This window comes from Oncorhynchus clarkii, chromosome 13, assembly GCF_045791955.1.
Source record: "Oncorhynchus clarkii lewisi isolate Uvic-CL-2024 chromosome 13, UVic_Ocla_1.0, whole genome shotgun sequence".
NCBI lineage: Eukaryota > Metazoa > Chordata > Actinopteri > Salmoniformes > Salmonidae > Oncorhynchus > Oncorhynchus clarkii.
The window spans coordinates 65,358,069-65,463,068 of NC_092159.1; the positions used below are offsets into that span (position 1 = coordinate 65,358,069).

At 49.6% G+C, this 105,000-nt stretch overlaps 2 protein-coding genes across 2 annotated transcripts in view; one reads left to right on the plus strand and one right to left on the minus strand.

Annotated features, from left to right (window-relative positions):
* LOC139424112 (caskin-1-like) overlaps window positions 1-29,024 on the plus strand; it is a 120,634-nt gene extending 91,610 nt beyond the window's left edge. The window contains exons 16-25 of the mRNA XM_071175809.1: window positions 3,536-3,646; window positions 8,260-8,361; window positions 8,891-9,029; window positions 14,935-15,081; window positions 17,171-17,742; window positions 17,833-18,462; window positions 20,741-21,070; window positions 21,223-21,817; window positions 22,146-22,545; window positions 28,928-29,024. Coding sequence (XP_071031910.1) covers window positions 3,536-3,646; window positions 8,260-8,361; window positions 8,891-9,029; window positions 14,935-15,081; window positions 17,171-17,742; window positions 17,833-18,462; window positions 20,741-21,070; window positions 21,223-21,817; window positions 22,146-22,545; window positions 28,928-29,024 — 3,123 coding nt within the window. The remainder of the gene's footprint in view (window positions 1-3,535; window positions 3,647-8,259; window positions 8,362-8,890; window positions 9,030-14,934; window positions 15,082-17,170; window positions 17,743-17,832; window positions 18,463-20,740; window positions 21,071-21,222; window positions 21,818-22,145; window positions 22,546-28,927) is intronic.
* An 11,201-nt stretch (window positions 29,025-40,225) lies between these two features.
* On the minus strand, window positions 40,226-100,944 carry LOC139365265 (E3 ubiquitin-protein ligase TRAF7). The gene is made up of 21 exons (XM_071102774.1): window positions 100,872-100,944; window positions 88,843-89,034; window positions 88,062-88,153; window positions 80,574-80,690; window positions 78,855-78,947; window positions 78,558-78,591; window positions 76,988-77,267; window positions 72,428-72,562; window positions 69,271-69,366; window positions 68,894-69,015; window positions 68,284-68,357; window positions 68,078-68,126; window positions 66,948-67,075; window positions 64,174-64,256; window positions 63,520-63,559; window positions 61,821-61,937; window positions 56,626-56,748; window positions 54,124-54,243; window positions 51,323-51,454; window positions 44,025-44,144; window positions 40,226-40,840 (listed from the first exon to the last, which is right to left on the minus strand). The coding sequence occupies exons 2-21, from the start codon at window positions 88,892-88,894 to the stop codon at window positions 40,826-40,828; spliced, it is 2,022 nt and encodes a 673-aa protein (XP_070958875.1). The 5' UTR covers window positions 88,895-89,034; window positions 100,872-100,944; the 3' UTR covers window positions 40,226-40,825.
* Between the last annotated feature and the right edge of the window lie 4,056 nt (window positions 100,945-105,000).

The following is a 105,000-nucleotide window of genomic DNA, read 5'->3' on the forward strand; positions in this document are numbered from 1 at the left end:
ATCTATTTGTTCCTCCTCCATCTCTGTGTTCCTCCTCCATCTCTGTGTTCCTCCTCCATCTCTGTGGTCCTCCTCCATCTCTGTGTTCCTCCTCCATCCCTATGTTCCTCCTCCTCCATCCCTGTGTTCCTCCTCCTCCATCTCTGTGGTCCTCCTCCATCTCTGTGTTCCTCCTCCTCCATCTCTGTGTTCCTCCTCCTCCATCTCTGTGTTCCTCCTCCTCCATCTCTGTGTTCCTCCTCCTCCATCTCTGTGTTCCTCCTCCAACCCAGTTTTCCTTGTTTGCTGCCCAGGGACGTTGTTTTGTGTTCTCTAAACCTCTCTGATATGAGCCTATACTATATATTTATATATATATACTATACCATACTGGAGATATACTATACTATATATATATACAGTGCCTTGCGAAAGTATTCGGCCCCCTTGAACTTTGCAACCTTTTGCCACATTTCAGGCTTCAAACATAAAGATATAAAACTGTATTTTTTTGTGAAGAATCAACAAGTGGGACACAATCATGAAGTGGAACGACATTTATTGGATATTTCAAACTTTTTTAACAAATCAAAAACTGAAAAATTGGGCGTGCAAAATACAGTTTTATATCTTTATGTTTCAAGCCTGAAATGTGGCAAAAGGTCGCAAAGTTCAAGGGGGCCGAATACTTTTGCAAGGCACTGTATATACACACAATACCATATTGGATATATACTATACTATATATACATTTACTATATTGTATATACACTATAATATACTGGATATATACTATACTGGAGATATACTATACAATATATACACTATAGTATATTGGATATATACTATACTCTATATACATTTACAATACTGGATATATACTATACTATACTGTATATACATTTACTATACTGTATATACACTATATTATACTGTATATATACTATACTGGAGATAAACTATACTATATTGGATATATACTATACTCTATATACATTTACTATACTGGATATATTCAGTATAATATACTGGATATATACTATACTGGATATATACTATACTGGAGATATAATATACTATATATATACACACTATACTATATTGGATATATAGTATACTCTATATACATTTACTATACTGGATATATACTATACTGGATATGTACTATACTATACTGTATATATACACTATACTGTATATACACTATAATATACTGTATATATGCTATACTATACTGTATATACACTGTACTATATATATATACGGTACTATTCTGGATATATATTATACTATACTGTATATATACTGTACTGTATATATACTGTACTGGATATATACTATACTGGATATACACTATGCTATACTGTATATACACAATACTATACTGTATATATACTATACTAAAAATACGGTACTATACTGTGTATATATATTATACTACACTGTATATATACTATACTGGATATATACTGTAATATACGGTATATACACTATACTATACTGTATATATACTATACTGATATATATATATATTATACTTTACTGTATATATGCTAAACTGTATATATACTACACTATACTGTATATATACTACACTATACTGTATGTATAATATACTGATCTATATATATTATACTATACCGTATATATACAATACTGATATATATATATATTATACACTGTATATATACTACACTATACTGTAGCCTGAGCCATCTTGATCTTCGTTACCCTAGCTTAGCACCGTGTGTGTGTGTGTGTGTGTGTGTGTGTGTGTGTGTGTGTGTGTGTGTGTGTGTGTGTGTGTGTGTGTGTGTGTGTTGGCAGGACTCTACCAGTAAGATGGAAGTGTGTGTATGAGATAGCTTGATCAGATCACAGCCATCTGATGGACATGTTTTTCCCCAGCAGGGTGTGTAGGTTCACATGGCTATCTGTTAGTTCCAGATCCTCCCTCCTCCTCCCCTCCTCCTCCTCTCCCCCTCCGTGTGACCCGTGGTCCAATCCTGAGCAGAGTGGGTGGGAAGAAAGGGGGGATAAGGGAGAAAGAGGTGCTGGTGGACTGGGCATGGCTGAGTTCTCCTGGCCTCTCTGCTGCCCCTCAGTGGACAGAGCATGATACTGCAGTTGCTTGTGATAGAGGAAGTCTCTGGAGCAGACTTCACCACATCAGAATCCTCAGAGTGGGTTGTCTACAATCTCTGGATGTGATTGGCCAGGTCCACCCTTCCATCCGTCTTCTCCCTCCCTCATCTTATCCAATAGCTCAACCAGACAGAGCCTGTCTTCTCCCTCCTCCATCTTCTCCAATAGCTCACCCAGACAGAGCCTGTCTTCTCCCTCCTCCATCTTCTCCAATAGCTCACCCAGACAGAGCCTGTCTTCTCCCTCCCTCTATCTTCTCCAATAGCTCACCCAGACAGAGCCAGTCTTCTCCCTCCTCCATCTTCTCCAATAGCTCACACAGACAGAACCTGTCTTCTCTGTCCCTCATCTTCTCCAATAGCTCACCCAGACAGAGCCAGTCTTCTCCCTCCTCCATCTTCTCCAATAGCTCACCCAGACAGAGCCTGTCTTCTCCCTCCCTCTATCTTCTCCAATAGCTCACCCAGACAGAGCCAGTCTTCTCCCTCCTCCATCTTCTCCAATAGCTCACACAGACAGAACCTGTCTTCTCTGTCCCTCATCTTCTCCAATAGCTCACCCAGACAGAGCCAGTCTTCTCCCTCCCTCATCTTCTCCAATAGCTCACCCAGACAGAGCCTGTCTTCTCCCTCCTCCATCTTCTCCAATAGCTCACCCAGACAGAGCCAGTCTTCTCCCTCCTCCATCTTCTCCAATAGCTCACCCAGACAGAGCCTGTCTTCTCCCTCCCTCCATCTTCTCCAATAGCTCACCCAGACAGAGCCAGTCTTCTCCCTCCTCCATCTTCTCCAATAGCTCACACAGACAGAACCTGTCTTCTCTGTCCCTCATCTTCTCCAATAGCTCACCCAGACAGAGCCAGTCTTCTCCCTCCCTCATCTTCTCAAATAGCTCACCCAGACAGAGCCTGTCTTCTCCCTCCTCCATCTTCTCCAATAGCCCCCCCAGACAGAGCCTGTCTTCTCCGTCTCTCCCTCCTCTAGTAGCTCCTAGCCGTTAGCCTTTAGCCACCTACCTAGTCCTCCTCTCCTCTCTTGTTATTCTTAGCTAGTCTTTAGCCTTCAGCTGTTAGAGGTGTTTAGCCCAGAGCCCATAGCTTTTAGCCACCTGTCTTCTCCTCTTCTGTCTCCTCTACTAGTGATTAGCCTTTAGCCATTAGCGGTTAGCCTTTAGCAATTAGTGGTTAGCTATTATCAGTTAGCCTTAAGCCATTAGCGGTTAGCCATTAGCCGTTAGCGGTTAGCTATTATCAGTTAGCCTTAAGCCATTAGCGGTTAGCCATTAGCCGTTAGCGGTTAGCTATTAGCGGTTAGCCTTTAGCCGTTAGCGATTAGCCGTTAGCGGTTAGCCATTAGCCGTTAGCCCAGGGCCAGCCGTAGTGACAGAACTCCACCTGTCTTCTCTCTCCTAGAGCTCTGAGGCTGTTATCCAATGGCTGAGTGACTTTCAGCTGCAGGTCTACGCTCCAAACTTCATCAGCGCCGGGTATGACATAGCCACCATTAGCAGAATGACCCCAGAGGTAAGGAACCCCTGACCTCTGACCCCCTATCCTTTAACCTGAAAGTTAAAGTCACGCTCTACACCCCGTCACCTCACTGCTCACTCACTGATCATAAAGCAGTTGCCTTAGCAACCCCCCCCCCCCACCCTCCTACCAGTAATACTGAAGACAGTTCAGATGCATACACCCCCCCCCCCCCCCCCCCCCCCCCCCAGTCACTGAGCATGCCCAGGACCTCGTCTTTGATTGGCCAGGACAGGGCTGCCTGCAGATGGACACAAAGCTCCTCCTATGACAAAGTCCTGTGTGTTCTGTGTGTGTGTGTGTGTGTGTGTGTGTGTGTGTTCTGTGTGTGTGTGTGTGTGTCTCCCGCTGTGTGTGTACCTCAGACTAGTGATTCATTACACCCCTAGATGAGAACAAATCAATCAATATAGAATATTAGTAGATAATGAGGTCTCTAACTGCCAACTATCTGGCCATTAGCTAAGTAGAAAAATAAATCATAGAGTCTATCTACACACTGACTGGACTCTACCCGCACACTGACTGGACTCTAAGCACACTCTGACTGGACTCTACCCACAAACTGACTGGACTCTACCCGCACACTGACTGGACTCTAAGCACACTCTGACTGGACTCTACCCACAAACTGACTGGACTCTACCTGCACACTGACTCTACCCACACACTGACTGGACTCTACCCACACACTGACTGGACTCTACCCACACACTGACTGGACTCTACCCGCACACTGACTCTACCCGCACACTGACTCTACCCGCACACTGATTCTACCCACACACTGACTGGACTCTACCCGCACACTGACTGGACTCTACCCGCACACTGACTGGACTCTACCCACACAATGACTGGACTCTACCCGCACACTGACTCTACCCGCTCACTGACTCTACCCGCACACTGAATGGACTCTACCCGCACACTGACTGGACTCTGCCCGCACACTGACTGGACTCTACCCGCACACTGACTGGACTCTACCCGCTCACTGACTCTACCCACACACTGACTGGACTCTACCCGCACACTGACTCTACCCACACACTGACTGGACTCTACCCGCACACTGACTCTACCCACACACTGACTGGACTCTACCCGCACACTGACTCTACCCACACACTGACTGGACTCTACCCACACACTGACTGGACTCTACCCACACACTGACTGGACTCTACCCACACACTGACTGGACTACCCACACACTGACTCTACCCACACATTGACTGGACTACCCGCACACTGATTCTAACCACACACTGACTGGACTCTACCCGCACACTGACTCTACCCACACACTGACTGGACTCTACCCGCACACTGACTCTACCCGCACACTGACTCTGCCCGCACACTGACTCTACCCGCACACTGACTGGACTCTACCCGCACACTGACTCTACCCGCACACTGACTGGACTCTACCCGCACACTGACTGGACTCTACCCGCACACTGACTGGACTCTACCCGCTCACTGACTCTACCCACACACTGACTGGACTCTACCCGCACACTGACTCTACCCACACACTGACTGGACTCTACCCGCACACTGACTCTACCCACACACTGACTGGACTCTACCCGCACACTGACTCTACCCACACACTGACTGGACTCTACCCACACACTGACTGGACTCTACCCACACACTGACTGGACTCTACCCACACACTGACTGGACTACCCACACACTGACTCTACCCACACATTGACTGGACTACCCGCACACTGACTCTAACCACACACTGACTGGACTCTACCCGCACACTGACTCTACCCACACACTGACTGGACTCTACCCGCACACTGACTCTACCCGCACACTGACTCTGCCCGCACACTGACTCTACCCGCACACTGACTGGACTCTACCCGCACACTGACTCTACCCACACACTGACTGGACTCTACCCACACACTGACTGGACTCTACCCACACACTGACTGGACTCTACCCACACACTGACTGGACTACCCACACACTGACTCTACCCACACATTGACTGGACTACCCGCACACTGACTCTAACCACACACTGACTGGACTCTACCCGCACACTGACTCTACCCACACACTGACTGGACTCTACCCGCACACTGACTCTACCCGCACACTGACTCTGCCCGCACACTGACTGGACTCTACCCGCACACTGACTCTACCCACACACTGACTGGACTCTACCCACACACTGACTGGACTCTACCCACACACTGACTGGACTCTACCCACACACTGACTGGACTCTACCCACACACTGACTGGACTACCCACACACTGACTCTACCCACACATTGACTGGACTACCCGCACACTGACTCTAACCACACACTGACTGGACTCTACCCGCACACTGACTCTACCCACACACTGACTGGACTCTACCCGCACACTGACTCTACCCGCACACTGACTCTGCCCGCACACTGACTCTACCCGCACACTGACTGGACTCTACCCGCACACTGACTCTACCCGCACACTGACTGGACTCTGCCCGCACACTGACTGGACTCTACCCGCACACTGACTGGACTCTACCCGCTCACTGACTCTACCCACACACTGACTGGACTCTACCCGCACACTGACTCTACCCACACACTGACTGGACTCTACCCGCACACTGACTCTACCCACACACTGACTGGACTCTACCCGCACACTGACTCTACCCACACACTGACTGGACTCTACCCACACACTGACTGGACTCTACCCACACACTGACTGGACTCTACCCACACACTGACTGGACTACCCACACACTGACTCTACCCACACATTGACTGGACTACCCGCACACTGACTCTAACCACACACTGACTGGACTCTACCCGCACACTGACTCTACCCGCACACTGACTCTGCCCGCACACTGACTCTACCCGCACACTGACTGGACTCTACCCGCACACTGACTCTACCCGCACACTGACTGGACTCTACCCGCACACTGACTGGACTCTACCCGCACACTGACTGGACTCTACCCGCACACTGACTGGACTCTACCCACACACTGACTGGACTCTACCCGCACACTGACTCTACCCGCTCACTGACTCTAACCGCACACTGACTCTACCCGCACACTGACTGGACTCTACCCGCACACTGACTGGACTCTACCCACACGGACTGGACTCTACCCGCACACTGACTGGACTTTACCCACACACTGACTGGACTCTACCCGCACACTGACTCTACCCACACACTGACTCTACCCACACACTGACTCTACCCACACACTGACTGGACTCTACCCACACACTGACTGGACTCTACCCGCACACTGACTCTACCCACACACTGACTGGACTCTACCCACACACTGACTCTACCCACACACTGACTGGACTCTACCCACACACTGACTCTACCCACACACTGACTCTACCCACACACTGACTCTACCCACACACACTGACTGGTCTCTACCCACACACGGACTCTACCCACACACTGACTGGGGTCTACCCGTACACTGACTGGACTCTACCCGCACACTGACTGGGGTCTACCCACACTCTGACTGGACTCTACCCACACACTGACTGGGGTCTACCCACACTCTGACTGGACTCTACCCACACACTGACTGGACTCTACCCACACACTGACTGGACTCTACCCACACACTCACTGGCAACAATAGAGTTATCAAATTAAGATCCTACATCTGTATATTGGGATAATTAGAGTATAGTGGAGTGGAGTTGGGAGGAGCCAGGTTTTGGGTGGGGACAGACAGTGGGTGGGCGGAGCCAGACAGTTGATGGGTGGAGCCAGATTGTTGAGACATACACTGGGTGGGTGGAGTCAGACTGTGGATAGTTGGGGCTAGGTGATAGGTGGGTGGAGCCAGACTGTGGGTGTGGCCAGACAGTGTGGTGGGTGTGGCCAGACTGTAGATAGGTGGGAGCCATGCTGTGGGTGTGGCCAGACTGTAGATAGGTGGAGCCATGCTGTGGGTGGAGCCATGCTGTGGGTGGAGCTGGGGTCTAGTGATACAACGCTTCTTTCTCACTGCCAACATCATCTCTCTCCTCTTCACCTTCATTTCCCTTTGGGGACATTTACCTTCCTGTCCTGTGGTACAGCTTGTCACCTGGACACTGTGTGTGTCTGTCGTGTGTGTGTGGTGTCTGTGGTGCCGGTGGTGTCTGTGTTTTCTGAGGTGTCTGGTGACTGTGGTGTCTGGTGCCTGTGGTGTCTGGTGTCTGTGGTGTCTGTGGTGTCAGGTGTCTGTGGTGTCTAGTGTCTGTGGTGTCTGTGGTGTCTGGTGTCTGTGGTGTCTCTGTGGTGTCTGTGGTGTCAGGTGTCTGTGGTGTCTAGTGTATGTGGTGTCTGTGGTGTCTGGTGTCTGAGGTGTCTGGTGTCTGTGGTGTCAGGTGTCTGTGGTGTCTGGTGTCTGTGGTGTCTAGTGTCTGTGGTGTCTGTGGTGTCTGGTGTCTGTGGTGTCTCTGTGGTAATGAAGTGTGTGTATCTGTGGAGAGTTTGAAAGCGTCTCACCTATTTTTCCTTGGTGTTGTGTGTGTGTGTGGTACGTGTGTGTGTGTGTGTCTGTGTGTGTGTCTGTGTAGGATCTCACGGCCATCGGAGTGACCAAACCAGGCCACAGAAAGAAGATGACATCAGAGATCAACAAACTCAGCATCACTGAGTGGCTCCCTGACCAGAAACCTGTTAGTAACTGACCTGAGACCTGCTAGTAACTGACCTGAAACCTGTTAGTAACTGACCTGAGACCTGTTAGTAACTGACCTGAGACCTGTTAGTTACTGACCTGAGACCTGTTAGTAACTGACCTGAGACCTGTTAGTAACTGACCTGAGACCTGTTAGTAACTGACCTGAGACCTGTTAGTAACTGACCTGAGACCTGTTAGTAACTGACCTGAGACCTGTTAGTAACTGACCTGAAACCTGTTAGTAGACTTGAGACCTGTTAGTAACTGACCTGAGACCTGTTAGTAACTGACCTGAGACCTGTTAGTAACTGACCTGAGACCTGTTAGTAACTGACCTGAGACCTGTTAGTAACTGACCAGAGACCTGTTAATAACTGACCTGAGACCTGTTAGTAACTGACCTGAGACCTGTTAGTTACTGACCTGAGACCTTGTTGTTGTTGTTGTTGTAGTAACTAGGTGGTAGAGTGGTAGTCGGTGATATGGCTGAGCCTGTACTAACTATTGTGTGTGTGTGTGTTTAGGCCAGCCTGGCAGAGTGGTTGTCAGCGATAGGGCTGAGTCAGTACCAGCAGGTTCTGGTGCAGAACGGATACGAAAACATCGACTTCATCACAGACATCACCTGGGAGGACCTGCAGGAGATAGGCATCATGAAGCTGGGTAGGACGTACACACACACACACACACACACACACACACACACACACACACACACACACACGCACACAGTTTAAAGACAGAAGCAAGGCAACTGAATGTATCCTTCCGTCTCATCTTTGAACGTCGATGTTAAAATGACCACCTGTCGTCTGAACTCCCAGTTCACTTGAAAACAGAATTGATTAAATATCAAAAGGAGAATGCATGTAGCCACACACTGACTGGACTCTACCTACACTGACTGGACTCTACCCACACACTGACTGGACTCTACCCACACACTGACTGGACTCTACCTACACTGACTGGACTCTACCCACACTGACTGGACTCTACCCGCACACTGACTCTACCCACACACTGACTGGACTCTACCCACACTGACTGGACTCTACCCACACTGACTGGACTCTACCTACACTGACTGGACTCTACCCACACTGACTGGACTCTACCTACACTGACTGGACTCTACCTACACTGACTGGACTCTACCTACACTGACTGGACTCTACCCACACTGACTGGACTCTACCCACACTGACTGGACTCTACCCACACTGACTGGACTCTACCCACACTGACTGGACTCTACCTACACTGACTGGACTCTACCTACACTGACTGGACTCTACCTACACTGACTGGACTCTACCTACACTGACTGGACTCTACCTACACTGACTGGACTCTACCCACACGCTGACTAGACTCTACCTACACTGACTGGACTCTACCCACACTGACTGGACTCTACCCACACTGACTGGACTCTACCCACACACTGACTGGACTCTACCCACACTGACTGGACTCTACCCACACTGACTGGACTCTACCTACACTGACTGGACTCTACCTACACTGACTGGACTCTACCTACACTGACTGGACTCTACCTACACTGACTGGACTCTACCTACACTGACTGGACTCGACCTACACTGACTGGACTCTACCCACACTGACTGGACTCTACCCACACTGACTGGACTCTAACTACACTGACTGGACTCTACCCACACTGACTGGACTCTACCTACACTGACTGGAATCTACCTACACTGACTGGACTCTACCTACACTGACTGGACTCTACCTACACTGACTGGACTCTACCTACACTGACTGGACTCTACCTACACTGACTGGACTCTACCTACACTGACTGGACTCTACCTACACTGACTGGACTCGACCTACACTGACTGGACTCTACCCACACTGACTGGACTCTACCCACACTGACTGGACTCTAACTACACTGACTGGACTCTACCCACACTGACTGGACTCTACCTACACTGACTGGAATCTACCTACACTGACTGGACTCTACCTACACTGACTGGACTCTACCCACACTGACTGGACTCTACCCACACTGACTGGACTCTACCTACACTGACTGGACTCTACCCACACTGACTGGACTCTACCCACACACTGACTGGACTCTACCCACACTGACTGGACTCTACCCACACTGACTGGACTCTACCCACACTGACTGGACTCTACCTACACTGACTGGACTCTACCTACACTGACTGGACTCTACCTACACTGACTGGACTCTACCTACACTGACTGGACTCTACCTACACTGACTGGACTCTACCTACACTGACTGGACTCTACCCACACTGACTGGACTCTACCCACACTGACTGGACTCTACCCACACTGACTGGACTCTACCCACACTGACTGGACTCTACCCACACTGACTGGACTCTACCCACACTGACTGGACTCTACCTACACTGCCTGGACTCTACCTACACTGACTGGACTCTACCTACACTGACTGGACTCTACCTACACTGACTGGACTCTACCCACACTGACTGGACTCTACCCACACTGACTGGACTCTACCTACACTGACTGGACTCTACCCACACACTGGACTCTACCTACACTGACTGGACTCTACCCGCACACTGACTGGACTCTACCTACACTGACTGGACTCTACCCACACACTGACTGGACTCTACCTACACTGACTGGACTCTACCTACACTGACTGGACTCTACCTACACTGACTGGACTCTACCTACACTGACTGGACTCTACCTACACTGACTGGACTCTACCCACACTGACTGGACTCTACCCACACTGACTGGACTCTACCTACACTGACTGGACTCTACCTACACTGACTGGACTCTACCTACACTGACTGGACTCTACCTACACTGACTGGACTCTACCTACACTGACTGGACTCTACCTACACTGACTGGACTCTACCTACACTGACTGGACTCTACCCACACTGACTGGACTCTACCCACACTGACTGGACTCTACCTACACTGACTGGACTCTACCTACACTGACTGGACTCTACCCACACTGACTGGACTCTACCTACACTGACTGGACTCTACCCACACATTGACTGGACTCTACCCACACTGACTGGACTCTACCTACACTGACTGGACTCTACCCACACTGACTGGACTCTACCTACACTGACTGGACTCTACCTACACTGACTGGACTCTACCTACACTGACTGGACTCTACCTACACTGACTGGACTCTACCTACACTGACTGGACTCTACCTACACTGACTGGACTCTACCTACACTGACTGGACTCTACCTACACTGACTGGACTCTACCTACACTGACTGGACTCTACCCACACTGACTGGACTCTACCCACACTGACTGGACTCTACCCACACTGACTGGACTCTACCCACACTGACTGGACTCTACCCACACTGACTGGACTCTACCCACACTGACTGGACTCTACCTACACTGCCTGGACTCTACCTACACTGACTGGACTCTACCTACACTGACTGGACTCTACCTACACTGACTGGACTCTACCCACACTGACTGGACTCTACCCACACTGACTGGACTCTACCTACACTGACTGGACTCTACCCACACACTGGACTCTACCTACACTGACTGGACTCTACCCGCACACTGACTGGACTCTACCTACACTGACTGGACTCTACCCACACACTGACTGGACTCTACCTACACTGACTGGACTCTACCTACACTGACTGGACTCTACCTACACTGACTGGACTCTACCTACACTGACTGGACTCTACCTACACTGACTGGACTCTACCCACACTGACTGGACTCTACCCACACTGACTGGACTCTACCTACACTGACTGGACTCTACCTACACTGACTGGACTCTACCTACACTGACTGGACTCTACCTACACTGACTGGACTCTACCTACACTGACTGGACTCTACCTACACTGACTGGACTCTACCTACACTGACTGGACTCTACCCACACTGACTGGACTCTACCCACACTGACTGGACTCTACCTACACTGACTGGACTCTACCTACACTGACTGGACTCTACCCACACTGACTGGACTCTACCTACACTGACTGGACTCTACCCACACATTGACTGGACTCTACCCACACTGACTGGACTCTACCTACACTGACTGGACTCTACCCACACTGACTGGACTCTACCTACACTGACTGGACTCTACCTACACTGACTGGACTCTACCTACACTGACTGGACTCTACCTACACTGACTGGACTCTACCTACACTGACTGGACTCTACCTACACTGACTGGACTCTACCCACACTGACTGGACTCTACCCACAATCCCAGACTGACCCTTTAATATGAGACGGCTTATAACGTTATCGATTTAAAGATCGAAAAATGGATCTCCTTCCATCCAATCTCAGCCCTGATCGATATTAAAACTCTGTTACTAACTTCCCCTGATCAAACCAACCTGACCCCTGAACTCTGTTACTACCAACCTGACCCCTGAACTCTGTTACTACCAACCTGACCCCTGAACTCTGTTACTAACCTCCCCTGATCAAACCAACCTAACCCCTGAACTCTGTTACTACCAACCTGACCCCTGAACTCTGTTACTACCAACCTGACCCCTGAACTCTGTTACTACCAACCTGACCCCTGAACTCTGTTACTACCAACCTGACCCCTGAACTCTGTTACTACCAACCTGACCCCTGAACTCTGTTACTACCAACCTGACCCCTGAACTCTGTTACTACCAACCTGACCCCTGAACTCTGTTACTACCAACCTGACCCCTGAACTCTGTTACTACCAACCTGACCCCTGAACTCTGTTACTACCAACCTGACCCCTGAACTCTGTTACAAACCTCCAAAAGTAAAAAAAAAATAAATAAATAAAAAAAACACAAAAGTAAAGACTCAGTGCTACAACATGGTATTTCAGACACTACAGTTGAGGAACAATGGGAAAGTAATTCTGCTTTGAAAGTTTGGAAACCCCACTTTGGGAACCCCACTTTGGAAACCCCACTTTGGGAACCCCACTTTGGAAACCCCACTTTGGGAACCCCACTTTGGGAACCCCACTTTGGAAACCCCACTTTGGAAACCCCACTTTGGGAACCCCACTTTGGGAACCCCACTTTGGGAACCCCACTTTGGGAACCCCACTTTGGGAACCCCACTTTTTTTGAGAAAATGACCCTTGAATGTTTTGCTACACCTACTGGAGAGCTTTACTTTGTCTACACCCATTCAGCATCGTTCACACCCTTTTAAGCCTTCAGCCCCACCCTATCTCTTTTTAAGGATTCACATGTGAGGCCATGTGCTAAAAAGAGGGAGTACGGTAGTGTAGTAAACAAATAAAGATTTACAATAGATGGCTGTAATCACCCCTCAGACACATCTAGCTAAGTGGATGGGTCCCTACTGTCTAGACATGTTAATATAATACAATAGATGGCTGTAATCACCCCTCAGACACATCTAGCTAAGTGAATGGGTCCCTATTGTCTAAACATGTTCATATAATACAATAGATGGCTGTATTCACCCCCAGACACATCTAGCTAAGTGGATGGGTCCCTATTGTCTAAACATGTTCATATAATACAATAGATGGCTGTATTCACCCCCAGACACATCTGGCTAATTTGATGGTCCATGTAATCATCTGGCAAAGTGGAGTCTTTTCTTTAAACATGCAGCTAGTTAGCTAGCTAAACAATGAACCATAATCCCAAACCCCATACAGTAAAAACAGATCGTTATAGTTAGCCACCATGCATGAAATGAAGTAGCATGAATCTACAGCTAGCTAAAGCTAACCAACTAGGTTGGGCCATAACTACCAATGACAATTTATTACTGGGATTCTAATAATATTACTACACAGATATGTAATGTTAGCTAGCGAGCCAGAAAGCTACCGTTTCGCTAGCTAACAAGCCAGCAAGCTAACGTCCGCTAGCTAACGAGCCAGCAAGCTAATGTTTCGCTAGCTAGCGAGCCAGCAAGCTACCGTTTCGCTAGCTAGCGAGCCAGCAAGCTAACATTTCGCTAGCTAGCGAGCCAGCAAGCTAACGTTTCGCTAGCTAACGAGCCAGCAAGCTAACGTTTCGCTAGCTAACAAGCCAGCAAGCTAACGGCGTAGCTTTTTCCCCGCTAATATTTGTCGATAGATCACTCTGCTAAATTCAAGGCAGCAATGTTGTCGAGAGCAGTTGCAACACCTTTTTGCAGTTCTCCGTGGCTAACGTTTATATAGCTGCTGTAGCAAGTACACCAACCAGTAATTTGACAATTTTTATTAATATTTACAGATGATAAACAAGTTTGTTATTAAAGACACATGAAAGTTCACATGTCACAGAAGGCATTTATGCCTCCCCAAAAAAACACATTTTGAATGAAAAATACATTTAAAAAAACATTCAAATGCCTCTCCTGTGAAGTAGTGACGTTGCGCTTCCTGAAATGGCTCACTTATATTAAACTGTTCAATACATATTATACATTAGACGCCTTACAATATTATCTCATATCATATCTTGTTTCGTTTTGTCCCCACTAGGTCACCAGAAGAAGCTGATGCTAGCTGTGAAGCGATTGGCTGAGATGCAGCGTGGCTCTGAGGGGCGGAGCTCCCCCAGGAAGAAGCCTCCACCAATCACACAGCAGCAGGAAGTGATGTCCATAGAGAACAGGCCCCCTGACAACGGTGAGGTCACAATAGAATCATTTCACATTACACCCTTAAAAAAAAAAAAAAAAAAAAAAAAATGAGGGAATTAAAAAACAACCCAAATTTGTGTTATTTGGTGACCCAGTGCTGGTTAAGTAGTGGACAGAACGCTGGGGTTATTTTGACCCAGCCGTTTGGGTTGTGTGAATAACCAAACATGGGTTCATTTAACCATCAGTCGGGTTGACCCAGCAGCTGGCTCTTATTTTAATGTAATCCATAGGTTATTTTCAGGAGGTGTGACCTATTATTAAGGGGCGTGGGCTTTGATATAGTTATTTTTGGCTACCCATGAGAGTAAATGTCATTCCTGTTTCATCACGTTAAGTTATCGCACTGCAAATTTCAATTTACCTTGAATATTATGAACATTACATATTCAAATGTAAAATTCAAAACACGGTTATTTGCGTATCTCAACATTGCGTTATGTGATATTTACAGGAAGTCAGGCATTTGTGTAATTATATATCGTTAAATCTACAAAAGTGTCCAACCTTAACATGTGATGACAATACAACAGAACAGATTAACTTGAATGGCATTTACTATCACGAGTGGCCAAAAATAACTATCTGAAAGCCACTGGGTTATATCTCAATAACCCAGCATTAATAACCCAGCATCAATAACACAGTATCAGTAACACAGCATCAATAACACAGCATCAATAACCCAGCATCAATAACACAGCATCAGTAACACAGCATCAATAACCCAGCATTAATAACCCGGCATTAATAACACAGCATTAATAACCCAACATTAATAACCCAGCATCAATAACACAGCATCAATAACCCAGCATCAATAACCCAGCATCAATAACACAGCATCAATAACACAGCATTAGTAACACAGCATCAATAACCCAGCATTAATAACCCGACATTAATAACCCAGCATTAATAACCCAGCATTAATAACCCAGCATCAATAACCCAGCATCAATAACACAGCATTAATAACCCAGCATTAATAACCCAGCATCAATAACCCAGCATCAATAACACATCATTAATAATCCAGCATCAATAACCCAGTGTCAGTAGCACAGCATCAATAACACAGCATCAATAACACAGCATCAATAACCCAGTATCAGTAACACAGCATCAATAACACAGCATCAATAACACAGCATCAATAACCCAGCATCAGTAACACAGCATCAATAACCCAGCATCAATAACCCAGCATCAGTAACACAGCATCAATAACACAGCATCAATAACCCAGCATCAATAACACAGCAGTTTTTATAGAACACATCCCAACTAAGGGACCCAATGCCTGTCAGTAACACAGCCGTTTTTTTTTGTCGTTATGTCAGATATGTCTCTCCATCTCTCTTCATCTCTCTCTCTCTACATGTCTCTCCATCTCTCTCTCTCCATTGCTCTTCATCTCTCTCCATCTCTCTCTCTCTCTCCATTTCTCTTCATCTCTCTCTCTCTCTCCATCTCTCTCTTTCCATCTCTCTCTCTCTCTCTCTCTCTCTCCTTCTCTCTCTCTCTCTCCCCATCTCTCTCTCCATCGCTCTCTCTCCATTGCTCTTCATCTCTCTCCATCTCTCTCTCTCCCTCTATTGCTCTTCATCTCTCTCCATCTCTCTCTCTTCATCTCTCTCCATCTATGTCTCTCTCTCCATGTCTCTCCATCTCTCCATGTCTCTCCATCTCTCTCTCTCCATGTCTCTTCATCTCCCTCTCTCCATCTCTCTCTCTCCATGTCTCTTCATCTCTCTCTCTCCATCTCTCTCTCTCCATTGCTCTTCATCTCTCTCCATGTCTCTCCATCTCCCTCTCTCCATTGCTCTTCATCTCTCTCCATCTCCCTCTCCATCATATGTAATATAGCTCTCCATCTCTCTCTCCATCATATGTAATATATCTCTCCATCATATGTAATATATCTCTCCATCATATGTAATATATCTCTCCATCATATGTAATATATCTCTCCATCATATGTAATATATCTCTCCATCATATGTAATATATCTCTCCATCATATGTAATATATCTCTCCATCATATTTAATATATCTCTCCATCTCTCTCCAGAAATCGTCACTTCTCCCAAGTTGTGCACCTTCCAGGACAGCGAGTTGAGCCCCGAGCTGCAGACAGCGCTGATCCAGCCTAGCCCAGAGGTCAAGGGTCAAAGGACCCGCAGCCTCAGCAAGGACCCCGAGGAGGGAGTAGGGCCAGGGGGTAGAGGAGGAGGAGGAGGAGGAGTGCCCCCTAAGAAGGAGGCTCGGACCATGAGACAGACCAGCCAGGGGAGCCAGAGAGGCAGCGCCTCATCCAAACCTCGCCCACCCTCCCACGCCCACTCAATGCCGGCACCCCCTTACACTCCCCCTCACACCCCCACCAAGAAACCCCTGCACTCCTCCACCTCCGCCCCGGGCCCCTCACCGCAGGCCAAACCCAAATCCTCCCCACAGCTAATACAAGGAGAGAGGCCTGGTTCCCCCCGCTCTCACCCCCTGTCCAACGCACATCGCGGGACTCACAACACCCAGACTCAGCCTGGTCCTCAGCCTGGTCCTCAGCCCCAGCCTAGTCCTCAGCCCCAGCCTGGTCCTCAGCCCCAGCACCAACCCACACCTACTCCCCAATCTCAGCCTACAGCCCAGCCGATTGAGGAAGAGGAGAGGGAGAAGGAGAGGGAGAAAGAGAGGGGGATTGAGAGGGAGAAAGAGAGGGGGATTGAGAAGGAGAGCACCCTCCAGCCGCAGCCCAGCCCCCAGGTGTCTGTTCCCCTCCTGTGCCTGCCTCCGGAGGCTGAGGGGGGAGACGGGGGAGAGATGGGTGAGGCGGGTGAGGCCCTCCTTAAGAAGCGAGCTAACAGTCTGAACCGCTACGCTGGGTCTGACGGGGAGGGGGAGGAGAGGGGGGGTGGAGGTGCAGGGGCGGGGACAGGAGTGGCCCCTCCAGGGAGGCTAGCAGGGGGCGGTACAGGTAAATACGCCACGGTGACTCACCGGGTCAGCCGCAGCCACTCCGTACGCAACCAGGACAAGAACGTCAACCGCAGCCAATCACAGTCCATCGCCCTGCGACCCAAGAAGAAAGGCCCGCCCCCTCCGCCTCCCAAACGCTCCAGCTCAGCTATCTCGAACTCCAACCTCGCCGACACACACACGCCGACACACACACACGCGGCTGACGGGCTGCTGGGCGTGCCCTACAACCCCCAGCGACGGGCCAGCGACCTGGGTGTATCCGTGGAGACGGTCGTCGTGGATACGGGGAGCGCGGGCAGCGTGAGGAGCATAGCGGCCATGTTGGAAATGTCCTCTATTGGGGGCGGGGCCAAGGGCATGGCTATACAGAGAAACTTCCTGCAGGTAGGGGAGGTGTTGTATGTTTCTCTCGTTGTCTGTCACTATCTCTGTCTGTCTCTGTCACTTTACCCTGCCTTTGTGTACAAATCTACCTCAAATACCTTATTATTATCTATCCTGATGCCTAGTCACTTTACCCTGCCTTCATGTACATATCTACCTCAAATACCTTATTATTATCTATCCTGATGTCTAGTCACTTTACCCTGCCTTCATGTACATATCTACCTCTAATACCTTATTATTATCTATCCTGATGTCTAGTCACTTTACCCTGCCTTCATGTACATATCTACCTCAAATACCTTATTATTATCTATCCTGATGTCTAGTCACTTTACCCTGCCTTCATGTACATATCTACCTCAAATACCTTATTATTATCTATCCTGATGTCTAGTCACTTTACCCTGCCTTCATGTACATATCTACCTCAAATACCTTATTATTATCTATCCTGATGTCTAGTCACTTTACCCTGCCTTCATGTACATCTCATACCTCTGCACATTGATCTGGTACTTCCTGTATATAGCTGCATATTGATCTGGTACTTCCTGTATATAGCTCCACATTGATCTGGTACTTCCTGTATATAGCTCCACATTGATCTGGTACTGGTACTCCCTGTATATAGCTCCACATTGATCTGGTACTGGTACTTCCTGTATATAGCTCCACATTGATCTGGTACTGGTACTTCCTGTATATAGCTCCATATTGATCTGGTACTTCCTGTATATAGCTCCACATTGATCTGGTACTGGTACTTCCTGTATATAACTCCACATTGATCTGGTACTTCCTGTATATAGCTCCACATTGATCTGGTACTTCCTGTATATTTCTCCACATGGATCTGGTACTGGTACTTCCTGTATATAGCTCCACATTGATCTGGTACTGGTACTTCCTGTATATAGCTCCACATTGATCTGGTACTTCCTGTATATAGCTCCACATTGATCTGGTACTTCCTGTATATTTCTCCACATTGATCTGGTACTGGTACTTCCTGTATATAGCTCCACATTGATCTGGTACTTCCTATATATAGCTCCACATCGATCTGGTACTTCCTGTATATAGCTCCACATCGATCTGGTACTTCCTGTATATAGCTCTACATTGATCTGGTACTTCCTGTATATAGCTCCACATTGATCTGGTACTTCCTGTATATACGTAGCTCCACATTGATATGGTACTTCCTGTATTTAGCTCCACATTGATCTGGTACTTCCTGTATATAGCTCCACATTGATCTGGTACTTCCTGTATATACGTAGCTCCACATTGATCTGGTACTTCCTGTATATAGCTCCAAATTGATCTGGTACTTCCTGTATATAGCTCCACATTGATCTGGTACTTCCTGTATATAGCTCCACATTGATCTGGTACTTCCTGTATATAGCTCCACATTGATCTGGTACTTCCTGTATATAGCTCCACATTGATCTGGTACTTCCTGTTTATAGCTCCACATTGATCTGGTACTTCCTGTATATAGCTCCACATTGATCTGGTACTTCCTGTATATAGCTCCACATTGATCTGGTACTTCCTGTTTATAGCTCCACATTGATCTGGTACTTCCTGTATATAGCTCCACATTGATCTGGTACTTCCTGTATATAGCTCCACATTGATCTGGTACTTCCTGTATATAGCTCCACATTGATCTGGTACTTCCTATATATAGCTCCACATCGATCTGGTACTTCCTGTATATAGCTCCACATCGATCTGGTACTTCCTGTATATAGCTCTACATTGATCTGGTACTTCCTGTATATAGCTCCACATTGATCTGGTACTTCCTGTATATACGTAGCTCCACATTGATATGGTACTTCCTGTATTTAGCTCCACATTGATCTGGTACTTCCTGTATATAGCTCCACATTGATCTGGTACTTCCTGTATATACGTAGCTCCACATTGATCTGGTACTTCCTGTATATAGCTCCACATTGATCTGGTACTTCCTGTATATAGCTCCACATTGATCTGGTACTTCCTGTATATAGCTCCACATTGATCTGGTACTTCCTGTATATAGCTCCACATTGATCTGGTACTTCCTGTATATAGCTCCACATTGATCTGGTACTTCCTGTATATAGCTCCATTCGTGTGTATTTTATTGACGTTACCATTTTATTTTTGTTCAACTCTGCACCGTCGGGAGAGGCTCGTCAGTCAGCGTTTCACTGTAAAAATCTAATCTAGTTGTATCTATCGCATGTGACAACTACAATGTGATTTGATTTGTCAGCAGCGGGATGCCATTGGTCTGGACGGGGAGGTGGTGAACCGCCGTAGAACCATCAGTGGTCCTGTTACTGAGCTGGTCGCTGCAGCTAGGAGGGACAGACCTACCCCCGTACCACTGTGTACCGCACCCCAACCCTCTCCTCTCCCTTCTACACCCCAGCTGCCTTCCTCCCCTCGCTCCCCCTCCTCCCCTCACCCCTCGTCTCCTCACCCCTCGTCTCCTCACACCCCTTCTTCCGGTAGTTCGGCCGAGAACCTTCCGTTTGCTGCTGAGAGGAAACAGACCGTGAAGAGGCAGAGAGGAGAGGGAGAGGAAGAAGGAGAAACAGAGGTGAGCGTTTACAATTTTATGAATTTGTATGAAAACACTGAGATATGGTGTCTGTATATGAAAAATGATCAATTACATTATTTTTGGGGGGAGGCACGGTCAAAAAATCTTATATTGTTATTTATAAGCTGTGTCGTTATGTTTGTCTCTAGGGTGATGGAGACGGTCTCCATGGAGACGGCGTGTTCTCCCTTCCCCAGGATGAGCTGTTCCGGGTCGACGCCACGGCAACCCTGAAACGGCGTCCCCGCTGCAACAAGCCTCACCCCAACGGGTCCCGTTTCACCCTGACAGAGTCTTCCACCGTCAAGCGCCGTCCCAAGAGCAGAGACAAGGAGCCGGAGGGCTTCTCAGAGAGCGGCATCGCAGACATCACCGGGACCTCCAAGACATGGACCTCTAACACCGGGGCCGTTCACACCGGGGCCGCTAACACCGGGGCCGTTACCGGGCCGGAGCCGGGGCCAGCCGTACCGTACGAGAACGGCACCGCCACCGTTAAACGCCGGCCGGTGTATGAGACGGGAGAAGCGGAGCCTAGTCCGATCCAGGCTACGCCTCCTCTCAGGGACAGCTCAGACCTGGGAGGACCAGGGGTGGTGGCGGGGGGAGAAGGGGGAGGAGCGGTGACCCCTGTGAGGAAACCCAAACCCCCCGTCTCCCCCAAACCTGTCCTGGCTCAGATGAGGAGACACTCCTCCTCTAGAAAAGTCCCCCTGCCTGGACCTGGCACCCCCGGCAGCCCAGGTACTGTCCTGCACTAGCATGTAATTTACTAGCATGTAATACTGATGCCCAGCTCTCAATGTGAATTTCTCACCTATAGGTCTGTCGGCTAATCTCCCTCTCTCGCACCTTCCTCTCTCTCGCTCCTTCCTCTCTCTTCCTCTCTCTCTCTCTCCATCTCTCTCGCTCCTTCCTTCCTCTCTCTCTCACTCCTTCCTCTCTCTCTCTCTTCCACTCTTCCTCTCTCTTGCTCTCTTCCACTCTCTCTCTCTCTTCCTCTCTCTCTCTCTCTTCCTCTCTCTCTACCCCTTTCTCTCGCTCTCTCTCTCTCTCCTTCCTCTCTACCCAGTTGAAGCAAAGAAGATTCCTCCCCCAGTCTCCCCCAAACCGGCTCCTCCCCCCACAGCCCCTAAACCAACCAAACACCTCCACTCTATAACCACACCCACCTCCCCCCCCTACTCCTCCTCCTCCCCCAACCCCAACGCCAAACCCCCCACCCCTCCCGCCCAGAGTCCCCACACCCCACTCACCCCCCAGAGTCCCCACACCCCCCTCACACCCACCCCTCCACCTATCAAACCCCCCCGCTCCTCCATCGGGGGCGTGTCCGTGGACATGGGAACAGTGGCGGCGGTCAGCGTGGTGATGTCAGAGGCGGAGTCTGTGCATCAGAAGCTGGAGGAGACGAGCGCGTCATTGGCTGCTGCCTTAAAGGCTGTAGAGGACAAGATACGAGAGGAACAAGAGTGAGTTACTACACACACACACATCAATATTGGATATACATTATCCCCAATGCTAATCAATATTGGATATACATTATCCCCAATGCTAATCAATATTGGATATACATTATCCCCAATGCTAATCAATATTGGATATACATTATCCCCAATGCTAATCAATATTGGATATACATTATCCCCAATGCTAATCAATATTGGATGTACATTATCCCCAATGCTGATCAATATTGGATATACATTATCCCCAATGCTAATCAATATTGGATGTACATTATCCCCAATGCTGATTAATATTGGAGACACATTATCCAAAATGCTAATCAATATTGGAGACACATTATTCCCAATGCTGATCAATATTGGAGACACATTATTCCCAATGCTGATCAATATTGGAGACACATTATTCCCAATGCTGATCAATATTGGAGACACATTATCCCCAATGCTGATCAATATTGGAGACACATTATCCATAATGCTAATCAATATGGGAGACACATGATCCATAATGCTGATCAATATTGGAGACACATTATCCCCAATGCTAATCAATATTGGAGACACATGATCCATAATGCTGATCAATATTGGAGACACATTATCCATAATGCTAATCAATATTGGAGACACATTATCCATAATGCTAATCAATATTGGAGACAAATTATCCCCAATGCTAATCAATATTGGAGACACATTATCCCCAATGCTAATCAATATTGGAGACACGTTATCCACAATGCTGATGCTAGACCAGTATGCAGGGGGATCTAGTTTCAGACCAGTATGCAGGGGGATCTAGTTTCAGACTACTATGTAGGAGGATCTATTTTCAGACTCTTCGTATTTATCCTCATATGAATAGTCAATTGGTTTCAATTTCTCAAGCCATGCGGTTCTGAATGAGCCAACGTGGAATGGTTTGGTGTTTATGTCTTTATACTCAAAAACGGGAATATTTTCGTAGGGGATCTAGTTTCAGACTAGTATGTAGGGGATCTAGTGTCAGATCAGTATGTAGGGGATCTAGTGTCAGATCAGTATGTAAGGGGATCTAGTTTCAGACCAGTATCTAAGGGATCTAGTTTCAGACCAGTATGTAAGGGGATCTAGTTTCAGACCAGTATCTAGGGGATCTAGTTTCAGACTAGTATGTAGGGGATCTAGTGTCAGATCAGTATGTAAGGGGATCTAGTTTCAGACTAGTATGTAGGGGATCTAGTGTCAGATCAGTATGTAAGGGGATCTAGTTTCAGACCAGTTTGTAAGGGATCTAGTTTCAGACCAGTAAATAGGGTGATCTAGTTTCAGACCAGTATGTAGGGGGGTCTAGTGTCAGACCAGTATGCATGGGATCGAGTTTCAGACCATTATGTAGGGGATATAGTTTCAGACGAGTATGTAGGGGATCTGGTTTCAGACCAGTATGCAAGGGATCTAGTTTTAGACCAGTATGTAGGGGATCTAGTTTTAGACCAGTATGTAGGGGATCTAGTTTTAGACCAGTATATAGGGTATCTAGTTTCAGACTAGTATGCACGGGATATAGTTTCAGACCAGTATGTAGGGGGATCTAGTTTTAGACCAGTATGTAGTGGGATCTAGTTTTAGACCAGTATGTAGGGTATCTAGTTTCAGACTAGTATGTCGGGGGATCTATTTTCAGATCAATATGTAGGTGGATCTAGTTTCAGACCAGTATGTCGGGGGATCTAGTTTCAGACTAGTATGCACGGGATATAGTTTCAGACCAGTATGTAGGGGGATCTAGTTTCAGACCAGTATGTAGTGGGATCTAGTTTCAGACCAGTATGTAGGGGATCTAGTTTCAGACTAGTGTGTAGGGGGATCTAGTTTTAGACCAGTATGTATGGGGATCTAGTTTCAGACCCGTATGTAGGGGATCTAGTAGGGGATCTAGTTTTAGACCAGTTTGTAGGGGATCTAGTTTCAGACCAGTATGTATGGGGATCTAGTTTTAGACCAGTTTGTTGGGGATCTAGTTTCAGACCCGTATGTAGGGGATCTAGTTTCAGACCAGTATATAGCGGATCTAGATTCAGGCCAGTTTGTAGGGGATCTAGTTTCAGACCAGTATGTAGGGGGGTCTAGTGTCAGACCAGTATGCATGGGATCGAGTTTCAGACCAGTATGTAGGGGATATAGTTTCAGACGAGTATGTAGGGGATCTGGTTTCAGACCAGTATGCAAGGGATCTAGTTTTAGACCAGTATGTAGGGGATCTAGTTTTAGACCAGTATGTAGGGGATCTAGTTTTAGACCAGTATATAGGGTATCTAGTTTCAGACTAGTATGCACGGGATATAGTTTCAGACGAGTATGTAGGGGGATCTAGTTTTAGACCAGTATGTAGGGGATCTAGTTTTAGACCAGTATGTAGGGTATCTAGTTTCAGACTAGTATGTCGGGGGATCTATTTTCAGATCAATATGTAGGTGGATCTAGTTTCAGACCAGTATGTCGGGGGATCTAGTTTCAGACCAGTATGTAGGGGGATCTAGTTTCAGACCAGTATGTAGGGGATCTAGTTTCAGACTAGTATGTAGGGGGATCTAGTTTTAGACCAGTATGTATGGGGATCTAGTTTCAGACCCGTATGTAGGGGATCTAGTAGGGGATCTAGTTTTAGACCAGTTTGTAGGGGATCTAGTTTCAGACCAGTATGTATGGGGATCTAGTTTTAGACCAGTTTGTTGGGGATCTAGTTTCAGACCCGTATGTAGGGGATCTAGTTTCAGACCAGTATATAGCGGATCTAGATTCAGGCCAGTTTGTAGGGGATCTAGTTTCAGACCAGTATGTATGGGGATCTAGTTTCAGACCCGTTTGTAGGGGATCTAGTTTCAGACCTGTATGTAGAGGATCTAGTTTCAGGCCAGTGTGTAGGGGATCTAGTTTCACACCAGTGTGTAGGCGATCGAGTTTCAGACCAGTATATAGGGGATCGAGTTTCAGACCAGTATGTATTGGGATCTAGTGTCTGACCAGGTTATAGGGGGATCTAGTTTCAGCCCAGTATGTAGGGGGATCTAGTTTGACACCAGTATGTAGGAGGATCTAGTTTCAGACCAGTATGCATGGGATCTAGTTTCAGACCAGTATGCAAGGGCTCTAGTTTCAGACCAGTTTGTAGGGGATCTAGTTTCAGACCAGTAATTAGGGGGATCTAGTTTCAGACCAGTATGTAGGGGGATCTAGTTTCACACCAGTATGTAGGGGGATCTAGTTTCAGACCAGTATGCAAGGGATCTAGTTTCAGACCAGTATGCAAGGGATCTAGTTTCAGACCAGTATGCAAGGGATCTAGTTTCAGACCAGTATGTAGGGGTTCTAGTTTTAGACCAGTATGTAGGGGATCTAGTTTCAGACTAGTATGTCGGGGGATCTAGTTTCAGACCAGTATGTAGGGAGATCTAGTTTCAGAGCAGTTTGTAGTGGGATCTAGTTTCAGAAAAGTATGCAAGGAATCTAGTTTCAGGCCATTGTGTAGGGGATCTAGTTTCAGACTAGTATTTTGGGGATCTAGTTTCAGACCAGTATGTAGGGGGATCTAGTTTCAGACCAGTATGTAGGGGGATCTAGTTTCAGACCAGTATGTAGGGGTGTCTTCTCAGGCCATTGTGTAGGGGATCTAGTTTCAGACCAGTATGAATGGGGGTCTAGTTTCAGACCAGTTTGTAGGCGATCTAGTTTCAGACCCTTATGTAGCGGGATCTAGTTTCAGACCAGTAAGTAGGGGATCTAGTTTCAGACCAGTATGTAGCAGATCTAGTTTCAGGCCAGTATGTAGGGGGTCCTAGTCTCAGGCCATTGTGTAGGGGATGTAGTTTCAGACTAGTATGTAGGGGATCTAGTTTCAGACCAGTATGTAGGGGGATCTAGTTTCAGACCAGTAGGGGATCTAGTTTCAGACCAGTATGTAGCAGATCTAGTTTCAGACCAGTAGGGGGATCTAGTTTCAGACCAGTAGGGGATCTAGTTTCAGATTAGTATGTCGGGGGATCTAGTTTCAGACCAGTATGTAGGGAGATCTAGTTTCAGAGCAGTTTGTAGTGGGATCTAGTTTCAGAAAAGTATGCAAGGGATCTAGTTTCAGGCCATTGTGTAGGGGATCTAGTTTCGGACTAGTATTTTGGGGATCTAGTTTCAGACCAGTATGTAGGGGATCTAGTTTCAGACCAGTATGTAGGGGGATCTAGTTTCAGACCAGTATGTAGGGGGATCTTGTTTCAGACCAGTATGTCGGGGTGTCTTCTCAGGCCATTGTGTAGGGGATCTAGTTTCAGACCAGTATGTATGGGGATCTAGTTTCAGACCAGTTTGTAGGGGATCTAGTTTCAGACCCGTATGTAGCGGGATCTAGTTTCAGACCAGTAAGTAGGGGATCTAGTTTCAGACCAGTAAGTAGGGGATCTAGTTTCAGACCAGTATGTAGCAGATCTAGTTTCAGGCCAGTATGTAGGGGGTCCTAGTCTCAGGCCATTGTGTAGGGGATCTAGTTTCAGACTAGTATGTAGGGGATCTAGTTTCAGACCAGTATGTAGGGGATCTAGTTTCAGACCAGTATGTAGGGGTGTCTTCTCAGGCCATTGTGTAGGGGATCTAGTTTTAGACCAGTATGTATGGGGATCTTGTTTCAGACCAGTTTGTAGGGGATCTAGTTTCAGACCCGTATGTAGCGGGATCTAGTTTCAGGCCATTGTGTAGGGGATCTAGTTTCAGACTAGTATTTTGGGGATCTAGTTTCAGACCAGTATGTAGGGGGATCTAGTTTCAGACCAGTATGTAGGGGGATCTAGTTTCAGACCAGTATGTAGGGGTGACTTCTCAGGCCATTGTGTAGGGGATCTAGTTTCAGACCAGTATGAATGGGGGTCTAGTTTCAGACCAGTTTGTAGGCGATCTAGTTTCAGACCCTTATGTAGCGGGATCTAGTTTCAGACCAGTAAGTAGGGGATCTAGTTTCAGACCAGTATGTAGCAGATCTAGTTTCAGGCCAGTATGTAGGGGGTCCTAGTATCAGGCCATTGTGTAGGGGATGTAGTTTCAGACTAGTATGTAGGGGATCTAGTTTCAGACCAGTATGTAGGGGGATCTAGTTTCAGACCAGTAGGGGATCTAGTTTCAGACCAGTATGTAGCAGATCTAGTTTCAGACCAGTAGGGGGATCTAGTTTCAGACCAGTAGGGGATCTAGTTTCAGATTAGTATGTCGGGGGATCTAGTTTCAGACCAGTATGTAGGGAGATCTAGTTTCAGAGCAGTTTGTAGTGGGATCTAGTTTCAGAAAAGTATGCAAGGGATCTAGTTTCAGGCCATTGTGTAGGGGATCTAGTTTCGGACTAGTATTTTGGGGATCTAGTTTCAGACCAGTATGTAGGGGATCTAGTTTCAGACCAGTATGTAGGGGGATCTAGTTTCAGACCAGTATGTAGGGGGATCTAGTTTCAGACCAGTATGTCGGGGTGTCTTCTCAGGCCATTGTGTAGGGGATCTAGTTTCAGACCAGTATGTATGGGGATCTAGTTTCAGACCAGTTTGTAGGGGATCTAGTTTCAGACCCGTATGTAGCGGGATCTAGTTTCAGACCAGTAAGTAGGGGATCTAGTTTCAGACCAGTAAGTAGGGGATCTAGTTTCAGACCAGTATGTAGCAGATCTAGTTTCAGGCCAGTATGTAGGGGGTCCTAGTCTCAGGCCATTGTGTAGGGGATCTAGTTTCAGACTAGTATGTAGGGGATCTAGTTTCAGACCAGTATGTAGGGGGATCTAGTTTCAGACCAGTATGTAGGGGTGTCTTCTCAGGCCATTGTGTAGGGGATCTAGTTTTAGACCAGTATGTATGGGGATCTTGTTTCAGACCAGTTTGTAGGGGATCTAGTTTCAGACCCGTATGTAGCGGGATCTAGTTTCAGGCCATTGTGTAGGGGATCTAGTTTCAGACTAGTATGTAGGGGATCTAGTTTCAGACCAGTATGTAGGGGGATCTAGTTTCAGACCAGTATGTAGAGGTGTCTTCTCAGGCCATTGTGTAGGGGATCTAGTTTCAGACCAGTATCTAGGGGATCTAGTTTCAGACCAGTATGTAGGGGATCTAGTTCCACACCAGTAGGGGGATCTAGTTTCAGACCCGTATGTAGGGGATCTAGTTCCACACCAGTAGGGGGATCTAGTTTCAGACCCGTATGTAGCGGGATCTAGTTTCATACCTTTCTTTCACACCTGCTGCGTTTGGTTACTATAGAATATAATAACTTGATTTACTGTACAATTAAAACAGATAAAGACAGTATACCAGACAGACGCATTATCCTCACAATGCTTCGTTTTGTGTCTGTGTGTCCGTCTGTGTGTGTGTAGTTGGGTTGCAGAGGAGAAGACGACGGTCAGTATCCTTGACGACATCGGCAGCATGTTTGACGACCTGGCCGACCAGCTTGACGCCATGTTGGAGTAACAGTGACAACAGCTGGCCGTCCCCGTGACAAAGCAGCCTGCCTCAGGACTTCCTCCTTCCCTCCGCAGGCACAACGTTCCTCTCTCTCTCCATCCTCCTCTGTCCACTAAAGGACAGAGGACCACTCCATTACAGAGGAGAACTCTTGGCCGCTAGGCTGTCCTGTCACAGCTTAACAAGCAGTTACAGCCTCATGTGATGAATTGTAGTTATGGTATGTGACGTGTACATTGTCAGCATGAAGAGCGTTTATATTTACAGAAAACAGGCTCCTCTCTGAGAGAGAGTCATGCATTAGTTCAGTCATATTATAAATATATATATATAAAATATATAGATATACGATTTGGTCTTCTCTGTTGAATGGTTATGCTGTTGTCATGTTTATGAATCGCTGGAATTTTTATGTGACCAAAATGTAACTCTGCTCCTGAAGTGTGTGTTCTGGAATCGTGAGTGTTCTGGAATCGTGAGTGTTCTGGAATCGTGAGTGTTCTGGAATCGTGAGTGTTCTGGAATCGTCACTGTTCTGGACGGAGAGGAGGAGATGACAGCTGGTTGGATGTAAAGGGCTTCGGAATGGCAGAACTTCCTGTACAAGCCCCGCCTCCAGAGGCCAGATTCCGATGTTATTCTCTCCTCCTTCCATAACATACCCCCCCCTCCCTCCCTGTTATTAACAGAGCACAGTGTTGAGTCTGGGGTTAGGGCTCAGGTGGGGGGGGGGTCAAGGGTTCTAGAGGTTCAGTACCATGTTGACCTCTACTGCACAATAGAGAAGGTATAGTTTAAGTTTACTTAGCGTGGTTACGGGCTGATTGAACTGGAACGAAGGGCTCTGTTCAGTCTGGAGAGATGAAGTGGTACAGATGGCAGAATAAGAGATGTCAAAAGGTCATTTCCCCTTTGACACGACATATACAGCGTCTAACGTGAGTCTTTCGCTATCGCGGCAACGTTGCCTTTATATTCCAGTGACATTAAAACGCTGAACTTCCACGATAGGGGATCAGAGGGAGGGGGGGGGGGGGGGGGGGGGGTCTGATGGTGATGGTGGCTCATCTCTAATTCCTCTACTTTACTGCATCTCTCTCCTTCACTGTTCTCTCGCCCTCTTTCTCTCTCACCCTCACTATTTTCTCTCTCCCCTCACTATTCTCTCTCTCCCCTCACTATTCTCTCTCTCTCTCTCCCCTCACTATTATCTCTCTGTCTCTCCCCTCACTATTCTCTCTCTCTCGCCCTCTTTCTCTCTCTCCCCTCACTATTCTCTCTCTCTCCCCTCACTATTCTCTCTCTCTCGCCCTCTTTCTCTCTCCCCCCTCACTATTCTCTCTCTCTCTCCCCCCTCACTATTCTCTCTCTCTCTCCCCCCTCACTATTCTCTCTCTCCCCCCTCACTATTCTCTCTCTCCCCCTCACTATTCTCTCTCTCTCTCCCCCTCGCCCTCTCTCTCACTCCCCCTCACTATTCTCTCTGTCTCTCCCCTCACTATTCTCTCTCTCGCCCTCTCTCACTATTCTCTCTCCCTCACTATTCTCTCTCTCTCTCCCTTTATTTACTGTATCTATTTTCTCCTCTCTCGTTCCCTCCATCCCTCCGCTCCGCCCTCACGTTGCCGTGACGATCTCCAACGTCATCAGGCAAATCACCGCGGTTACAATACAATGCGTTACCATGCCGATAGGTTCCAGATGAGGAGGAGGAAGAAGAAGAAGATCATGACAGGACTGTGGGTGTTTTGAAGTGAACATGGACTTTATTTAAACGGTACAGCAATGTAATGTTAACGTTCTCCCCCCCCCCACCTAAACCTGCTAACGTTACAGTGAGGTCTATCTGAGTCATCCATCCAGACAGAACTCACTACAACCTCTCTTTACGTGCTAAGAGAATAGTTGGAATGTTGACGTAATGAATATATATATATATAGAGTAACATGTGGATAATTTTGCAACAACAAAAATGTTTTTAAATTCTGATTTTATGATGTTTGTTTGTTCTGAAGGCTGTAGGTGTTTAAAGTTGTAAATAATTACATGTTATGTTCTCAATAATCATTTAAAAATGTAAATGATCTTTCTTAGGGTTCTTTTTATTTTGATGAGAGCTTTATCTGGGCCTGTCTCCATGTCCGGGTGATCTGAGCCTGTCTCCATGGCCTGGGTGATCTGGGCCTGTCTTCATGGCCTGGGTGATCTGGGCCTGTCTTCTTGTCCGGGTGATCCGGGCCTGTCTTCATGTCCGGGTGATCCGGGCCTGTCTTTATGTCCGGGTGATCCGGGCCTGTCTCCATGTCCGGGTGATCTGGGCCTGTCTTCATGTCCGGGTGATCCGGGCCTGTCTCCATGTCCGGGTGATCTGGGCCTGTCTCCATGTCCGGGTGATCTGGGCCTGTCTCCATGTCCGGGTGATCTGGGCCTGTCTCCATGTCCGGGTGATCTGGGCCTGTCTTCATGTCCGGGTGATCTGGGCCTGTCTCCATGTCCGGGTGATCTGGGCCTGTCTCCATGTCCGGGTGATCTGGGCCTGTCTCCATGTCCGGGTGATCCGGGCCTGTCTCCATGTCCGGGTGATCCGGGCCTGTCTTCATGTCCGGGTGATCCGGGCCTGTCTTCATGTCCGGGTGATCCGGGCCTGTCTTCATGTCCGGGTGATCCGGGCCTGTCTTCATGTCCGGGTGATCCGGGCCTGTCTTTATGTCCGGGTGATCCGGGCCTGTCTTCATGTCCGGGTGATCCGGGCCTGTCTCCATGTCCGGGTGATCCGGGCCTGTCTCCATGTCCGGGTGATCCGGGCCTGTCTTCATGTCCGGGTGATCCGGGCCTGTCTTCATGTCCGGGTGATCCGGGCCTGTCTCCATGTCCGGGTGATCCGGGCCTGTCTCCATGTCCGGGTGATCCGGGCCTGTCTTCATGTCCGGGTGATCCGGGCCTGTCTCCATGTCCGGGTGATCCGGGCCTGTCTCCATGTCCGGGTGATCCGGGCCTGTCTTCATGTCCGGGTGATCCGGGCCTGTCTCCATGTCCGGGTGATCCGGGCCTGTCTCCATGTCCGGGTGATCCGGGCCTGTCTTCATGTCCGGGTGATCCGGGCCTGTCTTCATGTCCGGGTGATCCGGGCCTGTCTTCATGTCCGGGTGATCCGGGCCTGTCTTCATGTCCGGGTGATCCGGGCCTGTCTTTATGTCCGGGTGATCTGGGCCTGTCTTTTATGTCCGGGCCTGTCTTCTTGTCCGGGTGATCTGGGCCTGTCTTCATGTCCCGGTGATCTGGGCCTGTCTTCATGGCCTGGATGATCCGGGCCTGTCTTCATGTCCGGGTGATCCGGGCCTGTCTCCATGTCCGGGTGATCCGGGCCTGTCTTTATGTCCGGGTGATCCGGGCCTGTCTTTATGTCCGGGTGATCCGGGCCTGTCTTCATGGCCTGGATGATCCGGGCCTGTCTTCATGGCCTGGATGATCCGGGCCTGTCTTCATGGCCTGGTGATCCGGGCCTGTCTTCATGTCCGGGTGATCCGGGCCTGTCTTCATGTCCGGGTGATCCGGGCCTGTCTTCATGTCCGGGTGATCTGGGCCTGTCTTCATGTCCGGGTGATCCGGGCCTGTCTTCATGTCCGGGTGATCTGGGCCTGTCTTTATGTCCGGGTGATCCGGGCCTGTCTTCATGTCCGGGTGATCTGGGTGGGGTCAGTCGGTCATCCAGGTGATCGACTGACCCCAAAGTGCTGCATGTTTAATGACGACAGACACCGGTCTCGATGGCTTGAACCCCGGGTCACAAGACTTGCGTTAGCTTCCTGAGCGAAAGGCTGAGCCTAGGCATTATCTCTAAGAGCTAAACAAGTCTTCATGTTCACAGAAACACCTCCGTTACATAAACCTCCACAACTTCATGTCACATGACTCCAGTCCCATCTCTCCTCTTCCCGACTCTATCCTGACCCAATCTGAGATGGGTTGTACCGCCCTGAGGAGAAGTTGGCCCTAACCACAAATCTAGGATCAGCTTCTTCCCTCTTAACCTTAATGCAGAGGGGAAACACAGAACTGATTCAAGATCAGCGTCTGTCAGCCCAATGTGTGTAAATATAGCTGGATGTTTTTCCAATGCTGCTTCTATCTTCCTGAGTCTCGCTCATTCTCCTCCTTTCTTTGTGTTGGGGGGGGGGGGTGAATATTAAATTAGAACAGCCATGGTCAAGAGGGAGGAACTGAATATTAAATTAGAACAGCCATGGTCAAAACAGAGGGAGGAACTGAATATTAAATTAGAACAGCCATGGTCAAAACAGAGGGGGGAACTGAATATTAAATTAGAACAGCCATGGTCAAAACAGAGGGGGGAACTGAATATTAAATTAGAACAGCCATGGTCAAAACAGAGGGAGGAACTGAATATTAAAACAGAGGGGGAGGGACTGAATATTAAAACAGAGGGGGAGGGACTGAATATTAAAACAGAGAGAGACTGAATATTAAAACAGAGGGGGAGGGACTGAATATTAAAACAGAGGGGGAGGGACTGAATATTAAAACAGAGGGGGAGGGACTGAATATTAAAACAGAGGGGGAGGGACTGAATATTAAAACAGAGGGGGAGAGACTGAATATTAAAACAGAGGGGGAGGGACTGAATATTAAAACAGAGGGGGAGGGACCATAGTACTGTTTTTGTTTGTTTGGTTTTTAAAAAGAAAAAGTTGTTTTTACGTTCGCTTGTGAGCATCGACAGAGACCAGAGTGGTTTCTGGGCCCCGCTGCAAGAGAGAGTGTGTGTGTGTGTGTGTTGTAGCTACTCTGCTGTGTGTTGACAGTATGAAACGTGGGAACGTGGTGTGCTTGCAGTGATGCATCTATGGATTTATTCCTCTCAGAATAAATAAATGTTCTATACAAACTCTGTTCCACTGGACTCTTTTACTACGGTCTGTCTGTCTGTCTGCCTACGTGTGTCTGCCTGCCTGCCTGTCTGTCTGCCTGCCTGCCTGTCTGTCTGTCTGCCTGTGTGTCTGTCTGTCTGTCTACGTGTGTCTGCCTGTGTCTGTCTGTCTGTCTACGTGTGTCTGCCTGCCTGCCTGTCTGTCTGTGTGTGTGTGTGTGTCTGCCTACGTGTGTGTGTCTGTCTGCCTGTCTGTCTGCCTACAGTTGAAGTCAGAAGTTTACATTAAAACTAGTTTACATACACTTAGGTTGGAGTCATTAAAACTTGTTTTTCAACCACTCCACAAATGTCTTGTTAACAAACTATAGTTTTGGCAAGTCAGTTAGGACATCTACTTTGTGCATGACACAAGTCATTTTTCCAACAATTGTTTACAGACAGATTATTTCACTTATAATTCACTGTATCACAAATCCAGTGGGTCAGAAGTTTACCTACACTAAGTTGACTGTGCCTTTAAACAGCTTGGAAAATCCCAGAAAATTATGTCATGGCTTTAGAATCTTCTGATAGGCTAATTGACATAATTTGAGTCAATTGGAGGTGTACCTGTGGATGTATTTCAAGGCCTACCTTCAAACTCAGAGCCTCTTTGCTTGACATCATGGGAAAATCTAAAGAAATCAGCCAAGACCTCAGAAAAAAGAATGAAACCGTGAAGCACGGGGGTGTTTTTCTGCAGGAGGGACTGGCGCACTTCACAAAATAGATGGCATCATGAGGGAGGACAATTATGTGGAGATATTGAAGCAACATCTCAAGACATCAGTCAGGAAGTTAAAGTTTGGTCGCAATTGGGTCTTCCAAATGGACAATGACCCCCAAGCAGACTTCCAAAGTTGTGGCAAAATGCCTTAAGGACAACAAAGTCAAGGTATTGGAATGGCCATCACAAAGCCCTGACCTCAATCCTATAGAAGATTTGTGGGCAGAACTGAAAAAGCGTGTGCGAGCAAGGAGGCCTACAAACCTGACTCAGTTACACCAGCTCTGTCAGGAGGAATGGGTCAAAATTCACCCAATTTATTGTGGGAAGCTTGTGGAAGGCTACCTGAAACGTTTGAACCAAGTTAAACAATTTAAAGGCAATGCTACCAAATACTAATTGAGTGTATGTAAACTTCTGACCCACTGGGAATGTGATGAAAGAAATAAAAGCTGAAATAAATAATTCTCTCTACTATTATTCTGACATTTCACATTCTTAAAATAAAGTGGTGATCCTAACTGACCTGAGACAGGGAATTTATACTAGGATTAAATGTCAGGAATTGTGGAAAAACTGAGTTTAAATGTAAACTTCTGACTTCAACTGTGCGTGCGTCTGTTTGCCTGCCTGTGTCTAACACCAACATTCACCTACGCAACCAGCCTTCAGACCAGAGAACACCACCAGCCTTCAGACCAGAGAACACCACCAGCCTTCAGACCAGAGAACACCACCAGCCTTCAGACAGAGAACACCACCAGCCTTCAGACCAGAGAACACCACCAGCCTTCAGACCAGAGAACACGGCCAGCCTTCAGACCAGAGAACACCACCAGCCTTCAGACCAGAGAACACCACCAGCCTTCAGACCAGAGAACACCACCAGCCTTCAGACCAGAGAACACCACCAGCCTTCAGACCAGAGAACACCACCAGCCTTCAGACCAGAGAACACGGCCAGCCATCAGACCAGCCTTCAGACCAGAGAACACCACCAGCCTTCAGACCAGCCTTCAGACCAGAGAACACCACCAGCCTTCAGACCAGAGAACACCACCAGCCTTCAGACCAGAGAACACCACCAGCCTTCAGACCAGCCTTCAGACCAGAGAACACCACCAGCCTTCAGACCAGAGAACACAACCAGCCTTCAAACCAGAGAACACCACCAGCCTTCAGACCAGAGAACACGGCCAGCCATCAGACCAGAGAACACCACCAGCCTTCAGACCAGAGAACACCACCAGCCTTCAGACCAGCCTTCAGACCAGAGAACACCACCAGCCTTCAGACAAGAGAACACCACCAGCCTTTAGACCAGAGAACACCACCAGCCTTCAGACAAGAGAACACAACCAGCCTTCAGACCAGAGAACACCACCAGCCTTCAGACCAGAGAACACCACCAGCCTTCAGACCAGAGAACACCACCAGCCTTCAGACCAGCCTTCAGACCAGAGAACACCACCAGCCTTCAGACCAGAGAACACCACCAGCCTTCAGACCAGAGAACACAACCAGCCTTCAGACCAGAGAACACAGCCAGCCATCAGCCCAGCCTTCAGACCAGAGAACACCACCAGCCTTCAGACCAGCCTTCAGACCAGAGAACACCACCAGCCTTCAGACCAGAGAACACCACCAGCCTTCAGACCAGAGAACACGACCAGCCTTCAGACCAGAGAACACGGCCAGCCATCAGACCAGAGAACACAACCAGCCTTCAGACCAGAGAACACCACCAGCCTTCAGACCAGAGAACACGGCCAGCCATCAGACCAGAGAACACCACCAGCCTTCAGACCAGAGAACACCACCAGCCTTCAGACCAGCCTTCAGACCAGAGAACACCACCAGCCTTCAGACCAGCCTTCAGACCAGAGAACACCACCAGCCTTCAGACCAGAGAACACCACCAGCCTTCAGACCAGAGAACACCACCAGCCATCAGACCAGCCTTCAGACCAGAGAACACCACCAGCCTTCAGACCAGCCTTCAGACCAGAGAACACAACCAGCCTTCAGACCAGAGAACACCACCAGCCTTCAGACCAGAGAACACAACCAGCCTTCAGACCAGAGAACACCACCAGCCTTCAGACAAGAGAACACCACCAGCCTTCAGACCAGAGAACACGGCCAGCCATCAGACCAGCCTTCAGACCAGAGAACACCACCAGCCTTCAGACCAGAGAACACCACCAGCCTTCAGACCAGAGAACACGACCAGCCTTCAGACCAGAGAACACCACCAGCCTTCAGACCAGAGAACACCACCAGCCTTCAGACCAGAGAACACAACCAGCCTTCAGACCAGAGAACACCACCAGCCATCAGACCAGAGAACACAACTGCCTTCAGCTCTCTGCTATCTCCCAGAATACACCCTGGTCATCACTGTACTGAATGAAGCATCCTGTGGTTTTAGTGTGTGAATTTTTACTGAAAATGTAACCACTATTATCCCCAGCGTCTGTCAGAGACATGTGGCTGTTACCCCCGAGGCCCAGAGGGGGGCAGCAGAGAGCTGTGGAGATATTCACGATGGTCATCTATTACAGCACACAGTGGTTCTTAACCTGGAGTCCTCGAACAACGGGGGAGGCCACCGGCCCGGCCGATCCACGGCGGGGGAGGGACCCACCCGGCCGATCAAGGGGGAGGGACCCACCCGGCCGATCAAGGGGGACCAGTCACAGACTTCAGAGTGTACACTATTTTAACATTAGGGATCAGTCACACACTTCAAAGTGTACAGTATTTTAATGATCAGATAAATCAGGCGTAAATCAAGTATACAACAGAACATCTAGCAGATCTAGGATCAGAGAGAAGACATGATCAGTTTCTACATTACCCCCAGACTGATCACATCAAGTATACAACAGAACATCTAACAGATCTAGGATCAGAGAGAAGACATGATCAGTTTCTACATTACCCCCCCCCATACTGATCACATTGACATGATCAGTTTCTACATTACCCCCAGACTGATCACATATATTACTACATTACCCCCCCCCCCCCCCAGACTGATCACATCAATTAGTAACACATTGACATGATCAGTTTCTACATTACCCCCCCCAGACTGATCACATGATCAGTCCTCTTCATGTTTCACGGTTAGTAAAGAGAGAGAACCAGAGGAGGGAGGAGACAGAGAGAGAACCAGAGGAGGGAGGAGACAGAGAGAGAACCAGAGGAGGGAGGAGACAAAGAGAGAACCAGAGGAGGGAGGAGACAGAGAGAGAACCAGAGGAGGGAGGAGACAGAGAGAGAACCAGAGGAGGGAGGAGACAGAGAGAGAACCAGAGGAGGGAGGAGACAAAGAGAGCGAACCAGAGGAGGGAGGAGACAAAGAGAGAGAACCAGAGGAGGGAGGAGACAAAGAGAGAGAACCAGAGGAGGGAGGAGACAGAACCAGAGGAGGGAGAGAGAGAACCAGAGGAGGGAGGAGACAGAGAGAGAACCAGTGGAGGGAGGAGACAGAGAGAGAACCAGAGGAGGGAGGAGACAGAGAGAGAACCAGAGGAGGGAGGAGACAGAGAGAGAACCAGAGGAGGGAGGAGACAGAGAGAGAACCAGAGGAGGGAGGAGACCGAGAGAAAACCAGAGGAGGGAGGAGACAGAGAGAGAACCAGAGGAGGGAGGAGACAGAGAGAGAACCAGAGGAGGGAGGAGGGAGGAGACAGAGAGAAAACCAGAGGAGGGAGGAGACAGAGAGAGAACCAGAGGAGGGAGGAGACAGAGAGAGAACCAGAGGAGGGAGGAGACAGAGAGAGAACCAGGGGAGGGAGGAGACAGAGAGAGAACCAGGGGAGGGAGGAGACAGAGAGAGAACCAGAGGAGGGAGGAGACAGAGAGAGAACCAGAGGAGGGAGGAGACAGAGAGAGAACCAGAGGAGGGAGGAGACAGAGAGATAACCAGAAGAGGGAGGAGGGAGGAGACAGAGAGAGAACCAGAGGAGGGAGGAGACAGAGAGAGAACCAGAGGAGGGAGGAGACAGAGAGATAACCAGAAGAGGGAGGAGGGAGGAGACAGAGAGAGAACCAGAGGAGGGAGGAGACAGAGAGAGAACCAGAGGAGGGAGGAGACAGAGAGAGAACCAGAGGAGGGAGGAGACCGAGAGAAAACCAGAGGAGGGAGGAGACAGAGAGAGAACCAGAGGAGGGAGGAGACAGAGAGAGAACCAGGGGAGGGAGGAGACAGAGAGAGAACCAGGGGAGGGAGGAGACAGAGAGAGAACCAGAGGAGGGAGGAGACAGAGAGAGAACCAGAGGAGGGAGGAGACAGAGAGAGAACCAGAGGAGGGAGGAGACAGAGAGAGAACCAGAGGAGGGAGGAGACAGAGAGAGAACCAGAGGAGGGAGGAGACAGAGAGAGAACCAGAGGAGGGAGGAGACAGAGAGAGAACCAGGGGAGGGAGGAGACAGAGAGAGAACCAGGGGAGGGAGGAGACAGAGAGAGAACCAGAGGAGGGAGGAGACAGAGAGAGAACCAGAGGAGGGAGGAGACAGAGAGAGAACCAGAGGAGGGAGGAGACAGAGAGAGAACCAGAGGAGGGAGGAGACAGAGAGAGAACCAGAGGAGGGAGGAGACAGAGAGAGAACCAGAGGAGGGAGGAGACAGAGAGAGAACCAGAGGAGAGAGGAGACAAAGAGAAAACAGGGGTAATGGAGGCATCTCTCGCATTCACACAGTCTTCTTAATGACGGACATATTTCAGTATGGTACAGATCATTTCAAACCGTTGACACATTCGCTGGGTAGTGGTCCTGAACACAGCCTACATGGCATCATCATCATCAACACCACCATCATCATCATCCTCATCATCATGGCACTAAACACAGAGCTGCAGAGTAGCGGTGAACACAGCCTAGTTGTTGCTAGCAGAGCCCATCACTGTCCATTCTAAAACACTGACGTAAAACAAGAGTTTCTATTTGACAACTTCAGGCAGGCCCCTCCCCGTTCCATATGCTTCCAGTCCCCCCGGGTCAGTACCGGTCCAGTCCCCCCGGGTCAGTACCGGTCCAGTCCCCCCGGGTCAGTACCGGTCCAGTCCCCCCGGGTCAGTACCGGTCCAGTCCCCCCGGGTCAGTACCGGTCCAGTACCGGTCCAGTCCCCCCGGGTCAGTACCGGTCCAGTCCCCCCGGGTCAGTACCGGTCCAGTCCCCCCGGGTCAGTACGGGTCCAGTCCCCCCGGGTCAGTACGGGTCCAGTCCCCCCGGGTCAGTACGGGTCCAGTCCCCCCGGGTCAGTACCGGTCCAGTCCCCCCGGGTCAGTAACGGTCCAGTCCCCCCGGGTCAGTAACGGTCCAGTCCCCCCGGGTCAGTAACGGTCCAGTCCCCCTGGGTCAGTAACGGTCCAGTCCCCCCGGGTCAGTAACGGTCCAGTCCCCCGGGGTCAGTAACGGTCCAGTCCCCCGGGTCAGTACCGGCCCAGTCCCCCGGGTCAGTACCGGTCCAGTCCCCCCGGGTCAGTACCGGTCCAGTCCCCCGGGTCAGTACCGGTCCAGTCCCCCGGGTCAGTACCGGTCCAGTCCCCCCGGGTCAGTACCAGTCCAGTCCCCCGGGTCAGTACCGGTCCAGTCCCCCAGGTCAGTAACGGTCCAGTCAGTACCGGTCCAGTCCACCGGGTCAGTACCGGTCCAGTCCCCCCGGGTCAGTACCGGTCCAGTCCACCGGGTCAGTACCGGTCCAGTCCACCGGGTCAGTACCGGTCCAGTCCACCGGGTCAGTACCGGTCCAGTCCCCCGGGTCAGACTGAACTGAAGCCAAGGCATTAACTTGGGGAGCTAACAAGTCTTCAGTACACAGTTCTGGCATTGTCCCAATCAGGGGAGGGCTGGTGTCGTCAGTGGGCAGAGCTAAGGTATGGCAGCTCCACCCATAATGCACTGGGCTAAGGACACAAAGGTCGTGATCACTTCAGACCCCGCCCACGGGGTTAAAGTTCATATAGTAGAGATATTAAAAACAGTCATGATCTTGAAGGATGATGAACCAATCAGTGTGTGTGTGTGTGTGTGTGTGTCAGAGTTCATATGGTCCGTTTGACACAGGGTGGTCCACTGAGGTGGGAACATACAGCTGCTCTCCTCGACAGCAACCTCTCAAACCAATCAGCATCCTCTAACATGTCCACACCTAGAGACACAGAAAGACAGAGAGAGAGAGAGAGAGAGAGACAGAGACAGAGAGAGAGACAGAGAGAGAGAGAGACAGAGACAGAGAGACAGAGAGACAGAGACAGAGACAGAGAGACATTGACATTGTTGGCACTTTGTTCATTGTTGTTTAACTAGCTAACGTTAGCTGGCTGGCTCATTAGCAAACGTTAGCTGACGTTTGTGATCTTAAAACACTGTTTACCTAGCTAGCTAGCTAGCATGTCTTAAGCTAAAGTATGGCTGGTGTAAGTAAACGTTGGCCAAAAAGCAAAATGAAATTGTTGTCAGCAGGGCTGGTTTGGCTGTTTTCATGTTATTCCGAGGTAAACAAATCATTGGCCAGAGCGTCAGGTGTGCGCTCCGAGAGAGAAATGAGATGGGCGGGGCTAAAAGCTGAAGAGGGTGTGAACGATGCTGAATGGGAGGGGCTAAAAACTGAAGAGGGTGTGAACGATGCTGAATGGGCGGGGCTAAAGCTAAAGAGGGTGTGAACGATGCTGAATGGGCGTGGCTAAAGGATTAAAGAGGGTGTGAACAATGCTGAATGGGCGTGGCTAAAGGCTTAAAGAGGGTGTGAACGATGCTGAATGGGCGTGGCTAAAAGCTGAAGAGGGTGTGAACGATGCTGAACGGGCGTGGCTAAAAGCTGAAGAGGGTGTGAACGATGCTGAATGGGCGTGGCTAAAAGCTGAAGAGGGTGTGAACGATGCTGAACGGGCGTGGCTAAAAGCTGAAGAGGGTGTGAACGATGCTGAACGGGCGTGGCTAAAAGCTGAAGAGGGTGTGAACGATGCTGAATGGGCGTGGCTAAAGCTGAAGAGGGTGTGAACGATGCTGAATGGGCGTGGCTAAAGCTGAAGAGGGTGTGAACGATGCTGAATGAGCGTGGCTAAAGGCTTAAAGAGGGTGTGAACGATGCCGAATGGGCGTGGCTAAAAGCTGAAGAGGGTGTGAACGATGCTGAACGGGCGTGGCTAAAAGCTGAAGAGGGTGTGAACGATGCTGAATGGGCGTGGCTAAAAGCTGAAGAGGGTGTGAACGATGCTGAACTTCCTTTCCATTTATTTTGGGACCAGCCGTTGTTCCATGTAGTGAAATATTATTTAAAATGCTTTCGTACGGGCTAATAGCAGTAATGCTAAATTCAATGTTTCATCACATAATTTAAAAACTGTTTTTATACCTTAAAAATTCGAAATCAAACAAACCACTGAATGACCTTCTTAAAACACAACAAGTATACCATATGTTATCTTTAGTAGAGGGTTGGTTAACTGATAGACTGTAGAGGGTTAACTGATAGACTGTAGAGGGTTGGTTAACTGATAGACTGTAGAGGGTTATAACTGATAGACTGTAGAGGGTTATAACTGATAGACTGTAGAGGGTTGGTTAACTGATAGACTGTAGAGGGTTATAACTGATAGACTGTAGAGGGTTATAACTGATAGACTGTAGAGGGTTGGTTAACTGATAGACTGTAGAGGGTTATAACTGATAGACTGTAGAGGGTTATAACTGATAGACTGTAGAGGGTTGGTTAACTGATAGACTGTAGAGGGTTGGTTAACTGATAGACTGTAGAGGGTTATAACTGATAGACTGTAGAGGGTTGGTTAACTGATAGACTGTAGAGGGTTGGTTAACTGATAGACTGTAGAGGGTTGGTTAACTGATAGACTGTAGAGGGTTATAACTGATAGACTGTACAGGGTTGGTTAACTGATAGACTGTAGAGGGTTGGTTAACTGATAGACTGTAGAGGGTTGGTTAACTGATAGACTGTAGAGGGTTGGTTAACTGATAGACTGTAGAGGGTTATAACTGATAGACTGTAGAGGGTTATAACTGATAGACTGTAGAGGGTTGGTTAACTGATAGACTGTAGAGGGTTGGTTAACTGATAGACTGTAGAGGGTTGGTTAACTGATAGACTGTAGAGGGTTATAACTGATAGACTGTAGAGGGTTATAACTGATAGACTGTAGAGGGTTGGTTAACTGATAGACTGTAGAGGGTTGGTTAACTGATAGACTGTAGAGGGTTGGTTAACTGATAGACTGTAGAGGGTTGGTTAACTGAGAGACTGTAGAGGGTTGGTTAACTGAGAGACTGTAGAGGGTTGGTTAACTGAGAGACTGTAGAGGGTTATAACTGATAGACTGTAGAGGGTTATAACTGATAGACTGTAGAGGGTTAACTGATAGACTGTAGAGGGTTAACTGATAGACTGTAGAGGGTTATAACTGATAGACTGTACAGGGTTGGTTAACTGATAGACTGTAGAGGGTTGGTTAACTGATAGACTGTAGAGGGTTGGTTAACTGAGAGACTGTAGAGGGTTATAACTGATAGACTGTAGAGGGTTAACTGATAGACTGTAGAGGGTTATAACTGAGAGACTGTAGAGGGTTGGTTAACTGAGAGACTGTAGAGGGTTATAACTGATAGACTGTAGAGGGTTATAACTGATAGACTGTACAGGGTTGGTTAACTGATAGACTGTAGGGGGTTAACTGATAGACTGTAGAGGGTTGGTTAACTGATAGACTGTACAGGGTTGGTTAACTGATAGACTGTAGGGGGTTAACTGATAGACTGTAGAGGGTTGGTTAACTGATAGACTGTACAGGGTTGGTTAACTGATAGACTGTAGAGGGTTGGTTAACTGAGAGACTGTAGAGGGTTGGTTAACTGATAGACTGTAGAGGGTTGGTTAACTGATAGACTGTAGAGGGTTAACTGATAGACTGTAGAGGGTTGGTTAACTGATAGACTGTAGAGGGTTAACTGATAGACTGTAGAGGGTTGGTTAACTGATAGACTGTAGAGGGTTGGTTAACTGATAGACTGTAGAGGGTTGGTTAACTGATAGACTGTAGAGGGTTGGTTAACTGAGAGACTGTAGAGGGTTAACTGATAGACTGTAGAGGGTTGGTTAACTGAGAGACTGTAGAGGGTTAACTGATAGACTGTAGAGGGTTATAACTGATAGACTGTAGAGGGTTAACTGATAGACTGTAGAGGGTTGGTTAACTGAGAGACTGTAGAGGGTTGGTTAACTGATAGACTGTAGAGGGTTGGTTAACTGATAGACTGTAGAGGGTTGGTTAACTGAGAGACTGTAGAGGGTTGGTTAACTGATAGACTGTAGAGGGTACCTTGACGGTGCTGTCCACAGCTCCAGAGAACAGGCGCCCCCTGCTGACGGCCAGGGCGGTTACACTCCCCTGGTGTCTGAGGAGGGTCTGGGTACAGATCATGTTGTCCATGCTCCACACCTGTTGACAAACACAAGCTGGGTTACTTTAAAAAACACACACACAGTTGATTATTACAGGTAACTGCCAGAATAAAGGAAACACCAACATAGTGTCTTAATAAGGGGTTGGGCCACCAGGTAACTGCCAAAATAAAGGAAACACCGACATAGTGTCTTAATAAGGGGTTGGGCCACCAGGTAACTGCCAGAATAAAGGAAACACCAACATAGTGTCTTAATAAGGGGTTGGGCCACCAGGTAACTGCCAAAATAAAGGAAACACCAACATAGTGTCTTAATAAGGGGTTGGGCCACCAGGTAACTGCCAAAATAAAGGAAACACCGACATAGGCCAGATAGATGGTGGACAGACAGGCAGAATAGATGGTGGTCAGACAGACGGTCAGCTAGATGGTCAGATAGATGGTCAGACAGGTCAGATAGATGGTGGACAGACAGGTCAGATAGATGGTGGTCAGATAGATGGTGGTCAGACAGGTCAGATAGATGGTCAGACAGGTCAAATAGATGGTGGACAGACAGGTCAGATAGATGGTGGTCAGACACACGGTCAGCTAGATGGTCAGCTAGATGGTCAGACAGACAGGTCAGATAGATGGTCAGACAGGTCAGATAGGAAGTGGACAGACAGGTGGTCAGCCAGGTCAGATAGATGGTGGTCAGACAGGTCAGATAGATGGTGGTCAGACAGGTTAGATAGATGGTCAGACAGGTCAGACAGGAAGTGGACAGACAGGTCAGATAGATGGTGGTCAGACAGACGGTCAGACAGACGGTCAGCTAGATGGTTAGCTAGATGGTCAGACAGGTCAGATAGATGGTGGTCAGACAGGTCAGACAGGAAGTGGACAGACAGGTCAGATAGATGGTGGACAGACAGGTCAGATAGATGGTGGACAGACAGGTCAGATAGATGGTGGTCAGACAGGAAGTGGACAGACAGGTCAGACAGGAAGTGGACAGACAGGTCAGACAGGAAGTGGACAGACAGGTCAGATAGATGGTGGACAGACAGGTCAGATAGATGGTGGACAGACAGGTCAGATAGATGGTGGTCAGACAGGAAGTGGACAGACAGGTCAGACAGGAAGTGGACAGACAGGTCAGACAGGAAGTGGACAGACAGGTCAGATAGATGGTGGTCAGATAGATGGTGGTCAGACAGGTCAGATAGATGGTCAGACAGGTCAAATAGATGGTGGACAGACAGGTCAGATAGATGGTGGTCAGACACACGGTCAGCTAGATGGTCAGCTAGATGGTCAGACAGACAGGTCAGATAGATGGTCAGACAGGTCAGATAGGAAGTGGACAGACAGGTGGTCAGCCAGGTCAGATAGATGGTGGTCAGACAGGTCAGATAGATGGTCAGACAGGTCAGATAGATGGTCAGACAGGTCAGATAGATGGTGGTCAGACAGGTTAGATAGATGGTCAGACAGGTCAGACAGGAAGTGGACAGACAGGTCAGATAGATGGTGGACAGACAGGTCAGATAGATGGTGGACAGACAGGTCAGATAGATGGTGGACAGACAGGTCAGATAGATGGTGGTCAGACAGGAAGTGGACAGACAGGTCAGACAGGAAGTGGACAGACAGGTCAGACAGGAAGTGGACAGACAGGTCAGATAGATGGTGGACAGACAGGTCAGATAGATGGTGGACAGACAGGTCAGATAGATGGTGGTCAGACAGGTCAGACAGGAAGTGAACAGACAGGTCAGACAGGAAGTGGACAGACAGGTCAGACAGGAAGTGGACAGACAGGTCAGACAGGAAGTGGACAGACAGGTCAGATAGATGGTGGACAGACAGGTCAGATAGATGGTGGACAGACAAGTCAGATAGATGGTGGACAGACAGGTCAGATAGATGGTGGACAGACAGGTCAGATAGATGGTGGACAGACAGGTCAGATAAATGGTGGTCAGACAGGTCAGATAAATGGTGGTCAGACAGGTCAGACAGGAAGTGAACAGACAGGAAGTGGACAGACAGGTCAGACAGGAAGTGGACAGACAGGTCAGATAGATGGTGGACAGACAGGTCAGATAGATGGTGGACAGACAGGTCAGATAGATGGTGGACAGACAGGTCAGATAGATGGTGGACAGGTCAGAGGTGGTCAGACAGGTGGTCAGACAGGTGGTCAGACAGGTCAGACAGGTCAGACAGGAAGTGGACAGACAGGTCAGATAGATGGTCAGACAGACAGGTCAGATAGATGGTCAGACAGACAAGTCAGATAGATGGTGGACAGACAGGTCAGATAGATGGTGGACAGACAGGTCAGATAGATGGTGGACAGACAGGTCAGATAGATGATCAGACAGGTCAGACAGGTGGTCAGACAGGTGGTCAGACAGGTGGTCAGACAGGTGGTCAGACAGGTGGTCAGACAGGAAGTGGACAAACAGGTCAGATAGATGGTGGACAGACAGGTCAGATAGATGGTCAGACAGACAGGTCAGATAGGTCAGAAAGACAGGTCAGATAGATGGTCAGACAGGTCAAATAGATGGTGGACAGACAGGTCAGATAGATGGTGGTCAGACAGACGGTCAGCTAGATGGTCAGCTAGATGGTCAGACAGACAGGTCAGATAGATGGTGAGACAGGTCAGATAGGAAGTGTACAGACAGGTGGTCAGCCAGGTCAGATAGATGGTGGGCAGACAGGTCAGATAGATGGTCAGACAGGTCAGATAGGAAGTGGACAGACAGGTGGACAGACAGGTCAGATAGATGGTGGACAGACAGGTCAGATAGATGGTCAGACAGGTCAGACAGGAAGTGGACAGACAGGTCAGATAGATGTGGACAGACAGGTCAGATAGATGGTGGTCAGACAGGTCAGATAGATGGTGGTCAGACAGGTCAGATAGATGGTCAGGCAGGTCAGACAGGAAGTGGACAGACAGGTCAGATAGATGGTGGTCAGACAGACGGTCAGCTAGATGGTCAGCTAGATGGTCAGACAGGTCAGACAGGAAGTGGACAGACAGGTCAGATAGATGGTGGACAGACAGGTCAGATAGATGGTGGACAGACAGGTCAGATAGATGGTGGTCAGACAGGTCAGATAGATGGTGGTCAGACAGGTCAGATAGATGGTCAGACAGGTCAGACAGGAAGTGGACAGACAGGTCAGATAGATGGTGGTCAGACAGACGGTCAGCTAGATGGTCAGCTAGATGGTCAGACAGGAAGTGGACAGACAGGTCAGATAGATGGTGGACAGACAGGTCAGATAGATGGTGGACAGACAGGTCAGATAGATGGTGGACAGACAGGTCAGATAGATGGTGGACAGACAGGTCAGATAGATGGTGGTCAGACAGGTCAGACAGGAAGTGGACAGACAGGTCAGACAGGAAGTGGACAGACAGGTCAGACAGGAAGTGGACAGACAGGTCAGATAGATGGTGGACAGACAGGTCAGATAGATGGTGGACAGACAGGTCAGATAGATGGTGGACAGGTCAGAGGTGGTCAGACAGGTGGTCAGACAGGTGGTCAGACAGGTGGTCAGACAGGTCAGATAGATGGTCAGACAGGTCAGATAGGAAGTGGACAGACAGGTCAGATAGATGGTCAGACAGACAGGTCAGATAGATGGTCAGACAGACAAGTCAGATAGATGGTGGACAGACAGGTCAGATAGATGGTGGACAGACAGGTCAGATAGATGGTGGACATAGAGGTCAGATAGATGGTGGACAGACAGGTCAGATAGATGGTGGACAGACAGGTCAGATAAATGGTGGTCAGACAGGTCAGACAGGAAGTGGACAGACAGGTCAGACAGGAAGTGGACAGACAGGTCAGACAGGAAGTGGACAGACAGGTCAGATAGATGGTGGACAGACAGGTCAGATAGATGGTGGACAGGTCAGAGGTGGTCAGACAGGTGGTCAGACAGGTGGTCAGACAGGTCAGACAGGTCAGATAGGAAGTGGACAGACAGGTCAGATAGATGGTCAGACAGACAGGTCAGATAGATGGTAAGACAGACAGGTCAGATAGATGGTCAGACAGACAAGTCAGATAGATGGTGGACAGACAGGTCAGATAGATGGTGGACAGACAGGTCAGATAGATGGTGGACAGACAGGTCAGATAGATGATCAGACAGGTCAGACAGGTGGTCAGACAGGTGGTCAGACAGGTGGTCAGACAGGAAGTGGACAAACAGGTCAGATAGATGGTGGACAGACAGGTCAGATAGATGGTCAGACAGACAGGTCAGATAGATGGTCAGACAGACAGGTCAGATAGATGGTCAGACAGGTCAAATAGATGGTGGACAGACAGGTCAGATAGATGGTGGTCAGACAGACGGTCAGCTAGATGGTCAGCTAGATGGTCAGACAGACAGGTCAGATAGATGGTGAGACAGGTGAGATAGGACGTGTACAGACAGGTGGTCAGCCAGGTCAGATAGATGGTGGGCAGACAGGTCAGATAGATGGTCAGACAGGTCAGATAGGAAGTGGACAGACAGGTGGACAGACAGGTCAGATAGATGGTGGACAGACAGGTCAGATAGATGGTCAGACAGGTCAGACAGGAAGTGGACAGACAGGTCAGATAGATGTGGACAGACAGGTCAGATAGATGGTGGTCAGACAGGTCAGATAGATGGTGGTCAGACAGGTCAGATAGATGGTCAGACAGGTCAGACAGGAAGTGGACAGACAGGTCAGATAGATGGTGGTCAGACAGACGGTCAGCTAGATGGTCAGCTAGATGGTCAGACAGGAAGTGGACAGACAGGTCAGATAGATGGTGGACAGACAGGTCAGATAGATGGTGGACAGACAGGTCAGATAGATGGTGGACAGACAGGTCAGATAGATGGTGGACAGACAGGTCAGATAGATGGTGGTCAGACAGGTCAGACAGGAAGTGGACAGACAGGTCAGACAGGAAGTGGACAGACAGGTCAGACAGGAAGTGGACAGACAGTTCAGATAGATGGTGGACAGACAGGTCAGATAGATGGTGGACAGACAGGTCAGATAGATGGTGGACAGGTCAGAGGTGGTCAGACAGGTGGTCAGACAGGTGGTCAGACAGGTGGTCAGACAGGTGGTCAGACAGGTCAGATAGATGGTCAGACAGGTCAGATAGGAAGTGGACAGACAGGTCAGATAGATGGTCAGACAGACAAGTCAGATAGATGGTGGACAGACAGGTCAGATAGATGGTCAGACAGGTCAGATAGGAAGTGGACAGACAGGTGGACAGACAGGTCAGATAGATGGTGGACAGACAGGTCAGATAGATGGTCAGACAGGTCAGACAGGAAGTGGACAGACAGGTCAGATAGATGTGGACAGACAGGTCAGATAGATGGTGGTCAGACAGGTCAGATAGATGGTGGTCAGACAGGTCAGATAGATGGTCAGACAGGTCAGACAGGAAGTGGACAGACAGGTCAGATAGATGGTGGTCAGACAGACGGTCAGCTAGATGGTCAGCTAGATGGTCAGACAGGAAGTGGACAGACAGGTCAGATAGATGGTGGACAGACAGGTCAGATAGATGGTGGACAGACAGGTCAGATAGATGGTGGACAGACAGGTCAGATAGATGGTGGTCAGACAGGTCAGACAGGAAGTGGACAGACAGGTCAGACAGGAAGTGGACAGACAGGTCAGACAGGAAGTGGACAGACAGTTCAGATAGATGGTGGACAGACAGGTCAGATAGATGGTGGACAGACAGGTCAGATAGATGGTGGACAGGTCAGAGGTGGTCAGACAGGTGGTCAGACAGGTGGTCAGACAGGTGGTCAGACAGGTCAGATAGATGGTCAGACAGGTCAGATAGGAAGTGGACAGACAGGTCAGATAGATGGTCAGACAGACAGGTCAGATAGATGGTCAGACAGACAAGTCAGATAGATGGTGGACAGACAGGTCAGATAGATGATCAGACAGGTCAGACAGGTGGTCAGACAGGTGGTCAGACAGGTGGTCAGACAGGTGGTCAGACAGGTGGTCAGACAGGTCAGATAGGAAGTGGACAAACAGGTCAGATAGATGGTGGACAGACAGGTCAGATAGATGGTGGACAGACAGGTCAGATAGATGGTCAGACAGACAGGTCAGATAGATGGTCAGACAGACAGGTCAGATAGATGGTCAGACAGACAGGTCAGATAGATGGCCAGACAGACAGGTCAGATAGATGATCAGACAGGTCAAATAGATGGTGGACAGACAGGTCAGATAGATGGTGGTCAGACAGACGGTCAGCTAGATGGTCAGACAGACAGGTCAGATAGATGGTCAGACAGACAGGTCAGATAGATGGTCAGACAGACAGGTCAGATAGATGGTCAGACAGACAGGTCAGATAGATGGTCAGACAGACAGGTCAGATAGATGGTGGTCAGACAGGTGGTCAGACGATAAGAGAGACAGACGGTCAGAGAGACAGACGCTAAAGAGAGACAGTTGGTCAGAGAGACAGACGGTCAGAGAGACAGGACGCTAAGAGAGACAGGACGCTAAGAGAGACAGACGGTAAAAGAGACAGGACGCTAAGAGAGACAGACGGTAAAAGAGACAGACGGTAAGAGAGACAGACGGTAAGAGAGACAGGACGGTAAGAGAGACAGGACGGTCAGAGAGACAGGGCGGTCAGAGAGACAGGGCGGTCAGAGAGACAGGGCGGTCAGAGAGACAGGCGGTAAGAGAGACAGGCGGTAAGAGAGACAGGCGGTAAGAGAGACAGGCGGTCAGAGAGACAGGCGGTCAGAGAGACAGGCGGTCAGAGAGACAGGACGGTCAGAGAGACCAGGCGGTCAGAGAGACAGGCGGTCAGAGAGACAGGACGGTCAGAGAGACAGGACGGTAAGAGAGACAGGCGGTAAGAGAGACAGGCGGTAAGAGAGACAGGCGGTCAGAGAGACAGGCGGTCAGAGAGACAGGCGGTCAGAGAGACAGGACGGTCAGAGAGACAGGACGGTCAGAGAGACAGGACGGTCAGAGAGACAGGACGGTCAGAGAGACAGGCGGTAAGAGAGACAGACGGTAAAGAGAGACAGACGGTCAGAGAGACAGACGGTCAGAGAGACAGACGGTCAGAGAGACAGACGGTAAGAGAGACAGACGGTAAGAGAGACAGACGGTCAGAGAGACAGACGGTAAGAGAGACAGACTTACCCTGAGTGAGCGGTCATAGGAGGCGCTGAACACCTTGGTCTGGTCTGGTGTAGAGATGACTGCTAGAGCGTACACTGTCCCCACATGACCCGTTAGGGTCCGCACCTGCTCCTTGGACTCTATATCCCAGACCTAGAGAACACATCAGGGATCCACATTAAAAACACTGTCCCCAACATGACCCGTTAGGGTCCAGACCTGAGACTCTATATCCCAGACCTAGAGAACACATCAGGGATCCACATTAAAAACACTGTCCCCCACATGACCCGTTAGGGTACGGACCTGAGACTCTATATCCCAGACCTAGAGAACACATCAGGGATGCACATTAAAAACACTGTCCCCCACATGACCCGTTAGGGTCCGGACCTGAGACTCTATATCCCAGACCTAGAGAACACATCAGGGATCCACATTAAAAACACTGCCCCCTACTGTCCAGGACAGAAAGTTGGCCAAGTACATTATTATTATTTTTTTTAAATCACATAAATATCACAATATCAAAAACAATTACTGCGATCAGAATTGGATCAGAGAGGCCAACAGCCTCATGTCCAACCCGATGCTGATATGGGTATTGGCTACAGCCTCATGTCCAACCCCATGCTGATCTGGGTATTGGCTACAGCCTCATGTCCAACCCGATGCTGATCTGGGTAATGGCTACAGCCTCATGTCCAACCCGATGCTGATCTGGGTATTGGCTACAGCCTCATGTCCAACCCGATGCTGATCTGGGTATTGGCTACAGCCTCATGTCCAACCCGATGCTGATCTGGGTAATGGCTACAGCCTCATGTCCAACCCGATGCTGATCTGGGTAATGGCTACAGCCTCATGTCCAACCCGATGCTGATCTGGGTAATGGCTACAGCCTCATGTCCAACCCGATGCTGATCTGGGTAATGGCTACAGCCTCATGTCCAACCCGATGCTGATCTGGGTAATGGCTACAGCCTCATGTCCAAACCGATGCTGATCTGGGTATTGGCTACAGCCTCATGTCCAACCCGATGCTGATCTGGGTATTGGCTACAGCCTCATGTCCAACCCGATGCTGATCTGGGTATTGGCTACAGCCTCATGTCCAACCCGATGCTGATCTGGGTAATGGCTACAGCCTCATGTCCAACCCGATGCTGATCTGGGTAATGGCTACAGCCTCATGTCCAACCCGATGCTGACAGCCTCATGTCCAACCCGATGCTGACCTGGGATTGGCTACAGCCTCATGTCCAACCCGATGCTGACAGCCTCATGTCCAACCCGATGCTGACAGCCTCATGTCCAACCCAATGCTGATCTGGATAATGGCTACAGCCCCATGTCCAACCCGATGCTGACAGCCCCATGTCCAACCCGATGCTGACAGCCTCATGTCCAACCCGATGCTGACAGCCCCATGTCCAACCAGATGCTGACAGCCCCATGTCCAACCCGATGCTGACAGCCCCATGTCCAACCCGATGCTGACAGCCCCATGTCCAACCCGATGCTGACAGCCCCATGTCCAACCAGATGCTGACAGCCCCATGTCCAACCCGATGCTGACAGCCCCATGTCCAACCCGATGCTGACAGCCCCATGTCCAACCCGATGCTGACAGCCCCATGTCCAACCCGATGCTGACAGCCCCATGTCCAACCAGATGCTGACAGCCCCATGTCCAACCCGATGCTGACAGCCCCATGTCCAACCCGATGCTGACAGCCCCATGTCCAACCCGATGCTGACAGCCTCATGTCCAACCCGATGCTGACAGCCTCATGTCCAACCCGATGCTGACAGCCTCATGTCCAACCCGATGCTGACAGCCTCATGTCCAACCCGATGCTGACAGCCTCATGTCCAACCCGATGCTGACAGCCTCATGTCCAACCCGATGCTGACAGCCTCATGTCCAACCCGATGCTGACAGCCTCATGTCCAACCCGATGCTGACAGCCTCATGTCCAACCCGATGCTGACCTGGGTATTGGCTACAGCCTCATGTCCAACCCGATGCTGACAGCCTCATGTCCAACCCGATGCTGACAGCCTCATGTCCAACCCGATGCTGACCTGGGTATTGGCTACAGCCTCATGTCCAAACCGATGCTAAATCATGTCCCCTTGAGGACGGCCTAAATCATGTCCCCTTGAGGACGGTCTAAATCATGTCCCCTTGAGGACGGTCTAAATCATGTCCCCTTGAGGACGGTCTAAATCATGTCCCCTTGAGGACGTTATAAATCATGTCCCTTTGAGGACGGTCTAAATCATGTCCCCTAGAGGACGGTCTAAATCATGTCCCCTTGAAGACGGTCTAAATCATGTCCCCTTGAAGACGGTATAAATCATGTCCCCATGAAGACGGTATAAATCATGTCCCCATGAAGACGGTATAAATCATGTCCCCATGAAGACGGTATAAATCATGTCCCCATGAAGACGGTATAAATCATGTCCCCATGAAGACGGTATAAATCATGTCCCCATGAAGACGGTATAAATCATGTCCCCATGAAGACGGTATAAATCATGTCCCCATGAAGACGGTATAAATCATGTCCCCATGAAGACGGTATAAATCATGTCCCCATGAAGACGGTATAAACCATGTCCCCATGAAGACGGTATAAACCATGTCCCCTTCAGGACGGCATAAATCATGTCCCCTTGAGGACGGCATAAATCATGTCCCCTTGAGGACGGCATAAATCATGTCCCCTTGAGGATGGCATAAATCATGTCCCCTTGAGGATATATGTATCTCTGTGTGTGTGCGTGCGTGCGTGCGTGCGTGCGTGTCTTACGTGTATAAGGTTCTCGTAGGTGCCACAGACGATGTGATGGTTGGTGACAGCGATGGAATAGACACTGCCCCCACTGGTCTGGAGGACATGAACACAGTCCAGGGAACGGATGTCCCAGATCTGATGACCGGGGAGAGGAGAGGGGGAGAGGGAGGAGAGAGGAGGGGGAGAGGGAGGAGAGAGAAGGGGGGAGGAGGTGGGAGGGGAGGAGAGGGAGGAGAGAGGAGGGTAGGAGAGAGGAGGGTAGGAGAGAGGAGGATTGGGGGAGGAGAGAGGAGGGTTGGGGGAGGAGAGAGGAGGGTTGGGGGAGGAGAGAGGAGGGTAGGGGGAGGAGAGAGGAGGGTAGGGGAGGGGGGAGGGGGAGGAGAGAGGAGGGTAGGGGGAGGAGAGAGGATGGTAGGAGAGAGGATGGTTGGGGAGGAGAAAAGAGAGAGGAGGGTAGGAGAGAGGAGGGTAGGGGGAGGAGAGAGGAGGGTAGGGGGAGGAGAGAGGGGAGAGGAGAGGAGAGGAGAGGGAGGAGAGAGGAGGGGGAGGAGAGAGGAGGGTAGGGGGAGGAGAGAGGAGGGTAGGGGGAGGAGAGAGGAGGGTAGGGGGAGGAGAGAGGAGGGTAGGGGGAGGAGAGAGGGGTGTAGGGGGAGGAGAGAGGAGAGAGGAGAGAGGAGGTACGGGGAGGAGAGAGGAGAGTAGGGGGAGGAGAGAGGAGAGTAGGGGGAGGAGAGAGGAGGTAGGGGGAGGAGAGAGGAGGTAGGGGGAGGAGAGAGGAGGTAGGGGGAGGAGAGAGGAGAGTTGGGGGAGGAGAGAGGAGGGTTGGGGGAGGAGAGAGGAGGGTAGGGTGAGGAGAGAGGAGGGTAGGAGAGGGGGGAGGGGGAGGAGAGAGGGGGGAGGGGGAGGAGAGAGGAGGGTAGGGAGAGGAGAGAGGAGGGTAGGAGAGAGGAGGGTAGGGGGAGGAGAGAGGAGGGGGAGGAGAGAGGGGAGAGGAGAGGGAGGAGAGAGGAGGGGGAGGAGAGAGGAGGGTAGGGGGAGGAGAGAGGAGGGTAGGGGGAGGAGAGAGGAGGGTAGGGGGAGGAGAGAGGGGTGTAGGGGGAGGAGAGAGGAGAGAGGAGAGAGGAGGTACGGGGAGGAGAGAGGAGAGTAGGGGGAGGAGAGAGGAGAGTAGGGGGAGGAGAGAGGAGGTAGGGGGAGGAGAGAGGAGGTAGGGGGAGGAGAGAGGAGAGAGGAGGTAGGGGGAGGAGAGAGGAGAGAGGTGGTAGGGGGAGGAGAGAGGAGAGAGGAGGTAGGGGGAGGAGAGAGGAGAGAGGAGGTAGGGGGAGGAGAGAGGAGAGAGGAGGTAGGGGGAGGAGAGAGGAGAGAGGAGGTAGGGGGAGGAGAGAGGAGAGAGGAGGTAGGGGGAGGAGAGAGGAGAGAGGAGGTAGGGGGAGGAGAGAGGAGAGAGGAGGTAGGGGGAGGAGAGAGGAGAGAGGAGGTAGGGGGAGGAGAGAGGACAGTTTTATTAAGTCTAGAATTGTTATTCACTGTACTGAAGCCAGAGAACACAAATAAATAGACAGACAGATTCTCTTATCAGCTGTAGAAAGACAGAAACCACAGCTGCAAGTCATCAACTTCCATCCCCATAGCAATGGTGGAATGTTCACATGCTCCACCAATCAGAGAGCTCCTCCAAAACATGCCATGATGTGGTGGAGAGATGGGGAAAGGAGAGAAAGGGGGGGAGGGACAGAGGTGTGAGAGCAAGAGAGGGATGGAGAAGAGAGGGATGGAGAAGAGAGGAAGAGAAGAGAGGAGGAGAGAGAGAAGAGAGGGATGGAGAAGAGAGGGATGGAGAAGAGAGGAAGAGAAGAGAGGAGAAGAGAGAGAAGAGAGGGATGGAGAAGAGAGGAGAAGAGAGGAAAAGAAGAGAGGAAGAGAAGAGAGGAGAAGAGAGAGAAGAGAGGGATGGAGAAGAGAGAGGAGAAGAGAGAGAAGAAGAGGGACAAAGAAAGATGTGAGAGAATGTTGCCAGTATTGTCTGGCCTCCACACTTGTTTTACAGACAGACAGACTTCACAACGTGTCCCTCATAAACACAACACCTCCATCTTCCTCTCCTCTGTCTCCCTCTCTCTTGTTTCCACCCATCTGTCTCTCTCCCTCCCCTGAGTCTTCATTAGAGTCTCTCCCTCCACCCAGAACAGTGAGGCACCAGAGGAGAACAGTCACAGTCACACCCTACGTCCCTCTCTCTCCCTCTCTCCCCCTCTCCCCCTCTCTCTCCCCCTCTCTCCCTCCACCCAGAACAGTGAGGCAGCAGAGGAGAACAGTCACACCCTCCCTCCCTCTGTCTCTGTCTCTCTCTCTCTCTCTCTCTCTCTCTCCCTCCACCCAGAACAGTGAGGCAGCAGAGGAGAACAATCACACCGAGTTCCTGTGTTTCTATATTTAGTAACGTAGCCAAGTACAACCACACATCCCCATGCTTTAACTATGATGACACACACACACACACACTTCCTGTCCTCCTACCTTGATGGTCTGGTATGATCCACTGTAGAGGTGGTTCTGAGAGGCCACCAGAGCACGAACCCAGTGGTTCAGTCCTGTTAACTCCTTCTTCAGCTTCAACTCTGTCCCCACTATGTCCCACACCTGGAGGGAGACAAGAGGGGAGGGGGAGAGAAGAGGGGAGAGGGAGGGAGGGAGACAAGAGGGGAGGAGGAGAGAAGAGGGGAGAGGGAGGGAGACAAGAGGGGAGGAGGAGGGGAGAGAAGAGAGGGAAAGGAGAGAGAAGAAGAGTAGAGAGAGAGGAGGAGAGGACAGAGAGGAGGAGAGGAAGAGAGCGAAAAAGGAGAGAGATTAGATAACAGACACAGATCGGTGAGAACCACACATTTAGAGCAGGGCAGTATTATCACACACACACACACACACACACACACAGTTAGAAAGTCATCAGGCGTTAACAGCAGATGATGTCATTGAAACACTTCAGGGAAAGACAGAGTTGTGGAAGGGGGAAAATCCCTTTCAATAGTGAGATCATTCCTCCCTCCGTCTGTCCCAGTTCCCTGACAAGTCTCTCACTCTCTCTCTCCCTCACTCTCTCTCCCTCACTCTCTCTCCCTCACTCTCCTTCCCTCACTCTCCTTCCCTCACTCTCCCTCCCTCACTCTCCCTCACTCTCTCTCCCTCACTCTCTCTCCCTCACTCCCTCACTCTCGCTCTCTCTGTGATTCTGTCTGTCCTCTCGTCTCAGTAGAAAAGCCACATCAGAAGACCCGAGGTGCTGTACAGGAAGAGTTAAAGGTTAAACAGGTCAGACTGGTACTGTACAGGAAGAGGAGGTCTGGGGTTAAAGGTTAAACAGGTCAGACTGGTGCTGTACAGGAAGAGGAGGTCTGGGGTTAAAGGTTAAACAGGTCAGACTGGTGCTGTACAGGAAGAGGAGGTCTGGGGTTAAAGGTTAAACAGGTCAGACTGGTGCTGTACAGGAAGAGGAGGTCTGGGGTTAAAGGTTAAACAGGTCAGACTGGTGCTGTACAGGAAGAGGAGGTCTGGGGTTAAAGGTTAAACAGGTCAGACTGGTGCTGTACAGGAAGAGGAGGTCTGGGGTTAAAGGTTAAACAGGTCAGACTGGTGCTGTACAGGAAGAGGAGGTCTGGGGTTAAAGGTTAAACAGGTCAGACTGGTGCTGTACAGGAAGAGGAGGTCTGGGGTTAAAGGTTAAACAGGTCAGACTGGTGCTGTACAGGAAGAGGAGGTCTGGGGTTAAAGGTTAAACAGGTCAGACTGGTGCTGTACAGGAAGAGGAGGTCTGGGGTTAAAGGTTAAACAGGTCAGACTGGTACTGTACAGGAAGAGGAGGTCTGGGGTTAAAGGTTAAACAGGTCAGACTGGTACTGTACAGGAAGAGGAGGTCTGGGGTTAAAGGTTAAACAGGTCAGACTGGTACTGTACAGGAAGAGGTGGTCTGGGGTTAAAGGTTAAAGCTGTATTCCACAGTAAGGACCTCGTACCCAACGGTCAGCAAGGTGGTGGTGTGATGGTAGTGGTGTGATGGTGATGGTGTGATGGTAGTGGTGTGATGATGGTGGTGTGATGGTAGTGGTGTGATGGTAGTGGTGTGATGATGGTGGAGTGATGATGGTGGAGTGATGGTGGTTGTGTGATGGTGGTGGTGGTGTGATGGTAGTGTAGTGATGGTAGTGGAGTGATGGTAGTGGAGTGATGGTAGTGGTGTGATGGTAGTGGTGTGATGGTGGTGGTGTGATGGTGGTGGTGTGATGATGGTGGTGTGATGGTAGTGGTGTGATGGTAGTGGTGTGATGATGGTGGTGTGATGGTAGTGGTGTGATGGTGGTGGTGTGATGATGGTGGTGTGATGGTAGTGGTGTGATGGTAGTGGTGTGGTGGTGGTGGTGTGATGGTGGTGGTGTGATGGTGGTGGTGTGATGGTGGTGGTGTGATGGTGGTGGTGTGATGGTGGTGGTGTGATGGTGGTGGTGTGATGGTGGTGGTGTGATGGTGGTGGTGTGATGGTGGAGTGATGGTAGTGGTGTGATGGTAGTGGTGTGATGGTAGTGGAGTGATGGTAGTGGAGTGATGGTGTGATGGTAGTGGTGTGATGGTGGTGGTGTGATGGTAGTGGAGTGATGGTGGTGGTGTGGTGGTGGTGGTGTGATGGTAGTGGTGTGATGGTGGTAATGTGATGGTAGTGGTGGTGTGATGGTAGTGGTGTGATGGTAGTTGTGTGATGGTAGTGGTGTGATGGTGGTGGTGTGATGGTAGTGGTGTGATGGTGGAGTGATGGTAGTGGTGTGATGGTAGTGGTGTGATGATGGTGGTGTGATGGTAGTGGTGTGATGATGGTGGTGTGATGGTAGTGGTGTGATGGTAGTGGAGTGATGGTAGTGGAGTGATGGTAGTGGAGTGATGGTGTGATGGTAGTGGTGTGATGGTGGTGGTGTGATGGTAGTGGTGATGGTGTGATGGTAGTGGTGTGATGGTAGTGGTGTGATGGTAGTGGTGTGATGGTAGTGGAGTGATGGTAGTGGAGTGATGGTGGTGGTGTTGATGGTGGTGTGATGGTAGTGTAGTGATGGTAGTGTAGTGATGGTAGTGGAGTGATGGTAGTGGAGTGATGGTAGTGGAGTGATGGTGGTGGTGTGATGGTAGTGGAGTGATGGTGGTGGGATGGTGGTGGTATGGTAGTGGTGTGATGGTGGTGGTGTGATGGTAGTGGTGTGATGGTAGTGGTGTGATGGTGGTGGTGTGATGGTGGTGGTGTGATGGTATTGGTGTGATGATAGTGGTGTGATGGTAGTGGTGGTGTGATGGTAGTGGTGTGATGGTGGTGGTGTGATGGTAGTGGTGTGATGATGGTGGTGTGATGGTAGTGGTGTGATGGTAGTGTGATGGTAGTGGTGTGATGGTAGTGTGATGGTAGTGGTGTGATGGTAGTGTGATGGTGGAGGAGTGATGGTAGTGTGATGGTAGTGGTGTGGTGGTAGTGTGATGGTAGTGGTGTGATGGTAGTGTGATGGTAGTGGTGTGATAGTAGTGTGATGGTAGTGGTGTGATGGTAGTGTGATGGTAGTGGTGTGATGGTAGTGTGATGGTAGTGGTGTGATGGTAGTGTGATGGTAGTGGTGTGATGGTAGTGTGATGTAGTGGTGTGATGGTAGTGTGATGGTGGAGGAGTGATGGTAGTGTGATGGTAGTGGTGTGGTGGTAGTGTGATGGTAGTGGTGTGATGGTAGTGTGATGGTAGTGGTGTGATGGTAGTGTGATGGTAGTGGTGTGATGGTAGTGTGATGGTAGTGGTGTGATGGTAGTGTGATGGTAGTGGTGTGATGGTAGTGGTGTGATGGTAGTGTGATGGTAGTGGTGTGATGGTAGTGTGATGGTAGTTGTGTGATGGTAGTGGTGTGATGGTAGTGGTGTGATGGTAGTGGTGTGGTAGTGGTGTGGTAGTGGTGTGATGGTAGTGGTGTGGTAGTGGTAGTGTGATGGTAGTGTGATGGTGGAGGAGTGATGGTAGTGGTGTGATGGTAGTGGTGTGGTAGTGGTGTGGTAGTGGTGTGATGGTAGTGGTGTGGTAGTGGTAGTGTGATGGTAGTGTGATGGTGGAGGAGTGATGGTAGTGGTGTGGTGGTGGTGTGATGGTAGTGTGATGGTTTAGGGCGAGGCTCTGCTGCCTCAGGACGACCAGTCGCCTTAAACGAAGGAGCCATGAATTCTGTTCTGTATCAGAGACGACGTCAGACCCATCCGTCGGTGAGCTGAAGCCCAAGCTGAGTCGTGCAGCGAGACGATTAAAAACAATCACACAAGCCAGAGTCTCACCATCAGAATGGTTGAAAAATCAACACAATGTCAACGTGTTAGAAAGGCCGAGGTAAAGACCAGTCCCTCGACACAGACGACGTAGCAGGACCTGAAATTAACAGTTACATTTCACAATTCCTCCACAGCGACGTGAGAGACTGGTCAACAACTACAGGAAGTGGGAGACTGGTCAACAGCTACAGGAAGTGGGAGACTGGTCAACAGCTACAGGAAGTGGTTGGTTGGTCAACAGCTACAGGAAGTGGTTGGTTGGTCAACAGCTACAGGAAGTGGTTGGTTGGTCAACAACTACAGGAAGTGGTTGGTTGGTCAACAGCTACAGTAAGTGGTTGGTTGGTCAACAGCTACAGGAAGTGGTTGGTTGGTCAACAGCTACAGGAAGTGGTTGGTTGGTCAACAGCTACAGGAAGTGGTTGGTTGGTCAACAGCTACAGGAAGTGGTTGGTTGGTCAACAGCTACAGGAAGTGGTTGGTTGGTCAACAGCTACAGGAAGTGGTTGGTTGGTCAACAGCTACAGGAAGTGGTTGGTTGGTCAACAACTACAGGAAGTGGTTGGTTGGTCAACAACTACAGGAAGTGGTTGGTTGGTCAACAACTACAGGAAGTGGTTGGTTGGAGTCATTGCTGCTAAAAGGTGACACAAACAGTTACTGAGTGTCAAGATTATTTTTTCACCCGGGGCATTAAAAAAAGACTTGTTTCTCCTGCTCATTATTAATAATGAATGTGCCTTAACCTCAGATAACGGGGCGCTGTATTGATCCCCATCTATTTCATTCTTTACCTTGCAGATCACAGCGTACGGACACACCGCATTGGATAATTACAGCTGAATGATGTCAGTGGATTTAAACCAATCACCACTCTGTCTCTACTGACACCAGGAAAGAGAGGAACCGTCTCTCTCCACATCTCTGTCTCTACTGACACCAGGAAAGAGAGGAACCGTCTCTCTCCACATCTCTGTCTCTCCTGACACCAGGAAAGAGAGGAACCGTCTCTCTCCACATCTCTGTCTCTACTGACACCAGGAAAGAGAGGAACCGTCTCTATCCACATCTCTGTCTCTACTGACACCAGGAAAGAGAGGAACCGTCTCTATCCACATCTCTGTCTCTACTGACACCAGGAAAGAGAGGAACCGTCTCTATCCACATCTCTGTCTCTACTGACACCAGGAAAGAGAGGAACCGTCTCTCTCTGTCTCTCCTGACACCAGGAAAGAGAGGAACCGCCTCTCTCCACATCTCTGTCTCTACTGACACCAGGAAAGAGAGGAACCGTTTCTCTCCACATCTGTCTCTACTGACACCAGGAAAGTGAAGGAAGCAGCTTCTCGGCCTCTATTTTTAAAAACGGTCTTTGGCTCTACCTTGATGGCCTTGAGGGATCCGCTGAACAGCATGCTGTGGGAGGACACCAGCGTACACACCGGGTTGTCATGGGCACGGATTGTGTTCACCTTCTGCAGGGTCTGGACGTCCCACACCTACATAACACACAGAGAGAGTCAGGGGAGAGAGAGAGAGACAAGGGAGAGAGAGAGACAGGGGAGAGAGAGAGACAGGGGAGAGAGAGAGAGAGACAGAAGAGAGAGAGAGGAGACAGACAGAGAGAGAGAAGAGAGAGACAGGAGAAAAGAGAGAGAGGAGACAGACAGAGAGAGAGAAGAGAGAGACAGGAGATGAGAGAGAGAGAGAGAGAGAGAGAGAGAGAGAGAGAGAGAGAGAGAGAGAGAGAGAGATGGGGGAGAACGCACAAGAGGCATGTTGGACACAAAGCAGACACAGGGCTGATGATCTAGGTAAAGTACATCATGGTTCTACAGTCAGTGTAGGTGTTGCTGCTGTGTCGTCATGGTTCTACAGTCAGTGTAGGTGTTGCTGCTGTGTCGTCATGGTTCTACAGTCAGTGTAGGTGTTGCTGCTGTGTCGTCATGTGTTGTCATGGTTCTACAGTCAGTGTAGGTGTTGCTGCTGTGTCGTTATGGTTCTACAGTCAGTGTAGGTGTTGCTGCTGTGTCGTCATGTGTTGCTGCATTGCCATGTTGTCGTCTTAGGTCTCTTTCATGTAGTGTTGTGTTGTCTCGTTGTGATGTGTGTTGTGTCCTACATTTGTGTGTTATATTTTTAAATAACTATTTCTATATTCCCAGACCCCGACCCCGCAGGAGGCCGTCATTGTAAATTAGTATTTGTTCTTAACTTGACTTTAGTTCAAATAAAAGGTGAAAGAAATAAAAAATTTAACAAAAGGTGAGTTATATACACATACACCGGACAGTTTATTAGGTACACCGTCCCATTCACCATAATGGATCGCTCCCCCAGACAGTGAGTCACGTGGTCGTAGCTTGTTATATAAAGCAGGCAGACAGGCATCGAGGCATTCAGTTACTGGTCCATCGGACAGTTTATTAGGTACACCGTCCCATTCACCATAATGGATGGCTCCTCCAGACAGTGAGTCACGTGGTCGTAGCTTGTTGTATAAAACAGACAGACAGGCATCGAGGCATTCAGTTACTGGTCCATCGGATGTTAGACCGGGGAATAAAAAACGAGCGACCTTGAGCGTGGTACGATCGTCGGTGCCGGGCGCTCCAGTATCTCAGAAACGTCTGGACTTCCTGGGACTTTCACACGTCTGAGTTTCTGAGGGTTTACAGAGAACGACAAACACCCAGTCAGCGGCTGTGAGTGGAGACTGCTCGTTGAGGAGAGAGGTCCAAGGAGGCAGAGACAGAATTTGGCGTTGGGGAGTCCATGGCCCCGATCCTGCCTGGTGTCACCGGTACAGGTGGTGTAATGGTGTGGGGAATGTTTTATGCCCCGAATAATTCAGGCTGTTCTGGAGGCAAAGGGGGGTCCGACTTGGTACTAAATGGGTGTACCTAATAAACTGTCAGACTGTAGGTGTGTTGTTGTGGTTTATAAGAGACAACAGTCAGACTGTAGGTGTGTTACTGTTGTTGAACAGGACAATTCATAAGAGACAACAGTCAGACTGTAGGTGTGTTACTGTTGTTAAACAGGATAATTCATAAGAGACAACAGTCAGAACAGACTCACTATGATGGTGCAGTCAGCTGAGCCACTATACAGTCTGTTCCTACAGAGGGGGAAGAGGAGAGCGAGAAGAGGAGAGCGAGAGGGGGAAGAGGAGAGGGAGAGGGGGAAGGAGGAGAGCGAGAGGGGAAGGAGGAGAGCGAGAGGGGAAGGAGGAGAGCGAGAGGGGGAAGAGGAGAGAGCGAGAGGGGAAAGAGGAGAGAGCGAGAGGGGAAAGAGGAGAGAGCGAGAGGGGAAGGAGGAGAGAGCGAGAGAAAGAGGAGAGAGCGAGAGGGGAAAGAGGAGAGAGCGAGAGGGGAAGGAGCGCGAGGGAGGGGAAGGAGAGAGAGGGAGGGGAAGGAGAGAGAGAGATGGGAAGGAGAGAGAGAGGGGAAAGAGGGGAGTGAGAGTCGAAAGAGGAGAGAGCGAGAGTGAGAGGAAGAGGAGAGAGAGAGAGGGGGAAGAGGAGAGAGAGAGAGGGGGAAGAGGAAGAGGAGAGAGAGGGGGAAGAAGGAGAGACAGAAGAGTGAGAGATACACAACACAACAGCAGCGTTGAAGCCTGAATACATGATTATATGTCCTGCTATTATTACTACTGGAATTAACACAACTCTCTCTGTATGTGTGTGTGTGTGTGTGTGTGTGTGTGTGTGTGTGTGTGTGCGTGTGTCCTTACCCCTGTATACACAGTGCCAGCACGATTCCATCATGACCCTCCAGAGTCTTCTGACATTTATAGGTGGTGCAGGTATCCCACACCTGACAGAGAGCGAGAGAGAGAGAGAGAGTCAAAATGTGTCTGTGTGTGTGGTCTGAGAGAGAGAGAGAGAGTCAACATGTATCTATCTGTGTGTGGTTGATCAACGATTACAACTCAGGTCTAGAAGACTTCTGATCAACGAAGACTTCTGATCAACGATTACAACTCCGGTCTAGAAGACTTCTGATCAACGAAGACTTCTGATCAACGAAGACTTCTGATCAACGAAGACTTCTGATCAACGATTACAACTCAGGTCTAGAAGACTTCTGATCAACGATGACAACTCAGGTCTAGAAGACTTCTGATCAACGATTACAACTCAGGTCTAGAAGACTTCTGATCAACGATTACAACTCAGGTCTAGAAGACTTCTGATCAACGATTACAACTCAGATCTAGAAGACTTATTGATCAACGATTACAACTCAGGTCTAGAAGACTTATTGATCAACGATTACAACTCAGGTCTAGAAGACTTCTGATCAACGATTACAACTCAGGTCCAGAAGACTTCTGATCAACGAAGACTTCTGATCAACGATTACAACTCAGGTCCAGAAGACTTCTGATCAACGATTACAACTCAGGTCTAGAAGACTTCTGATCAACGACTTCTGATCAACGATTACAACTCAGGTCTAGAAGACTTCTGATCAACGAAGACTTCTGATCAACGATTACAACTCAGGTCCAGAAGACTTCTGATCAACGATTACAACTCAGGTCTAGAAGACGTCTTGATCAACGATTACAACTCAGATCTAGAAGACTTCTTGATCAACGATTACAACTCAGGTCTAGAAGACTTCTGATCAACGATTACAACTCAGGTCCAGAAGACTTCTGATCAACGAAGACTTCTGATCAACAATTACAACTCAGGTCTAGAAGACTTCTGATCAACGATTACAACTCAGGTCTAGAAGACTTCTGAGCAACGATTACAACTCAGGTCTAGAAGACTTCTGATCAACGACTTCTGATCAACAATTACAACTCAGATCTAGAAGACTTCTTGATCAACGATTACAACTCAGGTCTAGAAGACTTCTGATCAACGATTACAACTCAGGTCCAGAAGACTTCTGATCAACGACTTCTGATCAACGATTACAACTCAGATCTAGAAGACTTCTTGATCAACGATTACAACTCAGGTCTAGAAGACTTCTGATCAACGATTACAACTCAGATCTAGAAGACTTCTTGATCAACGATTACAACTCAGGTCTAGAAGACTTCTGATCAACGATTACAACTCAGGTCTAGAAGACTTCTGATCAACGATTACAACTCAGGTCTAGAAGACTTCTGATCAACGATTACAACTCAGGTCTAGAAGACTTCTGATCAACGACTTCTGAGAGTCGATCGATGGTGATAAATGCAATAATAAGTGAGTAAAGGATAATTATCTAAATAAAAAGTTGAATAAAAACCGTTTGTTCGTTTCCACTACGTCCCTGGTTGGGTCTGGTGTAAACCCATCCAGGCAGGATGGAATCTACATTTGCACGGCATTTTAGCTATCGATGAGACGTTTGGCAGCGCCTAATCAGTCCACTCTGTACCTGCCTGGCTGAGAAGCAGTGTGGGTAGAATGAGAGGGAGCTCTCCTGACAACCAGAGAGGCAGTGTGGGTAGAATGAGAGGGAGCTCTTCTGACAACCAGAGAGACAGTGTGGGTAGAATGAGAGGGAGCTCTCCTGACAACCAGAGAGGCAGTGTGGGTAGAATGAGAGGGAGCTCTCCTGACAACCAGAGAGGCAGTGTGGGTAGAATGAGAGGGAGCTCTTCTGACAACCAGAGAGACAGTGTGGGTAGAATGAGAGGGAGCTCTCCTGACAACCAGAGAGGCAGTGTGGGTAGAATGAGAGGGAGCTCTCCTGACAACCAGAGAGACAGTGTGGGTAGAATGAGAGGGAGCTCTCCTGACAACCAGAGAGACAGTGTGGGTAGAATGAGAGGGAGCTCTCCTGACAACCAGAGAGGCAGTGTGGGTAGAATGAGAGGGAGCTCTCCTGACAACCAGAGAGGCAGTGTGGGTAGAATGAGAGGGAGCTCTCCTGACAACCAGAGAGGCAGTGTGGGTAGAATGAGAGGTGGCTCTCCTGACAACCAGAGAGGCAGTGTGGGTAGAATGAGAGGGAGCTCTCCTGACAACCAGAGAGGCAGTGTGGGTAGAATGAGAGGGAGCTCTCCTGACAACCAGAGAGGCAGTGTGGGTAGAATGAGAGGGAGCTCTCCTGACAACCAGAGAGGCAGTGTGGGTAGAATGAGAGGGAGCTCTCCTGACAACCAGAGAGGCAGTGTGGGTAGAATGAGAGGGAGCTCTCCTGACAACCAGAGAGGCAGTGTGGGTAGAATGAGAGGGAGCTCTCCTGACAACCAGAGAGGCAGTGTGGGTAGAATGAGAGGGAGCTCTCCTGACAACCAGAGAGGCAGTGTGGGTAGAATGAGAGGGAGCTCTCCTGACAACCAGAGCTTGAAAAACGTGACTAAATTAAACTCAGGTCGTCTGTCTGGAAATGAATCCCCCAAGATTCCCTGATCATTTTTCAGGTGAAGACATTTTTCATTTTTCTGTTTCTCCTCTCATTTTTTAAATTCAAGTAGTTTTCAATATACCAACTTGAGAGAATGTCTGATTTTTAAGGTGTCCCAGTTGTTTGTGTGTGTGTGTGTACCTTGATGGTCTTGTCCGAGGAGCCAGAGAAGAGCAGGTCCCCTGTAGAGTAGACACACAGACACCAGACTGGCCCCTGGTGACCTACGAACGTCCCTTTACATTTAAAGATCTGCTGGGGGTCGTAGGCTGGAGGAGGGACACAAACAGGGAGGGTTTAACATCTCTTAACAACTTAACATCTCTGCACAGAGGGGAAAGGAGGAGGGACACAAACAGGGAGGGTTTAACATCTCTTCACAACTTAACATCTCTGCACAGAGGGGAAAGGAGGAGGGACACAAACAGGTTAGTCTAACATCTCTTCACAACTTAACATCTCTGCACAGAGGGGAAAGGAGGAGGGACACAAACAGGTTAGTCTAACATCTCTTCACAACTTAACATCTCTGCACAGAGGGGAAAGGAGGAGGGACACAAACAGGGAGGGTTTAACATCTCTTCACAACTTAACATCTCTGCACAGAGGGGAAAGGAGGAGGGACACAAACAGGTTAGTCTAACATCTCTTCACAACTTAACATCTCTGCACAGAGGGGAAAGGAGGAGGGACACAAACAGGTTAGTCTAACATCTCTTCACAACTTAACATCTCCGTTTCACAACGGAGGAGAGGAGAGGAGGGACACACACAGGTTAGTCTAACATCTCTTCACAACTTAACATCTCTGCATAGAGGGGAAAGGAGGAGGGACACACACAGGTTAGTCTAACATCTCTTCACAACTTAACATCTCTGCACAGAGGGGTAAGGAGGATGGACACACACAGGTTAGTCTAACATCTCTTCACAACTTAACATCTCTGCACAGAGGGGAAAGGAGGAGGGACACAAACAGGGAGGGTTTAACATCTCTTCACAACAGACAAGTGAAGGAGAGGAGAGGAGAGAAAGGAGAGGAGAGGAGAGAAGAAGAGGGAGAGGAGAAGAGGGAAAGGAGAGGAGAGAAAGGAGAGGAGAAGAGGGAAAGGAGAGGAGAGGAGAGAAGAAGAGGGAGAGGAGAAGAGGGAAAGGAGAGGAGAGAAGAAGAGGGAGAGGAGAGAAGAAGCGGGAGAGAGGAGAGGAGAAAAAGAGGGAAAGGGGAGAGAGAAGAAGAGGAAAGGAGAGTGAAAAACGGAGGAGAAACTCACAGCCCAGGATGCCCATGTTGAGTCTGGCGTTGATGTGGGACAACTCATCCTGAGAGACAGAGACGGAGAGACACGGAGAAAGAGAGAGGCACAGAGAGAGAGAGAGAGAGAGAGGCACGGAGAGAGAGAGAGAGACAGAGAGAGTAAATGATAAATGTACTGTGTGTGACGGTCATCCTAGTATAATATAGAGATCAGAAACTCACGTTGAGCATGGAGGCATCTCTCCTAAACTCCATCAGGTCTTCACTCAGCTTACTCTGGTTCTCATCCAGGACATCTGGAACACACCCCCCCCAGGTCAGAAACACACACACACCAGGTCAGAAACATCACCCCCAGGTCAGAAACACACACACACACACACCAGGTCAGAAACACCCCCCCAGGTCAGAAACACACACACACACACCCCAGGTCAGAAACACACACACACCAGGTCAGAAACACCCCCCCAGGTCAGAAACACACACACACACACCCCAGGTCAGAAACACACACACACCAGGTCAGAAACACCCCCCCAGGTCAGAAACACACACACACCCCCCAGGTCAGAAACACACACACACCAGGTCAGAAACATCACCCCCAGGTCAGAAACACACACACAACCCCACACACACACACCCCCCAGGTCAGAAACATCACCCCCAGGTCAGAAACACACACACACACCAGGTCAGAAACATCACCCCCAGGTCAGAAACATCACCCCCAGGTCAGAAACACACACACACACACCAGGTCAGAAACATCACCCCCAGGTCAGAAACACCCCCCCAGGTCAACCCCCCCCCCCCCCCCCCCTCATACCAAACTTCAGTTCCAGGTTCTTCTCCAGCTGGTCCAGTTTCTCAGACAGTTTCCCCAGCATGGACCTCAGGAAGGCAATGTCCTGGTCCTTCTGAGACAGGGTCACCTGCATCTCATGGAACCTATCAGGGAGAGAGGGAGGGTCAACATGGAACCTATCAGGGAGAGAGAGAGGGTCACAATGGAACCTATCAGGGAGAGTCAACATGGAACCTATCAGGGAGAGAGAGAGGGTCAACATGGAGCCTATCAGGGAGAGTCAACATGGAGCCTATCAGGGAGAGTCAACATGGAACCTATCAGGGAGAGAGGGAGGGTCAACATGGAACCAATCAGGGAGAGAGGGAGGGTCACCTGTACCTCATGGTTGTACGTACCTGTCATCAGTCTGTTGCAGGAACTCCTTCAGCCCTTCAAACTTACACAGGTCCAGATGGGTGGAATACGTATCCTGGTTACCTATAAACGCACATCTGAGGAGAAGGAGAGAGAGAGGGGTCAGACAGGGGGTCAGACAGGGGGTCAGACAGGGAGAGAGGGGTCAGACAGGGGGAGAGAGAGGGGTCAGACAGGGAGAGAGGGGTCAGACAGGGGGTCAGACAGGGAGAGAGAGAGGGGTCAGACAGGGGGTCAGACAGGGGGTCAGACAGGGGGTCAGACAGGGGGTCAGACAGGGGGTCAGACAGGGGGTCAGACAGGGAGAGAGAGAGGTCAGACAGGGGGAGAGAGAGAGGGGTCAGACAGGGGGAGAGAGAGGGGTCAGACAGGGGGAGAGAGAGGGGTCAGACCGGGGGTCAGACAGGGAGAGAGAGAGGGGTCAGACAGGGGGAGAGAGAGAGGGGTCAGACAGGGGGAGAGAGAGAGGGGTCAGACAGGGGGAGAGAGAGGGGTCAGACAGGGGGTCAGACAGGGGGAGAGAGAGGGGTCAGACAGGGAGAGAGAGAGGGGTCAGACAGGGGGTCCAGATGGGTGGAATACGTATCCTGGTTACCTATAAATGCACATCTGAGGAGAAGGAGAGAGAGAGGGGTCAGACAGGGGGAGAGAGAGAGGGGTCAGACAGGGGGAGAGAGAGGGGTCAGACAGGGGGTCAGACAGGGAGAGAGAGAGGGGTCAGACAGGGGGAGAGAGAGGGGGGTCAGACAGGGGGAGAGAGAGAGGGGTCAGACAGGGGGAGAGAGAGGGGTCAGACAGGGGGTCAGACAGGGAGAGGGAGAGGGGTCAGACAGGGGGAGAGAGAGGGGTCAGACAGGGGGTCAGACAGGGAGAGAGAGAGGGGTCAGACAGGGAGAGAGAGAGGGGTCAGACAGGGGGTCCAGATGGGTGGAATACGTATCCTGGTTACCTATAAACCCACAACTGAGGAGAAGGAGATAGAGGGGTCAGACAGGGGGTCAGACAGGGGGAGAGAGAGGGGTCAGACAGGGGGTCAGACAGGGGGAGAGAGATGGGTCAGACAGGGGGTCAGACAGGGAGAGAGAGAGGGGTCAGACAGGGGGAGAGAGAGGGGTCAAACAGGGGGAGAGAGATGGGTCAGACAGGGGGTCAGACAGGGAGAGAGAGAGGGGTCAGACAGGGGGAGAGAGAGGGGTCAAACAGGGGGTCAGACAGGGGGAGAGAAAGGGGTTAGACAGGGGGAGTCAGACAGGGGGTCAAACAGGGGGTCAGACAGGGAGACAGAGGGGTCAGACAGGGGGAGAGAGAGGGGTCAAACAGGGGGTCAGACAGGGGGTCCAGATGTGTGGAATACGTATCCTGGTTACCGATAAACGCACATCTGAGAAGGAGGGGTGGGGTTAGACAGGGGGTCGGGGGGGGGGTCAGGGAGGGGGTCAGACATGAGGTCAGGGGGGGGTCAGGGAGGGGTTCAGACATGAGGTCAGGGGGTCGGTGTGTGTTTATACTTTATGTTCTGGATGATTCCCACCCTGTGGTTATATCCTATCAGAGAGTATTCCCACCCTGTGGTTATATCCTATCAGAGAGTATTCCCACCCTGTGGTTCTATCCTATCAGAGAGTATTCCCACCCTGTGGTTCTATCCTATCAGAGAGTATTCCCACCCTGTGGTTATATCCTACCAGAGAGTATTCCCACCCTGTGGTTATATCCTATCAGAGAGTATTCCCACCCTGTGGTTCTATCCTATCAGAGAGCATTCCCACCCTGTGGTTCTATCCTATCAGAGAGTATTCCCACCCTGTGGTTCTATCCTATCAGAGAGTATTCCCACCCTGTGGTTCTATCCTATCAGAGAGTATTCCCACCCTGTGGTTCTATCCTACCGGAGAGTATTCCCACCCTGTGGTTATATCCTATCAGAGTATTCCCACCCTGTGGTTAAATCCTATCAGAGAGTATTCCCACCCTGTGGTTATATCCTATCAGAGTATTCCCACCCTGTGGTTATATCCTATCAGAGTATTCCCACCCTGTGGTTATATCCTATCAGAGTATTCCCACCCTGTGGTTATATCCTATCAGAGAGTATTCCCACCCTGTGGTTATATCCTATCAGAGAGTACTCCCACCCTGTGGTTATATCCTATCAGAGAGTACTCCCACCCTGTGGTTATATCCTATCAGAGAGTATTCCCACCCTGTGGTTATATCCTATCAGAGAGTATTCCCACCCTGTGGTTATATCCTATCCATCTACAGTACCAATCAGAGAGTATTCCCACCCTGTGGTTATATCCTATCAGAGAGTATTCCCACCCTGTGGTTATATCCTATCAGAGAGTATTCCCACCCTGTGGTTATATCCTATCAGAGAGTATTCCCACCCTGTGGTTATATCCTATCAGAGAGTATTCCCACCCTGTGGTTCTATCCTATCAGAGTAATCCCACCCTGTGGTTCTATCCTATCAGAGAGTATTCCCCTCCTGTGGTTATATCATATCAGAGAGTATTCCCACCCAGTGGTTAAATCCTATCCATCTACAGTGACTGACTCAATGCTGTTCTGAGAGGAAGAGCGAGGATGTGCTACCTGTCCCAGACCTGCTGTTTTCAACTCTCTAGAGACAGCAGGAGTGGTAGAGATACTCTGAATGATCGGCTATGAAAAGCCAACTGACATTTACTCCTGAGGTGCTGACTTGCTGCACCCTCAACAAATACTGTGATTATTATTATTTGACCCTGCTGGTCATCTATGAACATTTGAACATCTTGGCCATGTTCTGTTATAATCTCCACCCGGCACAGCCAGAAGAGGACTGGCCACCCCACATAGCCTGGTTCCTCTCTAGGTTTCTTCCTAGGTTTTGGCCTTTCTAGGGAGTTTTTCCTAGCCACCGTGCTTCTACACCTGCATTGCTTGCTGTTTGGGGTTTTAGGCTGGGTTTCTGTACAGCACTTTGAGATATCAGCTGATGTACGAAGGGCTTTAATATAAATACATTTGATTTGATTTGTAAATTTCCCAAATTTCCCAAATTTTCCTGACGGAAACCCTGGTGTGTGTGTGTGTGCGTGTGTGTGTGTGTGTGTGTGTATGTGTGTGTGAGTGTGAGAGAGAGAGACCTACCCGTATTTGGAGTGAGGGCACTTGATGTGTTCACATTCCTTAAGGTGTCCCTCCAGGTTCATGGTGAGTAGAGGAGGGCAGGAGGGGTTGTTGGGACAGCGCACTGGACGGTAGTCACAGCTCACCTCATGCTCCCTGCAGGTCAGAGGTCAACATCAGGTCACAGCAAAGGGATCGTTTCCCTCCTACGTCTAACCAGCAAAGGGGATCGTTTCCCTCCTACGTCTAACCAGCAAAGGGGATCGTTTCCCTGAAACATCTAACCAGCAAAGGGATCTTTTCCCTCCTACGTCTAACCAGCAAAGGGATCTTTTCCCTGAAACGTCTAACCGGCAAAGGGGATCGTTTCCTTCCTACGTCTAACCGGCAAAGGGATCGTTTCCCTCCGACGTCTAACCGGCAAAGGGGATCGTTTCCCTGAAACGTCTAACCAGCAAAGGGGATCTTTTCCCTGAAACGTCTAACCGGCAAAGGGATCATTTCCCTCCGGCGTCTAACCGGCAAAGGGGATCGTTTCCCTTCTACGTCTAACCGGCAAAGGGGATCGTTTCCCTTCTACGTCTAACCGGCAAAGGGGATCGTTTCCCTCCGACGTCTAACCGGCAACGGGGATCGTTTCCCTGAAACGTCTAACCGGCAAAGGGGATCGTTTCCCTGAAACGTCTAACCGGCAAAGGGGATCGTTTCCCTGAAACGTCTAACCGGCAAAGGGGATCGTTTCCCTGAAACGTCTAACCGGCAAAGGGGATCGTTTCCCTGAAACGTCTAACCGGCAAAGGGGATCGTTTCCCTGAAACGTCTAACCGGCAAAGGGGATCGTTTCCCTGAAACGTCTAACCGGCAAAGGGGATCGTTTCCCTGAAACGTCTAACCGGCAAAGGGGATCGTTTCCCTGAAACGTCTAACCGGCAATGGGGATTGTTTCCCTGAAACATCTAACCGGCAAAGGGATTGTTTCCCTCCGACGTCTAACCGGCAAAGGGGATCGTTTCCCTCCGACGTCTAACCAGCAATGGGGATCGTTTCCCTCCGCCGTCTAACCAGCAAAGGGATCGTTTCCCTCCGCCGTCTAACCAGCAAAGGGATCGTTTCCCTCCGCCGTCTAACCGGCAAAGGGGATCGTTTCCCTGAAACATCTAACCGGCAAAGGGGATCGTTTCCCTGAAACATCTAACCGGCAAAGGGGATCGTTTCCCTGAAACGTCTAACCGGCAAAGGGGATCGTTTCTGAAACGTCTAACCGGCAAAACGTCTAACCGGCAAAGGGGATCGTTTCCCTGAAACGTCTAACCGGCAAAGGGGATTGTTTCCCTGAAACGTCTAACCGGCAAAGGGGATTGTTTCCCTGAAACGTCTAACCAGCAAAGGGATCGTTTCCCTCCGCCGTCTAACCGGCAAAGGGGATTGTTTCCCTGAAACATCTAACCAGCAAAGGGGATCGTTTCCCTGAAACATCTAACCAGCAAAGGGGATCGTTTCCCTGAAACATCTAATCGGCAAAGGGGATTGTTTCCCTGAAACGTCTAACCGGCAAAGGGGATCGTTTCCCTGAAACGTCTAACCGGCAAAGGGGATCGTTTCCCTGAAACGTCTAACCGGCAAAGGGGATCGTTTCCCTGAAACGTCTAACCGGCAAAGGGGATCGTTTCCCTGAAACGTCTAACCGGCAAAGGGGATCGTTTCCCTGAAACGTCTAACCGGCAAAGGGGATCGTTTCCCTGAAACGTCTAACCGGCAAAGGGGATCGTTTCCCTGAAACGTCTAACCGGCAAAGGGGATCGTTTCCCTGAAACGTCTAACCGGCAAAGGGGAGCGTTTCCCTGAAACGTCTAACCGGAAAAGGGGATCGTTTCCCTGAAACGTCTAACCAGCAAAGGTGAGCGTTTCCCTGAAACGTCTAACCAGCAAAGGGATTGTTTCCCTCCGACGTCTAACCAGCAAAGGGGATCGTTTCCCTCCCACGTCTAACCAGCAAAGGGGATCGTTTCCCTCCGACGTCTAACCAGCAATGGGGATCGTTTCCCTCCGCCGTCTAACCAGCAAAGGGATCGTTTCCCTCCGCCGTCTAACCAGCAAAGGGATCGTTTCCCTCCGCCGTCTAACCAGCAAAGGGATCGTTTCCCTCCGCCGTCTAACCGGCAAAGGGGATCGTTTCCCTGAAACATCTAACCAGCAAAGGGGATCGTTTCCCTGAAACATCTAACCAGCAAAGGGGATCGTTTCCCTGAAACATCTAACCGGCAAAGGGGATCGTTTCCCTGAAACATCTAACCAGCAAAGGGGATCGTTTCCCTGAAACATCTAACCAGCAAAGGGGATCGTTTCCCTCCCACGTCTAACCAGCAAAGGGGATTGTTTCCCTCCGACGTCTAACCAGCAATGGGGATCGTTTCCCTCCGCCGTCTAACCAGCAAAGGGATCGTTTCCCTCCGCCGTCTAACCAGCAAAGGGATCGTTTCCCTCCGCCGTCTAACCAGCAAAGGGATCGTTTCCCTCCGCCGTCTAACCGGCAAAGGGGATCGTTTCCCTGAAACATCTAACCGGCAAAGGGGATCGTTTCCCTGAAACATCTAACCGGCAAAGGGGATCGTTTCCCTGAAACGTCTAACCGGCAAAGGGGATCGTTTCCCTGAAACGTCTAACCGGCAAAGGGGATCGTTTCCCTGAAACGTCTAACCGGCAAAGGGGATTGTTTCCCTGAAACGTCTAACCGGCAAAGGGGATTGTTTCCCTGAAACGTCTAACCAGCAAAGGGATCGTTTCCCTCCGCCGTCTAACCAGCAAAGGGGATTGTTTCCCTGAAACATCTAACCAGCAAAGGGGATCGTTTCCCTGAAACATCTAACCAGCAAAGGGGATCGTTTCCCTGAAACATCTAATCGGCAAAGGGGATTGTTTCCCTGAAACGTCTAACCGGCAAAGGGGATCGTTTCCCTGAAACGTCTAACCGGCAAAGGGGATCGTTTCCCTGAAACGTCTAACCGGCAAAGGGGATCGTTTCCCTGAAACGTCTAACCGGCAAAGGGGATCGTTTCCCTGAAACGTCTAACCGGCAAAGGGGATCGTTTCCCTGAAACGTCTAACCGGCAAAGGGGATCGTTTCCCTGAAACGTCTAACCGGCAAAGGGGATCGTTTCCCTGAAACGTCTAACCGGCAAAGGGGATCGTTTCCCTGAAACGTCTAACCGGCAAAGGGGAGCGTTTCCCTGAAACGTCTAACCGGAAAAGGGGATCGTTTCCCTGAAACGTCTAACCAGCAAAGGTGAGCGTTTCCCTGAAACGTCTAACCAGCAAAGGGATTGTTTCCCTCCGACGTCTAACCAGCAAAGGGGATCGTTTCCCTCCCACGTCTAACCAGCAAAGGGGATCGTTTCCCTCCGACGTCTAACCAGCAATGGGGATCGTTTCCCTCCGCCGTCTAACCAGCAAAGGGATCGTTTCCCTCCGCCGTCTAACCAGCAAAGGGATCGTTTCCCTCCGCCGTCTAACCAGCAAAGGGATCGTTTCCCTCCGCCGTCTAACCGGCAAAGGGGATCGTTTCCCTGAAACATCTAACCAGCAAAGGGGATCGTTTCCCTGAAACATCTAACCAGCAAAGGGGATCGTTTCCCTGAAACATCTAACCGGCAAAGGGGATCGTTTCCCTGAAACATCTAACCAGCAAAGGGGATCGTTTCCCTGAAACATCTAACCAGCAAAGGGGATCGTTTCCCTCCCACGTCTAACCAGCAAAGGGGATTGTTTCCCTCCGACGTCTAACCAGCAATGGGGATCGTTTCCCTCCGCCGTCTAACCAGCAAAGGGATCGTTTCCCTCCGCCGTCTAACCAGCAAAGGGATCGTTTCCCTCCGCCGTCTAACCAGCAAAGGGATCGTTTCCCTCCGCCGTCTAACCGGCAAAGGGGATCGTTTCCCTGAAACATCTAACCAGCAAAGGGGATCGTTTCCCTGAAACATCTAACCAGCAAAGGGGATCGTTTCCCTGAAACATCTAACCGGCAAAGGGGATCGTTTCCCTGAAACATCTAACCAGCAAAGGGGATCGTTTCCCTGAAACATCTAACCAGCAAAGGGGATCGTTTCCCTGAAACGTCTAACGTTTGGATTTTTAGAGCGAACTGTCTTTTTTTTTTTTACCCCTTTTTCTCCCCAATTTCGTAGTAGAGAAAGAGGGGAGGGGTGGAGGAGGGCAGAGAGAGGGAGTAGTTGTTGTAGTAGCTACTATCTTGTCTCATCGCTACAACTCCCGTACGGGCTCGGGAGAGACGAAGGTTGAAAGTCACGCACCGTGGGGCGACGCACAATTGGCCTAGCGTCGCCCGGGTTAGGGAGGGCTTGGTCGGTAGGGGTGTCCTTGTCTAGGGAGGGCTCCCGGTCGCGGCCGGTTACGACAGAGCCTGGGCGCGAACCCAGGACTCTGATGGCACAGCTGGCGCTGCAGTACAGCGCCCTTAACCACTGCGCCACCCGGGAGGCCCTTGAACTGTCCTTTTAAAAAAATCACAACGGCACAATAACTAACTAAACAAAACGAACATGCATTGACATTTCAAGCCCTTACTTGCGTGTGGTGAGCTTGATGGTGAAAGGACAGCCCATTGGATCAACCTCAAAGTTCCCAGGTCCTCCCATCTTAGGTGTCCCTTCACCCCGACTAGCAGCAGTGCCTCCTCCGGCACCGTTAGGGGAAGCCCCTCCTCCGGCCCCATTAGGGGAAGTGGGGGTGGTGTTTAAGAGCCGGCAGCCGTATTTACAGTGGATAAACAGCTCTCCTATCTGTTCTGCTACAGCTATGTTGTTCACCACCACCGTCAACTTAGCCGTGTCCACCGGACACTTATCTAGAGGAGGTGAGAGAGGGAGAGAACAGGGAGGAGGAGGGGAGGAGGAGGGGAGAGAGGGAGAGAACAGGGAGGAGGTGGGGAGGGGTGGAGGAGGGGAGAGAGGGAGAGAACAGGGAGGAGGGGGGAGGGGTGGAGGAGGTGAGAGAGGGAGAGAACAGGGAGGAGGGGGAGGGGTGGAGGAGGTGAGAGAGGGAGAGAACAGGGAGGAGGAGGGGAGGGGTGGAGGTGAGAGAGGGAGAATGAGAGAACATGGAGAAAGAGTGGAGGAGGGCAGAGAGGGAGAGAGGGAGAATGAGAGAACAGGAAGAAAGAGAGGAGAGGTGGAGGAGATGTCAGAGGGAGAATGAGAACATGGAGAAAGAGGGGAGGAGGGGAGAGAGGGAGAATGAGAGAACAGGGAGAAAGAGGGAAGGGGTGGAGGAGGGCAGAGAGAGGGAGAGCGAGAGAACATGGAGAAAGAGGGGAGGGGTGGAGGAGGGAGAATGAGAGAACAGGGAGAAAGAGGGAAGGGGTGGACGAGGGCAGAGAGAGGGAGAGCGAGAGAACATGGAGAAAGAGGGGAGGGGTGGTGGAGGGAGAATGAGAGAACGGGGAGAAAGAGGGGAGGGGTGGAGGAGGGCGGAGAAAGGGAGAATGAGAGAACAGGGAGAAAGAGAGGAGGGATAGAGGAGGGCAGAGAGAGGGAGAATGAGAGAACAGGGAGAAAGAGGGGAGGGGTGGAGGAGGGAGAATGAGAGAACAGGGAGAAAGAGGGAAGGGGTGGAGGAGGGCAGAGAGAGGGAGAGCGAGAGAACATGGAGAAAGAGGGGAGGGGTGGAGGAGGGAGAATGAGAGAACAGGGAGAAAGAGGGAAGGGGTGGAGGAGGGCAGAGAGAGGGAGAGCGAGAGAACATGGAGAAAGAGGGGAGGGGTGGAGGAGGGAGAATGAGAGAACAGGAGAAAGATGGGGGATGGAGGAGGGGAGAGGGAGAATGAGAGAACAGGGAGAAAGAGAGGAGGGGTAGAGGAGGGAGAATGAGAGAACAGGGAGAAAGAGGGGAGGGGTGGAGGAGGGCAGAGAGAGGGAGAATGAGAGAACAGGGAGAAAGAGAGGAGGGGTAGAGGAGGGCAGAGAGGGAGAATGAGAGAACAGGGAGAAAGAGGGGAGGGGTGGAGGAGGGGAGAGAGAGGGAGAGCGAGAGAGCGACAGATAAACAAATGTAACAACAATTTGCTTTCACATTATATATGTGATGCTGGAAAGGTGTAAATATTTAACCAACAGTGTAGGTAGGTAAAGTCCCCTACCGGAGGTCAAGGCACATCGCCTGCAGAAGGTGTGCTGGAGGGAGAGACAGACAGAGACAGGTCAATGAGAACAAACATGGGAGACAGAGGTCTATGAAGGAGGGGTGAGGAGAGGAGGGGTGAGGAGAGGAGGGGTGAGGAGAGGAGGGGTGAGGAGAACCAACAGGGGAGCGGAGAGGAGGGGTGAGGAGAGGAGGGGTGAGGAGGACAAACAGGGGAGCGGAGAGGAGGGGTGAGGAGGACCAACAGGGGAGCGGAGAGGGTGAGGAAGTGAGAGGAAAGGCTGGTTTCTCTCACCCCACAGGTGGTGATGACAGGGTCTTTGAAGACGCTGCAGCAGAGCTGACAACACAGCTTCACCGACGGCTGCTCTGCAAACACCAGGGGCTCCTACACACATCATTAGCATAGTTAGCATTCAGGTATCACTAGCATAGTTAACATTCAGGTATCACCAGCATAGTTAGCATTCAGGTATCACTAGCATAGTTAGCATTCAGGTATCTCTAGCATAGTTAGCATTCAGGTATCTCTAGCATAGTTAGCATTCAGGTATCTCTAGCATAGTTAGCATTCAGGTGTCTCTAGCATAGTTAGCATTCAGGTATCACTAGCATTCAGGTATCACTAGCATTCAGGTATCACTAACATCGATAGCATTCAGGTATCACTAGCATTCAGGTATCACTAGCATCAATAGCATTCAGGTATCGATAACAGTCAGGTATCATCAGCATCGATAGCACCCGGGCTATCATCAGCATCGATAGCACCGGGCTATCATCAGCATCGATAGCACCGGGCTATCATCAGCATCGATAGCACCGGGCTATCATCAGCATCGATAGCACCGGGCTATCATCAGCATCGATAGCACCGGGCTATCATCAGCATCGATAGCACCGGGCTATCATCAGCATCGATAGCACCGGGCTATCATCAGCATCGATAGCACCGGGCTATCATCAGCATCGATAGCACCGGGCTATCATCAGCATCGATAGCACCGGGCTATCATCAGCATCGATAGCACCGGGCTATCATCAGCATCGATAGCACCCGGCTATCATCAGCATCGATAGCACCCGGCTATCATCAGCATCGATAGCACCCGGGGTATCATCAGCATCGATAGCACCCGGGGTATCATCAGCATCGATAGCACCCGGGGTATCATCAGCATCGATAGCACCCGGGGTATCATCAGCATCGATAGCACCGGGGTATCATCAGCATCGACAGCACCCGGGGTATCATCAGCATCGATAGCACCCGGGGTATCATCAGCATCGATAGCACAGGGGTATCATCAGCATCGATAGCACCGGGGTATCATCAGCATCGATAGCACCGGGTATCATCAGCATCGATAGCACCGGGTATCATCAGCATCGATAGCACCGGGTATCATCAGCATCGATAGCACCGGGGGTATCATCAGCATCGATAGCACCCGGGGTATCATTGAAGTATAATTAGCATCGAGTTAACATTGGCATCGATAGCACCGAGGTATCATCAGCATCGATAGCACCGGGCTATCATCAGCATCGATAGCACCGGGGTATCATCAGCATCGATAGCACCGGGGTATCATCAGCATCGATAGCACCGGGGTATCATCAGCATCGATAGCACCCGGGGTATCATCAGCATCGATAGCACCGGGGTATCATCAGCATCGATAGCACCGGGGTATCATCAGCATCGATAGCACCGGGGTATCATCAGCATCGATAGCACCGGGGTATCATCAGCATCGATAGCACCGGGGTATCATCAGCATCGATAGCACCGGGGTATCATCAGCATCGATAGCACCCGGGGTATCATCAGCATCGATAGCACCCGGGGTATCATCAGCATCGATAGCACCGGGGTATCATCAGCATCGATAGCACCCGGGGTATCATTGAAGTATAATTAGCATCGAGTTAACATTGGCATCGATAGCGTTAGCGTATTTAATGTTGAAGGATTGTGTTAGCATCTTTAGCATCATTAGTGTAGCCGTACCGTGTCGTCGTCGTCCTCGTGAAGAGAGAAGGTCGAGCGGAGAGACATGTTGGACTCAGAGAGGAGGGAACGCACCGAGATGGCAGAGTCAGAACGCCTCGGGGTGCTGATGGGGAGCTGGGGGGGACAGAGACAGAGAGAGACCGAGACAGACAGATAGAGAGACAGACAGAGAGAGAGAGTAACGATAACTAGGTTAAATACACAGGGTACCAGTACTGAGTAATGATAACTAGGTTATATACACAGGGTACCAGTACTGAGTAACGATAACTAGGTTATATACACAGCGTACCAGTACTGAGTAATGATAACTAGGCTATATACACAGGGTACCAGTACTGAGTCATGATAACCAGGTTATATACACAGGGTACCAGTACTGAGTCATGATAACTAGGTTATATACACAGGGTACCAGTACTGAGTCATGATAACTAGGTTATATACACAGGGTACCAGTACTGAGTAATGATAACTAGGTTATATACACAGGGTACCAGTACTGAGTCATGATAACTAGGTTATATACACAGGGTACCAGTACTGAGTAATGATAACTAGGTTATATACACAGGGTACCAGTACTGAGTCGATGTGCAGGGTATATACACAGGGTACCAGTACTGAGTCATGATAAATAGGTTATATACACAGGGTACCAGTACTGAGTCATGATAACTAGGTTATATACACAGGGTACCAGTACTGAGTAACGATAACTAGGGTATATACACAGGGTACCAGTACTGAGTCGATGTGCAGGGTATATACACAGGGTACCAGTACTGAGTCATGATAACTAGGTTATATACACAGGGTACCAGTACTGAGTAATGATAACTAGGTTATATACACAGGGTACCAGTACTGAGTCGATGTGCAGGGTATATACACAGGGTACCAGTACTGAGTCATGATAACTAGGTTATATACACAGGGTACCAGTACTGAGTAACGATAACTAGGTTATATACACAGGGTACCAGTACTGAGTAACGATAACTAGGTTATATACACAGGGTACCAGTACTGAGTCGATGTGCAGGGTATATACACAGGGTACCAGTACTGAGTCATGATAACTAGGTTATATACACAGGGTACCAGTACTGAGTAACGATAACTAGGTTATATACACAGGGTACCAGTACTGAGTAACGATAACTAGGTTATATACACAGGGTACCAGTACTGAGTCATGATAACTAGGTTATATACACAGGGTACCAGTACTGAGTAACGATAACTAGGTTATATACACAGGGTACCAGTACTGAGTCGATGTGCAGGGTATATACACAGGGTACCAGTACTGAGTCATGATAACTAGGTTATATACACAGGGTACCAGTACTGAGTCATGATAACTAGGTTATATACACAGGGTACCAGTACTGAGTAACGATAACTAGGGTATATACACAGGGTACCAGTACTGAGTCGATGTGCAGGGTATATACACAGGGTACCAGTACTGAGTCATGATAACTAGGTTATATACACAGGGTACCAGTACTGAGTAACGATAACTAGGTTATATACACAGGGTACCAGTACTGAGTCGATGTGCAGGGTATATACACAGGGTACCAGTACTGAGTCATGATAACTAGGTTATATACACAGGGTACCAGTACTGAGTAATGATAACTAGGTTATATACACAGGGTACCAGTACTGAGTCGATGTGCAGGGTATATACACAGGGTACCAGTACTGAGTCATGATAACTAGGTTATATACACAGGGTACCAGTACTGAGTCATGATAACTAGGTTATATACACAGGGTACCAGTACTGAGTAACGATAACTAGGTTATATACACAGGGTACCAGTACTGAGTCGATGTGCAGGGTATATACACAGGGTACCAGTACTGAGTAATGATAACTAGGTTATATACACAGGGTACCAGTACTGAGTAATGATAACTAGGTTATATACACAGGGTACCAGTACTGAGTAACGATAACTAGGTTATATACACAGGGTACCAGTACTGAGTCGATGTGCAGGGTATATACACAGGGTACCAGTACTGAGTAATGATAACTAGGTTATATACACAGGGTACCAGTACTGAGTCGATGTGCAGGGTATATACACAGGGTACCAGTACTGAGTCGATGTGCAGGGTATATACACAGGGTACCAGTACTGAGTCGATGTGCAGGGTATATACACAGGGTACCAGTACTGAGTCGATGTGCAGGGTATATACACAGGGTACCAGTACTGAGTCGATGTGCAGGGTATATACACAGGGTACCAGTACTGAGTCGATGTGCAGGGTATGAGGTAATTGGGGTAGATGGTAAAGAGTAGCAGCAGTGTGTTGTACGTGATGAGTCAAAACGTAGTGTAAAAAGAGTCAGATAGTTAAACAGTTAACCAAATAACTACCCGTACTAACTACCCGTACTAACTATTTAGCAGTCCTACGGCTTGGGGGGGGAGCTGTTCACGGTGAGGTTGGTTCCAGTCTATGACTCGGTTGGCTGGAAACTGACCATTTTTGGGGTCTTCCTCTGACACCGCCTGGTATAGAGGTCCTGGATGGCAGGAAGCTTGGCCCCAGTGATGTATTGCACTACCCTCTGTAGGCACTTTGCGGTCAGATGCCGAGCAGTTGCCATACCAGGCGGTGATGCAACCGGTCAGGATGCTCTCGATGGTGCAGCTGTAGAACTTTTAGAGGATCTAAAGGCCCTTGACAAATCTTTTCAGCGTCCTGAGGGTGAAGAGGTCTTGTCAGGCCCTCTTCGACTGTGTTGGGTGTGTTTGGACCATGATAGAACCTCAGTGATGTGGACACCAAGGAACTTGACGCTCTAGACCCGCTCCACTACAGCTCTGTCGATGTGAACGGGGGGTGTGCTCCTCCCTCCTCTTGCTATAGTCTTGCTGACGTCGAGGGAGAGGTTGTCGTCCTGGTGACCACCTCCCTACAGGCCGCCTCATCCTGGCCGGTGACCACCTCCCTACAGGCCGCCTCATCCCGGCCGGTGACCACCTCCCTACAGGCCGCCTCATCCCGGTCGGTGACCACCTCCCTACAGGCCGCCTCGTCCCGGTCGGCGACCACCTCCCTACAGGCCGCCTCGTCCCGGTCGGCGACCACCTCCCTACAGGCCGCCTCGTCCCGGTCGGCGACCACCTCCCTACAGGCCGCCTCGTCCCGGTCGGCGACCACCTCCCTACAGGCCGCCTCGTCCCGGTCGGCGACCACCTCCCTACAGGCCGCCTCGTCCCGGTCGGCGACCACCTCCCTACAGGCCGCCTCGTCCCGGTCGGCGACCACCTCCCTACAGGCCGCCTCGTCCCGGTCGGCGACCACCTCCCTACAGGCCGCCTCGTCCCGGTCGGCGACCACCTCCCTACAGGCCGCCTCGTCCCGGTCGGCGACCACCTCCCTACAGGCCGCCTCGTCCCGGTCGGCGACCACCTCCCTACAGGCCGCCTCGTCCCGGTCGGCGACCACCTCCCTACAGGCCGCCTCGTCCCGGTCGGCGACCACCTCCCTACAGGCCGCCTCGTCCCGGTCGGCGACCACCTCCCTACAGGCCGCCTCGTCCCGGTCGGCGACCACCTCCCTACAGGCCGCCTCGTCCCGGTCGGCGACCACCTCCCTACAGGCCGCCTCGTCCCGGTCGGCGACCACCTCCCTACAGGCCGCCTCGTCCCGGTCGGCGACCACCTCCCTACAGGCCGCCTCGTCCCGGTCGGCGACCACCTCCCTACAGGCCGCCTCGTCCCGGTCGGCGACCACCTCCCTACAGGCCGCCTCGTCCCGGTCGACGACCACCTCCCTACAGGCCGCCTCGTCCCGGTCGGCGACCACCTCCCTACAGGCCGCCTCGTCCCGGTCGGCGACCACCTCCCTACAGGCCGCCTCGTCCCGGTCGGCGACCACCTCCCTACAGGCCGCCTCGTCCCGGTCGGCGACCACCTCCCTACAGGCCGCCTCGTCCCGGTCGGCGACCACCTCCCTACAGGCCGCCTCGTCCCGGTCGGCGACCACCTCCCTACAGGCCGCCTCGTCCCGGTCGGCGACCACCTCCCTACAGGCCGCCTCGTCCCGGTCGGCGACCACCTCCCTACAGGCCGCCTCGTCCCGGTCGGCGACCACCTCCCTACAGGCCGCCTCGTCCCGGTCGGCGACCACCTCCCTACAGGCCGCCTCGTCCCGGTCGGCGACCACCTCCCTACAGGCCGCCTCGTCCCGGTCGGCGACCACCTCCCTACAGGCCGCCTCGTCCCGGTCGGCGACCACCTCCCTACAGGCCGCCTCGTCCCGGTCGGCGACCACCTCCCTACAGGCCGCCTCGTCCCGGTCGGCGACCACCTCCCTACAGGCCGCCTCGTCCCGGTCGGCGACCACCTCCCTACAGGCCGCCTCGTCCCGGTCGGCGACCACCTCCCTACAGGCCGCCTCGTCCCGGTCGGTGACCACCTCCCTACAGGCCGCCTCGTCCCGGTCGGTGACCACCTCCCTAAGGCCGCCTCATCCCGGCCGATGACCACCTCATCCCGGCCGGTGACCACCTCCCTACAGGCCGCCTCATCCCGGTCGGTGACCACCTCCCTACAGGCCGCCTCATCCCGGTCGGAGACCACCTCGCTACAGGCCGCCTCATCCCGGTCGGTGACCACCTCCCTACAGGCCGTCTCATCCCGGTCGGTGACCACCTCCCTACAGGCCGTCTCATCCCGGCCGGTGACCACCTCCCTACAGGCCGCCACATCCCGGTCGGTGACCACCTCCCTAAGGCCGCCTCATCCTGGTCGGTGACCACCTCCCTACAGGCCGTCTCATCCTGGTCGGTGACCACCTCCCTACAGGCCGCCTCATCCTGGTCGGTGACCACCTCCCTACAGGCCGCCTCATCCTGGTCGGTGACCACCTCCCTACAGGCCGTCTCACCACCTCCCTACAGGCCGTCTCATCCTGGCCGGTGACCACCTCCCTACAGGCCGCCTCATCCTGGTCGGTGACCACCTCCCTACAGGCCGTCTCATCCTGGCCGGTGACCACCTCCCTACAGGCCGTCTCATCCTGGTCGGTGACCACCTCCCTACAGGCCGTCTCATCCTGGCAGGTGACCACCTCCCTACAGGCCGTCTCATCCTGGTCGGTGACCACCTCCCTACAGGCCGTCTCACCACCTCCCTACAGGCCGTCTCATCCCGGTCGGTGACCACCTCCCTACAGGCCGTCTCACCACCTCCCTACAGGCCGTCTCATCCCGGTCGGTGACCACGTCCCTACAGGCCGTCTCACCACCTCCCTACAGGCCGCCTCATCCTGGTCGGAGACCACCTCGCTACAGGCCGCCTCATCCTGGTCGGTGACCACCTCCCTACAGGCCGCCACATCCTGGTCGGTGACCATCTCCCTAAGGCCGCCTCATCCTGGTCGGTGACCACCTCCCTACAGGCCGTCTCATCCTGGTCGGTGACCACCTCCCTACAGGCCGCCTCATCCTGGTCGGTGACCACCTCCCTACAGGCCGTCTCACCACCTCCCTACAGGCCGTCTCATCCTGGTCGGTGACCACCTCCCTACAGGCCGTCTCATCCTGGCCGGTGACCACCTCCCTACAGGCCGTCTCATCCTGGTCGGTGACCACCTCCCTACAGGCCGTCTCACCACCTCCCTACAGGCCGTCTCATCCCGGTCGGTGACCACCTCCCTACAGGCCGTCTCACCACCTCCCTACAGGCCGCCTCATCCCGGTCGGTGACCACCTCCCTACAGGCCGCCTCATCCCGGTCGGTGACCACCTCCCTACAGGCCGTCTCACCACCTCCCTACAGGCCGCCTCATCCTGGTCGGTGACCACCTCCCTACAGGCCGTCTCATCCTGGTCGGTGACCACCTCCCTACAGGCCGCCTCATCCTGGTCGGTGACCACCTCCCTACAGGCCGTCTCACCAGCTCCCTACAGGCCGTCTCACCACCTCCCTACAGGCCGTCTCATCCCGGTCGGTGACCACCTCCCTACAGGCTTAATGATGATATTGGAGTTACTCGCGACAAAGCAGTCGTGGGTGAACAAGGAGTACAGGAGGGGACTAAGCACGCACCCCAGAGGGGCCCCTGTGCTCTAGGGTCAGAGTGGCGGATGTGTTGCTGCCTTCTCTCACCACCTGGGTGTGTCCCATCAGGAAGTCCAGGATCCAGTTGCAGAGAGAGGTGTTTAGTCCTAGGGTCCTTAGCTTAGAGGGTGCTTTGAGGGCACTATGGTGTTGAACGCTGAGCTGTCGTCAATGAACAGCATTCTCACATAGGTGTTTATTTTGTCCAGGTGGGAAAGGGCAGTGTGGAGTGCAATAGAGATTGCATCATCTGTGGATCTGTTAGGGCGGTATGCAAATTGGTGTGGGTCTAGGGTTTCTGGGATAACGGTGCTGACGTGAGTAAAGCCTTTCATGGCTACAGATGTAAGTGCCGATAGGTCGATAGTCATTCAGACAGGTAACCGTGGCATGTTTTGGGCACAGGGACCATGATGGTCTGAAACACGTTGGTATAACAGATGGAGTCGGGGGTTGAAACGGTCAGTGAAGACACTTACCAGCTGGCCAGTGCTCCGAACACGTGTCCCGGTAAATCGGTCTGTCCCTGCGGCCTTGTGAACGTTAAACCTATTTAAAGATCTTACTCACATGAGCTACAGAGAGGTTGGTTCACACAGTCGTCTGGAACAGTCGGTGCGCTCATGCATGGTTCAGTGTTGCTTGTGAACGTTAGACCCATTTAAAGATCTTACTCACATGAGCTACAGAGAGGCTGGTTCACACAGTCGTCTGGAACGGTTGGTGCGCTCATGCATGGTTCAGTGTTGCTTGTGAACGTTAGACCTATTTAAAGATCTTACTCACATGAGCTACAGAGAGGCTGGTTCACACAGTCGTCTGGAACAGTCGGTGCGCTCATGCATGGTTCAGTGATGCTTGCCTCAAGAGTGAGCATAGACGGTATTTAGCTCATCTGGTGGGCTCGCTTCACTGGGCAGCTCGCGGTTGGGTTACCCTTTGTAAACCCGTGATAGTTTGAAAGCCGCCCCCCTGCCACATCCGACGAGTGTCGGACCCGGTGTCGTAGGATTCTACCTGAGAGTCCTCTTGCCTGTTTTATATCTTTCGTCAGAAGTCGTAGCAGGATTTACTTATACGTGTCCGGGTTAGTGTTCCCGCTCCTTGAAAGCGACAAGTCTTCCGGTTGGGATATGTTCGTCACCGTGGGGACGAAGACGTCGTCGTCGATGCCCTTATTAACGACGTCAGCGACTGATGTGGTAAAACTCCTTAAAGGGTGATTTCCCGGGAACATATTCCCGAGTGTTTCTAGCAAAAGCATTTTATTGAACTATGAACCAGTCAAATAAACTTGAAATAAATAGATTTTCTATACATGATATTTCTACAGAACACAAAGAGATCATGAGCAAAATCAGTGTGTGTGTGTGTGTGTGTGTACCATGCCATCCTCGTCGTCTCGTGGCGAGTATGTGAGGGTACTGGAGGAGGAGGGGGTACGGCGATGCTGCTTGTAGGGACCGGAGGCTTCCGCTGAAACAGAGAGAGAGTCTGAGGTTACCGTTAGTTATCTTATAGTTTAACCATATTTAGGTACCATTCAGTTACCATAGTGACCTTAAACTCACTAGGAAGTTACCACAATAAATCGCTGACACCGTAGAATCTAGATTATACATTTCTATGTCTGGCACACCTATGGCTTAGTCAGTGAGGTTAAACTGACACCATAGAAATAGAATCTAAAAACTAGATTCTATGGTGTCAGTTTAACCTCACCGACTAAGCCCTTGGTGTGTCAGACAATCTAGAGTTTAGATTATATTTCTGTCTCTGACACACCAAGGGCTTAGTCAGTGAGGTTACACTGACACCATATAATCTAGATGATATATGTCTATGTCTGACCTATGGCTTAGTCAGTGAGGTTAAACTGACACCATATAATCTAGATTATAGATTTCTGTCTGACCTATTGCTTAGTCAGTGAGGTTAAACTGACACCATAGAATCTAGATTATATATTTCTGTCTGACCTATTGCTTAGTCAGTGAGGTTAAACTGACATCATAGAATCTAGATGATATATTTCTATGTCTGACACACCTAGGGCTTTGTCTGAGGTTAAACTTCCAGGATGTTGCAGATAGAACAGATATCAGCTGACATGATTCCTTATCAGAGTTTTTCCCCTGACAGAGGTTTTCCTGAGGTGGACTCACTTTTAGCTCCAGGAACCACGGCTGAGAAGGTGGGGCCGAAGGAGGCCTCCATGCTGGTGGGTTGTCACCCCGCTGGGGGGGGGTCTGGCTGAGGGAGAGGGGGGTTGAGATGTCTGGCTGGGTGGCAGGCTGCTGCTGGTGCTCTGGAGGTGCTGGAGTAGAGGACACTCACAACCCACAACCCTCTACAGCCTGGGGGGGCACAGGAGGTCAGAGATCAGGGGAACCCACACACTGGACACAGTCTGGGGGGGGGGGGGTACAGGAGGTCAGAGGTACAGGGGAACCCACACACTGGACACAGTCTGGGGGGGGGGGGGTAACAGGAGGTCAGAGGAACCCACACACTGGACACAGTCTGGGGGGGCACATGAGGTCAGAGGTACAGGGGAACCCACACACTGGACACAGCCTCTACAGTCTGGGGGGGGGGGGGGGGTAACAGGAGGTCAGAGGTAAAGGGGAACCCACACACTGGACACAGCCTCTACAGCCTGGGGGGGTACAGGAGGTCAGAGGTCAGGGGAACCCACACACTGGACACAGTCTGGGGGGGGGGGGGGGGGGGGGGGGGGGGGGGGGGGGTAACAGGAGGTCAGAGGAACCCACACACTGGACACAGTCTGGGGGGGCACATGAGGTCAGAGGTACAGGGGAACCCACACACTGGAAACAGCCTCTACAGTCTGGGGGGGGGGTAACAGGAGGTCAGAGGTAAAGGGGAACCCACGGAGTGGACATGGCCAGGATTACTCTTGATCACTTCTAATGAGATTGGTGACAGGTCTAAAATCTAATGGAAACTGTTCCAACTGACCTTAATGTCAGACCAACAGGTTACCATCTGAGATCAGACCAACAGGTTACCATCTGAGATCAGACCAACAGGTTACCATCTGAGATCAGACCAACAGGTTACCATCTGAGATCAGACCAACAGGTTACCATCTGAGATCAGACCAACAGGTTACCATCTGAGATCAGACCAACAGGTTACCATCTGAGATCAGACCAACAGGTTACCATCTGAGATCAGACCAACAGGTTACCATCTGAGATCAGACCAACAGGTTACCATCTGAGATCAGACCAACAGGTTACCATCTGAGATCAGACCAACAGGTTACCATCTGAGATCAGACCAACAGGTTACCATCTGAGATCAGACCAACAGGTTACCATCTGAGATCAGACCAACAGGTTACCATCTGAGATCAGACCAACAGGTTACCATCTGAGATCAGACCAACAGGTTACCATCTGAGATCAGACCAACAGGTTACCATCTGAGATCAGACCAACAGGTTACCATCTGAGATCAGACCAACAGGTTACCATCTGAGATCAGACCAACAGGTTACCATCTGAGATCAGACCAACAGGTTACCATCTGAGATCAGACCAACAGGTTACCATCTGAGATCTGACCAACAGGTTACCATCTGAGATCAGACCAACAGGTTACCATCTGAGATCAGACCAACAGGTTACCATCTGATCTCAGACCAACAGGTTACCATCTGAGATCAGACCAACAGGTTACCATCTGAGATCAGACCAACAGGTTACCATCTGAGATCTGACCAACAGGTTACCATCTGAGATCAGACTGATGACACGACCTTAATGTCAGACCAACAGGTTACCATCTGAGATCAGACCAACAGGTTACCATCTGAGATCAGACCAACAGGTTACCATCTGAGATCAGACCAACAGGTTACCATCTGAGATCAGACCAACAGGTTACCATCTGAGATCAGACCAACAGGTTACCATCTGAGATCAGACCAACAGGTTACCATCTGAGATCAGACCAACAGGTTACCATCTGAGATCAGACCAACAGGTTACCATCTGAGATCAGACCAACAGGTTACCATCTGAGATCTGACCAACAGGTTACCATCTGAGATCAGACCAACAGGTTACCATCTGAGATCTGACCAACAGGTTACCATCTGAGATCAGACCAACAGGTTACCATCTGAGATCAGACCAACAGGTTACCATCTGAGATCTGACCAACAGGTTACCATCTGAGATCAGACCAACAGGTTACCATCTGAGATCAGACCAACAGGTTACCATCTGAGATCAGACTGACAACACGACCTTAATGTCAGACCAACAGGTTACCATCTGAGATCAGACCAACAGGTTACCATCTGAGATCTGACCAACAGGTTACCATCTGAGATCAGACCAACAGGTTACCATCTGAGATCAGACCAACAGGTTACCATCTGAGATCAGACCAACAGGTTACCATCTGAGATCAGACCAACAGGTTACCATCTGAGATCTGACCAACAGGTTACCATCTGAGATCAGACCAACAGGTTACCATCTGAGATCAGACCAACAGGTTACCATCTGAGATCAGACCAACAGGTTACCATCTGAGATCAGACCAACAGGTTACCATCTGAGATCTGACCAACAGGTTACCATCTGAGATCTGACCAACAGGTTACCATCTGAGATCAGACCAACAGGTTACCATCTGAGATCAGACCAACAGGTTACCATCTGAGATCTGACCAACAGGTTACCATCTGAGATCAGACCAACAGGTTACCATCTGAGATCAGACCAACAGGTTACCATCTGAGATCAGACCAACAGGTTACCATCTGAGATCAGACCAACAGGTTACCATCTGAGATCGACCAACAGGTTACCATCTGAGATCAGACCAACAGGTTACCATCTGAGATCAGACCAACAGGTTACCATCATCTGACCAACAGGTTACCATCTGAGATCAGACCAACAGGTTACCATCTGAGATCAGACCAACAGGTTACCATCTGAGATCAGACCAACAGGTTACCATCTGAGATCAGACCAACAGGTTACCATCTGAGATCAGACCAACAGGTTACCATCTGAGATCAGACCAACAGGTTACCATCTGAGATCAGACCAACAGGTTACCATCTGAGATCAGACCAACAGGTTACCATCTGAGATCAGACCAACAGGTTACCATCTGAGATCAGACCAACAGGTTACCATCTGAGATCAGACCAACAGGTTACCATCTGAGATCAGACCAACAGGTTACCATCTGAGATCAGACCAACAGGTTACCATCTGAGATCAGACCAACAGGTTACCATCTGAGATCAGACCAACAGGTTACCATCTGAGATCAGACCAACAGGTTACCATCTGAGATCAGACCAACAGGTTACCATCTGAGATCAGACCAACAGGTTACCATCTGAGATCAGACCAACAGGTTACCATCTGAGATCAGACCAACAGGTTACCATCTGAGATCAGACCAACAGGTTACCATCTGAGATCAGACCAACAGGTTACCATCTGAGATCAGACCAACAGGTTACCATCTGAGATGACCAACAGGATCAGACCAACAGGTTACCATCTGAGATCAGACCAACAGGTTACCATCTGAGATCAGAACAGGTTACCATCTGAGATCAGACCAACAGGTTACCATCTGAGATCAGACCAACAGGTTACCATCTGAGATCAGACCAACAGGTTACCATCTGAGATCAGACCAACAGGTTACCATCTGAGATCAGACCAACAGGTTACCATCTGAGATCAGACCAACAGGTTACCATCTGAGATCAGACCAACAGGTTACCATCTGAGATCAGACCAACAGGTTACCATCTGAGATCAGACCAACAGGTTACCATCTGAGATCAGACCAACAGGTTACCATCTGAGATCAGACCAACAGGTTACCATCTGAGATCAGACCAACAGGTTACCATCTGAGATCAGACCAACAGGTTACCATCTGAGATCAGACCAACAGGTTACCATCTGAGATCAGACCAACAGGTTACCATCTGAGATCAGACCAACAGGTTACCATCTGAGATCAGACCAACAGGTTACCATCTGAGATCAGACCAACAGGTTACCATCTGAGATCAGACCAACAGGTTACCATCTGAGATCAGACCAACAGGTTACCATCTGAGATCAGACCAACAGGTTACCATCTGAGATCAGACTGACAACAGGTTACCATCTGAGATCAGACCAACAGGTTACCATCTGAGATCAGACCAACAGGTTACCATCTGAGATCAGACCAACAGGTTACCATCTGAGATCAGACCAACAGGTTACCATCTGAGATCAGACCAACAGGTTACCATCTGAGATCAGACCAACAGGTTACCATCTGAGATCAGACCAACAGGTTACCATCTGAGATCAGACCAACAGGTTACCATCTGAGATCAGACCAACAGGTTACCATCTGAGATCAGACCAACAGGTTACCATCTGAGATCAGACCAACAGGTTACCATCTGAGATCAGACCAACAGGTTACCATCTGAGATCAGACCAACAGGTTACCATCTGAGATCAGACCAACAGGTTACCATCTGAGATCAGACCAACAGGTTACCATCTGAGATCAGACCAACAGGTTACCATCTGAGATCAGACCAACAGGTTACCATCTGAGATCAGACCAACAGGTTACCATCTGAGATCAGACCAACAGGTTACCATCTGAGATCAGACCAACAGACCAACAGGTTACCATCTGAGATCTGACCAACAGGTTACCATCTGAGATCAGACCAACAGGTTACCATCTGAGATCTGACCAACAGGTTACCATCTGAGATCTGACCAACAGGTTACCATCTGAGATCAGACCAACAGGTTACCATCTGAGATCAGACCAACAGGTTACCATCTGAGATCAGACCAACAGGTTACCATCTGAGATCAGACCAACAGGTTACCATCTGAGATCTGAGATCAGACCAACAGGTTACCATCTGAGATCAGACCAACAGGTTACCATCTGAGATCAGACCAACAGGTTACCATCTGAGATCAGACCAACAGGTTACCATCTGAGATCAGACCAACAGGTTACCATCTGAGATCAGACCAACAGGTTACCATCTGAGATCAGACCAACAGGTTACCATCTGAGATCAGACCAACAGGTTACCATCTGAGATCAGACCAACAGGTTACCATCTGAGATCTGACCAACAGGTTACCATCAGACCAACAGGTTACCATCTGAGATCAGACCAACAGGTTACCATCTGAGATCAGACCAACAGGTTACCATCTGAGATGACCAACAGGTTACCATCTGAGATCAGACCAACAGGTTACCATCTGAGATCAGACCAACAGGTTACCATCTGAGATCAGACCAACAGGTTACCATCTGAGATCAGACCAACAGGTTACCATCTGAGATCTGAGAGACCAACAGGTTACCCTGAGATCTGACCAACAGGTTACCATCTGAGATCTGACCAACAGGTTAACATCAGACCAACAGGTTACCATCTGAGATCAGACCAACAGGTTACCATCTGAGATCAGACCAACAGGTTACCATCTGAGATCAGACCAACAGGTTACCATCTGAGATCAGACCAACAGGTTACCATCTGAGATCAGACCAACAGGTTACCATCTGAGATCAGACCAACAGGTTACCATCTGAGATCAGACCAACAGGTTACCATCTGAGATCAGACCAACAGGTTACCATCTGAGATCAGACCAACAGGTTACCATCTGAGATCAGACCAACAGGTTACCATCTGAGATCAGACCAACAGGTTACCATCTGAGATCAGACCAACAGGTTACCATCTGAGATCAGACCAACAGGTTACCATCTGAGATCAGACCAACAGGTTACCATCTGAGATCTGAGATCAGACCAACAGGTTACCATCTGAGATCTGACCAACAGGTTACCATCTGAGATCAGACCAACAGGTTACCATCTGAGATCAGACCAACAGGTTACCATCTGAGATCAGACCAACAGGTTACCATCTGAGATCAGACCAACAGGTTACCATCTGAGATCAGACCAACAGGTTACCATCTGAGATCAGACCAACAGGTTACCATCTGAGATCAGACCAACAGGTTACCATCTGAGATCTGACCAACAGGTTACCATCTGAGATCTGACCAACAGGTTACCATCTGAGATCAGGATCTGAGATCAGACCAACAGGTTACCATCTGAGATCAGACCAACAGGTTACCATCTGAGATCAGACCAACAGGTTACCATCTGAGATCAGACCAACAGGTTACCATCTGAGATCAGACCAACAGGTTACCATCTGAGATCTGACCAACAGGTTACCATCTGAGATCAGACCAACAGGTTACCATCTGAGATCAGACCAACAGGTTACCATCTGAGATCTGACCAACAGGTTACCATCTGAGATCAGACCAACAGGTTACCATCTGAGATCAGACCAACAGGTTACCATCTGAGATCAGACCAACAGGTTACCATCTGAGATCAGACCAACAGGTTACCATCTGAGATCAGACCAACAGGTTACCATCTGAGATCAGACCAACAGGTTACCATCTGAGATCTGACAGGTTACCATCATCAGACCAACAGGTTACCATCTGAGATCTGACCAACAGTTACCATCTGAGATCAGACCAACAGGTTACCATCTGAGATCAGACCAACAGGTTACCATCTGAGATCTGACCAACAGGTTACCATCTGAGATCAGACCAACAGGTTACCATCTGAGATCAGACCAACAGGTTACCATCTGAGATCTGACCAACAGGTTACCATCTGAGATCAGACCAACAGGTTACCATCTGAGATCAGACCAACAGGTTACCATCTGAGATCAGACCAACAGGTTACCATCTGAGATCAGACCAACAGGTTACCATCTGAGATCAGACCAACAGGTTACCATCTGAGATCAGACCAACAGGTTACCATCTGAGATCAGACTGACAACACGACCTTAATGTCAGACCAGCAGGTTACCATCTGAGATCAGACCAACAGGTTACCATCTGAGATCAGACCAACAGGTTACCATCTGAGATCTGACCAACAGGTTACCATCTGAGATCAGACCAACAGGTTACCATCTGATCTCAGACCAACAGGTTACCATCTGAGATCAGACCAACAGGTTACCATCTGAGATCAGACCAACAGGTTACCATCTGAGATCAGACCAACAGGTTACCATCTGAGATCAGACCAACAGGTTACCATCTGAGATCAGACCAACAGGTTACCATCTGAGATCAGACCAACAGGTTACCATCTGAGATCTGACAACAGATCAGACCAACAGGTTACCATCTGAGATCTGACCAACAGGTTACCATCTGAGATCAGACCAACAGGTTACCATCTGAGATCAGACCAACAGGTTACCATCTGAGATCTGACCAACAGGTTACCATCTGAGATCAGACCAACAGGTTACCATCTGAGATCAGACCAACAGGTTACCATCTGAGATGACCAACAGGTTACCATCTGAGATCAGACCAACAGGTTACCATCTGAGATCAGACCAACAGGTTACCATCTGAGATCAGACCAACAGGTTACCATCTGAGATCAGACCAACAGGTTACCATCTGAGATCAGACCAACAGGTTACCATCTGAGATCTGACCAACAGGTTACCATCTGAGATCAGACCAACAGGTTACCATCTGAGATCAGACCAACAGGTTACCATCTGAGATCAGACCAACAGGTTACCATCTGAGATCTGACCAACAGGTTACCATCTGAGATCAGACCAACAGGTTACCATCTGAGATCAGACCAACAGGTTACCATCTGAGATCAACAACAGGTTACCATCTGAGATCAGACCAACAGGTTACCATCTGAGATCAGACCAACAGGTTACCATCTGAGATCTGACTGACAACACGACCTTAATGTCAGGCCAACAGGTTACCATCTGAGATCAGACCAACAGGTTACCATCTGAGATCAGACCAACAGGTTACCATCTGAGATCAGACCAACAGGTTACCATCTGAGATCAGACTGACAACACAACCTTAATGTCAGACCAACAGGTTACCATCTGAGATCAGACCAACAGGTTACCATCTGAGATCAGACCAACAGGTTACCATCTGAGATCAGACCAACAGGTTACCATCTGAGATCAGACCAACAGGTTACCATCTGAGATCTGACCAACAGGTTACCATCTGAGATCAGACCAACAGGTTACCATCTGAGATCTGACCAACAGGTTACCATCTGAGATCTGACCAACAGGTTACCATCTGAGATCAGACCAACAGGTTACCATCTGAGATCAGACCAACAGGTTACCATCTGAGATCAGACCAACAGGTTACCATCTGAGATCAGACCAACAGGTTACCATCTGAGATCAGACCAACAGGTTACCATCTGAGATCAGACCAACAGGTTACCATCTGAGATCAGACCAACAGGTTACCATCTGAGATCAGACCAACAGGTTACCATCTGAGATCAGACCAACAGGTTACCATCTGAGATCAGACCAACAGGTTACCATCTGAGATCAGACCAACAGGTTACCATCTGAGATCAGACCAACAGGTTACCATCTGAGATCAGACCAACAGGTTACCATCTGAGATCAGACCAACAGGTTACCATCTGAGATCAGACCAACAGGTTACCATCTGAGATCAGACCAACAGGTTACCATCTGAGATCAGACCAACAGGTTACCATCTGAGATCAGACCAACAGGTTACCATCTGAGATCAGACCAACAGGTTACCATCTGAGATCAGACCAACAGGTTACCATCTGAGATCAGACCAACAGGTTACCATCTGAGATCAGGTTACCATCTGAGATCAGACCAACAGGTTACCATCTGAGATCAGACCAACAGGTTACCATCTGAGATCAGACCAACAGGTTACCATCTGAGATCAGACCAACAGGTTACCATCTGAGATCAGACCAACAGGTTACCATCTGAGATCTGACCAACAGGTTACCATCTGAGATCAGACTGACAACACGACCTTAATGTCAGACCAACAGGTTACCTACCATCTGAGATCTGACTGACAACACGACCTTAATGTCAGACCAACAGGTTACCATCTGAGATCAGACTGAAGACAACACGGCCTACTTTGACATGAACCTGTCCAACAACTATCAATGATCCACAACTCTGTGCTAGGTACACAGGACTTACATACCAACGCCTTCCTGGCCAGTGTAAAAACAGACTTCTATCTGCACAAAACCCCTCAGCCCAAGCAGTCCTAATGAGAAAAGAAATGTGTAACAAGAGGACCAAGTCCACAGAGACCAGAGCAGTGCTTCTCTAGCCATCTGCTCCTCTCTAAACTCATGATGTAAACAGAAAGGCATGCAGAACGTCACCTCATATGGTCATATCATACCGAATCAGCCAATAAAAACTGCCCGGGACCACTAATCGTAGCGAATACGTGAGGGGTCCCACCCCCCCTGTCACACAGAGAGAGAGAGAGAGAGAGAGAGAGAGAGAGAAGCAGAAAGAAAGAGAGAGACGCAGAAAGAAAGAGAGAGAAGCAGAAAGAGGCATACTGAACCAATGTTAACTCACTCCTGGGCACTGGGCCAAATACGTGATAAACAACGATTCACACACTGATAGTTTGGAATCTGCTACCTAACGTTATCTACATGGCTTGCCAGCATAAAATGCAAATGGTCAATGATGATGTGTAAACTAGGTAGGAAATGATCACCAAATTAGCTAGTTATCATACCGAAACAGACTAGTCCTCCAGCTGGTTAGCTTTTAGCTGTAGAGACTTAGCTAGTTATCATACCGAAACAGACTAGTCCTCCAGCTGGTTAGCTTTTAGCTGTAGAGACTTAGCTAGTTATCATACCGAAACAGACTAGTCCTCCAGCTTGTTAGCTTTTAGCTGTAGAGACTTAGCTAGCTATCATAACAAAACAGACTAGTCCTCCAGCTGGTTAGCTTTTAGCTGTAGAGACTTAGCTAGCTATCATACCAAAACAGACTAGTCCTACAGCTGGTTAGCTTTTAGCTGTAGAGACTTAGCTAGCTATCATACCAAAACAGACTAGTCCTCCAGCTGGTTAGCTTTTAGCTTTTAGCTGTAGAGACTTAGCTAGTTATCATACCAAAACAGACTAGTCCTCCAGCTGGTTAGCTTTTAGCTGTAGAGACTTAGCTAGTTATCATACCGAAACAGGCTAGTCCTCCAGCTGGTTAGCTGGTTAGCTTTTAGCTGTAGAGACTTAGCTAGTTATCATACCGAAACAGACTAGTCCTACAGCTGGTTAGCTTTTAGCTGTAGAGACTTAGCTAGCTATCATAACAAAACAGACTAGTCCTCCTGCTGGTTAGCTTTTAGCTGTAGAGACTTAGCTAGCTATCATACCGAAACAGACTAGTCCTACAGCTGGTTAGCTTTTAGCTGTAGAGACTTAGCTAGCTATCATAACAAAACAGACTAGTCCTCCTGCTGGTTAGCTTTTAGCTGTAGAGACTTAGCTAGCTATCATACCGAAACAGACTAGTCCTACAGCTGGTTAGCTTTTAGCTGTAGAGACTTAGCTAGCTATCATACCGAAACAGGCTAGTCCTCCAGCTGGTTAGCTTTTAGCTGTAGAGACTTAGCTAGCTATCATACCGAAACAGACTAGTCCTACAGCTGGTTAGCTTTTAGCTGTAGAGACTTAGCTAGCTATCATACCGAAACAGGCTAGTCCTCCAGCTGGTTAGCTTTTAGCTTTTAGCTGTAGAGACTTAGCTAGTTATCATACCGAAACAGACTAGTCCTACAGCTGGTTAGCTTTTAGCTGTAGAGACTTAGCTAGCTATCATAACAAAACAGATTAGTCCTCCTGCTGGTTAGCTTTTAGCTGTAGAGACTTAGCTAGTTATCATAACAAAACAGACTAGTCCTCCAGCTGGTTAGCTTTTAGCTTTTAGCTGTAGAGACTTAGCTAGTTATCATACCGAAACAGACTAGTCCTCCAGCTGGTTAGCTTTTAGCTGTAGAGCCTTAGCTAGCTATCATACCAAAACAGACTAGTCCTACAGCTGGTTAGCTTTTAGCTGTAGAGACTTAGCTAGCTATCATAACAAAACAGATTAGTCCTCCTGCTGGTTAGCTTTTAGCTGTAGAGACTTAGCTAGTTATCATAACAAAACAGACTAGTCCTCCAGCTGGTTAGCTTTTAGCTTTTAGCTGTAGAGACTTAGCTAGTTATCATACCGAAACAGACTAGTCCTCCAGCTGGTTAGCTTTTAGCTGTAGAGCCTTAGCTAGCTATCATACCAAAACAGACTAGTCCTACAGCTGGTTAGCTTTTAGCTGTAGAGACTTAGCTAGCTATCATAACAAAACAGACTAGTCCTCCTGCTGGTTAGCTTTTAGCTGTAGAGACTTAACTAGTTATCATACCGAAACAGGCTAGTCCTCCAGCTGTTTAGCTAGTTATCATACCGAAACAGACTAGTCCTCCAGCTGTTTAGCTAGTTATCATACCGAAACAGACTAGTCCTCCAGCTGGTTAGCTAGTTATCATACCGAAACAGACTAGTCCTCCAGCTGGTTAGCTAGTTATCATACCGAAACAGACTAGTCCTCCAGCTGGTTAGCTTTTAGCTGTAGAGACTTAGCTAGTTATCATACCGAAACAGGCTAGGCCTCCAGCTGGTTAGCTTTTAGCTGAAGAGACTTAGCTAGTTATCATACCGAAACAGACTAGTCCTACAGCTGGTTAGCTTTTAGCTGAAGAGACTTAGCTAGCTATCATACCGAAGCAGACTAGTCCTCCAGCTGATTAGCTAGTTATCAAACCGAAACAGACTAGTTAGTTAAATTAGCAAATCACTGCCATTAATCATTTCACAGATTCTTGTTGCACAAACCGTTTTTCCTCCAAAACGGGAAAATCTATTGGGACAGATTTCTTCCTGTTTTGTTTTGTGTTCTTTAAAAAAAGAAAGGTAAACTGTTTCCATAATGAATAAGTTACACCCCATGATTAGTTGCTGGAAGAAAAATAAAACTAGATAAAAGTGGTATCTAGCTGCTTGAAATAACGTTACAGATGTCGGGTATGTGTGTGATGTTAACTGATCGCAAACACTGCAACAAACAGACATATATTTAACTATGCTGTTTACCAATGATATGACACATTTAACATAATCACAATTCGTGAGTGATCTTACCATTGTGTTAAATCGTAGTTAACTGTGTAGTTGAAATGCTCCTTTTCTCTCTTTCACGCCTCAAAACAACAAGCGGTCGGAGAGAAGCGGAAGTCCTCTCGACCGTGTACGTCGGATACAGGGGTCAAAGACCGCAATGTATCATGGGTATCATTTTTTGGGGTTTGGGGGGGACTGACTGATCTATAAATAATAATGAGTATTATTTTTAAAAAATGTTATGATGTAAAGTGATTTTTTTTGTAGATTAGTCAGTCGTTTTTGACGCTCTCGAACAACGGGCCCCCTATTTCATACGGCTCAGAGTATAACCAAACGGGACTACAATACCCATAAGGCCCTGTTCGAGAAGACTTGAAAGTTCATCATGCAGCTTTAAGCACAGATGGAACAATGAGACAGATTTCATCGGATGTATAAATGTGAAGCATCCGGTTGGCAGTTTTCCCCACTCACCAAATATGGTAGTGAGAGGAAGCCCAGTGGCTGACAGTGGGAGAAGAGATGGATTTTGGCCTGACATTCTGCAAATTTATTAATCGATTAAACATTTTATCTCAATACAGTTTCCTTTTTTTCCCAAAACTAAAATCTGTTACGAAGTTTTGCCCAAGTTTCCCAAAAAATTGTGTTGTTTAGAAGGCGTGCCAAGGCAAATGTAGTTATTGCACACGCACACTTCAGAGTAGGCGTTCGCCAAAGGAAATATGTAAATCCATTCTAGAAGGCGCCAATTGGAACTCGCTAGCTCCTGCTTGGTTCTGCCCACCATAAAAATATCTAATTTGTTCTCATTTGAAACGACAGGCTGTGGTCTATCTTGGTTTAGTTATAAAAAAAATATTTGGCTTTAGAGTTCAGATCCTGGAATTCCGAACACGTAATGCATCTCCAACTACATTTAAATGTGTCTACCACAGGAGGTTGGTGGCACCTTAATTGAGGAGGGAGGGGCTCGTGGTAATGGCTGGAGCGGACTGAGGGTGGAATGGTATCTAATGCATCAAACACGTGGTGTTTCCAGGTGTTTGATGACATTCCATTCACGCGGTTCCAGCCATTAATAATATGAGCCTTCCTCCCCTCAACAGCCTCCTCTGGTGTCTACCGTGTCCACAGTGTGTCCGGATTCCCTTTTCCCAGGCTATATTCAAATGACAGTATGCATTTTATAAACGGTGGAATAGGCTAAGTATGATAACAACACAACAAACATCTGATGGCAGTAGCTAACTAGCCTGCTAACCTCTGTAGTTAACTAGCCTGCCAACCTCGGTAGCTAACTAGCCAGCTATCCTCTGTAGCTAACGAGCCAGCTAACCTCTGTAGCTAACGAGCCAGCCAACCTCGGTAGCTAACTAGCCAGCTAACCTCTGTAGTTAACTAGCCAGCTAGCCTATGTAGCTGACTAGTCAGCTAACCTCTCTAGCTAACTAGCCAGCTAACCTCTGTGGCTAACTAGCCAGCTAGCCTATGTAGCTGACTAGCCAGCTAACCTCTGTAGTTAACTAGCCAGCTAGCCTATGTAGCTGACTAGCCAGCTAACCTTTGTAGCTAACTAGCCAGCTAACCTCTGTAATTAGCCAGCTAACCTCTGTAGCTAACTAGCCAGCTAACCTCTGTAGCTAACGAGCCAGCTAACCTCTGTAGCGAACTAGCCAGCTAACCTCTGTAGCTAACGAGCCAGCTAACCTCTGTAGGTAGCTAGCAAGCTAGCAAGCAACGCCTCGATCACACCAACAGCGTCATCGCACAAAATAGTACGCAGCATCATCAGGATATAAACGGGTTATAGGTTATAAACGGTGGAATAGGCTAAGTATGATAACAACACAACAAACATCTGATGGCAGTAGCTAACTAGCCTGCTAACCTCTGTAGTTAACTAGCCTGCCAACCTCGGTAGCTAACTAGCCAGCTATCCTCTGTAGCTAACGAGCCAGCTAACCTCTGTAGCTAACGAGCCAGCCAACCTCGGTAGCTAACTAGCCAGCTAACCTCTGTAGTTAACTAGCCAGCTAGCCTATGTAGCTGACTAGTCAGCTAACCTCTCTAGCTAACTAGCCAGCTAACCTCTGTGGCTAACTAGCCAGCTAGCCTATGTAGCTGACTAGCCAGCTAACCTCTGTAGTTAACTAGCCAGCTAGCCTATGTAGCTGACTAGCCAGCTAACCTTTGTAGCTAACTAGCCAGCTAACCTCTGTAATTAGCCAGCTAACCTCTGTAGCTAACTAGCCAGCTAACCTCTGTAGCTAACGAGCCAGCTAACCTCTGTAGCGAACTAGCCAGCTAACCTCTGTAGCTAACGAGCCAGCTAACCTCTGTAGGTAGCTAGCAAGCTAGCAAGCAACGCCTCGATCACACCAACAGCGTCATCGCACAAAATAGTACGCAGCATCATCAGGATATGTTTGCAACAAAAGTTCCACATTCACCTTCTGCTACCATTTCAGTCAACCCGTCTTCACGCAAACAGTTTGACACAGTGAGAAAACCACCTCTTTTTTTCCCTTCTTTTTTTTCACCTTTATTTAAGGTAGGCTGGTTGAGAACACCTTTATTTAACCAGGTAGGCTAGTTGAGAACACCTTTATTTAACCAGGTAGGCTAGTTGAGAACACCTTTATTTAACCAGGTAGGCTAGTTGAGAACACCTTTATTTAACCAGGTAGGCTAGTTGAGAACACCTTTATTTAACCAGGTAGGCTAGTTGAGAACACCTTTATTTAACCAGGTAGGCTAGTTGAGAACACCTTTATTTAACCAGGTAGGCTGGTTGAGAACACCTTTATTTACCCAGGTAGGCCAGTTGAGAACACCTTTATTTAACCAGATAGGCTAGTTGAGAACACCTTTATTTAACCAGGTAGGCTGGTTGAGAACACCTTTATTTACCCAGGTAGGCTAGTTGAGAACACCTTTATTTAACCAGGTAGGCTAGTTGAGAACACCTTTATTTAACCAGGTAGGCTAGTTGAGAACACCTTTATTTAACCAGGTAGGCTGGTTGAGAACACCTTTATTTAACCAGGTAGGCTAGTTGAGAACACCTTTATTTAACCAGGTAGGCCAGTTGAGAACACCTTTATTTAACCAGGTAGGCCAGTTGAGAACACCTTTATTTAACCAGGTAGGCTAGTTGAGAACACCTTTATTTAACCAGGTAGGCTAGTTGAGAACACCTTTATTTAACCAGGTAGGCTAGTTGAGAACACCTTTATTTAACCAGGTAGGCTAGTTGAGAACACCTTTATTTAACCAGGTAGGCTAGTTGAGAACACCTTTATTTAACCAGGTAGGCCAGTTGAGAACACCTTTATTTAACCAGGTAGGCTAGTAGAGAACACCTTTATTTAACCAGGTAGGCTAGTTGAGAACACCTTTATTTAACCAGGTAGGCTAGTTGAGAACACCTTTATTTAACCAGGTAGGCCAGTTGAGAACACCTTTATTTAACCAGGTAGGCTAGTTGAGAACACCTTTATTTAACCAGGTAGGCTAGTTGAGAACACCTTTATTTAACCAGGTAGGCTAGTTGAGAACACCTTTATTTAACCAGGTAGGCTAGTTGAGAACACCTTTATTTAACCAGGTAGGCTAGTAGAGAACACCTTTATTTAACCAGGTAGGCTAGTTGAGAACACCTTTATTTAACCAGGTAGGCTAGTTGAGAACACCTTTGTTTAACCAGGTAGGCTAGTTGAGAACACCTTTATTTACCCAGGTAGGCTAGTTGAGAACACCTTTATTTAAGGTAGGCCAGTTGAGAACACCTTTATTTAACCAGGTAGGCTAGTTGAGAACACCTTTATTTAACCAGGGAGGCTAGTTGAGAACACCTTTATTTAACCAGGTAGGCTAGTTGAGAACACCTTTATTTAACCAGGTAGGCTAGTTGAGAACACCTTTATTTAACCAGGTAGGCTGGTTGAGAACACCTTTATTTAACCAGGTAGGCTGGTTGAGAACACCTTTATTTAACCAGGTAGGCTGGTTGAGAACACCTTTGTTTAACCAGGTAGGCTAGTTGAGAACACCTTTATTTAACCAGGTAGGCTAGTTGAGAACACCTTTATTTAACCAGGTAGGCCAGTTGAGAACACTTTTATTTAACCAGGTAGGCTAGTTG

Excerpts from the sequence above, each read along its gene's own strand:
- LOC139365265 (XM_071102774.1), bottom strand. The coding sequence starts at position 88,894 with ATGGAGGCCTCCTTCGGCCCCACCTTCTCAGCCGTGGTTCCTGGAGCT. Across the intron at positions 72,563-76,987 it reads ATCAAGCTCACCACACGCAA|GGAGCATGAGGTGAGCTGTG; the intron begins GTAAGGGCTTGA and ends TCTGACCTGCAG. Across the intron at positions 68,358-68,893 it reads GAACCTGGAACTGAAGTTTG|ATGTCCTGGATGAGAACCAG; the intron begins GTATGAGGGGGG and ends GGTGTGTTCCAG.